This window comes from Dendrobates tinctorius, unplaced genomic scaffold (assembly GCF_039654945.1).
Source record: "Dendrobates tinctorius isolate UK_male_01 unplaced genomic scaffold, ASM3965494v1 ptg000005l, whole genome shotgun sequence".
Lineage (NCBI taxonomy): Eukaryota > Metazoa > Chordata > Amphibia > Anura > Dendrobatidae > Dendrobates > Dendrobates tinctorius.
Genome location: NW_027361673.1, coordinates 340,106 through 484,284, shown reverse-complemented (window position 1 = coordinate 484,284; position 144,179 = coordinate 340,106). Strand labels below are relative to the sequence as shown.

The 144,179-nt window shown below is 42.4% G+C and overlaps 2 long non-coding RNA genes across 2 annotated transcripts; one reads left to right on the top strand and one right to left on the bottom strand.

Annotated features, from left to right (window-relative positions):
* Positions 1-77,030: 77,030 nt before the first annotated feature.
* On the bottom strand, positions 77,031-142,577 carry LOC141083439 (uncharacterized). The gene is made up of 2 exons (XR_012230720.1): positions 142,298-142,577; positions 77,031-77,686 (listed from the first exon to the last, which is right to left on the bottom strand). It is a non-coding gene; the product is annotated as an uncharacterized lncRNA (long non-coding RNA).
* LOC141083444 (uncharacterized) lies at positions 77,066-85,795 on the top strand. Its single transcript, XR_012230721.1, has 2 exons — positions 77,066-77,142; positions 84,325-85,795. It is a non-coding gene; the product is annotated as an uncharacterized lncRNA (long non-coding RNA).
* Positions 142,578-144,179: the final 1,602 nt, after the last annotated feature.

The following is a 144,179-nucleotide window of genomic DNA, read 5'->3' as shown; positions in this document are numbered from 1 at the left end:
CTTGGATCTAATCCTTATAAACAGGGAGGAAATGGTTGAGGAGGTAAAAGTGGCTGGGACCCTAGGAGGTAGCGACCATGCTATTTTAGAATTTTGGATTACTAGAGGTGGAAGACCTGTGAAGACTCAGACGTCAAGGTTAGATTTCAGAAAGGCAGATTTTAAGGGATTCAGAAAGAGAATTGGAGGGATCCAATGGCTGGATATCCTTAAAGACAAAAATGTCCAGGAAGGATGGGAAATCTTGAAAAATGAAATTCTCAAAGCACAGTTGTTAACAATTCCGAAAAGAGGGAATAGGAAGCATTTAAGGAAACCAGGATGGATGAACACAGAACTTAAGCACATGCTAAAAAGGAAGAAAAAAATGTTTATAAAATGGAAAGAGGGAGGCATATCTAAAGAAGAATATAATGCTGTCTGCAGAACCTGCAGGGCACAAATCAGATTAGCTAAAGCTGAAAATGAACTGAGGCTTGCAAGAGATGTCAAAAGCAATAATAAAGGATTTTGGGGATATGTCAAAAGTAAAAGAAAAGTCAAAGATGCTATAGGATTTTTACAGGATGAAAATGATGAAATGGTAAGACAGGATGTTGAGAAGGCTGAACTTTTAAATTCCTATTTTGCATCTGTTTTCTCTCAGAAAGGAAATGCAACATCAACTGTTATTCACTGTCCTATTAAGGGAATAGAAGAATCCAGGATATCTATAAACAGAAAGATAGTGAGGAAACACTTAGCTAACCTAAATGAATTCAAGCCTCCAGGTCCAGATGAATTACACCCCAGAGTACTGAAGGAGATAGCAGAAGAAATTTTTGAACCCCTCTCCATAATCTTTGAAAATTCTTGGAGAACAGGAGAAGTGCCAGAAGACTGGAGAAGAGCAAATGTTGTTCCTATCTTCAAAAAGGGGAAGAAGGTGGACCCAGGCAACTATAGGCCGGTGAGTCTGACTTCTATACCAGGAAAGATCTTTGAACAAATTATTAAACAACATGTATGTCAATACCTGGATAAGAATGAAGTGATTAAACAGAGTCAGCATGGGTTTCTAACTAATAAGTCATGTCAGACTAACTTAATTTCCTTCTATGACGGTATCACTGATTGGGTGGATCAAGGAAATGCTGTAGATATAGTATATCTTGACTTCAGCAAAGCATTTGACAAAGTCTCTCATACAATCCTTATTGAAAAAATGACTAAGTATGGAATGGACAAGGCAACTGTTAGGTGGATTCATAACTGGCTTAGTGATCGGACCCAAAGAGTGGTCGTAAATGGCTGCACATCCAGTTGGAAGAATGTCTCAAGTGGGGTACCACAGGGCTCTGTCCTGGGCCCTGTATTGTTCAACATCTTTATCAACGATTTAGATGAAGGAATTGAGGGTAAACTGATTAAATTTGCTGATGACACAAAGCTAGGAGGGATAGCTAATACTAGAGAAGAGAGAGAGAGGATTCAAAAAGATTTAAATAAACTGGAGAAGTGGGCAGCAACTAACAGAATGGTTTTTAACAGGGAGAAATGCAAAGTACTACATCTGGGCAATAAAAATGAAAAAAGCATATATAGAATGGGAGGAATAGGGCTAAGTGACAGCACATGTGAAAAAGACTTGGGTATACTAATAGATCACAGACTGAATATGAGTCAACAGTGTGATGCAGCAGCAAAAAAGGCAAATGCAATTCTAGGATGTATTAACAGAAGCATACAGTCTAGATCACGTGAAGTCATTATTTCCCTCTACTCCTCTTTGGTCAGACCTCATCTGGAATATTGTGTCCAGTTTTGGGCACCACATTTTAAAAAAGACATCAACAAACTGGAGCAAGTTCAGAAAAGAGCGACCAGAATGGTGACCGGTCTGCAAACCCTGTCTTATGAGGAAAGGTTGCAGGATTTGGGAATGTTTAGTTTGCAAAAGAGAAGACTGAGAGGAGACTTAATAGCTGTCTACAAATATCTAAAGGGCTGTCACATTGTAGAAGGATCAACTTTATTCTCATTTGCACAAGGAAAGACTAGAAGCAATGGGATGAAACTGAATGGGAAGAGACACAGATTAGATATTAGAAAAACTTTTTGACAGTTAGAGTGATCAATGAGTGGAACAGGCTGCCACGAGAAGTGGTGAGTTCTCCTTCAATGGAAGTCTTCAAACAGAGGCTGGACAGACATCTGACTGGGATGATTTAGCGAATCCTGCTTTGAGCAGGGGGTTGGACCAGATGGCCCAGGAGGTCCCTTCCAATTCGACGATTCTATGATTCTATGATTCTCACTTGCTATGAGCGCCGACCACTGGGTGGCGCTCACAGCAAACCAGCAGTGACAACCATAGAGGTCTCCAGGAGACCTCCGGTTGTCATGCCAACCCACTCGTGACCCGTGATCACGTGATGTGGGTCACCAGTGGGCGGATTTCCAGCGCGATTGCCGGAAGCGCTTAAATGCCGCTGTCAGCGTTTGACAGCGGCATTTAACGAGATAATAGCCGCAGGGGCATCGCGATTCCACCCGGGGCTATTCCGGGCACATGTCAGCTGTTCAAAACAGCTGCCAAGTCCCGAGAAAGATGTGGGCCCACCGCCGGAGCCCACATCAAAGGGAGGGAGTCTGATAAAAACGTAAATGTACGCCCAATATCGGAAATGGGTTAATAATTTGGGAAAAGGAACAATATCCCAAAAGGTTCTCAGGCTATTAATAACAGCTCACAGCTGTTTGCTTAACCTTTACTGGTGAGTTTACAGGGGACCCCCCAAAAAATGACTCCTATAAATTAAAACCAGCAAGACTAAACAGACAGCTGTGGGTTAATATTAATAGCCTGGGAAGGAGCCAGAGATATTGCCTCCCCAGCTACCAACATTATCGCTCAGCCGCCCCAGAAATGGCGCATCCAGAAGATGCGCCAAATCTGGCGCTTAGCTTCGCTCTTCTCACTTGCTCTCTGGTAATGGCAACTGAGGTAATTTATATATTCTTCACCTGTCTGACGAGAAGATAATCCATTGATGCCAATGTCACCTGTAAAAAAACCAAAAATAATAAAACACCATTTTCCTCACCTGTCCGACGAGAAGATAATCTATTTGACCCACACCGTAATCCATCTCTGCTGCATCTGGATGTCTTGATGAACGGTGACATGATGCGACCGTTCACCCTGACATCCAGGAGACACTGAGCTGAGCTTGGGGTGCAGCTTCAGAGACGAGCGGTAATGTGATAGAGGTTACCACTGGTCACTGATGCTGCAGTTCCCAGGCTCAGTTCACTATGAGCCACCCGATGAACTGTGGTAACCGTCATTAAGTCACCACCGCTAGCACTAGCGGTGATCTCATTGAGGCCACTGCAGTTAATCGTGCCGCTCCCAGCAAACAGAGTGGGAACCGCAGCTTCATTGAGCTTCGGTAACCTCTATGACGTCACCGCAGGTCACTGAAGGTGTGCTCCAAGGGAGACACTACATCTTTTTCACCAGAAAAGGCTAAGCAAACAGCTGTGAGCTGTTATTAATAGCCTTGTAAACATTTGGGATATAGTCCTCTTTCCCAGATAATTAACATTAGGCTCCCAAACATGGGCTTTCCCTCTACTGGTTATGAAAATTACGTGGAAGCCCACGCCATTTTTTTTTAAAATTTAATTCTTAATTTTACAACAGATGTACACAGCGGGTGCTGAATACAAGTCCTATCATTATTGCCTGGACGCGCTAATCTCAGGGAGACTGGGCAACAATGAAGAGAGCTGTCTTCAACACACGGCTCCTGGGAACAGCTAATTATTGCTTTTCTCAGGTGCCAGTGTCACATGGACATACAGACGGCACACGGGTGCCACACGAATAGTAAATGGATACAAGGATGTCACATACGTACATGCAGATGACACACAGACCATGGATCTCACCAATACAGGAATCACCAGGATGTGTGAAGGAGTCCTTAGACTCGGCTCACATTTATCCTGCACTCTATGCTGAGAAAACATTCTCAGAACCAGTGGGATCCATTGAAGCGTTTCAGAATTATTACCTCATAAAGTGACACTGGTCAGAATTGAAAAAAATGGTCTGGTCATGAAGGTGAAAACAGGTTCTGGCATGAAAGGGTTAAAGCTCGAATGCGTAACTGGAGGAGGGGCTGAAATTAGGATCAGAAAATGTAATTACTGGTAGGCTAATTTTGGGCAGGCATTGTGGAGATGCATAATAGTAGAGCAGCAATGCAAATTACAGGATACAGTGAACCTTTGAACTACTTGTGAAAAGTCTAGGCTGCCTTGTCTATTGCTCCACTAAAGTCTCAAACATTAATGGATTCTGTACTTTTTACTGAATTATATTCAAGAAAACTGAGGGGTATTTAAAAGTGCAAAGAGAAAAGGGGTTTATTGATTATAGGAAAATGATTGGCAGTAGGACATGGGGAACGTTTTGGTAACGGTGCATTATACTATTAGCAAACAAATACATAAATTAACAAAAAATGGTTGAGGGAAAGTAAATTACCCATGACCACAATAATCTCTCTGTATTTCAGGCAGGCAAAGTGGGGAACAAAAGCTTCCCCAGATCTCAGCTTCGTGAATTCCTTTGTGTTTGGCATAGGGCAGAGTGGGATAACTGCAGGCAAATGTGATTTTTTAAGATAAACAGCATGTTCTGGCTAAACAAGGCTAGGTTCACATATTCAGTTAAGTCAGCAGTGTATCGTCCGCAACCGCATGCAAAAATACTTGCAAACGCATGCATGTGTTTGCGGACGATAGGCAAATGCTATTTCCCGGCAAATTTTGAATTTACACAAGCCACGCCCAATGGGTTTGTCTTATGTAAATTATTGCGTACGCTGGCATTACTATAGTGCGGATGGCTGCGGATATTTGACGCTGCAAAAAAATGCAACACGATGCGTTTGCCACGCCCTGCCACATACCGTGAAACGACGCAAACGCATACAAATGCATGTCCCTGCGTACCCCATATTAAAGATAGGTACGCAGGACGCATACGGATGTATGCGCATCAAACGCTGCGGACTCAACCGCAAATGTGAAACTGGCCTTAATGGATAATTTTAAGCTAAAGAGATCTGTTGGCAGGATTTTGCTACTTAATCTGACAGCAGCATGAGGTAGAACCCCTGACTACAATAATGTATCACTTACTGGTTGCAGCAGTTGATATAAAAAGTTTTCTCTGCTGCGGATCTAGCAGAGCTCAGTTGTTGAGTTGTGTATAACCCCGGCAACACCACAGCTTTCTGTGTGCATTGTATAGTGGCAGAGAACCGCTAATCAGTGGTGAGGGCATGGTTGGGCTACCCTGCAAAGGCCAGTTGTCCTGTACTGATAATCTCCTGTTGATAAAAAACTTGATTGTATTGAAATGACAAAACACAGCCTAGTAAGTGACACATATCTGTAACCAGAGACTGTGCTCCTACACTCTAATGCTCTCAGATAACATAACTACAAAGAAGGTCCAGACTAGAATGAGCGAATGTGCTCAGATAATGTCTTATCCAAGAATGTTCAGGTGTTATCCAAGCATGTAGGAGTGCTTGTATATTATGTTCAAGTCCCCTGCAGCTGCATGATTTGCAACTGTCAGACAGCCTGCACACGTGGGGATTCCCTAACAAACAGGCAATCTCAGCATGTGTTGTGTCTGTCTAACAGCCGCAGGGACTCACACATAATATACAAGCACTCCCAGATGCTCGAATAAGAAGTTATTAGAGAACGTTTGCTCATCACTAGTCCCGGCATGTAACTTGAATGGACAGTCCATTTGTACTATGCAATATTTCATTTCTTTTTTCAAACAAATCACAGTTGATCATGAGGAGTACCAGCAGAAGGAAGCCCTGTTTTCACCAAACGAAGCGGACCCTTATAACAAAAATTGGATTTTTTTTTTAACTTACTGTAAAATCCATTTGTTGTCTTGATCATTGGGGGACATAGAGACCCCAATAAGTGTAGGTGCTGCCAGTAGGAAGTGGCACTCTGCTAATCAGTTTGTACATAATCAATAGAATCTCATGGCTTCCAGTATCACATCTATGCTGATGACACACAGAGCTACATCTCTGGACCAGATATCATCTCCCTACTAACCAGAATCCCACTATGTCTGTCTGCTATTTTATCCTTCTCCGCTAGACTTGAAAAACTTAATATGGACAAAACAGAATTCATCATCTTTCCCCCATCTCACTCGACCCCCAACTGACCTATCCATTAAAGTAAATGGCTGCTCGCTTTCCCCAGTCCCACAAGCTCGCAGCCTCGGGGTAATCCTTGACACTGATCTATCCTTCAAACCACATATCCAAATATCCAAGCCCTTTCCACTTCCTGCCGACTTCAACTCAAAAATATTTCACGGATCCGTACATTCCTCAACAAAGAATATGAAAAGCCTTAGTCCATGCCCTCATCTTCCCCTGCCTGGTCTACTACCACCTCCTGCTCTGTGGCCTCCCCCCTAACACTCTTGCACCCCTCCAATCTATTCTAAACTATGCTGCCTGACTAATCCACCTGTCCCCCCGCTATTCCCCGGCCCCTCCCCTCTGTGAATCCGTGCACTGACTCCCCACTACCCAAAGAACTGTCTGCCATAGCATATCAGATTCTCGCCTACCATGGAAACCTTCAAAAAGAACCTGAAGACCTACCTCTTCCGACAAGCCTACAACCTGCAGTAACCACCGATCCATCAAACCGCTGCACGACCAGCTCTACCCTTGCCTACTGTATCCTCACCCATCCCTTGTAGATTGTGAGCCCTCGCGGGCAGGATCCTCTGTCCTCCTGTACCAGTCGAGACTTGTATTGTTTAAGATTACTGTACTTGTTTTTATTATGTATACCCCTCCTCACATGTAAAGCGCCGTGGAATAAATGTAATAAAAACAAATAGTCAGAAAAGGAAAGCGCCATAAATACAATGCTCCAAAAAATTAAAGTATAACTTTAATCACACATCAAAATTCGATGGAAAAAAAGATTAAAGTTGAAAATATTTAATATAAATTGTTATTCAATTAAAACAAAATGATGTGTCAAAGTCAATGGTAACCAAAACTGTCAGCCACGTGAGAGCTGGATTTCCTCAATGATGAAAGTAAAAACAAACAAAAAAAAAAATATATATATATATAATCACAGATGCACCTAATTTGTGTGGCACACCCAACGTTAACTAAAAATTTAAATGGTAATCGTGGGCATGGGCCACTCCTAAGACCCAGAGTGGAGGGAGAGATTATCATAATCATAAAGACTCTAGAGTAAAGTGGCGGAGGATTTGTGTTCTGATGATGGCTCACTAAGCTTGCTGCTAGTGTTCTGATGAAAACCCTCTACTGCTGACCAACCTTACTGCTTGGTTCGGTTACGCTGACAGTAATAAAGGGTAAATCACATACCAAAATTACTCAGCCTATTGAAGAGACTATAGCAGTTTTCTCCAGAACCATGTTTGTTGCCCCATCACCTTTTGGAAGGAAGTAATGTGGTTGCCTGTGTTGGAATAGGCTATGCTGTTAGCAAAAAGGGGCAATTCAGGTACCACAATAACTGCACCTATGGGGTGTGCATAGCAATGTACAGAAACTGTAGGGGGAACCTTCCTTGAGGATTATACTCACTTAATCCGGCAATACATATCTTTATCCTCATTGCTTTGGTTCCCACGTTATAGCAGCAATGTCACACCCTTCAACAACTGTAGGAAGAGTAAGCTGGAAATAACAGGGTAGCAGAGGGGAACAACAAGTGTGATGGTTCGGCACTGAGCTCCTTCCCAATTTGGTGTAGATTCAGGACTGTCAAACTCAAATACACACAGCCCCAAAATTAAAAACTTGAACAAAGTCACAGGCCAACTTAATCTAGTCTATTTATGGCAATTTAGGATTGTCATTTTAACAAATTACCCCATAAAATATCTATTTTAATGGAATAAAATAAAAGCTTATTTTTATTGACTTGCTAGAGAGGGGTAATTTCTAATGGGGTTTTGCGCCCTTTAGGTCTTTTTGGATTAGATAACATACCCTTCCCAGGTCAAGAGCAATAAAAATGATAGCAACCTAAATTGGCTAATTGGTATCGAACTGCTGCCAGAAATCCACAGCATTAAAAAAACACCATGGGAACTTAGCCCAATAGGTTCAAGTCCCTTAGTGGGACTAAAAAAAGTGGAAAAGAATGTGAAATTCACATAATAGGTTTCCACATATCTGTAACGGTACAACATTTTATTTCACCCACATGGTGAAAGTCATACAAAAATATTTGAAAATCCTTGCAGAATTGCTTGTCTTGCCTCCAAAAAATGGCATGAAAAATAAAGAATCTTATGTACACCCAGGAGCATGTTTTTTTTTCGACGAATTACATTTCTCAGTGGAATCATTTTGGGATTCATAGGACTTATTAACAAACTTTTATTAACTCTTTATAAACAAAACAGTACTTCTGCAACTGATTTTTTGTTTTTGCGTTAACAATTTTGCGCTATTCGCCATGCTGCATACATAAAGTGTTAACTTTATTCTGTGAGTCAGAACGAATAGGGCAATACCAAATGTACATAGTTTCATATATTTTTCTTCTACTTTTGTCTAAATATTACGCTCTTTGAAAAGTATTCATTTGTTTCAGGGTCTCCATATTCTGCGAGCCATAAGTCTCACAGGTTTCCATCAGCACAGTTGTAGAACATCTTGATTATTGTGGGACAAGCTGTAATTTTCATTGGTGGCATTTTGTTGTACAAGTGACTTTGATTTCTTTTTTTTTTTGAGAGGCAAAAAGAGCAAAACAAAACCCCAACAATTCTATTTTTTCTTAACCAAACAACATTCAGTATAATTGGCATAAAATCTTTATTCTGCGGTTCGATGTGACCATGCCAATACCAAATATTACCGTATTTTCTGGCATACAAGATGACCCCCAACTTTTCCATATAAAATATAGAGTTTGGGATATACTTGCAGTATAAGTCGGGGGTCAACTTATACGCCCGGTGTCGTCTTATATGGCGGATGCGGAGCTCTGGGAAGGTGTGAGTCAAGCTGCAGGCGTCTGACACCCCGGGGTATGGAGAAAAGAGAGTGCGGCGCTGGATCTAGAGAAACACGCCTCGCTGAGGAGCTGCTCCACCAGGCTGGGTGCAGAGTGTGGTGACGGCAGCCTGGTTGCTGTGCACCCGCAGGCTTCTCCTGCAGTAGACGCTCGGCTGGTCCAGGTATCAGTTCGCCACTTCGTTCACCTCCGGAAGCAGTGACCCGGGGAGACATCTCCAGGCCACATCTTCCTCTCTGGGTGATTCGGGCTCAGGGCGGGGTGCAGAACATCGGCGGATGTAATTTCTCCGTGGAGCTCTGCCCTTCAGTGATCTCTGAACTCTTCCAGGGAAGCGTCCATCGCCAAGGTGACTATCAGCCTCACTCCATCATGTTTGGGAACTGGAGGGCAAGGAAGCTTCGTTAGTAGGGTGCAGTCTGGAGTCTTCCGGCCAGCAACTGTGACAAACATTGATTCCTACCCTGACGTTCGTATCTAGTTAGCAATTGTACTGTCCATCCTCACCAGTAATGGCGCTGACGGCTCCATATGTGGCGACCCCAGAGCTCCGCACCTGCTGTATAAGACGACACCCGGCGTATAAGACAACCCCCGAACTTTTGAGAAGATTTTCAGGGGTTGAAAAGTCATCTTACACGCCTGAAAATACGGTGTATATATCCTACTATATAATCGTCTAATTCTGTCTGTCTGTAACGGAAATCCCGCATCGCTGATTGTCGCGGACGGCCGGCAGGGCGCAATCAATCAGCGACAGGCGCAGTCCGACCGCGAATTGGTGCGGAATTTGAACGACGCACGCCACCGCTACCGTCGGGAGATCTGCGGTGCTAGCCGCTGATCTCCCAAAGGTTGCCGTGGGTCATCTCCTGCCGCACGTAGGTCAGCGGCGACGCAGCCGGGAGATGACTGGCGCTAGCCGGTACCCAGGGTCCGGAGGAGCGGAGACTCTCCTTCAGGCCCTGGGTACCATAAACCTGTAAACAATAGAATTAAAATAAAAAATAGTGATATACTTACCTTCCGACGGCCCCCGGACTCTTTCCCTCCTCTCACCAGACCGCTGATGACGCTGCGCTCTCGCGAGAGTGACGTAATCTCCGGTCCTTCGCGCCAAGCATTACTGGGACCGGAAGATGCCAGGAGCGTGGAGAGGAGATCGGGGGCCGTCAAAGGTGAGAATAACCTTTTTTTAAAAAATTTTTTATTATTTTTTACATTTTATCTTTTACTACTGATGCTGTATAGGCAGCATCAATAGTAAAAAGTTGATCACAATTGTCAAACACTATGCTTGACAAGTATGACCAACCTGTCAATCACATTCCAAGCGATGCTTCAAATCTCTTGGAATGCGCTTGAATTCCGCATGCGAAAATCGCGTGAAAAACGCATGTTTTCCGGGGAAAACACATGCGAATTCACATGAGTTTTTCCTGCGGCGGGAGTTGCGGAAATGTGGAAATTTTTGTAGCATTTCTGCAAAGTGGGTACTTAGCCTTAGTGTGACACGCAGCAGCGACCAGGCCCCCACTGTGAGATCGCCGATCGTGGTGGATTGTCTTGGACCATCTTTTGAACGTCGGTCTCCCGCTGGCCATATTCTAGAATGCCCGATGCGTTAGAGTAGGGCCACCAATATATTTAATCTTTTGCAGCAAAAATGCAGAAAGTGGGCAACCCCTTTTAAAGAAAATATTAAATTGCTCAGTTCTAAGACATAATGCAAATTTTAAAATACATTAAAAAAAAAAAAAAGTAGTTCAGAATGTGCATTTAGTCCATCTGCAAATAATGAATGCACATTTGTAGCTTCAGTTCTGAGCAGTATAAATATCACAGCAGGAAGACACTGCCCTCTGCTGATGAAATGCTTCATTGCAACAACTTCAAACATTTTTACATAGACAGTAGTTTGCATTAATGGAAAAATAATAGTTTTTACCTTATATCATGACCATATTTTGATTGATTACATTTTGATTAGTGTCTAGAAAGTGCATAGGTAGGTCTGCATTATCAAACTAGAACATTTAATGGTGTGTTCTGGGTAATAAAAAAAATATGCCTTAAAGTTTGCTGACTAGTTTTGTGTCCATTTTTGTAATAGGACTTTATTTCCCTTCATCATAGATAAAGGTAAAATGTAAAAAGATAGCGAGTTACTATGGAAATCCAAGTAAATCTAGACAGTCAATGCTGCATCATAATAAATGTGACCCAGTATTTAAAAGAACTAGGTAGCAGTTGGGCAGAAGGTCAGACACGGCATATGCACTCTGTACTGAAGCCATTAGTGGTGAGGGGAGAAATCAACCCCAGAAGCCATACAAGGGACAGGGAGGCATAATACAGGCGGCTAGTGGGTCATAGTTGAGGGATAGTTAATAGTTTATGAAGATGGTTCTGACGGGGGAAAATGTTGCTTAAGCTGCAGACTACTTGGCTCCAACTGAAATTGGGAAGGTGAACACTATTGGTAGGGGGTCAATTCGATAGGAAAATTAGAGGTTGGATCAGGTTAGAAACTATATATAAGAAATGGGTTAAGGCATATGTAAGGGCCGGCTCAGATGAGGGAGCTCAGAATCGTACCTGAGAAGATTGGAAGCCACCCAACACTCCCTGTATAATGAGACATTGCTGCAGAATGTAGGCCTGGGGTTGCGGCACAGTAATCACTGTAGACAGAAGGGTTGGACTGGAACTGAAATCAGCCCTGGCAATTGAGATCACGCAGGCCCACCCGATGTGTGGTGAATGTGAAATATTTTTGAGTACTTGTGGGTTATGACTGATTTGGGTATATTTCACATTTTTCAAATAAAAATGGCTGCAAACTGCACTTTATCGTCAACAGACAAAACTGAATTGACATAATGTGGAGTATAAATTTCCCTCCAGGAAAATGTTAATTTCTTTCAACTGGAGGGACAGACATGTTTGTAGTAAAGAGCTCCATGATCCCAAAAACGCTGTTTGATAGTAATAGAAAAGTGAATGAGATGTCTGAAATCTCATGGAAAAGCCGCTTATGTTTTCCTTGCAGATTTGAAGCAGTTTTATGTCCGCAGCGCAGAGGTGTAGCTAGGGTTTTGGTTCGGGGGGGCGAAACTTCTGAGTGGGCCCCTAACCAGGTAACCTTGATTATAACTGGGTGACGCACCCTAATAGTGGAGGAGAACCTCAGCAGATGACCGCGCTGTTACTGAAAATAATCGCTATATAAAGACCAACATTGATATTACCGCCATATGGTCAGTGGTAGATACCCGTCCTACAGAACATACTGTATAAGAGATCACAGCACAGCTACAGATAATGACTTACCACTGACGTTCTTTCTGAAGGAATCATTAACTTTTCACGCCTTTTCCATCTGGCCCAGACTGACATGACAACTCCTCCAGCCAGGACTCGGCTACAGAGAATACAACAAAGACACGTTTCACTGCTCACATTTTCAGCACTGTCCAAAACGGGACTATTCCCAACCTGCACAAACTCCTCATCCTACTGATGCCCCAATGCTGATCTGCTGCTGCCATATGTGACCCTATCAGTGCACCTGCTGTGTGGCCCTGTGTGACCTCTAAATTTTAAAGCAACCTTCTAGAAAATACTAAGGCCGGGTGCAAGTGCTCTAGAAAAGTGCCCACATTTTGTCCCCTAGAATGTAATAATGCCCTCTGTGTGCCCATTTGACAGTCACAGTAACCTACTGTAAGTTCCCCTATAACAATAAGTGCCCACTTTACATTTAATAATGTCCCGAGTCTCCCTCCTGTACAGCTCCTCTATACACAGTATGATACTATCTTATACACAGTATAATGCCTCCTCACTGTATATACAGTCATATGTAAAAGTTTGGGCACCCCTATTAATGTGAACCTTTTTTCTTTATAGCAATTTTGGTTTTTGCAACAGCTCTAATAACTGATGGACTCAGTTATATTTCTGGATTCAAATGGGGTTTATTGTACTAACAGAAAATGTGCAATCTGCATTTTAACAAAATTTGACTAGTGCAAAAGTATGGGCACCCTTATTATTTTCTTGATTTGAACACTCCTAACTACTTTTTACTGACTTCTTGAAGCACTAAATTGGTTTTGTAACCTCATTGAGCTTTCAACTTCATAGCCAGGTGTATCAAATCATGAGAAAAGGTATTTAACCCCTTCATGACCCAGCCTATTTTGACCTTAATGACCTGGCCATTTTTTGCAATTCTGACCAGTGTCCCTTTATGAGGTAATAACTCTGGAATGCTTCAACGCATCTTAGCGATTCTGAGATTGTTTTTTCGTGACATATTGGGCTTCATGTTAGTGGTAAACTTAGGTCGATAATTTTTGCGTTTATTTGTGAAAAAAACTGAAATTTGGCGAAAATTTTGAAAATTTCGCAATTTTCAAATTTTTAATTTTTATTCTGTTAAACCAGAGAGTGATGTGACACAAAATAGTTACTAAATAACATTTCCCACATGTCTACTTTACATCAGCACAATTTTGGAAACAATTTTTTTTTGTTAGGAAGTTATAAGGGTTAAAAGTTGACCAGCGATTTCTCATTTTTACAACAATATTTACAAAACCATTTTTTTTAGGGACCACCTCATATTTGAAGTCACTTTGAGGGGTCTATATGGCACAAAATACCCAAAAGTGACACCATTCTAAAAACTGCACCCCTCAAGCTACTCAAAACTACATTCTAGGAGATTATTAACCCTTCAGGTGCTCCACAGGAACTAAAGCAACGTGGAAGGAAAAAATGGACATTTTATTTTTTGCACCACAAATTTTCTTTTATCATTAATTTTTTTCATTTTTACATGGGCTACAGGATAAAATGGATCCTAAAATTTGTTGGGCAATTTCTCCTGAGTACACCGATACCTCATATGTGGTCATAAACCACTGTTTGGGCGCACAGCAGGGCTCGGAAGGGAAGGAGCACATTTGACATTTTGAATGGAAAATATGCTGGAATATTTAGCGCTTGCCATGTCGCGTTTGGAGAGTCGCTGTGCGCCTAAGCACTGGAGCTTCCCCACAAGTGACCCCATTTAAGAAACTAGACCCCCCAAGAAACTTATCTAGATGCATAGTGATCACTTTGAACCCCCAGGTGCTTCACAAATTGATCCGTAAAAAAAAAAAGTACTTTTTTTTCGCAAAAATTATCTTTTAGCCTCAGTTTTTTCATTTTCACGTGGGCAACAGGATAAAATGGATCCTAAAATTTGTTGGACAATTTCTCCTGAGTACTCCAATACCTCATATGTGGTCATAAACCACTGTTTGGGCGCACGGCAGGGCCCCGAAGGGAAGGAGCACCATTTGACTTTTTGAATGGAAAATTCGCTCCAAACGTTATCGGACACCATGTCGCATTTGGAGAGCCCCTGTGTACCTAAACATTGGAGCTCCCCCACAAGTAACACCATTTTGGAAACTAGACCCCTTAAGGAACTTATCTAGATGTGTAGTGAGCACCTTGAACCCCCAAGTGCTTCACAAAAGTTTATAACGTAGAGCAGTGAAAATAAAAAATCATTTTTTTTCCTCAAAAATGATTTTTTAGCACGCTATTTTTTATTTTCACAAGGTTAACAGGAGAAATTGGACCACAAAAGTTGTTGTCCAGTTTGTCCTGAGTACGCTGGTACCCCATATGTGGGGGGGAACCACTGTTTGGGCGCACAGCAGGGCTCAGAAGGGAAGGAGTGCCATTTGACTTTTTGAAATGAAAATTAGCTCCAATCGTTAGCGGACACCATATCGTGTTTGGAGAGCCCCTGTGTGCCTAAACTTTGGAGCTCCCCCACAAATGACCCCATTATGGAAACTAGACCCCCTAAGGAACTTATCTAGATGTGTGGTGAGCACTATGAACCCCCAGGTGCTTCACAGAAGTTTATAACGTAGAGCCGTGAAAATAAAAAATATTTTTTTTTCTTAAAAAAAATATTTTTAGTCCGCAATTTTTTATTTTCACAGGGGTACCAGGATAAATTGGACCCCAAAAGTTGTTGTACAGTTAGTCCTGAGTACACTGGTACCCCATATTTGGGGGGGACCACTGTTTGGGCACACGTCGGGGCTCAGCAGGGAGGTAGTGACATTTTGAAATGCTGACTTTGATGGCATGGTCTGAGGGTGTCATGTTGCATTTGCAGAGCCCTTGATGTACCTAAACTGTGGAAACCCCCCACAAGTGACCCCATTTTGGAAACTAGACCCCCCAAGGAACTTATCAAGATGTGTGGTGAGCACCTTGAACCCCCAAGTGCTTCACAGAAGTTTATAACGCAGAGCTGTGAAAATAAAAAATCATTTTTTCTCCTCAAAAAAAAAGATTTTTAGCCCGCAATTTTTTTTCACAAGAGTAACAGGATGATTTGGACCCCAAAAGTTGTTGTACAGTTTGTCCTGAGTACGCTGGTACCCCATATGTGGGGGGGAACCACTGTTTGGGCACACGTCAGGGCTCGGAAGGGAAGTAGTGACATTTTGAAATGCTGACTTTGATGGCATGGTCTGCGGGCATCATGTTACATTTGCAGAGCCCTTGATGTACCTAAACTGTGGAAACCCCCCACAAGTGACCCCATTTTGGAAACTAGACCCCATAAGGAAGTTGCCTAGATGTGTGGTGAGCACACTGAACCCCTAAGTGCTTCACAGAAGATTATAACGCAGAGCCATGAAAATAAAATTATTTTTTTTTCTCAAAAAATGATTTTTTAGCTCGCAATTTTTTATTTTCACAAGGGTAACAGGAGAAATTGGACCCCGAAAGTTGTTGTACAGTTTGTCCTGAGTACGCTGATACCCCATATGTGGGGGGGAAACCACTGTATGGGTACACGTCAGGGCTCGGAAGGGAAGTAGTGACATTTTGAAATGCTGACTTTGATGGCATGGTCTGCGGGTATCATGTTACATTTGCAGAGCCCTTGATGTACCTAAACTGTGGAAACCCCCCACAAGTGACCCCATTTTGGAAACTAGACCCCATAAGGAAGTTACTTAGATGTGTAGTGAGCACACTGAACCCCCAAGTGCTTCACAGAAGATTATAACGCAGAGCCATGAAAATAAAAAATATTTTTTTTTTCCTCAAAAAATGATTTTTTAGCTCGCAATTTTTTATTTTCACAAGGGTAACAGGAGAAATTGGACCCCGAAAGTTGTTGTCCAGTTTGTCCTGAGTACGCTGGTACCGCATATGTGGGGGGGAACCATTGTTTGGGCACACGTCAGGGCTCGGAATGGAAGTAGTGACGTTTTGAAATGCAGACTTTGATGGAATAGTCTGCAGTCGTCATTACGTTTGCAGAGCCCCTGATGTGCCTAAACAGTGGAAACCCCCACAAGTGACCCCATTTTGGAAACTAGACCTTCCAAGGAACGTATGTAAGATGTGTTGTGAGCACTTTGAACCCCCAAGTGCTTCACAGAAGTTTATAATGCAGAGACGTGAAAATGAAAAAATCATTTTTTTCCACAAAAATAATTTTTTAGCCTCCAATTTTTTATTTTCCCAAGGGTAACACGAGAAATTAGTCCCCAAAAGTTGTTGTACAATTTTTCCTGAGTACGCTGATACCCCATATGTTGGGGTAAACCACTGTTTGGGCACATGTCAGGGCTTGGAAGGGAGGGTGCACCGTTTGACTTTTTGAACGCAAAATTGGCTGGAATCAATGGTTGCACCATGTCGCGTTTGGAGACCCCCTGATGTGCCTAAACAGTGGAAACCCCTCAATTCTAACTCCAACCCTAACCCCAACACACCCCTAACCACAGCCCTAACCCTAACACATCCCTAACCACAAGCCTAACCCTAATTCCAACGCTAACCCTAATTCCAACCCTAATCCTAATTCTAACCCTAATTCCAACCCTAACCCTAATTCCAACCCAAACCCTAATTCAACCCTTACCCTCTTTCCAACACTAACCCTCTTTCCAACCCTAACCCTCTTTCCAATCCTAACCCTAACCCTCTTTCCAACCCTAACCCTCTTTCCAACCCTAACCCTAACCCTCTTTCCAACCCTAACCCTCTTTCCAACCCTAACCCTAACCCTCTTTCCAACCCTAACCCTCTTTCCAACCCTAACCCTAACCATTTTTTCAACCCTAACCCTAACCCTAATGGAAAAATAAAAATAAAAATATTGTCTTTATTTTATTAGTTGTGCCTACCTATGGGGGTGATAATCGGGGGGTTTATTTACTTTTTCTTTCATTTTGATCACTGTGAGAGTGATCAAAATGAAAGAATGGAATCTGCAGTCGGCAGATTCGGGCGGGCGCACTGCGCATGCGCCCGCCATTTTCCAAAATGGCGGCGCCCATGAACCGGACCCGCCGGACACCGGGAGCGACAGGGGGACTTAGAAGGTGCCAGGGGAGGTGAGAGGGGGTGAGGGGGTTATCGGAAGCTGGCGGGGAGCAGAGGGAATGGGAGGGGGGGCAGATGATGACAGCGGCGGCAGATCGCCGCTGTCATTCAGTTGCGGGGGGGGCGATCGCCGGTGGGGGGGTGGAATCGGTGTCTCCAGCCATGTCCGATGCTACAGCAGTATCGGCCATGGCTGGATTGTAATATTTCATCAATTTTCATTGATGAAATATTACTGTCGCTCTGATTGGCTGTTTCACTTTTAACAGCCAGTCAGAGCGATCGTAGCCACGTGGGGGCGAAGCCACACCCCCTGTGGCGAAGAACAAAGCCCCCTGTATCTGCGGGTCGGGTGACCTTTCAGTGACCTAGGTCACCCGACCCGCAGGGGGGCTTTAAAGTCATGACGCCACATAGGCGTCATGGGTCGTTCTGGCACGACTTTTCATGACGCCTACGTGGCGTCAAAGGTCGTGAAGGGGTTAAGGTGGCCACTTGCAAGTAGTTCTTCTATTTGATTCTCCCATGAAGAGTGGCATCATGGGCTCCTCAAAACAACTCTCAAATGATCTGAAAACAAAGATTATTCAACATAGCTTTTCAGGGGAAGGATACAAAAAGTTGTCTCAGAGATTTAACCTGTCAGTTTCCACTGTGAGGAACAAAGTAAGGAAATGGAAGAACACAGGTACAGTTCTTGTTAAGCCCAGAAGTGGCAGGCCAAGAAAAAATATCAGAAAGGCAGAGAAGAAGAATGGTGAGAACAGTCAAGGACAATCCACAGATCTCCTCCAAAGACCTGCAGCATCATCTTGCTGCAGATGGTGTCACTGTGCATCGGGCAACAATACAGCGCACTTTGCACAAGGAGAAGCTGTATGGGAGAGTGATGCGAAAGAAGCCGTTTCTGCAAGCACGCCACAAACAGAGTCGCCTGAGGTGTGCAAAAGCACATTTGGGCAAGCCAGTTACATTTTGGAAGAAGGTCCTGTGGACTGATGAAACAAAGATTGAGTTGTTTGGTCATACAAAAAGGCGTTATGCATGGAGGCTAAAAAACACAGCATTCCAAGAAAAACACTTGCTACCCACAGTAAAATTTGGTGGAGGTTCCATCATGCTTTGGGGCTGTGTGGCCAATGCCGGCATCGGGAATCTTGTTAAAGTTGAGGGTCGCATGGATTCAACTTAGTATCAGCAGATTCTTGACAATAATGTGCAAGAATCAGTGACGAAGTTGAAGTTACGCAGGGGATGGATATTTCAGCAACACAATGATCCAAAACACCGCTCCAAATCTACTCAGGCATTCATGCACAGGAACAATTACAATGTTCTGGAATGGCTATCCCAGTCCCCAGACCTGAATATCATTGTACATCTGTGGGATGATTTGAAGCGGGCTGTCCATGCTCGGCGACCAGCAAACTTAACTGAACTGGAATTGTTTTGTAAACAGGAATGGTCACAAATACCTTCATCCAGGATCCAGGAACTCATTAATAGCTACAGGAAGCAACTAGAGGCTGTTATTTTTGCAAAAGGAGGATCTACGAAATATTAATGTCACTTTTATTTTGAGGTGCCCATACTTTTGCACCCATCAAATTTTGTTTAAATGCAGATTGCACATACTGTATTCTGTTAGTACAATAAACCTCATTTGAATCCAGAAATATAACTGAGTCCATCAGTTATTAGATATATAAAACTGAAATAGCTGTTGGAAAAACCAAAATTGTTATAAAGAAAAAAGGTTAACATTAATAGGGGTGCCCAAACTTTTACATATGACTGTATACTGACCCCTTAATATCCCCCAAACTATTTTATGGCTCCAACACTATGATAGCCCTGTCACTATAATCACCACACTGTATGATGGGCCACTAGATAGGCCTCCACATAGTATACTGCACTCCCCATAGGTTTCCATATTGTATAATGCATTCCCCATAGGTCCATCTCCAAATAGTATAATGCACTCCCCATAGTCCTCCATATAGTATAATGCACTCCCCATAGGTCTCCATATAGTATAATGCTCTCTCCAAAGGCAGACTCTATATTGTATAATGACCTCCCCATAGGCAGACTCTATAGCATCATGCACCCCTATAGGCAGCTTCTGTAGTGTAATGCACCCCCATAGGCAGCCTCTGTAGTGTAATGCACCCCCATAGGCAGCCTCTATAATGTATTGCATCCCCATAGCCACCCTCTGTAGTATAATGCACCCCCATAGCCACCCTCTGTAGTATAATGCACCCCTATAGCCACCCTCTGTAGTATAATGCACCTCATAGCCACCCTCTGTAGTATAATGCACCCACATAGCCACCCTCTGTAGTATAATGCACCCGATAGCCACCCTCTGTAGTATAATGAACCCCTATAGCCACCCTATGTAGTATAATGCAGCCTCATAGCCACCGTCTGTAGTATAATGCACTCCCATAGCCACCCTCTGTAGTATAATGCACTCCCATAGCCACCCTCTGTAGTATAATGCACTCCCATAGCCACACTCTGTAGTATAATGCACTCCCATAGCCACGCTCTGTAGTATAATGCACCCCATAGCCACCCCCTTGTAGTGTATTATAGCCCCATAGCCACCCCATTTAGTATACTGCACCCCCATAACCTCCCTCTGTAGTATAATGCACCCCCATAGCCACCCTCTGTAGTATAATGAGCCCCCATATCCACCCTCTGTAGTATAATGCACCCCTCCCCCATAAACTAATAACTCACCTTTCTCCCTCATGGTTGCTGTGCTGCTCCCACTCATCTCCGACTGCAGGTGCCGAGTACTGACGTCATCAAGCCCACTGTCAGTGTCGGCGTCGGTGACGTCAGACGCTGACAGGGGGATGATGAGTGAAGGAGCGCTCGCTCCTTCTCTCATCAATGCGGTCAGCTGTATCGGCATGAAGCCGATTCAGCTGAACCTACGATGACGGGCGGGGGGCCCATTGCTGACACTGGGTCCCCCCGCCTGCTCAGGGGCCCCATAGCGGCCGAGCAGGAAGATTGATTATCCCTGCTCTGCCGCACAATGTAACTGTAACGTAGCTCCGGGTGGGCCCCCTGAGAGCGCGGGGCCTCTGCCCCCCTGGTAGCTACGCTACTACCGCAGCGTCTATTCTTTCAGCATTTTTCAACCATCCTAAAGAACGGGAAAAAATCTCATTAAAAAAAGCAGCAATATGTAGGCGATTTTCCTGCCAAGTGACACATTTTTGGTGCAGAAATGTCTGCAGCCTGTACTTATGGTGTGCACATACCCACGCCGTATCATTACCAGTACACACACCAGACTATAGGCTGCTATCTCTACTAGATGCTGAATTCAACAATTATCTTGGACAGGAGAAAGGTCCATGTACACCGGCAGAATGCAGCCATTAAAACAGCATCCACCGTTTTGTCATGTAACTGCTGGAATGTGATTTCCACAGTTGCAGTTTCGTGCTGAATAGATCCTCAATATCTTCTCTCAATGTTCTGTTGAGTAAAGCAGATGACAATCTGATCAGAACATGACCACCATGCAGCCCAAATCACATTCCTGCAGTGACGCGACACCAACAAGCAGAGCCGAACCCTGACTTTGTATATACTGCTCACTGTCAGTTATTCTGCACGCTGTACTGCTTGCTGAGTTTCCTTCTGGGTGAAAACCCCCTTTAACGGCTGTGGTCAACCGGGGTGAATGCACCTTAAATAGAACCTGTCAGCAAGTAAAGAGATGGCTGTAATGGCGCGGTAATACTGATCACATTGATATCTTTGGTGAGGGAATCCACATTGATATTCCTCTGTAGTCACCATGGGAAGTTTTCTGCTAATCACATTTCAGTGCACAGGGGCCGGACTGTTTAATTAGTTTTCCATAGACTTCATTGTTAAAAAAAAAAGAAAAAAAAAAAGATTCAGTTGAAACCAGTTTTTTTCAAGCTGGTCAAAACAGTTGTGTCTGCAACACTTTTTTGTCAATTGATGGCTGCTGGATCCGCTCTAACTGATGATACTAGACAAGTGAACAGAGCCTTACTGTAGGGATTCTTACTTTGTCTGGTCTTATTCCCTCACTGTTTGGACTCGCTGAGCTCATTCTAGGGGTCTTTAGACTTCATCTTTTCTAAAAGAATGGTCACAATAAGTCTAAGTATAGAAGTGCAGCCATTCTTCCCATTCTTTTTTGCTTATATTTTGTTATGTAGCGTTCCTCAGTACATTTATGTCATCCCCCATTAGCTTTTTCATCTCTCCTTACACATATGTCTTGTATCTTAGCTAAAACCTGGTAGTAAGTAGCACATAAGACAGTTCTATAATGGGTAGTGTATAATCCCTGCATATTTCAGGGTTATGTGCTTCTGAGGACTAATTAGTGCTGCCTTCCTCAGGCAGAACCTGGTTGTGACCTCGTATAATATGGGGCTGGCCAGTCTCAGCTACTAGTGTGGGTCACAGACCCTTTTTCTGTTTGCTTTGATGTTTTACTCATCTTTTATTATGTTACACCCCAAATCCCTCCTAATCCTGGAGATCCTGGTGTGGGCGAGGTTAGCTGTGGAGTGGGCGGGGTTAGCTTTCTCAGCTGTGCTGCATTGCTAAATCTAATAGCTCTGATTGTGTCAGAATGGCTGCACCCAGTAAACTAAGCAATAAATATTTGGATTCAGGGTTTCTTTTCCTATATCGGGCTGCTCTCAGATGAAATAGTAAAAAACTGCTGACAGATTCCCTTTAACTAAAAATTATTTTAACTTCTCAGTTTTTCTGAATCTAAAAGTAATGGATCAAGGCAATAAATAAGAGAGGGTGATCCAGCCCACCCACGTTAAATGACCTAATCCTCAGCTTGGATGAAAAACCACTCCTGCTTGGTGGTAGCAATTGGAAACGATAGGGATATCTATCTATTTTTTAAATTAAAATTTTCAAAACTATTTTAGTAGAATTCAATAAAAACAGAACATACCCAGTACAATAGAAAAAGTGAGACCTGTTCCAAAATGTTTTGTTTTTATTCAATTCTAGTAATATTTTTTTTTTAAATTTGTTATCCAAAAAACGGCTGGATATCCCTACCTTTTCCAATGGATCAAGGCACCCTCCAAACTGCATATGTTGATTATTAACCTTTGACATTATAATGATACAAAAGGATCTGGAAATTATTCCTGCAAGAGTAACCATATGGCAGATGACGTTTAATGTAGAGTAATGCACCGCAATGGTAGTAATCATACCGCTGTATATAGATTAAATGTAAATATATTAGAGATTACAGAACAGGAGAAGGACTTGTGTATTCTGGTCATAAGTAAGGGTCCCGTTTTTCACATAGCGACGCATCAGCGATCCCGACAACTATATGACCTGGTAGGGATCACTGGTGTGTCACTACATGGTCGCTAGTAAGCTGCCAAAAAGGCAGATCTCTTCAATGACGCAGCAACGATCTGGCGATCCGTATAACGACCTCGGCAATCGTTGATACCTTGTCACACAGCAGCTTATCTGACGACTCACACCTGCGTCCCTGAGTTCTGCGTCGCCAACGAGGTCGCTCGTCGGAGTCAAACACAGCGATGCATGCTGGCCAGCGGGACGCCGACGATCAAAAAATGGCCCACGACATTCGAGCACGATCAGCGATATCCAGCGGGGGGCCGTCGCCGCTATGTGTCACACCTAGCGAGATCGCTGGCGAGGTCGCTGTTGCGTCACAAAATCGGTGACTTTTCAGCGATCTCGCTAACGATCTCGTTATGGGATATGGGGCCTTAAGCTGAGCAGCAGTACTCAATGTCAGGAAGCAGCTGCAAAAGCAAACAAGATTTTAGGGTGTATAAAAAAAGAGAGATAAAATCCTGTGATCCATATGTAAACAGCGATAAAGTCCCTAAAGGAGAAAAAAACAACAGCTCGACACACCAAAAACAAGTCCTTACAAAGCTCTATGGGATAGAAAAATAAAAATGTTACAGATCTTGGAATACAGTAAAATTTAGATATGGACTCATATACAGGAATTTCCAAAAGGCAGGACATATAGACTGAGGCATCATCATAAGGAGTTTGGGAAAAATGAAGATTATACATAACGCTCACCCTAAAGATCCTCTGCCAATCTCTTTGATCTGGGTATAGTCGCTCATACTTGGTTTTCTCATAGGGGTCAATGATCTGATCACGGCCTAGAAGAATAAGAAATGACAATAAGACATATAAGTTGCAGGAAGATAAAAGCTGCAGATGCAGGAACTTCTCTACATTATGTCCCCGCTGATTACACTGCAGCAGATGTAGAGGACATGATACCAGCAGGACGCTCCCCAGACACTATTATATTATAGGGATATCCTCCATACACATGTATCATTGTACTGGAGGGGATGGTAAGGGACATCACACAGAGGAGACAGGAATAATAATAGGTCAAATCTACATTCATTAAGAATAGAGTTAACCCACTGTACTCTGGGGTGTAACATGTGATGTGTATTTCATACCCCGTTATCTGATGATATACAGATGTTTTCTCTGATACTTACACTGGCAGATTCGGGGATCTCTGGTGTCTCAGATATTCCACCGTCAGCAGTTGCCGGCTCAGTTGTCTCTAATATAATGATAAAATAATGAGACATCATGTATTAGACTATATCAGAACTTAATATATAACACATTGATATAAGGAAGGAAAGACAAGTAAATGGTATAATACTAGTTATATGGATATTCTGCACATACTGTATATACTTATGGCACATCCATAGATAGATATACTCTGCCATAAATGTGTGATTGTTCGGGATCTGACAGTGACTTGGATGAGGACCCTGTGAGGTCCTCTGTGCATTTTGGGGCTTAGAAGATCCCAGAAGGGAGAACCAGAGGGGTTTTCAGAATTGCATGAGCCCTCTCCATTACAGTCTACAGGAGGTTCAGGAGCCGTCACCGGCCTCATACAGAGGATGAAGAGTAAATTTATATATTCTCTGGTGTCTCCATAATATTAATGTTTGTAGGAATGCGAGATGATCAGCTTACCTTCAATCAGATCACTTTTTAGCCCTGGCTCACTGGTATTGGGGTCAGCGATATTTCGGTGTTGCCCCTCTTTGGAGTCACCGGCCGGTGTTTCCTGATGGATATAATATGTGCAATTAATATAACAACTCACAAATACTAAATTACAGTACACAAAAGACAGAACGGACTAAACCTGGATTTACATAATTGCGGGGAATATACACGGCCGCTCCGCCCAGTAAATCCACATTAATATATAAGGGACTTGTATATACAACAGTTCTCCAATAACATCTATTACCTGAACTGCAGCATTTACAAGAAGGAAGATTGTGAAGATAAAGCGAGACCGATGTGATATGAAAGGTCCGCACCACTGAGCACAGTACAGACTGTCACCACAGAGGATGGAGCAGAGACAGGCTGCCATAAAAGATCCTGTATCTGCCTGGAGCGGACAGGGGGCTTCTATGATGAGAAATATGACAATCTGCTATATGACTAGTAATCTGGAGAAGATCAGACAAGAAAGACATGAGATATAGAAGATGACAGATTCTTACCAAATGCTTCAGTGGGCGGGCAATAAACTCTAGTACATACAGGAAATGTTGGGCCAATTGTTTAAAAAAGGCCAGATCTCCACATTGGGATCTTTCTTCAGCCTATAAAAATGGAAGTAAACAAAAAAGGAAAATCATGAGAGAAAGTAGAGAATATAGGACGCTATTTCTGTCACCATTTTACTCCTGCAATCTACAGCTACAATTAATACATATATGGATATTTCTTATAAGCTATAAATTATATTGCTCTTGGCCAAAATATATAAATATATATTTCATGTAAAGAAACTTGTATTTTATAAATATTATTCATTATTGTTTCATGTGCTGTGAATATCATTCATTATTATTGTTATGTGCTTTGCCCAGATTGTCTGTTACCTGTTGTACTAATGTCCTGATGTTCATCTGTAAATGCTCAAGATATTCTGAGCTTATACGACCTTGTTGGTGTTTGGTCAGGCAGTCGCTCACTAGCTCCATAACCAGCCGGTAAGTGAAGCTGAGGACGCCATCGGGTATTGGTAGCACATTGTCAGGGGCATAGGTGGTAAGAATCCCCTGGAGTAGTGCCAACTCCTCAAGTTTATCTGAAGAAATGTCAGACATTTCAAGCAAATCCAAGCGCAGTCAGTATATCACCAGCTTCGCAGCCAATCACTGACAATAATGACACCTGGGCAGTAAGTACTTGGTTAAGTAGTGGCGGAGCATTATGATGTCATTTTTACGCTGAGATTTATATGCAGATTTTATCCATAGAATTGCATTAGATGAGGAAAATACGCAGGTAAAAAACACAAAATGCATAAAATCCACACATGACTCTATCAATAAAGCTTTGTTAAAGCCGAGTACCAGGAAGTATCAAAATTAAAGCAGATTTATTCAACACATAACATAGCAAATAAACAAAAAAACGCAGTCAAAAAGATACAAAAATAGGTGGAAAAATGCAGCAGAAAATCTGCGACATCAAGAACTCACCAACTACTCTAACACAGACAGGGGCTGGCTGGCACTTTTCAGCCTGGGGAGCCATCACAAGGCAGTGGCCCTCGAGTTGCAGTGGCCCTCCTTTTCCCTCCCTATCTCTGGCCATTGTATTAAAGCAGCAGAGATAACAGGCTTTAAAAATAGGCTGGTATGTAGATATGGGAACAGTAAGGAGCTTGCTGCATAGATATGGGAGCAGAACCAAGCGTACTCCAGAGATATGGAAGCAGAACCAAGCTTACTCCAGAGATATGGGAGCAGAATGGAGCTTACTCCAGAGATATGGGAGCAGAACAGAGCTTACTACAGAAATATAGGAGCAGAGCAGCACTTACTCCAGATATATGGGAGCAGAATCAAGCTTACTACAAGATATGGGAGCAGAACTGAGCATACTCCAGAGATATGGGAGCAGAACTGAGCATACTCCAGAGATATGGGAGCAGAACAGAGCTTACTACAGACATATGGGAGAAGAACTGAGCTTACTACACAGATGTGGATATGGATCAGAACGGAGAATACTCCAGAGATATGGGAGCAGAATGGAGCTTACTCCAGAGATATGGGAGCAGAACAGAGCTTACTACAGAAATATGGGAGCAGAGCAGCACTTACTCCAGATATATGGGAGCAGAATCAAGCTTACTACAGAGATATGGGAGCAGAACTGAGCATACTCCAGAGATATGGGAGCAGAACAGAGCTTACTCCAGAGATATGGGAGCAGAACAGAGCTTACTACAGAAATATGGGAGCAGAGCAGAGCTTACTCCAGATATATGGGTACAGAATCAAGCTTACTACAGAGATATGGAAACAGAACTGAGCATACTCCAGAGATATGGGAGCAGAACTGAGCATACTCCAGAGATATGGGAGCAGAACAGAGCTTACTACAGACATATGGGAGAAGAATTGAGCTTACTACACAGAGGTGGATATGGATCAGAACGGAGAATACTCCAGAGATATGGGAGCAGAATGGAGCTTACTCCAGAGATATGGGAGCAGAACAGAGCATACTACAGAAATATGGGAGCAGAGCAGCACTTACTCCAGATAAATGGGAGCAGAATCAAGCTTACTACAGAGATATGGGAGCAGAACTGAGCATACTCCAGAGATATGGGAGCAGAACAGAGCTTACTCCAGAGATATGGGAGCAGAACAGAGCTTACTACAGAAATATGGGAGCAGAGCAGCGCTTACTCCAGATATATGGGTACAGAATCAAGCTTACTACAGAGATATGGAAACAGAACTGAGCATACTCCAGAGATATGGGAGCAGAACCGAGCTTACTACAGACATATGGGAGAAGAACTGAGCTTACTACACAGATATGGATCAGAACGGAGAATACTCCAGAGATATGGGAGCAGAATGGAGCTTACTACAGCGGTATGGGAGCAGAACCGAACTTACTTGTCACAATCCATTTTTGGATCTGTGTCAGAGTCTGGAATCTCTTATATAAACCTTTTTCCTTTCAGGCCCTGGGGGTTAATATGGGTTTTTTCCCCGGTGGCTGCTGGTGTTACTACAACTGTAGTTGCTCTGCTGCTGGTTTTCTCCTGGTGGCCGCTGGTGTTACTACATGTTCAATTAGCCAGCAGGTGGTGACCTCCCCCCTCCTTCCTATAAAAGATCATCAGCTGCTGCAGCTCTCTGTTGGTAATACCGGTCATTTGCTAACGAACCTTGGTGAAGTCTGGACCTACCTGGTGGAGAAGGGGTTCAGCTTATCTGGAGCAGTGGAGTTGCTGCTGGATGCTGATCGGGTACCTTTCTCTGCTGCTTGGAGCATTGGCAGCAGATAAAGCTAAGTTTGGGTTTATAGTTGCTTTAACCCCGTGGTGTCTGTTTTATTTTCCCTTGTGTTATTTGGTGCAATTTACTTTATTCCCTGTCTCACCTCCTGGGGAGGGGGTTGGGGTTGAGCTCATGGCTAAACAGGGGATAAGGACAGGTCAGAGAATTGGGCCTCACTACCATTAAGTGTACCCCCAAGTTAAGGAAAGTCAGGGCACCCCCTAAGCCTGAGGGACAGTTCAGGGGCCCAGGTTCCATGTCTCCTGCCTTTTCCCTACTGTCCTGTGACATTATTACCAACCGTCCCATTTTTTCTGGTGAGCCATGGCCCTAATGCAGACCTGTTTCCAATTGCTGCAGACCCTCACTGAGGAGTGTGGGGTGCTGCGTGGTGTGGTGGAGCAGCAGCTACAGCAGTTGGTGGGGTACGGGGCTTCAGCTCAGATGCAGGCTCAACCAGAGCCCAAGTTACCTCTCCCAGACAGGTTTTCTGGAGGGAGAGAGAATTTTTTGTTTTTTAAGGAGGCCTACAAGCTACACTTCAGGCTCCACAATCGCTCATTAGGGAGTGAGGAACAGCAGGTGGGATCCACTATAGCCCTCCCTGAGGGTGAACCCCAATCCTGGACCTTCTCCTTGCCGGCCGATTCACCATCTCTACGGTCGGTAGATGAGTTTTTTGTGGCTTTGGCGAATATGTCCAATGTAGTCCTTGCTAGGGAGGAGGACACACTGGTGCAGGAAGATGAGCCCAGGCAGGTGGGAAGAGGTGGTTCCCCAGCGGTGTTTCCTCCAGTTCGTCGTGGTGTGGGGGCATGTTTTAGCTATGGGCAAACTGGTCATGTTTTCAGGGTCTGCCCAGCGCGCGCCAAATCTTCTGTGCCATCTAAGAAGCCGCGTCCCCCTGGTCGTGTGGAGGGAGGCGATCAGGGAGTGTATATTTCCTCCATTTTGCCCTCTCTGTCTACATCCACGATATATTTTTGGTCTGGCAGGGTACTACTCTGTACTACTCTGGAACTACAGGAGTTTATTGGTCGCCTGAATAGCAACGACCAAAATATACGTTAAACATTCACATGCGATGCTGATAAGATTGAGTTCCTCTATGTCATTGTTTAAAAGGATACTGATGGTCTGGGGCAGCCCGATATTTTTAGGAAGATGACTTCTACAAATATGTTGTTACATGCTTCGCTATGTCATCCTGATCACATGGTCAGGTCTGTTCCCATTGGTCAGTTCCTCCAACTTTGTCGGATTTGCTCTATTAATGAGGATTTTGAGAGAAGAGCAGAGGAGCTAAAAATGAGATTCTTGGAACGTGGCTATAGTCGGCATCTACTCAAAAGAGCCTATAACAGGGCTAATTATTCTTCCCAAAATGGCCTGCTGTACAATAGGGAATCAGCTAGGAAGATGGAGGGACCCGGAAGTTACGCTTCATTGCAAATTATCATTCCCATTCTAGGCAGGTCAGGCAGGCTTTGTCTAAAGCATGTCCTATATTGAAAATTGACCCAATAATTGGCAAATTTATTCTGGATATACCAGTCATTACATTTAGGCATGCTAAGAATCTGCGCAATCACCTCACCCATTGTCATTATACAAGTGAGAGAAAGGGTACATTTTTGGATAATTTCACACATAGGAGTGGGTGTGTTCCGTGTGGACATTGAGTTGCCTGTCCCAACATTGAAAAGTGTGATTCTTTTTCCGATTCAGTTGGCGTTAAAAATTTTAAGATCAATAAATACATTACTTGTGCTACGAGATATGTTATTTATTACGCCACCTGTCCATGTGGATTAATTTATGTCGGTTTAACAACTAGACAATTCAAGGTTTGCGTGCGCGAGTAAGTGTTGGATATTCAGGCGGCGGCTGGCCACATGGATGCATCCACTCTTAAAACGTTACCCCGTCACTTTAAAAACTTTCATGACTGTGACAGTACGGTGCTACAGGTGAGGGGTATCGATGCCTTAAATATTGGAATTCGTGGTGGCAATCTGTTTCAAAGATTGGGTAAACTTGAGACTCGCTGGATCTTGACGCTTAATACGGTATATCCACAAGGACTAAACGAGAATTTGAGTTTCGATCCGTTCCTGTGACCACCTTACTGTTCCAGGTGGACATTGGGTGGATCTAATCCTTGCTATTTTTTATTGTTTTTATTATATTTTTAATTGTGTGTTTTTCATGTATTAGGTATTTTTATGATATTTTGTGGATCTATGAAGATCATTGGACGGAGTCCAGGATAGTGGCGGTACCTTGTACAGATGGACTAATTTCTACTGTTTTCTGTGTCCATCCTATACCTATGTTTGAAGAAGATCCTTTGACGAGGTTGAAGATGAGTCGGGGGGATGTCTTGTGGATATCTTTATTTTGTTTATTTTATTTTATTTTATTTATTTTTCTATTTTTTTCAATGATATATAATTAGGACTGTATGATAATGTCTCTTATATAATCATATCTTGGTAATGCTGTTCTATATATTTTGTGGGCAATAATGAAATATAATATTATTATATCTTTCTTTGTGATATGATTGTATATCAATTTTGATATTGCTTGAAAATTGTGAATATAATATGAATTCTTATCTTTTTTTATATTATCTATCAAAAAATATATATGGCATTCTCCTTTAAATATTATGCAGTGAAGGGTATGTGTCTATTTCTATTATAAAAACTTGTGGGATACATATAGGGTGTTTTTTGATTGTTGGCACTGCTGCATGTGCGGTGGTGCTGCTTCTTATGTATTTGTACTATTCTGTATTACTCTGCTTTCTATTGTATTATGTTGCCCTTCTGCATATCTTGTGTCGGCGGTGCATCCCACGCCAGACCTCAGGGACACCGTGGTTTGGGTGCGGGCTGCCATGCCTTGTACATATACACTATTTCACCTCCCTGGTAGCGTGTCACTTGTTCCCACTCCCCCTCCTCTGCACATGCGACGCCTTCTTGGTTCATCGCGTCGGTCCCCGACACGTGGTGCCTCCGGCGTCTGGTCACATGATAATGTGTTTCCGATGCTGGGGGTTCCTGTGTCGGATGCTGGCATCTTGGACACCATGGCGATGCACCACCTCTTCCCTTATTAGGTATTACATTATTTCCGGCCTCCTCCCTTTATAACATCACTTAGGTCAACCTTTACCACGCCCCCTGATAAAGGAGTAATCCGAAACGTGTGTAGGGGAAGGCGGGCTGGCCTCTTGTAGACCCTGCTGCCATCCATCACCACTTATCACCAACGGGTAATTATTGTAAGACTTTATGCACTTTATTATACATACAGTATGTTGGACATTTGTTCATGTATACATTCTGCTGTTTGAGCCCATATACTTCTGTGTATAGAAGTGAGAGTGATGGGTATACATGTATGCAGTGACTGCTTTATCTCTATGGCTGATATAGCTGGGCACTGTGCAATATGAATCAGGGCTGCAGTGCAGGGTGTTATATCCACTGATGTTTTTAACTCCTTCTATCTTTGTCTGCTCATCTTGACTAATAAAAATTATATATTTTTTGCATTACATGGACTCTTGTGATTGCAATTTTTGTTGGTTTCCTTCCCTCCTTTGTATGATTATTGGCAATCTGTTCTTACCAGTCCTATGCATTGTTTGGGGATCTATGGCCAGTCATATTTATATGATTTTGTGAGATTTATATATAAATAGCTGAAGAGCCCGGCGCTGCCCGGGCATAGTAACTAACTGTGGTTAGTTATAACAAATTATAATAATCCTCCATCCCATAGTCCCGTGCCCATATACCCATCACACATCCACGATCCCATAGGCCCATGCCCATATACCCATCATACATATCCTCCATCCCATAGTCGAGTGCCCATATACCCATCCTCCATCCAATAGTCCCATGCCCATATACCCATCATACATATTCTCCATCCCATAGTCCCATGCCCATATACCCATCATACATATCCTCCATCCCATAGTCGAGTGCCCATATACCCATCATACATCCTCCATCCCATAGTCGAGTGCCCATATACCCATCACACATCCTCCATCCCATAGTCCCGTGCCCATATACCCATCATACATAGCCTCCATCCCATAGTCCCGTGCCCATATACTCATCATACATATCCTCCATCCCATAGTCCCGTGCCCATATACTCGTCATACATATCCTCCATCCCACAGTCCCGTGCCCATATACCCATCATACATATCCTCCATCCCATAGTCCCGTGCCCATATACCCGTCATACATATCCTCCATACCATAGTCCCGTGCCCATATACCCATCATGCATATCCTCCATACCATAGTCCCGTGCCCATATACCCGTCATACATATCCTCCATCCCATAGTCCCGTGCCCATATACCCGTCATACATATCCTCCATCCCATAGTCCAGTGCCCATATACCCGTCATACACATCTGCCATACCATAGTCCCGAGCCCATATACCCGTCATACATATCCTCCATCCCATAGTCCAGTGCCCATATACCCATCACACATCCTCCATCTCATAGTCAACCATTATGACATCATAATGAGCGGCGGCAGGGCTTGCAACCTATGATGACATCAGCGTCACCATGGCAACCATTGTGACATCATAATGAGCGGCGGGGCTTGATACGCACACACTGCTTCCCCAGTATGCAAATAGGGGCATTATGACATCATAATGAGGGGCGGGGCTTGACGCGCACACACTTTTTCCCTCAGTATGTAGACGGGGGCAAAATTGTTTGGTGAATTGGAACGCGCGGGGTTAAAATTTTGCCTCACAACATAGCTTAGGACGCTCTCGGGGTCCAGACGTGTGACTGTGCCAAATTTTGTGGCTGTAGCTGCGACGGTGCGGATGCCTATCCCGGACATACACACATACACACACACACACACATACATACATGCACACATACACACACACTTTGAGCTTTATATATTAGATATATACATTTGGATATTATCCATTCATATATTCCTTTTGGTCCATTGTTACCCCACACATTCTAATGTCTTTCATATACAATATTTCCTTATATCTAAGTACAGCAGCATATAGAAATAATGCCCCCATGCCTCCTTATAATAATTCTCCTTCACCCTTTATAGTAATAATATTGACCCCGTACCGTCTTACCCCATGATTGCTTATAATAATATGTCTCCTGTTCTCTCCCTGTAATGATACTGATTTTGCATTCTGCCTCTTGATAGTAATGCCCCTGAGCAGGAGCATACGTAGAAATCACTGGAACGCCAAACCAAAAGTCTTATTATTATTTATTATTATTATTATTATTATTATTATAGTGACATTTAATCCATGGCGCTTTACATGTGAGGAGGGGTGTACATAATAAAAGACAAGTACAGTAATCTTTTTTTAACTCCTTAGTGACTGAGCCAATTTGCAGCTTACTGACCAGGCCAATTTTTACAATTCTGACGACTGTCACTTTGAGGTTATAACTTTGGAACACTTTAACAGATCCCGCGATTCTGAGACTGTTTTTTCATGACTTATTTTACTTTATGTTAGTGGTAAACGTTCTTCGAAATGACTTGTGTTTATTTATGAAAAAAACGGAAATATGGCAAAAAAATTTAAAATTTTGCAATTTTCAAATTTTGAATTTTTATGCCCTTAAATCAGAGAGATATGTTACACAAAATACTTAATAAATAACATTTCCCACATGCCTGCTTTACAGTAGCATAATTTTTTTTGTTAGGACGTTATAAGGATTAAAAGTTGACCAGCGATTTCACATTTTTACAACAAAATTTGCAAAACCATTTTTTTAGGGACCACTTCACATTTGAAGTCACTTTGAGAGGTCAATATGACAGAAAATACACAAAAGTGACACCATTCTAAAAACTGCACCCCTCAAGGTGCTCAAAACCACATTCAAGAAGTTTATTAACCCTTTACGTGCTGCACAGGAACTGAACAACGTGGAAGAAAAAAATTAACATTTAACTTTTTTTTACAAACATTTTACTTCAGAACCAATTTTTTTATTTTCACAAGCGTAAAAAGAGAAAATAAAACACAAAATTTGTTGTGCAATTTTTCCTGAATACGGTGATACCCCATATGTGGGGGTAAACCACTGTTTGGGCGCACGGCAGGGCTTGGAATGGAAGGAGCGCCGTTTGACTTTTTCAATGCAGAATTGGATGGAATTGAAATCGGATGCCATGCCGCGTTTGTAGAGTCCCCGATGTGCCTAAACAGTGGAAACCCCCAACAATTGACACCATTTTGGAAACTATACCCCTTAAGGAACTTAACTAGATGTGTGGTGAGCACTTTGAACCTCCAAGTGCTTCACAGAAGTTTATAACGTAGAGCCGTGAAAATAAAAAATCATATTTTTTTCACAAAAATTATCTTTTTGTCCCCGAATTTTTATTTTCACAAGGGTAACAGGAGAAATTAGACCCCCAAAGTTGTGCAATTTGTCCTGAGTGCGCCGATACCCCTTATGTGGGGGTAACTGACTGTTAGGGGGCACGGTAGAGCTCAGAAGTGAAGGAACGTCATTTGACTTTTTCAATGCAGAATTGGCTGGAATTGAGGTCAAACGCCATGTCGCGTTTGGAGACCCCTTGATGTGCCTAAACAGTGGAAACCCCCTACAAGTGACACCATTTTGGAAACTAGACCCCCAAGGAGTTTATCTAGGTGTGTGGTGAGCACTTTGAACCCCCAAGTGCTTCACAGAAGTTTATAACGCAGAGTCGTGAAAATAAAAAATCATTTTTTTTCCACAAAAATGATTTTTTAGCCACCAGTTTTTTAATTTTCCCAAGGGTAACTGTAGAAATTAGACTCCCAAAGTTGTTGTGCAATTTGTCTTGAGTACGCTGATGCCCCATATGTTGGGGTGAACCACTGTTTGGGCACACGTCGGGGCTTGGAAGGGAGGGAGCATCATTTGACTTTTTCAACGCAAAATTGGTTGGAATCAATGGTGGCACCATGTCGCGTTTGAAGACCCTGTGATGTGCCTAAGTAGTGGAAACCCATCAATTCTTCAACCCTAACCCCAACACACCCGTAACCTTAATCCCAACCCTAATCATAACTCTAACCACAAACCTAACCCCAACACACCCCTAACTCTAATCCCAACCCTAACCATAACCCTAACCCCAAACACAACCCTAACCCTAACCACAATCCTAACCACAAACCTAACACCAACACACCCCTAGCCCTAATTCTTAACCCGAGTCCCAACCCTAACCCTAATGCCAAACCTAACCCTAATCCTAATGCCAATCCCAACCCTAACCCTAATTCCCACCCTAATGCTAACCCTAACCCTAATGGAAAAATGAAAATAAAAATATTTTCTTTATTTCATTATTTTTCCCCACCTATGGGGTGATAAAGTGGGGGTTTATTTACTATTTTTTAATTTTGATCACTGTGATAGGGTCTATCACAGTGACCAAAATGAACCAATAGGAAAAATCTTCCTATTGAAAAAAGGGAGAAAAGAGACACAGGATAACATGCACACAACAGCAGAATGTCCATGTGAAAAAAGGCTTTTATTGACATACAATAGCCAGAGAGATCCAAGTGTACAATAAAAACAATTAAAAACCACAAATAAAACAAAAGTGGGCAGGTGGAGAACACATGCAGTATACAAAGGAAGAAATGTTTATATAAATAAGTGTTCCTTACTTCCCCTGACGAAACTGCAGGTTAGTAGCGACACACGTTGGGTTCTGTGGGCAGTGTGAGTATGCTTAGGCAATTTTCATGTGATCCAGCAATTGCCTTCCCTCATCTATGGACTTGCATGGTAATCATTTGGATTATTCATATACCTACAAGTGACTATTAGACTGATCGGACTTCATTGCTGCAAATTGTCCATATGTTTATACTAAACAATTTATGCATATTATATGGCGATAGAGGGCATTGTTGTGAATGCATTTTTTTGAAACACTTATTTATAGAAACATTTCTTCCTTTGTATACTGCATGTGTTCTCCACCTGCCCACTTTTGTTTCATTTGTGGTTTTTAATTGTTTTTATTGTACACTTGGATCTCTCTGGCTATTGTATGTCAATAAAAGCCTTTTTTCACATGGACATTCTGCTGTTGTGTGCATGTTATCCTGTGTCTCTTTTCTCCCTTTTTTTCATTTGATCTATTTGGCACAGTGTTGCACCCAGTTATCATATTCATGTCATATTTTCCATGGTGCCCACCTATATACATATAAAAAATCTTCCTATTGTTGCCGGGTACCGGCCGGCAGATCTCGGCGGGCGCACTGCGCATGCGCCCACCATTTTCTTCCCAGAAGAAGATGGCGTCACCCATGGAGGGTAAGCACGAGGGCCGAGGACCACCGGGAGGTACCGGGGGGGTTGGGGATCCTATTTCTCTCTCCTCTGATGTGCGATCACATCATAGGAGAGAGAAATTGAATGGCACATTGGACTTTTTTTTTCGGTCGCCGTTATACGGTTAATAACGGCGATGGCAAAAGCGGGGTCAGTAAAAATCAACCCAAATCATGTTCTTTGGAGTCTCAGCTACCTCCGGCAGCTGAGACCCCGGAGAAAATCCGACTCTGGGGGTTGCTATACACTTTCTCCACAGCGCTGTTCATTAACGGCGATGTGGTTTAAGTACCCTTAACTACCGCAATTAAAAAGCGTATTGGTGGTCGTTAAGGGGTTAAACTGTTTATTTTTTAAATATTTTCTATTTTCTTGTACAAATAACATCATAAACACAAGTATACTTGTAGCAAAATTCTGCAAAACATTTTAGAAGTTTCTTCCAGTGGTACAGTACTCAGCACTTCTGCTCCTACTAACATTAGGTCAAACATCTAATACATCATCTAAGAGTAGGTATGGTACAGGGAAGACATAGGGAAAAAGTCAGGGAGGGGGGAAAAAAAAAGAAAGAAAAGAAGCACGTAACATCAATTGGTTAGCTTAGTTACATAGTCATCCCATGGATTCAATATGCGATTAACCCCTTCCCGACCTTTGACACAGTGTATGCATCATGAAAGCCAGTGCCAATCCGACCTGTGACGCATACGCTGTGTCATGGAAGGATCGCGTTCCTGCGGGTCGGGTGACTGGGGTCACTGAAAGGTCACCTGTCCCGAAGGCACAAGACCCTTTGTACTTCACCTCGGGGGTGGGTTAGCCCCCCATGGCTACGATCGCTCTGATTGGCTGTTAAAAGTGAAACAGCCAATCAGAGCGATTTGTAATATTTCATCAATGAAATTTGGTGAAATATTACAATCCAGCCATGGCTGATGCTGCAATAGCATCTGTCATGGCTGGAGACCAAGATCCGACCCCCCCACACCAAATGATGGGGACGATCAGCCCCCGCCACTGACTAACGGCGTCAATCTGCCGCCACCGTAACATCTGCTCCCCTCCCCCTTCCCTCCACTTCCCCCGCCTTCTGATCCCCCCTCACCTGTCCCAGTATCTCCGATGCCCCTGTGTCCATCCCGGTGTCCCTCCAGAATCCTTCATGGGCGCTGCCATCCTGCAAAATGGTGGGCGCATACGCAGTGCGCCCGCCGGCCGGCAGATTCCATTCATTTATTTTGATCACTGTGATAAACTCTCACAGAGATCAAAATAAAAAAAAAGTAAATAAACCCCCCCTTTATCACCCCCTTAGGTAGGGGAAAATAATAAAATAAAGAAAATATTTTTTATTTTTCCATTAGGGTTAGAATTAGGGTTAGGGATGGAATTAGGTTTAGGGTTGGAATTAGGGTTAGGGTTGGAATTAGGGTTAGAATTATGGTTAGGGTTGGAATTAGGGTTAGGGTTGGAATTAGGGTTGGGATTAGGGCTAGGGTTGGAATTAGGGTTAAGATTAGGGTTAGGCTTGTGTTTAGGGTTAGAGTTGGGATTAGGGTTAGGGGTGTGTTGAGGTTAGGGTTGTGGTTATGGATAGGGTTGGGATTAGGGTTAGGAGTGTGTTGGGGTTTGGGTTGGAGTTAGAATGGGGGGTTTACACTATTTAGGCACATCAGGGTGTCTCCAAACGCGGCATGGTGCCACCATTGATTCCAGCCAATTTTGCTTTCAAAAAGTCAAACAGTGCTCCCTCCATTCCGAGCCCTGACGTGTGCCCAAACAGTGGTTTACCCCAACATATGGGGTATCAGCGTACTCAGGAAAAATTGCACAACATCATGGGGGTCTAATTTCTCCTGTTACCCTTGGGAAAATAAAAAATTGGGTACTAAAAAAATGATTTTTGTGGAAAAAAATGATTTTTTTATTTTCAAGGCTCAGCGCTATAAACTTCTGTGAAGAACTTGGGGATTCAAAGTGCTCACCACACATCTAGATGAGTTCCTTGGGGGATCTAGTTTCCAAAATGGGGTCACTTGTGGGGGGTTTCTACTTTTTAGGCACATCATGGGCTCTGCAAACGTAACATGACGCCCGCAGACCATTCCATCAAGTCGGCATTTCAAAACGTCACTACTTCTCTTCCGAGCCCCGACGTGTGCCCAAACAGTGGTTCCCCCCCATATATGGGATACCAGCGTACTCAGGACAAATTGCACAACAACTTTTGTGGTCCAATTTCTCCTGTTACCCTTGTCAAAATAAAAAATTGTGGGCTAAAATATCATTTTTGAGGAAAAAAAATGATTTTTTATTTTCACTGCTCTGCGTTATAAACTTCTGTGAAGCACTTGGGGGGTTCAGAGTGCTCACATCACATCTAGATAAGTTCCTTAAAGGGTCTACTTTTCAAAATGGTGTCACTTGTGTTTTTTTCGCTGTTTAGGTACACAGAGGCTCTCCAAATGCGTCATGATGTCCGCTAACGACTGGAGCTAATTTTTGTATTTGAAAAGTCAAATGGTGCTCCTTTCCTTCTGGGCCCTGCCGTGCGCCCAAACAGTGGTTTATAACCACATATGAGGTATCGGTTTACTCAGGAGAAATTGACCAGGAAATTTTAGGATCCACTTTATCCTGTTGTCCATGTGAAAATAAAAAACTGAGGCTAGAAGATAATTTTTGTGAAAAAAAGTACTTTCTTTTTTTTACAGATCAATTTGTGAAGCACCTGGGGGTTCAAAGTGCTCACTATGCATCTAGATAAGTTCCTTGGGTGGTCTAGTTTCCAAAATGGGGTCACTTGTGGGGGAGCTCCAATGTTTAGGCACACAGAGACTCTCCAAATGTGACATGGCAACTGCTAAATATTCTGGCATATTTTCCATTCAAAAAGTCAAATGGCACTCTTTCCCTTCTGAGCCCTGCCGTGCGCTCAAACAGTGGTTTATGACCACACATGAGGTATCGTTGTACTCAGGAGAAATTGCCCAACAAATTTAGGATCCAATTTATCCTGTTACCCATGTGAAAATGAAAAAATTGATGCTAAATTAAATTTTTTGTCAGAAAAATTAAAATGTCCATTTTTTCCTTCCATATTGCTTTAGTTCCTGTTAGGCACCAGAAGTGTTAATAATCTTCTTGAATGTAGTTTTGAGTAGCTTGAGGAGTGTAGTTTTTAGAATTATGTCACTTTTGGGTATTTTCTGCCATATAGACCCCTCAAAGTGACTTCAAATGTGAGGTGGCCCCTAAAAAAATGGTTTTGTATATTTTGTTGTAAAAATGAGAAATCGCTGGTCAACTTTTAACCCTTATAACTTCCTAACAAAACAAAATTTTGTTTCCAAAAAAATTGTGCTGATGTAAAGTAAACATGTGGGAAATGTTATTTATTAACTATTGTGTGTCACATAACTCTCTGGTTTAACAGAATAAAAAATCAAAATATGAAAATTGCGAAATTTACAAAATTTTCACCAAATTTCCATTTTTTCACAAATAAATGCAAAAATTATCAACCTAAATTTACCACTATCATGAAGCCCAATATGTCACAAAATACAGTCTCAGAATCGCAAGGATCCGTTGAAGCGTTCCTGAGTTATTACCTCATAAAGGGACACTGGTCAGAATTGCAAAAAATGGCCTGGTCATTAAGGTCAAAATAGGCTGGGTCATGAAGGGGTTAAACAAATCAAGTTCATTATTAATACAGGCCGTAAGAATCTCCATACGTCTTCATTTCTTTAATCTTCAAGCTGAGTTTTTTCATGGAAGGAGCTGATCTTTTCTTCCAGTATGAGGCTATTAGACACTTTGACGATGTTAGAATATGGAGGAGCAGCCTGGCAGGACCCTTGCTCATAGATACGGGTGGAACATTAAGTAAATAAGCCACAGGATCCAGAGGTATCTCTACATCCAACACCTAAGAAATCAACCCCTGTACTCTCTTCCAGAAGGGGGGTATAGTCTGGCGATCCCAGAATATATGTGGCAATGAGCCCTCAGCCCCCAGGCATCTCCAGCATCTATCTGACATGGCAGGGTAAATATTATGTAAAACCTCCTGCGTATGATACCAATACATCAGTATCTTGTACTGATTTTCCTTCTGTATTGTGCATGGTGATGATTTAGCTGCCTAAGGGTACCGTTACACCTAGCAACTCACCAGCGATCCCGACCAGCGATATGACGCGGTCAGGATCGCTGGTGAATCGCTAGGTGGTCGCTAGTGAGCTGCCACACAGGCAGATCTCACCAGCGACATCGCAGGGGTCGGGGGTCGCTACTTACCTGTCAGACGCGGCGATCCTGCGTCTTCCCGCCCGGCTCCACGCGTCGCTCGTCGGCGCCACAGGAAGCGCCGCAGGAAGTGGACGACGAGGAATGGTCCAGCAGCTTCTCGCGCAATCAGCGATAACCAGCGGGGGAGCCGGTCGGAGGTAAGTATCACATGCAGCGATATCGCTAGCAATATCGCTGCTACGTCACAAAATCGGTGACTTTACAGTGATATTGCTAGCGATATCGCAGTGTGTAACCGGGGCTTTAGACCATATGACCTGCCAGATAGGAAGTGGAAGTTCCCTCCCCAGGTATCTCTCCCACTTAATCATGTAAGTATGTTTAGGAGGGGGTCTAATGGCAGAGTGAACAGTATATTATAAAAGTCTGTGATCAAACCCTTTGTAGAGGGGTTCCCTTTACAGAGTCGCTCAAAGGGAGTGGGGGTAGAGAACGTTGTGTTTTTATATAAAGATAAGGCCAGGTGGCGAATTTGTAAGTATGAGAAGTAGGTCCTAAGTGGGAGATTAAACCGCTCTCTAAGAGTCTGGAAAGGAAGAATATTTATGTTAAAGGGGTCTACAATATCTGCATAATAAAATAATTGTGATTGAAGCCATGGTTCTGCCATAGCTGCAGGAATACTATAAAGTATGGAGAGTGTAAAAAAGAAGGAGATCATATGGGGACCTGGGGGAGATCAATGGAAAGGCCCTGTTGCTTATCCTCCAAATTTTCATTGTAAATGCCATAGAGCCCAGCAGAGGAACTGAGGGGCATGTACTCCCATCTCTCCATAACAATGAATTGGGATACGCTGGAGCCATCCAAAGTTTATCAACTTCTACCCATTTGCTATAAGCCCGCAAGGAGGCCCAAGCTGGTATCCTTCTAAGGTGCACGGCCAAGTTATATCTCCAGATGTCTGGAAAGGTAATACCCCCTGCGTTTTTGGAGAGGTGAGGACTGATTTAGCTATTCGATGTCGCAGTACAGTAATCTTAAACAACACAGGTCCCAATAGGTACAGGAGGAGAGAGGACCCTGCCCACGAGGGCTCACAATCTACAAGGGCTGGGTGAGGATACAATAGCTGAGGGCCGAGCTGGTCATGCAGTGGTTTGGTGGATCGGTGGTTGCTGCAGGTTATAGGCGTGTTGGAAGAGGTAGGTCTTCAGGTTCCTTTTGAAGGTTTCCACAGTAGGTGAGAGTCTGATATGTTGTGGTAGAGTTCGAGAGTAGGGCGGATGCACCGGAGAAATCTTGTATGCGTTTGTGGGAAGAGGAGATAAGAGGGGAGTCGAGAAGATCTTGTGAGGATCGGATGTTGCATGCAAGTAAGTACCAGGAGACGAGGTCACAGATGTATGGTGGGCACAGGTTGTGGATGGCTTTGTATATCATGGTTAGGGTTTTGAGCTGGAGTCTTTGGGTAATATGGAGCCAGTGCAGGGATTGACAGAGGAGGGAGGCTGGGGAAGAGCGGGGAAACAGGTGGATTAGTCAGGCAGCGGAGTTTAGAATAGATTGGAGGGGTGCGAGAGTGTTAGCGGGGAGGCCATAGAGCAGGAGGTTGCAGTAGTCAAGGTGGGAGATGAAGAGGGCATGGATTAGGGTTTTTGCAGATTCTTGGTTGAGGAATGTACGGATCCGAGAAATATTTTTGGGTAGAGATGAGCGACTTTGCCTTGTTTAGGGTCAAGTCGGGTTTCATGAAACCCGACTTTCTCAAAAGTCAAGTTGAACGAAATAGGCCGACTATCCGGAAAAGTCGGAGGTCCGACTGAAACACGAAACCCAATGCAAGTCAATGGGGAAGCAAAGTCGTCAGGGAGAGGAGGACAGTAAACACACCTATAGTGCCCATTTCAATGCCAACGACATCAATTCTTATTACTTAAGCTTGTCAAGCTTAATTTACTTTATAATAATAGTTACGCATTGAAAACTGGGGGTTATTTGGCTAAAGTTGTGGGGGGGAAGGGCTGGCGCCAGGTTTTCGTGTGCCCCGGGCGAAAGAGTGTCAGTGGGCCCCTTTAACACATACCACAATTCATGATGCTCCGATACAGCAGAGAAATATTGGTATAGTGCAATGAGAAATACTTCACTTCTTACATTACATGACTGATATCTATTTTAAATTCTACAATAGCTCAAAAACCGGACAGTATATTCCTCCATACAGTATTATGTCCACCACATAGTGCACCATACAGAATAATGAGCCCCATATATTGCTCCATACAGAATAATCGGTCCCATATAATGTTCCATACAGTATATGATGAGCTCCACATAATGCTACAATATATGATGGTCCCCATATAATGTGCCATACAGTATAGGACGGTCCCCATAGAATAGAATGAGCCCCACATATTGCTCCATGCAGTATAATGAGTCGCATATAAAGCTCCATACAGTATATGATGAGCCCCATATATTGCTCCATACAGAATGGGCTCCAGCCCCATAAATAATGAACCCCATATGATGCTCCAGTATATGATGGGCACCATGGATGATTCTCCATTGTATGATGGGCCTATATATTGCTCCATATATAATGGGCCCCATATGATGCTTTAGTATATGATGGGCCCCATATGACGCTCCAGTATATGATGGGCCCCATGGATGATGCTCCATTGTATGATGGGCCTATATTATGCTCCATATATAATGGGCCCCATATGATGCTCTAGAATATGATGGGCCCCATATGATGCTCCATTATATGAAGGGCCCCATGGATGATGCTCCAGTGTATGATGGGCCTATACACTGCGTGCAGAATTATAAGGCAAATGAGTATTTTGAGCACATCATCCTTTTCATACATGTTGTCCTACTCCAAGCTATATAGGCTTGAAAGTCAACTGCCAATTATGTAAATCAGGTGATTTGCATCTCTGTAATGAGGAGGGGTGTGGTCTAATGACATCAACACCCTATATAAGGTGTGCTTAATTATTAGGTAACTTCCTTTCCTTTGGCAAAATGGGTCAGAAGAGAGATTTGACGGACTCTGAAAAGTCAAAAATTGTGAGATGTCTTGCAGAGGGATGCAGCAGTCTTGAAATTGCCAAACTTTTGAAGCGTGATCACTGAACAATCAGGCAATTCATGGCAAATAGCCAACAGGGTCACAAGAAGCGTGTTGATAAAAAAAGGCTCAAAATAACTGTCCATGAATAGAGGAAAATCAAGTGTGAAGCTGCCAAGATGCCATTTGCCACCAGTTTTGCCGTATTTCAGAACTGCGTTACTGGAGTACCAAAAAGCACAAGGTGTGCCATACTCTGGGACATGACCAAGGTAAGGAAGGCTGGAAAACGACCACCTTTGAACAAGAAACATAAGATGAAATGTCAAGACTGGGCCAAGAAATATGTTAAGACAGTTTTTTGTAAGGTTTTATGGACTGATGAAATGAGAGTGACTCTTGATGGGCCAGATGGATGGGCCCAAGGCTGGATCAGTAAATGCTGTAGAGCTCCACTCTGACTCAGACGCCAGCAAGGTGGAGGTGGGGTACTGGTATGGGCTGGTATCATCAAAGATAAACTTGTGGGACTTATTCGGGTTGAGGATGGAGGGAAGCTCAACTCCCAGACCTACTGCTAATTTCTGGAAGACACCTTCTTCAACCAGTGGTACAGGAAGAAGTCAGTATTGTTCAAGAAAATCATGATTTTTATGCAGGCCAATGCTCCATCACATGCATCCAAATACTCCACAGCGTGGCTGCCCAGTAAAGGTCTAAAAGAAGAAAAAATAATGACATGGCCCCCTTGTTCACCTAATCTGAACCCCACAGAGAACCTGGGGAGTCAAAACATTACACCTCTGGGAACAGTGTCAGGGAGGCTGTGGTGGCTGCTGCACGCAATGTTGATCGTAAACAGATCAAGCAACTGACAGAATGTATGGATGGAAGGCTTTTGAGTGTCATCGTAAAGAAAGGTGGCTATGTTGGTCCTTTTTTTTGTTTTGAATGTCAGAAATGTTTATTTCTACATTTTGTGTTGTTATATTGGTTTACCTGGTGAAAATAAACAAGTGAGATGGGTATATACTGCACAGTAATAGTTACCTGCACAAACAGATATCCTCCTAAGATAGCCAAATCTAAAAAAAACCCACTCCAACTTCCAAAAATATTAAGCTTTGATATTTATGAGTCTTTTCGGTTGATTGAGAACATAGTTGTTGTTCAATAATAAAAAGAATCCTCTCAAATACAACTTGCCTAGTAATAATTATGCAAACAAGTATCAACCTAGGGCCTTGTCAGATCACTCCCCTGTTATGGCGACATTTAATTGGGAAAATGGCGGGAGAGGGGAACGGGCACCATGGTCGTTTAACGCATTCTGGTTACCTATTATTCAAGCAGATGCTAGGATCCCTGATTGCTAAAATAATTTTTTGCTATTAATGAGGGTGCAGCCCCCAGGGAAATAATATGGGATGCGTCTAAAGCTTATCTGAGAGGACTGTTGATCTCGGAAGTGAATAGAGTTAGAATTAAGTCTAGAGAATATGAGGAACTTTTACAGAAGGAAGCTATCTCTGCAGAATTGCAATATTTGAAAACTCCGTCGGATATACATTTTAACGCATTAAAAGATGGGGAAAAACTTTCAACCCAACATAAGCTTTCAAAAGCTGCAGATAAACAATACTTCCGGCGGCAGGTCTATTTCGGGGAGGGAGAGGGAACTGGACATCTACTAGCTACCCTGATCAAGACTCAATCTGGCCCTGCAATGGTAGCGGAGATAAAAAACAAAAATGGGGAACTAGAAAGATCTTCTGGGGCAATTCTAGCAACTTTTAGCGAGTTTTTTGAGACATTATATAATTCGCAGGGCGGGTTCTCTGACGAGTTGCTCAGTAGCTTTTTGGGGACTGCTGGTCTGCCTTCTCAGTCGGAATCGGAAGCTGTTGGGCTGGAGGCACCAATTAGTCTGGAGGAATAAGGGTACCGTTACACCTAGCGATGCACCAGCGATCCCGACTAGCGAATATGACGCAGTCAGGATCGCTGGTGCATCGCTAGGTGGTCGCTAGTGAGCTGCCACTCAGGCAGATCTCACCAGCGACATCGCAGGGGACGGGGATCGCTACTTACCTGTCAGACGCGGCGATCCTGCGTCCTCCCGCCCACGTCCACGCGTCGCTCGTCGTCACAGCAGGAAGCGCCGCAGGAAGTGACCGACAAGGAATGGTCCAGGAGCTTCTCGCGCGATCAGCGATGAGCAGCGGGGGAGCCGGTCGGAGGTAAGTATCACATGCAGCGATATCGCTAGCAATATCGCTGCAACGTCACAAAATCGGTGACTTTACAGCGATATTGCTAGCGATATCGCAGTGTGTAACGGGGGCTTTAGAGGAGGCTCTAGATCAGTGATGGTTAACCTTGGCACTCCACCTGTTGTAAAACTACAACTCACAGCATGCCCTTGCAACCTGCAGCAGTTGAGGCAGCAGTTGAGGCATGCTGGTAGTTGTAGTTCTCCAGCAGCTGGAGTGCCAAGGTTCACCATCACTGCTCTAGATTCTATGGCAGGGAATAAGACACCGGGGTCTGATGGGCTGCCTGTGGAGGTATATAAACAGTACTCAAATATAATGCCTCCACAGCTGTTGAAGGTGTTTGAGGCAGCTAGGGAATATGGGCACTTGCCCCAGTCCTTGAATGAAGCAATCATAGTGGTGATCCCCAAGGCTGATAAGGATCCTTGTCTTCCAGAGTCATACAGGCCTATCTCCCTTTTAAACATTGATGTCAAGATTTTTGCAAAGATTCTGGCGATGCGGCTGTCTGGAGTAATATCTAGTATTATTCATCCAGATAAAACTGGTTTTATGCCAGAGAAATCAACTGCAATTAATATCCGGCGGTTATATCTAAATTTACAGATCCCATCTAAGGGATAGGAACCTAGGGCTGTTGCATTTTTGGATGCTGCTAAAGCATTTGACTGCGTCGAATACCCATATCTCTGGGCTATATTAGCCAAGATGGGTTTCTGTAAAAATTGTATTGCCTGGATACAGCTGCTGAATTCGAGTCCAGAGGCCAAAATTAGAATTAATGGGGAGATCTCAAATACAATTAACTTATACATAGGGACCAGACAGGGGTGCCCCCTGTCTCCCCTACTGTTTGATCTGGCATTGAGCCCTTGGCAGTAGTAATTCAGGCGACACCTGAAATTAAGGGGTTTGGGTATGAGTCTTTGCAAGAAAAAATAGTGTTGTATGCTGATGACATGCTTTTGTTTTTGGGAGAGTGGCCATCTTCTCTGAGGGTGGCAATGTAAGTCTTTGGATCCTTCGCAGTGATCTCTGGTTTATGTATTAACTGGGAGAAATCTTCAATTATGCCGGTGGGAGATGCTCCCGAGAACTCCTTGGAATTGGCCAGACGATTAAATGTAGTCAAAGAGTTTAAATAATTGGGAATTCATAGTAAGGCTAGTTTCACACTTGCTTTTTTTTGCAGCGCGTTTTTCCCGCAAAAAAACGCATTGAAAAAACGCATACAAAAGCATACAACTGCTGCGTTTTTTTCAAGCATTTTTATGAGCATGCATGAAAAATGCAGCGTTTTTATGCGTTTGTATGCGTTTTTAGTGCGTTTTTACCGCGTTTGCGTTTTTTTCCAACATTAGGTGGCCCCTCACACTAACCCAAACCATGACTTTACTAACCCTAACCATGACCCTAACCCTAACCGTGACCCTAACCCTAACCCTTAACCAAACCATACTTAACCCTAACCCAAACCCTAAACCCTAACTAACCCTAACCCTGACCCTAAACCTAACCCTAACCCTAACCCTATCCCTGACCCTAACCCTAACCCTAACCCTGACCCTAACCCTTAACCAAACCATACTTAACCCTAACCCTAACCCTAACCCTGACCCTAACCCTAACCCTAACCCTGACCCTAACCCTTAACCAAACCATACTTAACCCTAACCCAAACCCTAAACCCTAACTAACCCTAACCCTGACCCTAAACCTAACCCTAACCCTGACCCTAACCCTAACCCTAACCCTGACCCTAACCCTTAACCAAACCATACTTAACCCTAACCCAAACCCTAAACCCTAACTAACCCTAACCCTGACCCTAACCCTGACCCTAAACCTAACCCTAACCCTTACCCTAACCCTAACCCTAACCCTGACCTTAACCAAACCATACTTAACCCTAACCCAAACCCTAAACCATAACTAACCCTAACCCTGACCCTAAACCTAACCCTAACCCTGACCCTGACCCTAACCCTAACCCTAAACCCCCTTAACTAACCCTAACTCTAACCCAAACCCCTAAATTCCATGGTTAACAAAAAAAAACGCATGTGCAAAAAAACGCATACATAAGCATGCCAATGCGCACATATGCGCACCCATAGACTATAATGGGTGTCTTGCTGTAAAAAAACGCATTGCGCGCGCATGCGTTTTTTTGAGGCAAGTCGGACGCACCAAAAAATGCAACAGGTTGCATTTTGTGCACCCGAGCGCTTACCACAAAAAAACGCATGCGCGGTAAAACGCGTACAAACGCATGTGTATGCGCACATAAGCGCATCCCATGCAAAGTATAGGAAAAAAAAACGCATGCGCTATTTAGCGCTAAATTACCGCGAAAAAAAACGCAAATGTGAAACCAGCCTAACATAGTTTTGAAGGCTGAAGGAAGACCTTATGTCCATCTAGTTCAGCCTATTTTTAGTGCAGCTGTTCTGCATTGTTGATCCTGGGGAAGGCAAAAAACCCACAGAGTAGAAGCCAATTTTCTCCATAGGGAAAAAAATCCCTTCCCCTAAGTTGGGTCAACCATCTACCTATAATATTATGTTATTCGTAACCTTCTATACTGTTACTCACAAGAAAAACATCCATTCCTTTCTTAAATTCATTCAGTGAGTTGGCCATCACCACTTCCTCAGGAAGAGAATTCCAGAGCCTCACTGCTCTTTCCGTGAAGAACGCTCTTCTATGCTGGTGCAGAAATTGTCTTTCCTCCAAACGAAGAGAATGCCCCCTTGTTCTTGTCACAGTCCTTGGTACAAACAGTTCATTGGAGAGATCTCTGTATTGCCCTCTGATATACTTGCACATATATATTAGGTCTCCAGTAAGTCTTCTCTTTTCTAGAGTAAATAGACCTAATTTTGATAACCTTTTTGGGTTTTGTAGTGAACCAACTCCATTTATCATTTTAGTAGCCCGCCTTTGAACCCTTTCAAGTTCAGTAATGTCTTTCTTGAGCACCGGCGTCCAAAATTACACACAATACTCCAAGGGTGGTCTGACGAGTGATTTGTACAGAGGGAGAATTATGTTTTCATCTCGTGTCCCCAGACCTCTTCTAATGCATCCCATGACCCTATTTGCTTTGGTGGCAGCTGCCTGACACTGGGCACTCCAATTTAGCTTCTTATTGACTAAGATGCCTAAGTCTTTTTCCATGTCTGATTTCCCAAGCAGTTTCCCATTTAGTAAGTAATTGTAGCATCTGTTTCTCCTTCCCATGTGCATAACCTTACACTTATCTGTGTTAAACCTCATTTGCCATTTTTCAGCCCAATTCTCCATTATTCATCTTGGATATAATATACAAGATTTTGAGCATTTAAATATTACCCCGCTACTTGCTAAATTTAAAAAAAAAATAAATGACTGGTGCAAGTTACCACTGAGTATGGTGGGAAGGGCAAACCTGGTAAAAATGGTTCTCATGCCACAAGCTTTGTATGCCTTCCACAATGCGCCCATTTGGATTCCTGGTCGAATCTTTTATCAGATAAACAGAATATTTAGAGAGCTTATCTGGAAGAGGAGTGTTCCTAGAATTCGGTTGGAGCTTTTGCGTACATCTAAAGAACTGGGGGGGTTAGCGGTTCCTGACCCGTTTCTGTATTATCTTGCAGCCCAGTTGCAACATTTTAGAGGATGGGGGAGGAGGATTCCTTCATGTGAAGTTCCTCGTGATGTATGCTTACATGCGTAGTGGGAAGGGACTTACTGCTGCAGGCGCTAGACTCAGTGCAGTTCCGTCAGGGTCAAGCTATCAATACTCCGATAATGAAGTACATGGATAAGGTATGGAACACGGTCAAAGAAATATTGGGTATACAGGGAGTCACGGCGCATTCCCTGATCTGGAGAAACTTGACATGTACAGAGCTAAATAAATTAGAGGGTTTGAACTATGGGAGAGGAGAGGGCTTAACCCCTTCACGACCTTTGACGCCACATAGGCGTCATGAAGAGTCGTGCCAGAACGACCCATGACGCCTATGTGGCGTCATGACTTTAAAGCCCCCCTGCGGGTCGGGTGACCTAGGTCACTGAAAGGTCACCCGACCCGCAGATACAGGGGGCTTTGTTCTTCGCCACAGGGGGCGTGGCTTCGCCCCCACGTGGCTACGATCGCTCTGATTGGCTGTTAAAAGTGAAACAGCCAATCAGAGCGATAGTAATATTTCATCAATGAAAATTGATGAAATATTACAATCCAGCCATGGCCGATGCTGCTGTAGCATCGGACATGGCTGGAGACACCGATTCCACCCCCCCCCAGCGGCGATCGCCCCCCCCCCCGCAACTGAATGACAGCGGCGATCTGCCGCCGCTGTCATGATCTGCCCCCCTCCCATTCCCTCTGCTCCCCGCCAGCTTCCGATAACCCCCTCACCGCATCTCACCTCCCCCGGCACCTTCTAAGTCCCAGTGTCGCTCCCGGTGTCCGGCGGGTCCGGTTCATGGGCGCCGCCATCTTAGAAAATGGCGGGCGCATGCGCAGTGCGCCCGCCCGAATCTGCCGGCTGCAGATTCAATTCTTTAATTTTGATCACTCTCACAGTGATCAAAATGAAAGAAAAAGTAAATAAACCCCCCGATTATCACCCCACAACTAATAAAATAAAGAAAATATTTTTATTTTTATTTTTCCATTAGGGTTAGGGTTAGGGTTGAAAAGAGGGTTAGGGTTAGGGTTGAAAAGAGGGTTAGGGTTAGGGTTGAAAAGAGGGTTAGGGTTAGGGTTGGAAAGAGGGTTAGGGTTGGAAAGAGGGTTAGGGTTAGGGTTGGAAAGAGGGTTAGGGTTAGGGTTGGAAAGAGGGTTAGGGTTGGAAAGAGGGTTAGGGTTAGGGTTGGAAAGAGGGTTAGGGTTAGGGTTGGAAAGAGGGTTAGGGTTGGAAAGAGGGTTAGGGTTAGGATTGGAAAGAGGGTTAGGGTTGGAAAGAGGGTTAGGGTTAGGGTTGGAATTAGGGTTAGCGTTGGAATTAGGGTTAGGCTTGTGGTTAGGGATGTGTTAGGGTTAGGGCTGTGGTTAGGGGTGTGTTGGGGTTAGGGTTGGAGTTAGAATTGAGGGGTTTCCACTGTTTAGGCACATCAGGGGGTCGCCAAACGCGACATGGTGCAACCATTGATTCCAGCAAATTTTGCGTTCAAAAAGTCAAACGGTGCTCCCTCCCTTCCAAGCCCTGACGTGTGCCCAAACAGTGGTTTACCCCAACATATGAGGTATCAGCGTACTCAGGAAAAATTGCACAACAACTTTTGGGGACTAATTTCTCGTGTTACCCTTGGGAAAATAAAAAATTGGAGGCTAAAAAATTATTTTTGTGGAAAAAAATGATTTTTTCATTTTCACGTCTCTGCATTATAAACTTCTGTGAACCACTTGGGGGTTCAAAGTGCTCACAAAACATCTTACATACGTTCCTTGGAAGGTCTAGTTTCCAAAATGGGGTCACTTGTGGGGGGTTTCCACTGTTTAGGCACATCAGGGGCTCTGCAAACATAATGACGACCGCAGACTATTCCATCAAAGTCTGCATTTCAAAACGTCACTACTTCCATTCCGAGCCTAGACGTGTGCCCAAACAATGGTTCCCCCCCACATATGGGGTACCAGTGTACTCAGGACAAACTGGACAACAACTTTTGGGGTCCAATTTCTCCTGTTACCCTTGTGAAAATAAAAAATTGCGGGCTAAAAAATCCTTTTTTGAGTAAAAAAAAGATTTTTTATTTTCACGGTTCTGCATTATAAACTTCTGTGAAGCACTTGGGGGTTCAAAGTGCTGCTCACCACACATCTAGATAAGTTCCTTGGTGGTCTAGTTTCCAAAATGGGGTCACTTGTGGGGGGTTTCCACTGTTTAGGCACATCAGAGGCTCTGCAAACGTAACATGATGCCTGCAGACCATTCGATCAAGTCGGTATTTCAAAACGTCACTACTTCCCTTCCGAGCCCCGACGTGTGCCCAAACAATGGTCCCTCCCCACATGTGGGGTATCAGCATAGTCAGGGCAAACTGGACAACAACTTTTGGGGTCCAATTTCTCCTGTTACCCTTGTGAAAATAAAAAATTGCGAGCTAAAAATTCATTTTTTGAGGAAAAAAAAAGATTTTTTATTTTCATGGCTCTGCGTTACAATCTTCTGTGAAGCTCTTCGGGGTTCAAGGTGCTCACCACACATCTAGATAAGTTCCTTGGGGGGTCTAGTTTCCAAAATGGGGTCACTTGTGGGGGGTTTCCACAGTTTAGGTACATCAAGGGCTCTGCAAATGTAACATGATGCCCGCAGACCATTCCATCAAAGTCTGCATACCAAAACGTCACTACTTCCCTTCCGAGCCCTGACGTGTGCCCATACAGTGGTCATCCCCCACATATGGGGTATCAGCGTCCTCAGGACAAACTGGACAACAACTTTTGGGGTCCAATTTCTCCTGTTACCCTTGTGAAAAAAAAATTGCGTGCTAAAATTCATTTTTTTTGAGGGAAAAAAAATGATTTTTTATTTTCACGGCTCTGCATTATAAACTTCTGTGAAGCACTTGGGGGTTCAAGGTGCTCACCACACATCTAGATAAGTTCCTTGGGGGGTCTAGTTTCCAAAATGGGGTCACTTGTGGGGGGTTTCTACTGTTTAGGCACACAGGGGCTCAGCAAATGTAACATGACGCCCGCAGACCATTCCATCAAAGTCAGCATTTCAAAATGTCACTACTTCCCTGCTGAGCCCCAACGTGTGCCCAAACAGTGGTTCCCCCCCACATATGGGGTACCAGCGTACTCAGGACAAACTGGACAACAACTTTTGGGGTCCAATTTATCCTAGTACCCTTGTGAAAATAAAAAATTGCCAACTAAAAAAAAATTTTTTAGGAAAAAAAAAGATTTTTTATTTTCACTGCTCTGCATTATAAACTTCTGTGAATCACCTGGGGGTTCAAAGTGCTCACTATGCATCTAGATAAGTTCCTTAGGGGGTCTAGTTTCCAAAATGGGGTCATTTGTGGGGGAGCTCCAAAGTTTAGGCACACAGGGGCTCTCCAAACACGACATGGTGTCCGCTAACGATTGGAGCTAATTTTCATTTCAAAAAGTCAAATGGCACTCATTCCCTTCTGCGCCCTGCCGTGCACCCAAACAGTGCCCCCCCCCCACATATGGGGTACCAGCGTACTCAGGACAATCTGGACAACAACTTTTTTGGTTCAATTTCTCCTGTTACCCTTGTGTAAATAAAAAATAGCGTGCTAAAAAATCATTTTTGAGGAAAAAAAATGATTTTTTATTTTCACTGCTCTATGTTATAAACTTTTGTGAAGCACTTGGGGGTTCAAAGTGTTCACTACACATCTAGATAAGTTCCTTAAGGGGTCTAGATTCCAAAATTGTGTCATTTGTGGGGGAGCTCCAAAGTTTAGGCACACAGGGGCTCTCCAAATGCGACATGGTGTCCGATAACGATTGGAGCTAATTTTCCATTCAAAAAGTCAAATGGCGCTCCTTCCCTTCCGGGCCCTGCCGTGCACCCAAACAGTGGTTTATGACCATATATGAGGTATCGGTGTACTCAGGAGAAATTGCCCAACAAATTTTAGGATCCATTTTATCCTGTTGCCCATGTGAAAATGAAAAAACTGAGGCTAAAAGATAATTTTTGTGAAAAAAAGTACTTTTTTTTTTTACGGATCAATTTGAGAAGCACCTGGGGGTTCAAAGTGATCACTATGCATCTAGATAAGTTCCTTGGGGGGTCTAGTTTCCAAAATGGCATCACTTGTGGGGGAGCTCCAGTGTTTAGGCACACAGCGACTCTCCAAACGCGACATGGCAAGCGCTAAATATTCCAGCATATTTTCCATTCAAAAAGTCAAATGGCGCTCCTTCCCTTCTGAGCCCTGCCGTGCGCCCAAACAGTGGTTTTTGACCACATATGAGGTATCGGTGTACTCAGGGGAAATTGCCCAACAAATTTTATGATCCATTTTATCCTGTTGCCCATGTGAAAAATGAAAAAATTGATGCTGAAAGAAAATTTTTGTTGGAAAAATTAAAATGTCCTTTTTTTCCTTCCATGTTGCTTTAGTTCCTGTGAAACACCTAAAGGGTTAATAATCTTCTTGAATGTAGTTTTGAGTAGCTTGAGGGGTGCAGTTTTTAGAATGGTGTCACTTTTGGGTATTTTCTACCATATAGACCCCTCAAAGTAACTTCAAATGTGAGGTGGTCCCTAAAAAAAATGGTTTTGTAAATTTTGTTGTAAAAATGAGAAATCGCTGGTCAACTTTTAACCCTTATAACTTCCTAACAAAAAAATTTTGCTTCCAAAATTGTGCTGATGTAAATTAGACATGTGGGAAATGTTATTTAGTAACTATTTTGTGTCACATAACTCTCTAGTTTAACAGAATAAAAATTCAAAATTTGAAAATTTTCAATTTCTGATTTTTTCACAAATAAACGCAAAAATTATCGATCTAAATTTACCACTAACATGAAGCCCAATATGTCACGAAAAAACAATCTCAGAATCGCTAGGATGCGTTGAAGCGTTCCAGAGTTATTACCTCATAAAGGGACACTGGTCAGAATTGCAAAAAATGGCCAGGTCATTAAGGTCAAAATAGGCTGTGTCATGAAGGGGTTAAACTAGTATCACAGCTTTATTCGGAAGGTTAGTTTCGATCTTTTGAGGATCTCAAACAGACATTTTCCATCCCTAATAAAAGATTTTTTCAATATCTCCAGCTGAGACATGCTTGTGAAGCACAACAGTGACTCGCTCCACTAGGTAATCCAGCTAAAACTCCGCTGTTGGATAGAGTAGTGATGGGAGGAGGATCAAGAGGTATTATATCCATGATATATGCAACCATGTTGGAAAAGAGAGTGGTAAGTTTGGAGACACTGAAGAATAAGTGGCAAGTTGATGTAGGTGATTTAACAGATGATGAATGGGAGAATGCATTGCAAGAAGTCACGAAAGTCTCGGTTAGCGAGGCTCAGAGTGTCGCATCTTTATTTGTTTCATCGAGTTTATCGAACCCCTGTATGGCTGTTGAAAATGGGCTATGCTAGAGAGGCAGATTGTTGTAAATGTGGAACGCCTAAAGCTGATCTGATACACATGACCTGGAACTGTCCTCGGTTACGTAGGTTTTGGGGAGGTGTGAATGATTTACTTAATACTGTCTATCAATGTCAAATGGTACTAGACCCCAAAATGGCTCTTCTGGGGCGGGTGGAGACTTTGCCGCTTTCGGAGAAGCACCAGCAGGCAGTCTCACGAATATTATATCAAGCTCGTAAAAGGGTGGTGGCTCACTGGAAGAGATCTTCCGTACCCACAATCATGGAAGTTACTGATGCAGTTAATAATAATATGGATATGGAAAAATATGTGTATCAAAAGAGAAGAACAACTAAGAAATGGGAAGATATGTGGGCACCTTGGTTGGACACACCCGGGTTGGCACCTCCTAGATTAACATGGATGAGAGCATTGAGGAGGATATAACCCAAAAATTGTAGCTATGAGAGATCAAATGCATCGGGAGAGACGAGAGGTGTTTTTTCGGGTGAGGGTGGGGGGTGAGTTGGGAGGGATTTTTGTGAGGTTCTATTGTGTTTATGTAATACACTCTTTGGGAAATATCCTGTATATGACTACCTGCTTTTTCAATTCATCAGGGGAAGGTGGTACAAAATCCTTTGAAACCCAGGCATGGTTCATTTTAATGAAGGTGAGATCACCAACATTTTGGGTCAACAGCCGGGTCCTTCTTTCTGTCAGGATTGATCCAGCAGCACTGAAGACTCTTTCTGATAGCACACTACCAGCAGGGCAAGCGAGCTCCTGTAAGGCATATTGTGCCAATTCAGGCCAGGTGTCCAGTTTAGAGGGCCAGTAGTCAAAGGGGAATGAACTGTGAGGGAGAACATCGATAGGGGAGGAGAGGTAATTTTGAACCATAGTTGACAACTGCTGTCTCCTGTCTGTTGCAATCGATTCAGTATTAACAGTCATGTGAGCGGTCCTCGAGAAATCAGTCCACAACATGGTCATGAAACCCCTGTCTCCAACGCCAGTTCGGCTGTGTGCACCACGAACACCTCTTCTATTTGGCCCAGTACGGCTCGTGGTAGAACCTGCACCGCTGCTGTGTGCTGAGAATGCCTCTTACAAACGGTTTACCAGAGTTGCTTGTTTGTTCGCCAGTATTAGGTCTAGGTTCTCCTGTGGCATGATGTTCTGTAATTTGCCTTTATAGCATGGATCGAGGATGCTGGCCAACCAATAGTCGTCATCCTTCATAATTTTGACAATGCGGGGGTCCCTTTTTAGGATCCGCAAGAGATAATCACACATGTGGGCCAATGTTCCAGGTGTCAATGATGCACTGACAGTGGTGGGTGGAGAAGTGCTGGCCAACCAATAGTCGTCATCCTTCATAATTTTGACAATGCGGGGGTCCCTTTTTAGGATCCGCAAGAGATAATCACACATGTGGGCCAATGTTCCAGGTGTCAATGATGCACTGACAGTGGTGGGTGGAGAAGCACTTTCTGCCAAATCCACATCCCTCCAGTCACGCACAAACCCTGTACATGACCTGGGCAAGCCAACATTTTCTCTTGCCCCCCGAGAAGCATCCTCCTCCCCAAAATAATCATCCCCCTCATCCTCCTCCTCCTCCTCTTCTTCCTCCACCTCGTCCAGTACAGTTCCCTGAGCAGACAATGGCTGACTGTCATCAAGGCTTCCCTCCTCCTCCTCCTCCTCCTTTTCCTCCTCCTGCAGACGCCTGATCCTTAATGTGCGTCAAAGTTTGCATGAGCAGATGCATAAGTGGTATGCTCATGCTTATGATGGCGTCGTCTGCGCTTACCAGCCGTGTGCATTCCTCAAAACACTGAAGGACTTTACAGAGGTCTTTCAGCTTGGACCATTGCAAACCCGACAACTCCATGTCTGCCCTCAAACTGCCTGCCCGTGTATCCTCCCACAAATGCATTATAGCCTGCCTCTGTTCGCACAGCCTCTCCACCATGTGCATGGTGGAGTTCCACCTTGTTGCAACGTCTGATTAGGCAGTGCTTGGGGAGGTGGAGCGATCGCTGCAGCCTCTGCATACGACTGGAGTCTACGGGCGAGCGACGGATATGCAAGCACAGTCTTCGCATCTTATGGAGCAGGGATGTTAACTCTGGATAATGATAATTGTTTAGGAAGCACTGCACCACCAGGTTCAAGGTGTGAGCCAGCACAACACACAAGAACACACTGACCATAAGTCCTGAATGTAAATATATACATACTTTATTATTTTATAAATAAAGGTACTTGAGGTATTTTAAAAGTGGCAAAGCATCAGTGTTTTATAATATAAAAATATACATAAGAGGGCAGTACTATCCATTTCATAAGGACATATTATTGCAGTAAATGGTGCTAACAAATATATATATATCTCAACAGTGAAAAAAAATTTTTAAAAACCAAAATGATAATATACACTCACTGGCCACTTTATTAGGTACACCATGCTAGTAACGGGTTGGACCCCCTTTTGCCTTCAGAACTGCCTCAATTCTTCGTGGCAGAGATTCAACAAGGTGCTGGAAGCATTCCTCAGAGATTTTGGACCATATTGACATGATGGCATCACACAGTTGGCGCAGATTTGTCGGCTGCACATCCCTGATGCGAATCTCCCGTTCCACCACATCCCAAAGATGCTCTATTGGATTGAGATCTGGTGACTGAGGAGGCCATTTGAGTACAGTGAACTCATTGTCATGGTCAAGAAACCAATCTGAGATCATTCGAGCTTTATGACATGGCGCATTATCCTGCTGAAAGTAGCCATCAGATGTTGGGTACATTGTGGTCATAAAGGGATGGACATGGTCAGCAACAATACTCAGGTAGGCTGTGGCGTTGCAACGATGCTCAATTGGTACCAAGGGGCCCAAAGAGTGCCAAGAAAAAATTCCCCACACCATAACACCACCACCACCAGCCTGAACCGTTGATACAAGGCTGGATGGATCCATGCTTTCATGTTGTTTATGCCAAATTCTGACCCTACCATCCGAATGTCGCAGCAGAAATCGAGACTCATCAGACCAGGCAACGTTTTTCCAATCTTCTACTGTCCAATTTCGATGAGCTTGTGCAAATTGTAGCCTCAGTTTCCTGTTCTTAGCTGAGAGGAGTGGTACCCAGTGTGGTCTTCTGCTGCTGTAGCCCATCTGCCTCAAAGTTCGACGCACTGTGCGTTCAGAGATGCTCTTCTGCCTACCTTGGTTGTAACGGGTGGCAATTTGAGTCACTGTTGCCTTTCTATCAGCTCGAACCAGTATGCCCATTCTCCTCTGACCTCTGGCATCAACAAGGCATTTCCGCCCACAGAACTGCCGCTCACTGGATTTTTTTTCTTTTTCGGACCATTCTCTGTAAACCCTAGAGATGGTTGTGCGTGAAAATCCCAGTAGATCAGCAGTTTCTGAAATACTCAGACCAGCCCTTCTGGCACCAACAATCATGCCACGTTCAAAGGCACTCAAATCACCTTTCTTCCCCATACTGATGCTCGGTTTGAACTGCAGGAGATTGTCTTGACCATGTCTACATGCCTAAATGCACTGAGTTGCCGCCATGTGATTGGCTGATTAGAAATTAAGTCTTAACACACAGTTGGACAGGTGTACCTAATAAAGTGGCCAGTGAGTGTATATTCATAAGTAAGGTGCATACAAATTAGTAAAAATTTTATATCAATTCCCTATAGGTGTACATCATAATTATACAAATAAGAAAACGTATATAAAGTGCAAAAAATATATAGGTATTAAAATGCAATATTAGTGCAAAAATAGTGAACACCATATGTGTCACTGCATAGATATACCATGTGAATAATGGGAATAATACCCAATAGCACCAATAGGTGTCAGTATATGCATAGTTTATGTCATGGACCAGGAAAATTTCTGAAAACAGCGTTAGACATCAAAGAGTATGGTAAGTATAAGGTATAACTTACAAGTTACACTGCACCTGATCTGGACAGCCGCCCTCCCCAACACGTGTTTCGACCCTTAGCCTTCATCAGGGGGTGGCGCCTATAGGAGACAGGTAAGTATATATACCCAAACTCAACCAATCGCACATCGGATATAGCAAAACTGGCCAATCAAAGCGGAAGGGTGTGTTTAACAATCACCATGATGAACCTCCCATCCTATTCTACCTCATACGTCATTTAATCAAAACCATATCATTATAAGCTGTGAATCGTTGCAATATGTGTGAAAACAGGACACCAGGCCCTAATAGCGCGTGACAAACAAGAAGTAATCATCACCGCTCATAAATACAAAGCATCCCTAGTAACATAATGACAGGCATACTGCGCATTACAGTTAAAACATGGCCACCGCTACTCATAGATATACAGCGTCCATAGTAACTAGTGTTGAGTGATACCATCCAATATTCAGAAATATCGGATCGGATTGGATTGGCCCGATACACAAAAAGTATCAGGTATCGCCGATTCCGATACCGGAAGTCCCATTCAAGTCAATGGGACAGAAATATCGGAATTAAAAAAAACCCTTTCTTGCCTTGTACATCCTGTTTGGGAAGGGGGAAGAGTGTGGGCGGTGTGTGGGCGGACACTGTGCGTGTCTGTGTGTGCGGGCGGGGCCTGTGCGGGCCTCTCGGGGTCTGTGCCGACTGTCGGGGGCCTGTACGGGCCTCTCGGGGGTCTGTACAGGCCTGTTGGGGGCCTGTGCCGGCTGCCGGTGGTCTGTACGGGCCTCTCGTGGGCCTGTGCCGGCTGTCTGTGGTCTGTGCCGGCTGCCGTGGGCCTGTGCCGGCTGCCGGTGGTCTGTGCGGGCCTCTCGGGGGCCTGTGCCGGCTGTCGGTGGTCTGTGCGGGCCTGCCGGGGGTCTTGTGTGTGCAGGCATCGTCCGATGGGACTACAAGTCCCATCGGGCGATGCCTGCTACAATGACAGTGATTGACACATTGGCCAATGATGGGACAGTAGTAGTTCCATCATCTGGCTAATGTGTTGAATGTAAAAAAAAACATACTACATACATACTACATATATACTACATTCATACAACATACATACTACATATATACTACATTCATACAGCATACATACTACATACATGCTACATATATACTACATTCATACAACATACATACATACTACATACATGCTACATATATACTATATTCATACAACATACATACATACTACATACATGCTACATATATACTGCATTCATACAACATACATACATACTACATATATACTACATTCATACAACATACATACATACTACATACATGCTACATATACTATATTCATACAACATACTACATACAGTACATGCTACATATATACTACATTCATACAACATACATACATACTACATACATTCTACATGTATACTACATTCATGCAACATACATACATACTACATACATGCTACATATATACTGCATTCATACAACATACATACATACTACATACATGCTTCATATATACTACATTCATACAACATACATACATAGTACATACATACATACATACTACATACATACAATACATTCATACAATACATACATAAAGACATACAGTACATATAACAGAGTACATACTCACCATCACTTTTCACTTTGATCCCCGAAGCCAGTGTCATCTGTGGAAAAATATGAAAATAACAAACAAACAATATACTCCCTGATCCGCAGAAATCCACGCGTGTTGTGAGTTCATTTTCCCCTTCACTACTGAGGCCCGAGGAACTCCCTCTTCTGGTAAAGAAAGGTAGTGATCCTGATTATCAAACACCTGAGCCTGATGATGATGACTGGCTGAGTGGAGTTACTGACTGGATATAAGGCTGCCAACGCCCTTCTGCCCTGCGGGTGATTTCTCTGTGGGATCCTTGAAGACCAGTCTGAATTCCTGCTCTTCTAAAGCTAAGTTTTCTGCTCGGCTTTTTGCATTTGTGCTTTGACTTTGTTTTGCTTTGTTTTTCTGGATTTCTGCCATTCCCTGCTGGGGTGTGCTGAATTCCTTTAGCTCTGTCTTCTGAAAATACCTGAGTGCTGATTTAGTTTTTGAAGCCTAGCTGCTTCAGGGTCTTTTTCCATATCAGCTTGTTGGCTTATGTGTTTGACAGGGTTTTGGCAGATTGCAGACAGCAACCTTCCTGTTCTGTTTGGTTGGCTTGGGCCCCATCATTTGCTCAGCCTATCTTTCTATCTGTGTGAGTGTTTTTTCATCTTGCTTCACCATCATTATATGTTGGGGGCTGCCTTTTACTTTGGGGTCTGCTCTGGGGCAGTTTAGATATCCTTTTCTGTCTTTAGGCTATTTAGCTCTCCGGCTGTGATCGAGGGGTCTAGGGCATCGTAGGAACCCCCCACGGCTACTGCTAGTTGTGTTGATAGGTTCAGGGGTCTGCAATCTGATAGTTGCCAACTTCTCTGGTTTTCTGGACGTAGCTTCTATTTTTGTGTCTGCCTCCTACGGTGACTCAGTCATAACACACGCGTGTCCCACGCCGATCTCCCGTGGAGTACAGCAGCATCAGCTGATGCGACTGCTCTCTACGGGGCTCCAGGAATCCAGTGACGGGAGGTAGGTATCCTTCTGCACTGTATTCCTCCGCCACTGTAAAAAAATAGTCCCTGGTCTCACTTTATGGCAAAAGCTGCATGGGAACTTTCTCACACAGCAATGCCAAAAGTGAGACTAGGGACTATTTTTTTACGGTGGCGGAGGAATACAGTGCTGAAGGATACCTACCTCCCGTCATTGGATTAGTGAAGCCCCTAGAGAGCGGTCGCATCAGCTGATGCTGCTGTTCTCCACGGGAGATCGGCGTGGGACCCTCGTGGATTTCTGCGGATCAGGGAGTATATGGCTTGTTTGTTATTTTCATATTTTTCATAGATGACACTGGCTTCGGGGATCAAAGTGACAAGTGATGGTGAGTATGTACTCTATGTTATATGTACTGTATGTCTATATGTATGTATTGTATGAATGTATTGTATGCAGTATGTATGTAGTATGTATGCAGTATGTATGTATGTAGTATGTATGTACTATGTATGTATGTTGTATGAATGTAGTATATATGAAGCATGTATGTAGTATGTATGTTGTATGAATGTAGTATATATGTAGCATGTATGTAGTATGTATGTATGTTGCATGAATGTAGTATACATGTAGAATGTATGTAGTATGCATGTATGTTGTATGAATGTAGTATATATATAACCCCTGATGTACCAAAACAGTGGAAACCCCCCACAAATGACACCATTTTGGAAACTAGACCCCCAAGGAACTTATCTAGATGTGTGGTGTTAACTTTGAACCCCCAAGGGCTTCACAGAAGTTTATAACGTACAGCCGTACAATTAAAAAATCATATTTTTTCCACAAAAATGATCTTTTCACCCTCAATTCTTATTTTTCCAAGGGTAACAGGACCCTAAAAGTTATTGTGCAATTTGTCCTGAGTACGCTGACACCCCACATGTGGGGGTAAACCACTATTTGGGCGCATGGCAGAGCTTGGAAGGGAAGCAGCGCCATTTGACGTTTTTGGCTGGAATTGAGATCGGACACCATGTCGCGTTTGGAAAACCCCTGATGTACCAAAACAGTGAAACCCCCCCCACAAATGACACCATTTTGGAAACTAGACCCACCAAGGAACTTATCTAGATGTGTGGTGAGCACTTTGAACCCCCCAGTGCTTCACAGAAGTTTATAACGACCGGGTGTGAAAATAAAAAAATCTTATTTTTTCAACAAACATGATCTTTTAGTCCCCATTTTTTATTTTCCCAAGGGTAACAGGAGAAATTGGATCTGAAAAGTTGTTGTCCAATTTGTCCTGAGTACGCTGATACCCCATATGTGGGAGAAAACTACTGTATGGGCATACGTCAGGGCTCGGAAGGGAAGTAGTGACGTTTTGGAATGCAGACTTTGATGGAATGGTCTGCGGGTGTCATGTTGCCTTTGGAGAGCCCCTAATGTACCTAAACAGTGGAAACCCCCCACAAATGACCCCATTTTGGAAACTAGACCCCCTAAGGAACTTATCTAGATTGTGGTGAGCACTTTGAACCCCCCAAGGGCTTCACAGAAGTTTATAATGCCCGGTCATGAAAATAAAAAAATCGCATTTTTTCCTCAAACAAGATCATTTTAGTCCCCAATTTTTTCATTTTCCCAAGGGTAACAGGAGAAATTGGACGCCAAAAGTTGTTATCCAATTTGTCCTGAGTACGCTGATACCTCATATGTGGGAGAAAACGACTATATGGGCACACGTCGGGGCTCAGGAGGGAAGTAGTGACGTTTTGGAATGCAGACTTTGATGGAATGGTCTGCGGGTGTCATGTGCGTTTGGAGAGCCCCTGATGTACCTAAACTATTGAAACTCCCCACAAGTGACCCCATTTTGGAAACTAGACCCCCCACAGAACTTATCTAGATGTGTGGTGAGCACGTTGAACCCCCAAGTGCTTCACAGAAGTTTATAACGCCCGGGCGTGAAAATAAAAAAATCATTTTTTTCCACAAAAATCATATTTTTGCCCCCAATTTTTTATTTTTCTAAGGGTAACAGGAGAAATTGGACCCCAAAAGTTGTTTTGCAATTTGTCCTGAGTAGGCTGATACCCCATATGTGGGGGTAAAACACTGGGCACATGGCAGAGCTTGGAACGGAAGGAGCACCATTTGACTTTTTCAACGCAGAATTGGCTGGAATTGAGATCAGACGCCATGCTGCATTTGGAGAGCACCTGATGTGCCCAAACAGTGGAAACCACCCAATTATAACTCCAACCCTAACCCCAACACAACCCTAACCGTAATCTCAGCCCTAACTCTAGCCCTAGCCCTAACCCTAGCCCTAACCCTAGCGGGAAAATGGAAATAAATACATTTTCTTTTAATTTTATTATTTTTCCCTAACTAAGGGGGTGATAACGGGGGGTTCATTTACTATTTATGGTGGTTTTTATGTTTGGCAGCTGTCGCACGCTAAAAGACGCTTTTTATTGTAAAAATAGTTTTTGCATCACCACATATTGAGAGCTTTAATTTTTGTATATTTTGACCCACCAAGTCATGTTAGGTCTTATTTTTTGCGGGACGAGTTGACGTTTTTATTGGTACCATTTTCGGGCACGTGACATCTTTTGATCGCTTTTTATTCCGATTTTTGTGACGCAGATTGAACAAAAATCAGCACTTCATGAATTTCTTTTGGGGGGGTGCGTTTACACCGTTCCATCTGCAGTAAAATTGATAAGGCGGTTTTATTCTTCGGGTCAGTACGGTTACAGTGATACCTCATTTAGGTCGTTTTTTTATGCTTTGTCGGTTTCATGCAATGAAAACAATTTTACATAAAGCATAATTATTTTTGCATCGCTTTATTCTGCGAGCTATAACTTTTATTTTTTGCTGATGATGCTGTATGTGGCTTGTTTTTTGCGGGACAAGATCCGTATGGCGGTATTATCACTACTGTATATGCTGGTAATATTTTGATCTGCTCTGGTGCTATTTGTTTGGTAGGCTAAGTTCCCGTGAAGAGTAGTTGGTGAGTTTTTGATGTCGCAGATTTTCTGCTGCATTTTCCACCTATTTTTGTATCTTTTTGACTGTGATTTTTGGTTAATTTAGTATGTTATGTGTTGAATAAATCTGCTTTAATTTTGATACTTCCTGGTACTCGGCTTTAACAAAGGTTTACTGAAAGAGTCATGTGTGGATTTTATGCATTTTGCGTTTTTTACCTACGTATTTTCCTCATCTAATGCAATTCTATAGATAAAATCTGCATATAAATCTCAGCGTAATCACAAGAAAAATGTATCCTGTATATTGTGGATTTCAAACACACGCACCGCAGGTCATTTTATACAGGGTATAAAAAATCACAGTGGGCATGAGATTTCTAGAAATCCCATCAACTTTGTGGGGACTGTAAGAAAATGTGTTTTCTTTGCAGTGAAAATATTCAATGTGAGAACTTAACTATATATCGCAATATTATTATTATGAAATCTGGTTCTTCCCTCCATGCCTGAGTTTGAAACTGATGCTCAGCCTATGGTATTGCCACAATAATTATTGCTAGGCAACTTCCTTTTATGGTGAGATGTCCCTTTAAGATTCCATCACCAGATTCCATTATGACATCACTGATGACAAGTTAACATTCCACCCCAAGATTCCATTATGACATCATAATGCTCCGCCACTACTTAACCAAGTGCTTACTGCCCAGGTGTCATTATTGTCAGTGATTGGCTGCGAAGCTGGTGATATACTGACTGCGCTTGGATTTGTTTGAAATGTCTGACATTTCTTCAGATAAACTTGAGGAGTTGGCACTACTCCAGGGGATTCTTACCACCTATGCCCCTGACAATGTGCTACCAATACCCGATGGCGTCCTCAGCTTCACTTACCGGCTGGTTATTAAGCAAGTGAGAGACTGCCTGACCAAACACCAACAAGGTCGTATAAGCTCAGAATATCTTGAGCATTTACAGATGAACATCAGGACATTAGTACAACAGGTAACAGACAATCTGGGCAAAGCATATAAAGAAATAATGGATAATATTCATAAAATACAAGCTTGGGAGGGGCGGTGATAGCGTGGGCCCGCGTGCTCTACAATGCCAGGGCTGAATTTTACTCCCAGTCCACCCTGGTCACAATATGAAGAAAAAGTAAATGTTTACACATGTAAAGAATATTTAGCATCCAAAACCTGGTTTAAATAATTTTTTGGGGGAAAGACGGATGTAAAAGCCTGATAAGAAGAGCAAAGCCATGATTTTCCCTCTATCCTTGATTCTGGTTCTGATGCTCAACAAATTATGTTGCCAATTTAATTGTTACTAGAATGTTTCTAGGCAACTTCCCTTTATGGTGAGATGCCCCTTTAACCACCACCTTACGATTTTCCATTTTATGCGCGTTCGTTTTTTTGCTCCCCTTCTTCTCAGAGCCAGAACATTTTTTACCATCAATATAGCCTATGAGGGCTTGTTTATTGCAGGCTGAGTTGTAGTTTTAAATATCACCATAGATTACATATATTGTACTTGAAAACGGGGAAAAAATTTCAAGTGCTGTGAAATTGCAAAACAGTGCAATTCCACAAATTTTTTTAATTTAAAATGTTTACTAAATGCTAAAACTGACCTGGTAATATGATTCTACAGGACAGTACGAGAATGCAGATACCAAACATGTATAGGTCCTTTTTTTAATTAAGTGGTGGGAAAAACATCTGAACGCCGGCCATGAGTCGGTGTTCCTAAAAGAAGATCAATGGACAGGCACACTGGTCTTCTGCAGACCCCCGGCTTTTATGATAACCCATCGCAACCCCAGAATCATGTGACAAGGGCGCTGTTGAGCGAGACTTGTGACACGGTTTCGGATAGCACGTCTGATATGCAGTTGTCAGTGATTGACAGCAGCATTTAAGTGGTTGACAGCCAAAATCCATCTGCATCTATTTGCAGGACATGACAGCTGATCACATCAGCTGTCATGTACGGGTAGAGATGCGGGCTCTGGTGCTGCCTAAAAAAAGACAGAGACACAACCATGGATGTAACTATACTTTCAAAGTTGTAACTGGGTTAAGATTCCATCCCCGGATTCCATGATGACATCACTGATGGCATGTTAACATTCCACCACAAGATTCCATTATGACATCATAATGCACCACCACTACCTACCCAAGTGCTTACTGCCCAGGTGTCATTGTTGTCAGTGATTGGCTATGAAGCTGGTGATATACTGACTGCACTTGGATTTTTTTGAAATGTCTGGAATTTCTTCAGATAAACTTGAGGAGTTGGCACTACTCCAGGGGATTCTTACCATCTATGCCCCTGCCCATGTGCTACCAGTACCCGATGGCGTCCTCAGCTTCACTTACCGGCTAGTTGTGAAGCAAGTGAGAGACTGCCTGACCAAACACCAACAAGGTCGTATAAGCTCAGAATATCTTGAGCATTTACAGATGAACATCAGGACATTAGTACAACAGGTAACAGACAATCTGGGCAAAGCATATAACAATAATAATGAATGATATTCACAGCACATGAAACAATAATGAATAATATTTATAAAATACAAGTTTATTTACATGAAACATGTAGTTTGGCCAAGAGCAATATAATTTATAGCTTATAAGAAATATCCATATATGTATTAAATGTAGCTGTAGATTGCACTAGTAAAATGGTGACATAAATAGCGTCCTATATTCTCTACTTTCTCTCATGATTTTCCTTTTTTGTTTATTTCCATTTTTATAGGCTGAAGAAAAATCCCAATGTGGAGATTTGGCCTTTTTTAAACAATTGGCCCAACATTTCCTGTATGTACTAGAGTTTATTGCCCGCCCACTGAAGCATTTGGTAAGAATCCGTCATCTTCTATATCTCAGGTCTTTCTTGTCTGATCTTCTCCAGATTACTAGTCATATAGCAGATTGTCATATTTCTCATTATAGAAGCCCCCTGTCCGCTCCAGGCAGATACAGGATCTTTTATGGCAGCCTGTCTCTGCTCCATCCTCTGTGGTGACAGTCTGTACTGTGCTCAGTGGTGCGGACCTTTCATATCACATCGGTCTCGCTTTATCTTCACAATCTTCCTTCTTGTAAATGCTGCAGTTCTGGTAATAGATGTTATTGGAAAACTGTTGTATATACAAGTCCCTTATATATTTATAAGTGGATTTACTGGACGGAGCGGCCGTGTATATTCCCCGCAATTATGTTAATCCAGGTTTAGTCCATTCTGTCTTTTGTGTACTGTAATTTAGTATTTGTGAGTTGTTATATTAATTGCACATATTATATCCATCAGGAAACACCGGCCGGTGACTCCAAAGAGGGGCAACACCGAAATATCGCTGACCCCAATACCAGTGAGCCAGGGCTAAAAAGTGATCTGATTGAAGGTAAGCTGATCATCTCGCATTCCTACAAACATTAATATTATGGAGACACCAGAGAATATATAAATTTACTCTTCATCCTCTGTATGAGGCCGGTGACGGCTCCTGAACCTCCTGTAGACTGTAATGGAGAGGGCTCATGCAATTCTGAAAACCCCTCTGGTTCTCTCTTCTGGGATCTTCTCAGCCCCAAAATGCACAGAGGACATCACAAGGTCCCCATCCAAGTCACTGTCAGATCCCGAACAATCACACATTTATGGCAGAGTATATCTATCTATGGATGTGCCATAAGTATATACAGTATGTGCAGAATATCCATATAACTAGTATTATACCATTTACTTGTCTTTCCTTCCTTATATCAATGTGTTATATATTAAGTTCTGATATAGTCTAATACATGATGTCTCATTATTTTATCATTATATTAGAGACAACTGAGCCGGCAACTGCTGACGGTGGAATATCTGAGACACCAGAGATCCCCGAATCTGCCAGTGTAAGTATCAGAGAAAACATCTGTATATCATCAGATAACGGGGTATGAATTACACATCACATGTTACACCCCAGAGTACAGTGGGTTAACTCTATTCTTAATGAATGTAGATTTGACCTATTATTATTCCTGTCTCCTCTGTGTGATGTCCCTTACCATCCCCTCCAGTACAATGATACATGTGTATGGAGGATATCCCTATAATATAATAGTGTCTGGGGAGCGTCCTGCTGGTATCATGTCCTCTACATCTGCTGCAGTGTAATCAGCGGGGACATAATGTAGAGAAGTTCCTGCATCTGCAGCTTTTATCTTCCTGCAACTTATATGTCTTATTGTCATTTCTTATTCTTCTAGGCCGTGATCAGATCATTGACCCCTATGAGAAAACCAAGTAAGAGCGACTATACCCAGATCAAAGAGATCAGCAGTGGAGGTTTTGGGTGAGCGTTATGTATAATCTTCATTTTTCCCAAACTCCTTATGATGATGCCTCAGTCTATATGTCCTGCCTTATGGAAATTCCTGTATATGAGTCCACATCTAAATGTTACTGTATTCCAAGATCTGTAACATTTTTATTTTTTCATCCCATAGAGCTTTGTAAGGACATGTTTTTTGTGTGTTGAGCTGTTGTTATCGGTACCACTTTGCACTAGATCTAATCTACATCTAGTCATCTACTCCACATCTATTTGTCCCGATTCACCTCAGTTATGATGTGATATGTATGAAAACCTCCCATAAGGACTCATACTCACTTGCGAGAGACTCGCACTATTCTGGTGCCAGTCTCACATGGAAACCTGGCACAGCTGCCGGCACTGGGACTGGAGTGTGCGGCTACATGTATCTCTATGCAGCCGCACGCTCCGGTCCCAGTGCCAGTGGTAGTGCCGGGTTTTCATGCGAGAGACTAGCACGAGAATCATGCGAGTCTCTCGTAAGTGAGTATGAGCCCTAAGTGATCATTTATGCTGAGCAATTTTGTGTATTTCCAGACATTGGTTTCTAGTGACGGCCATACATCTAGTATTAACTATTAGTGATGAGCGAGTATACTTGTTACTCGTGATTTCCGAGCATGCTCGGGTGTTCTCTGAGTATTTTGGCATGCTCGGAGATTTAGTTTGTGTCGCCGTAGCTGCATGATTTGCGGCTCCTAGACAGCCTGAATACATGTGGGGATTTCCTAACAAACAGGCATTCCTCCTCACGTGTATTCAGGCTGTCTAGCAGTCGCAAATCATGCAGCTGCGGCGACACAAACGAAATCTCCGAGCACGCCAAAATACTCAGAGAACACCCGAGCATGCTCGGAAAACTCGAATAACGAGCATACTCGCTCATCACTATTAATCACTATTAACTATTAGGACAGAAGATCATTTGACATATTGACAGACTGTTAGTAAGAATTCTGTATAAATTATGGATTTTTCTCCTCTACAGGGCCGTCCACTTAGTGCGTCATAAAGACACAAACAAGGTATTCGCCATGAAGAAACAAGCAAGGAGTAACCTGGAGGATCCAGAGTATCTTGAAATGGCCTATCAGGAAAGGGACATCGCAATATTCGCTGATTGTCCCTTTGTTGTCTCCACGCTTTGTTCCTTCCCAACTAAACAACATCTGTGTATGGTCATGGACTTTGAAGCAGGTAAGACATATCCATTGTATCTCTATCCAGCCCATTTCTGCTTAAACATATAAAGCTACCAATGTATTTATATTTCATTATTCTACATGCTCAGAAGAACAGTTTAGGAAGGTTACATCTTTCTGACAGATAATAATTTTCATTGCTTCTTATTGCATTTTTTTCTGATGTTGGGGCAACAAAAACACTGCAATTCCATCTGAGTTTGTTTTTTTATTATTTATTTTGAATGGAGAAAAAGTGATGTTTATATAAAATTTTCTTTCCCCAAATATTTTTGTTATTTTATTTTTTAGTCTCCATAAGGGACCTGAACTTGTGATTATATAATCGTAATTACTATGTACTGCAATATGGGCATTGCAGAATATGGTAAAAATCTTGGTCCACTATGAAGCCAAGCTACACACTGACCTTCACAGAAGTACCATAGTGGCAAGGATAGTAGTCTTCCGCAGACACTCAGCAGCCATAGCAAACCACTGACATGGAATGGGAGCGATGAGTGCTTAGAGCAGCTCGCCTCCAGGTCACCTGCTGTAAATGCCGCTGTCAGAGATTGACAGTGCAATGTAAGAGTTTACCAGCAGGGGGAAGATCTCAGCTCTCTTTTTGTATAGGATTACTCTGCAGTATACAGTATACGCTCTACAGTACACAGTGTATCTCTATGATTGACTCCCTGCCCCAATGTCTCAGCTTATTTCTCATTCACACTCATCATGTGTAACTTACATTGTAACAAACCCTCACCTGTCATATTTGCTTTCTGCTCTAGGAGGAGACTGTGGCAGTCTCTTAAAGTTATATGGTCATTTATCCCTCGCCTGGGCCCGCAGGTACCTTGCAGAAACGGTTGTTGCTGTGGAATATCTGCACAGCTATGGTGTGGTTCACCGAGACCTGAAGCCTGGAAAGTAAGTGAACGCTGCAGTATAATAAAGGGAGACAGTTATAGTTTGGTATACAGTCTATGGGTTATTACTTAGGGCTGACAATATCTTTTCTTTTACAGCCTCATGATATCATCAACTGGACATATCAAAGTCACCGATTTTGGCCTTTCAAAACTCGGACTCATGAGACCAACATCAGACATTTACAAGGCTCAAACTGAAGACATCACCAGAGAGTTTCCTGATGATGGGGTTAGCTATACATAAAAAACTTATTCTTTACAGATCTGATCTATTTCTGCTTCTCTGATATTTTCTCACATAGAAAACTTTTCCACTGATATTATTTGTCACAGTTATTTTCATTGATCATCTTCTTATTGTTCTGTTGGTTTTCAGAAGATTGGCACCTTGCATTATATAGCCCCAGAAGTCATCTTAGGGGAGCGCTACGGAAGGCCTATTGACTGGTGGTCACTAGGGATCATCATGTATAAATTTCTTACTGGTGATGTGCCATTTAAAGGAAGATACAAAAGTATTATTTTTAACAGTATCACCACAGGTAAGTAAAATATTCTGAATGCTGTGTGATGCCACAGTAATTTGGTTCAGTTGCTATGTTCATTCTTTGATTTAGTTACTTGTTGCTTTTGATGAGTTTTTTAAATGATAGTAAATGTAGAGACTTTCTTTTCTGTAATATTTACTTTTTACATAACAGATGACATCACTTTGAAATTTAAAAAGCATGCTATTCATCCCAAAGCTCAAAGCATCATTACTCAGCTACTCATAAAAGATCCAACACATAGACTCGGGACAGGTAATATATATAGTAGTATTAATAATGACTTATAGCTCCTCTGTGACCTGACAAATAGATAATTTCCATGAGGATAAACACTGAGGTCTCTGCGTTATCGTCTTGTCCATTCCCCATTCTTCATGCCATGACTTACAGTATATTTTGGATCTGATATATCTTCAGTTTAGATTAACGTAAAATGTACTGTCTTCCTAACATTGTCTGGATCACTTTTTTCTTGTCTTCCGTTTCCAGGAGGAGCAAATGAAATCAAGAGTCATCCATTCCTGAGTGAGTTAGACTTTGAGAACCTTCAAAATATGCCAACGTTAAGGCCAGATATTACATCAGAGGAGGACACCCGCTACTTTCTCAGTAAGTAGAATGAGACGTCATCTGGTTAAAGTTGCCATTTGTCTTGTCTTTCATTTTATGTGACAATATGTTCCCATCATTATTAGTAATAACTTGGTGACTGTCTGTGATTATATTAATAATCTTTGATAATACTTGTACTTTGTAGCTGGCATTGAGAGACCCAAACATATGGATTCAGATGAGGATGACACAAGTGAGGAGGTCAGTGATTGGCCAGAAAGTCTAAACTATGTATCATCTTCTCAAAGACTTTCTAAGGTATGTATATGATCAGCAAATCCACAAAACTATAACTATAATAGTATGAAAATACTATATATATATAATTAATTTTACTCTGTGTATTTTAGCTATATGACCCCAATACCATGATGATGAGAGATGAACATCATGAGCCATCTCCAGATTGCTCTCTAGAGACCAGCACAAAACACTCAGACGTGTGAGTAGATTATTACAGGGTATAGTACTGACATATCTTCAGAATACCAAATACAAGACGCATATGACACAATACTAAATCCAGAACTCACCGCCCCCATGATTGATCATCACTGTAATGTCTGGCTTGTGATAACGCTGGTGATAACAGTTGATCATTATGACCAGCCTTTCATTTCCATTTCATTAAAGCCCTTTATTACTAGTTATTCTTCATTCTTGCTGACAGAAGGCAGTCCTGTGCAAGGTATACCCTTCATTTTGTCCAAGTGTCCTAATTGCCCATAAAAAAGGAGTCTTTTTATTTTTCATTGCTTTCACGTGTAATTTATTTTTTTTTTCTACTAAACAGGCAGAAAGAATCTTCTCCAACTGGAAATGATGGTGATAATCAGTGCTTCACTACTGAAAACAACAAGTCACCCTCTCCCATATTGCCAGGTATGTGCAGGTCTATAGGACATCTTGTTGTCGCCACTGATCATAAGGTGTAATGTAAATGTTACATGAGGGCTCAGAAAATCACTGCTTTTTATAATCAACAATCCAACACTTTACTGTATAAAATTCTCACTCTTATGTGCTGCGCATTAAAAGGTATAAGGGGCCATACAGTCTGGTGCCTGATACTGATCATGAATGCTCTGCCCATGGCTCAATCAGGCCCCAAACTAACCCTATATATACCCTTAATGTGCCACAGATGTTTTAACCCCTTAACGCCCGAATCTTTTTTTCGATTTTGCGTTTTCGTTTTTCTTTCCCCTTCTTTCCAGAGCCATAAGTTTTTTATTTTTAGGTCAATATTGCCGTATGAGGGCTTATTTTTTGTGGGACGAGTTGTACTTTTGAACAATATCTTTGGTTTTACCATGTCATGTAACAGAAAACAGGATAAAAAATTCCAAGTGCAGTAAAATTGCAAAATAAATGCAATCCCACACTTAATTTTTGATTGGCTTTTTTGCTAGGTTCACTAAATGCTAAAACTGACCTGTGACTTTGATTCTACAAGTCATTACGAGTTCATAGACACCAAACATGTCTAGGTTCTTTTTTATCTAAGTGGTGAAAAAAAATTCCAAACTTTGCAAAAAAAAAAAATAAATTGCGCCCTTTTCTGAGACCCGTAGCGTCTCCACTTTTTGGGATCTCTGGTTGGGCGAGGATTTAGTTTTTGCGCGCCGAGCTGACGTTTTTAATGATAACACTTTTATGCAGATGCGTTCTTTTGATCGCTTGTTATTTCATATTAATGCAATATTGCGGTGGCGAAAAAAACTTAATTATGGCGTTTCGATTTGTTCTCTCGCTCAGCCGTTTAGCGATAGGGTTAATCCTTTTTTTATTGATAGATCGGGCGATTCTGAACACAGCAATACCAAATATATGTAGGTTTGATTTTTTTTATTGTTTAATTTTGAATGGGGCGAAAGAGGGGTGATTTAAACTTTTGTTTTTTTACATTTTTTAATATTTTTAAAACAATTTTTTTATTTTGGCATGCTTCAATAGCCTCCGTGGGAGGCTAGAAACTGCCATAAATCGATCGCCTCTGCTACATAGAAGAGATGCATAGATCACCTCTATGTAGCAGAATTATAGGTGTGCTATAAACGCCGACCACAGGGTTGCGCTCATAGCAATCCGGCAGCAGCAACCATAAAGATAAGACTCTAATCTTATAGGAGTTTATCATTGACCTGTTTTTCTTCATTTTATGTATGATTTTCCAGTTCATATGAAAAATACATCTGCACTAAAACTGGAAGAGCAAAAACCAGAAATAGTAGTAAAGACAGAACCTAGCAGAGGTAAGTGTGACAATAATGTCTATGTGGTCTGATGTCAGCGACTGAGAATAATTCACAAGGAGGATATATTATATGTTACTTTTTTACATGAATTTCCAGTTGAGACAATAAATACATCTGCATTAAAACTGGGAGAAGATGAAGACCCAAAAATAGTCCCAGAGACAGAACCGAGCAGAGGTAAGTGTGACAATAAGGTTTTTGTTGTCTGATGTCGGTGACAGAATAATTCACGAGCAGGATATATTATATGTCAATGGTGGGATTTTCACATCTATGACTGACAATGATCACTGACTTGTTTTTCTTACTTATTTTGTATGAATTTCAAGATGAGACAAAAAATACCTCTGCATTAAAACTGGGAGAAGATCAAGACCCTGAAATAGTCGCAGAGACAGAGCCTAGCAGAGGTAAGTGTGACAATAAGGTCTATGTTGTCTAATGTCGGAGACAGAATAATTGAGGAGGAGGATATATTATATGTCAATGGTGGGATTTTCACATCTATGACTGACAATGATCACTGACTTGTTTTTCTTACTTTTTTATCTGAATTTCAAGATGAGACAAAAAATACCTCTGCATTAAAACTGGGAGAAGATCAAGACCCAGAAATAGTCGCAGAGACAGAGCCTAGCAGAGGTAAGTGTGACAATAAGGTCTATGTGGTCTGATGTCGGAGACTGAGAATAATTGAGGAGGAGGATATATTATATGTCAATGTGGGATTTTCACATCTATGACTGATAATTATCATTGACTTGTTTTTCTTACTTTTTTGTATAATTTTCCAGTTGAGGCAAAAAATACATCTGCATTAAAACTGGGAGAAGAGCAAGACCCAGAAATAGTGGCAGAGACAGAGCCTAGCAGACGTAAGTGTGACAATAAGGTCTATGTGGTCTGATGTCGGCAACTGAGAATAATTCATGAGGAGGATATATTATATGTAGTGATAAGTGAGTGTGCTCTTTACTCGAGTTTTCCGAACATGCTCCGGTGTTCTCTGAGTAGTTTGGGCGTGCTCGGAAATCAACTTTTAGTCCCCGCAGCTGCATGATTTGAGACTGCTAGAGAACCTGAATACATGTGGAGAACACCCGAGCATGCTCGGAAAACTCCAGTAACGAGCACACTCGCTCATCGCTATATATGTCAGTGGTGGGATTTTCACATCTATGACTGACAATTATCATTGACTTGTTTTTCTTACTTTTATATATAATTTTCCAGTTGAGGCAAAAAATACATCTGCATTAAAACTGGGAGAAGAGCAAGACCCAGAAATAGTGGCAGAGACAGAGCCTAGCAGACGTAAGTGTGACAATAAGGTCTATGTGGTCTGATGTCGGCGATTGAGAATAATTCACAAGGAGGAGATATTATATGTAGTGATAAGCGAATGTGCTCTTTACTCGAGTTTTCTGAACATGCTTGGGTGTTCTCTGAGTAGTTTCGGCATGCTCGGAAATCAAGCTTTAGTCCCCGCAGCTGCATGTTTTGAGACTGCTAGAGAACCTGAATTCATGTGAGGATTTCCAAAAAAACGGGCAATCCCCACATGTATTCAGGCTGTCTAGAAGCTGCAAATCATGCAGCTGCGGGGACTAAAACTTAATTCATGAGCACCCTCAAAATGCTCGGAGAACTCGAGTAACGAACACACTCGCTCATCACTATATGTCAATGGTGGGATTTTCACATCTATGACTGACAATATTCATTGACTTGTTTTTCTTACTTTTATATATGAATTTCCAGTTGAGGCCAATAATACATCTGCATTAAAACTGGGAGAAGAACAAGACCCAGAAATAGTTGCAGAGACAGAGCCTAGCAGAGGTAAGTGTGACAATAAGGTCTATGTTGTATGATGTCGGCAACTGAGAATAATTCATGAGGAGGATATATTATATGTAGTGATAAGTGAGTGTGCTCTTTACTCGAGTTTTCCGAACATGCTCGGGTGTTCTCTGAGTAGTTTGGGCGTGCTCGGAAATCAACTTTTAGTCCCCGCAGCTGCATGATTTGAGACTGCTAGAGAACCTGAATACATGTGGAGAACACCCGAGCATGCTCGGAAAACTCCAGTAACGAGCACACTCGCTCATCGCTATATGTCAGTGGTGGGATTTTCACATCTATGACTAACAATGATCATTGACTTGTTTTTCTTACTTTTTTACATGAATTTCCAGTTGAGACAATAAATACATCTGCACTAAGACTGGGAGAAGATCAAGACCCAGAAATAGTCCCAGAGACAGAACCTAGCAGTGGTAAGTGTGACAATAAGGTCTATGTTGTCTGATGTCGGCGATTAAGAATTAGTCACGAGGAGGAGATGTTAACTCCCAGTGGGTACGATTGTCACATGTATGATGACTGACAATGATCATTGACTTGTTTTTTCACTTTTTATATGAATTTCTAGTTGAGAAGAAAAATAACTCTGCAATAAAACTGGTAGAAGAGCAAAATGCCAAAATAGTAGAAGAGCGAGAACCTAGAAGACGTAAGTGTGATAATAAGGTCTATGTTGTTTGATGTTGGCCAGTGAGAATAATTCATGTGGAGATGTTTTCTGTCAGTGGTGGGATTGTCACATGTATGATGAGTGACAATGATCCTGTTCCTCTGCACGGATAAGATTTCTCTACCGTCCTGCCACAATTACACCAAAGCAGTATCCTCTAATACGGAGTCCCATTACTTAAATTAGTTTTATATCTCTTCTCCTAGGATCCATCTTCCGCCGGATTATATCATCCTGTCGGCGTGGATTATCCAGGGCCGCTCGCAGCATCAGAAGATGCATTTGTCCAATTTGTCTTTAGGGCACCATATACATCTATTACAGCAAGTCATCAAAGCTGTACTTGGGCAGCACGGGGGCTCAGTGGTTAGCACTGTTGTTTTGCAGCACTGGGATCCTGGGTTTAAATGTCACTAAGGAAAACATCTGCAAGGAGTTTGTATGTTCTCCCCGTGTTTGCGTGGGTTTCCTCCGGGTACTCCGGTTTCCTCCCACACTCCAAAGACATACTGATAGGGAATTCCTAATTTAAAAAAATGAAATAAAAATTCTGAATTAATTAATATTCCTTTGTAATAGAATATTTCTGAAATATATGGCATACCAATACTGTACGTCGTACATTTTTGAAGAATCCTCATGAAGTTTTGTTTTTTTCACTAAACGTGTATGTACTGTAGTGTGGTGGGGTAATATACTTCCCAACTGCTGTCTTCTCTGAGATCAAGCTCTATCAAGCTCTGTCCAGCTCCACTTTTATGTGATGTCATAGATACATAGTTACATACAAAGGTTGAAAAAAGACTTAGGTCCATCAAGTTTAACCTTTCTCCACCAATTGTCCATTTTGTCACTAAATTAAATATAACCCACAATGTTATGTGTATTGAAGAAATCATCCAGCCCTTTTTAAAAGCTGTTGTAGTGTCTGCTATTACTAGTTCTTGTGGTCGGCATTCCACAGTGTGACTGCTCTAACTGTAAATAATAACCCTTTCCTATTTAGCTGTCGGAATCGCCTTTCATCGCTCTCCAGACTCTTCGGCTCACTCTATGCTCTCGGTGTGAGCGAGAAGTCTCTTCTATTATACTAGCCTATGGGGCCTTGTTCTGATGCTCCATAGGCTTACATTGATAAAGGCAACCTGTTACCTCGTTTTTCAGCTATAAGCTGCGGCCACTGCCTTTCAGGGCTTATCGACAGCATTCTAGAATGCAGTAGAAAGGCAGTGGCCGCAGCTTATAGCTGAAAAACGAGGTGACAGGTTTCCCTTTACTGACTATATACTTGCCGATGTGGGAGATGTTGTGACCTGGTCATCATCTAGCCATGACAATTATTCCCTTATAAAAGGTTCTAGAGACATTCATTAACTAGTAGGACTTGGGCATCCTAAGACAGTCCTGCTTAGACTGCAGAGACCCGTATGACGTAAACGGTGCCTCCCCGCCTCCCACCAATAACATAATAACGAAACAACAAAAAGGCCTGGATGGGTTGAACAGGTCGGTCACAGTTTATTGAATTCTAAACCGAGAGAGGCAAATACAAATTCTCAACAGACTCAGAGCCGAAAACCCCCCATAACTGACAGTGGGTAAGGAAGCTGATGAGAGGTTACGAACCTTTGCCCCCCCATACTACCGCTGTGACATTGGATACAACAAAATCATGTAAGTAATGAAAACATAGTCCAAAATTTTTTTTTTTTTTTAAATAAACATTATATACAATAGCCGCACAGCACAATTGCGAATTTATAAGGGAGGGAGGGTGGGACAAAACTTCGAATGGTCAGCCAGGGGAGGAAGAGGAATTATCCGGCCCAGCACAAGAATTTAACCCCTGAGGGTGTGGCCGGACGCCCCTTCCCCTTTCTCCCGTTGGTCAGTGGGCGTTCTAATATATGGCATCACCTGAGAAGTAGTGGGAGGGGGGAAGCACTGCCCAAAGTTCCTTTATAGCTTAACCTATCTATGGGGGCTCTGCTGTCAGACACACATTCCCTATACGGTGCCGTGCCTCTCAGACTGTTCACGTTGGACTATGATCAGTGGCCCTGTCGGTATTTGTGTCTGAAGCCCCATAGAATGGGATTCAGATGTTCGCACCAACAGGAACATTGAATATAATGATGCAGGCAGAGTCAGTGTTCTATGTTAGCATTATTATATGCCTATTTGAGGCAGGCACCAAGACGCCATCTTGGTGTCTGCCTCAAAAAGGCATATGAGGCCAAAAATTATGACCTATAGAGCACACAATGACTCCATCTACATCATTATAATCAACAAGATGGTGGCCCGATTCTAACGCATCGGGTATTCTAGAATATGTATGTAGTTTATTTAAAGGGAATCTGTCACCCCATAAGCAGGGGCCACCGCAATCAGGGGCTTATCTACAGTATTCTGTAATACTGTAGATAAGCCCCCGATGAAGCCTGAAAAATAAGAAAATCACGTTAGATTATACTCACCGGGGGCGGGGGCGGTGGTTCGTCGCTGTCCGGTGCCTCCCATCTTCATACAATGATGTCCTCCTCCTTGCTTCTCCCTCGGCTCCTGCGCACATGTACTTTATCTGCCTTGTTGAGGACAGAGTAAAGTACTGCAGTGCACAGGCGCCGGGAAAGATCAGAGAGGTCAGGCGCCTGCGTACTGCAGTACTCTGCACTGCCCTCAACAGGGCCAATAAAGTATGCGTGCGCAGGAACTGAGGGAGAAGCAAGGAGGAGGGCATCATCATATGAAGATGGGAGGTGTCAGATGGGACAGCAACACCCATCGGACCGGACCAAACGCCGGGGTGAGTATAAGCTAACTCTTTTTTCTTATCTTTCAGGTTTCATCGGGGGCTTATCTACAGCATTACAGAATGCTGTAGATAAGCCCCTGATGGCAGTGGCTGCAGCTGATAGGCCAAAAATGGGGTGACAGATCCCCTTTAAATTCCACGCCAATATCACTGATTGCGGCAAATCCGTGCGGCAGGAGCCGCAGATCTCCCGATGGTAGCGGTAGCATGCGTCGTTCAAATTCTGCGCCAATTTGTGGCCGGACTGCGCCTGTCGCTGATTGGTCGCGGCCGGCCGGCCGCGACCAATCAGCGACGCGGGATTTCCGTTGCAAACAGACAGACAGAATTATTATATAGTAGATGGCTCCATTAACACAAACATCGGAAAACGTTTTTCTAGGGCTTCAGCTGCAAGCCCCCAACCGTAGACAAAGACACAATGTGAACTTTGATTAAGTAATTAAGCTATAGCCATCAAGAAGAAAGAAAAAAATGGATTCAGCTCACTGCTTGTAGTCCAAATGGAGATGCTAAAAAATAACTTTTAAATAGTCTGTGGTCGGGCACACGGGTCGAGATACATACCAGGCTGGCTCCATAGTCAAATAGCTTCAAAAAGTAGTAGTAGTAGTATATGTAATTACTGCTATCTCCTGCCAAATTCCTTAGTGAGGAGTGCCGAACATTTATTCAGGTTATTTGTCAACCCAGAACGCTTAAGACAATGCATAGGTTAAAAAAACACACTATGCCAATAATAGTTATGACATCTTCTTGTATGGACCTTGAGAATATATCCATGTCAGAAGGAGCAGACATCAGAAGGAAGGGTCGGAGGTTGATCATAGAACTTTGCTTTACCTTATTCACTTAACGGAGTACAAAACATGAACCGATTGGCTTTATTAAAAAAATAAAGTTTTTTCCTGATCCCGAGTGACAATCAGAGTGGACCTACAGGCATTTAGGCTTCACGGCGGTCAGAGCCAGAACAAAAAACAATTAGTTCCAGTCAGAGCATAACAGTTCATTTTAATGGCTACATTTAATCAGCAACATTCCCTTTATAATCTACAGTACATGATAAATGGATCTGGCAGATTTAAAGGGAATGTGCCCATTTTTTTCTCAACAATTGGAAAAAAAATGCAAAAACGTATATTTTTTAATGGTATAAAATAGCAATTTTTGTTCATATTTTCAACTTGAAAAACTGGAGGGAGTGGGGGGCAACTGCTGATATTTGCCATAAAAATTTAATGTAATGTGAGATAGTGCAACTGCAGTACACATTGGTGGGATCTGCTCCATGTGTGAGACGTCACTCCTCGCCTTCTAGATGTTTGCCAAAGGATAAGGCAGGATGAAGCATAGGAGCCATTTTGTTAGTGGCGGCAAAGTGATATTGACAAGTGGACAGTGACACAGAGGTCGGTCGTTAGCACCGATTCTGTTAGTTGAAGCTGCGCTGCTCACCGTTTCAGTGACCGCATGAGATACATGGCTCAGCAGACCGTCACACATGATGGGACTAGATACATGGCTGTGCTCAGTGTAAAGCCTCACTCAGATGTATCATGTAGGGACATCTGAATGAAGCTTTACACTGACTGAGCAGAGCTGAGTCAGTGTTCAGAGCACAGCAACGTGATGATGAACTCTGAATACTGAAGTGAGTACAGGTCGGCAGCCTGACATTGTACGACTAATCCCAGGCTACCGAGCTGCTCAATAGCCTGATATTAGTACAGCGTCAGGCTCCTGATCTGTGCTCACCACATCTCACAACCACTGCGCAGACCTCCTGTCACCGACAGCTACGTGAGCTGTTGATATGGGGGTGTAAATTGTAGCGAAGAGCACAGTTCTGGACTACAATAAAATGGCACCTGACTCCCCCGCAGCGTTGAACTGGACACCCCATGGGGAATACACAGTCCACAGCTGAGGCAGACACAATATAGGAGATTGTGGTCTGTGCGTCTCTAGTCTCCTATGGCTGCAGTATTTGCGGTGCGCAAGTGTCATACCCAAACAGTTTTGTTGCTACATTGCAACAAACAAAAGATTCAAATGATCCACAACTTTAATAAAAAAAATTGATACACATACAGTATAAAGCATTCACGGAAAGCCTGCAAGTGAAGATCATTAACTGGAAAAATACAGTGTTTGTGTATCCATAGTCCAGCATAGTGCAATTATTCGCATGTACTTTTATATCTTGGCCAATTTTGGTTTCAAAGACCTGCTGCAAGTATTGGCAACTGAAATAATAGTGGTTAGATTTGGCTTGGGGAAAAAAATGAAAAAATTAATAATGAAATAGAAGGCACGAGTCATTAAGACTGTGCTGTGCAGGCCAGTTTAAGAAGAGGATTGCTGGAGTACAATCCACCCAATTCTGGTGCCGTCAATGTACCCCAGTCAGACTCTTTATGCAGGTGGGTGCAGCCATGCCCTGTCCATATTGGCATAGCTGGCTTGTAAAGTAAACTCCAAATGTTGCAATATTTTTGCGCAACTTCACCAGAATTCTGCTGAAATCAGCTTAATAAATCAGGACCCAAAAGACTTCAAAATAGTGAATAATGAAGTTATTAAAATCTAATAAAGGCTCATTTTAATAGCTTACACATGTAGCAGAATATGAGCACCGAACTGTTACTTGCCAATTACAGGTGGACTACATAGAGGTAAAGGGACAACATCCCATTAGAAGGGAGGTACAGTTTACCATTACCTTTTTTGGGACAGTCACAATAACAGCCCCAATACATGTTAGTTGAAAGCCGGTCAAAGCCACAGATTTTGGGAGGATCGCTCGGCCATCTGATGTGTAGAGGCACCTCCCGGCTCTTCCCCGATAGGAGAGAGAAGGACCGGGCAGGTGGAGCGGCAATGCCTGATACTTTTGTTCTCAGGGGAGATAATCTCAAAATCCCCAGCACTCACAAGTATGTGGAGTCGGGAGTGATAGCCTTTGGCCGAACATTCAGCACACGGCTACCCAATGTGTATGGTCAGCTTTTTCCATCTCATGTAGCCTTACAACTGGAGAATATGAAACCATCCTCAAATCCGAGTTTGCCATATTCATGGCTTTTTTGTACTCTATTCGTGCAGAATTTATGTTTGACGATCAGTCCCGAACATATTCGCTCAACTCTAGACCCATTGACGTTTGGTGAATACTGTAAATACAATATTCGCCGGCGATCGTAATCCGAACCAAATTTTGCAAAATTCGCTCAACTCTTGTCACAACCCCTATCTCCTGTGGCATTGCTTACTCCCAACACTACATTGATAGCTATACGATAGGGATACATTTTTATAATAGACATTACCAGAATTTTAATGCCAGGTAACACAAGAATACAAACCATCTTGCAGCAAGAATTCAAACCAAAATTTATTTGCATAAAGTAAAATATGAAGCCGCAAAAGGAAATCAGTGCATAGATGTCCAAGGTATGATAAAATCACAAATCTTTATTAGATAACACAGGTAGAAAAGCACAAACAATGACAAACAAAGGGTGACACAAACAGAAGCAGAACAAAAGGGTATACAGTGTCAAAAACCTCACTCTGACCCATATCGTGAGTAAACACCTGGTGGTAAAGATAAATAAGTATCCAAGTATAAACACCCAATATATAGCAGGCAGACCAATGAAAAGCAGTAAGGGGTAAAATCCCCAGCTGGACAGCCATATAATCAGGGGTGAAGATACAAAGACACAAAAGCAAGGTACATACCAGGAGGGGAGAGGGGAGAGACACTGAATCCAAAGCTCAGCTGACCCCGACGTACGTTTCGGAAATGATCTTCCTTCCTCAGGGGGCATGTCAATAGGGTGTTAATTGCGGTTTAAATAGGGGAAGTAAAAACAAGCACCAATCATGAGGGGTGACGCTGACCAATCCCCCCACATCCCCCATCACTGCCTTAGCTGGCGCTGATCTTATTTATGTTGGCCTTACAACACGCCAACTAAAGGTCCGTGTGCGGGAGCATGTGTTGGGGATCCAGGCGGCACGGGACCACATGGATGACTCCACCCTGAGAACTATTCCCAAGCACTTCAAAGATCATCATAAATGTGACGCATCTTTATTTAAAGTGCGTGGCATCGAGGCTCTGAGAATAGATATCAGAGGTGGGGGCCTATCTAAAAGGCTGGGTCAATTGGAAACCAGGTGGATCTGGAAGTTGCAAACGGTTCATCCGAGGTGTCTTAATGAGTGTCTGTCATTTGCTCCATTTTTATGATTATCCTCTCTATCCCCTTTTCTGCTGCTGCCAGTTGGGTGACTCTTTGTGTCTTTGGTTTTAACATTTGTTTTTATTTTAGTTTTAATTGCAGGCACCTGTCTGATGGTTTTCTTGTGGCTTTCCTTGCTGGGTTGGATGGATATCCTACTTGGGAAGATGAAGATACATCTACTCCTCCATTGTTGTATGGAGAATATGGCGGTTTCAAGGCCTCATTTTTCCCTCATCGCAATACTATGAATGCTGGACTAATAATGCCTCTGTATTTATGTGCCAGTTTACTCTATGGCACATTTTGAATGGAGAATTTGGCGGTTTCAAGGCCTCATCATCTTTTTTTCATCACAATACTATGAATGTTGGTTTAATAATGTCTCTGTATTTATGTGCAAGTTTAATTTATGGCACATTTTCATGGAGAATATGGTGGTGCCCTAGTCCTTTTTTTTTTTTTCTCCATCTCATTATTATGAATGCTGGACTAATGATGTTGCTGTATCCATATATAGGTGTATTTTATGGCTCAATATTATGGATGTGTATACTGATGTATATATTGACACGTATACAGCTTTTGTGCAGCTTTATGTATTTAAAATCATGTATTCGATTATATATGATAGGTATGGGCACTGAACACTGGTTATTGTTATTAACTCTGTAATATTATGTGCTCTGCCTCTCATCTTACCGATTATTCTTGCTGCCTAGGTGTAATTTATACACTTAGTTTACATTTCCATTTCTTGCTAATGCCCTATTTGCGCTCCCCTATATATTAATTAATTTGTATATCATTGGTGATGCATTACTACATTGTTATATTAGGGTACTAAATTAGTTGTAGCGCTATTCAGCCCGCTTCTATCTTGTAAGGTCTTTTCAGGGACGTTCACTATTCCCCTTCACAGTTCTGGCAGATTTCCTGCCTTTTGCCCATATCCAAGATGGCGGCGGCCGTCTTTCCTGTTCCTGTACATGTGTGGGTGGACACGCTTCCTGTCCCGCCCCCGTCTGCCTGTGGTCTGGCGTCTGACGTCATGGGGCCCCGTGCTGATCAGCGCCAGCTAAGGCAGTGATGGGGATGTGGGGGGATTGGTCAGCGTCACCCCTCATGATTGGTGCTTGTTTTTACTTCCCCTATTTAACCCGCAATTAACACCCTATTGACACGCCCCCTGAGGAAGGAAGATCATTTCCGAAACGTACGTCGGGGTCAGCTGAGCTTTGGATTCAGTGTCTCTCCCCTCTCCCCTCCTGGTATGTACCTTGCTTTTGTGTCTTTGTATCTTCACCCCTGATTATATGGCTGTCCAGCTGGGGATTTTACCCCTTACTGCTTTTCACTGGTCTGCCTGCTATATATTGGGTGTTTATACTTGGATACTTATTTATCTTTACCACCAGGTGTTTACTCACGATAAGGGTCAGAGTGAGGTTTTTGACACTGTATGCCCTCTTGCTCTGCTTCTGTTTGTGTCACCCTTTGTTTGTCATTGTTTGTGCTTTTCTACCTGTGTTATCTAATAAAGATTTGTGATTTTATCATACCTTGGACATCTATGCACTGATTTCCTTTTGCGGCTTCTTATTGATTACAGTGTGTCCTACACTGATTTTCCATGGGCTGATTGTGTTGGTTTTCTTTTCATCTGCACCCACATGTAATATATGATGTTATACTGTTTCAGCCTTGTGGTCTGTCATTTTTATTTATAAAGTAAAATATGAAAAAGGCAACTTCACAAACAACCAAAAAAAAAAACAAAGAAACCTTCACAATGTTGATAATAAATGGAGTATTCAGAAATACAAAAAATAAATGCATACCTATTTTTCCCATTAAAGAAATTATTGCTGATTTGAATCCCCAGAAACCCTCTTGACAGTGAACCTGTCAGACACCTGATGTGGGAGTTTTCAAATTAGGCCAGGATCACACATTGCTATGCAGCCGCACGCTCCGCTCCCGAGTGCAGGCGGCAATGCCGGGTATTAACATGCGAGATTCGTCCGAGTTTCTCGCATGTGTGATCCCGGACTTAAACCAAATGTCGGTGGTAAGAACATTTTATTTGCTGCCGATGTGCAAAACAGCAATCGGTGTGAAGAAACCGAGACATTGTTCATAGGACGGCACTTTTTATTGCAGCTTATCCCATTTTACATCAATGAAGCTACAATACTGAGCTAATCCCATGGACACGAGTATCTAATTATCCATTTATTAGATTTGCTGGCGTTTATATTATACTAGCTGAAGAGCCCGGTGTTGCCTGGGCATAGTAACCAACTGTGGTTAGTTATAACAAATTATAATGATTATATTGCACATAAAAACCGTGCATCTAATCCTATCCTGTGTGATACTGACTGCTGAGCCATGTATCTAATCCTATCCTGTGTGATACTGACTGCTGAGCCGTGTATCTGGGTCGCCCTCCCAGGGCTGTGGGGTACTCGGTACCAAGCCGGTCACTCAGGGGGAAAGGTGTCACAGCAGCGGTGACCCGGTCCTTGGCCCTGAGCGCCCAAGTAAAAGGAAGATTGAATGGTGGATTGTAGTTGATTAAATTAATAGATCGTGATGCCACCTGTGTTGTTTGGCAAGGGAGGTGTTAAGCCGACACTGCATGCAGATCCTCTGGGACTGATGGTATGGTGCAGCAAAGATGTAAAAGCTCCCCACACGGGAAGCTGTAGTCCCAGGGCAGTGTAGATGTGGAGGTCAAGGGGAGATGTAGGTCAGGCGGTGTTGGGCACCAAGATGTAGCAGTGCCGGGTGTGTTGGCGCTGGAATAAGTGGAGGACACCAGGGCATGTAGTTCCAAAGCTTTACTCACAGTCTGTTGTGCAAACAGGTGCCTGCCTCCATGCCGTGTCCTCCGGGTCAGGGACTCAGTCAACCTCCAGGCCAGGTGGAATACTGCTTTCCAACACTCCGCCAACATGTGCCTTTCTGAACGTCTCCTCTTATAGCGCCGATAAATGAAGTACTCCCAGTACTGAGTTACACTGGAGTTCCTCCTGTCCGATGTTCTTATGAACTTTCCATGTACGGCAGATAGTTGTAGACTGCTTCGGGACTTCTTGCTTCTTAGTACCGGCTCACTATCAATGTTGCTGTTGTGCCCCCTAGTCTGACGTGGGAATAAAGTATTGCTAACTTCTATTCCTCCGGTGTCTGCTGCAGGATCATTAGTATCCATACAACCTCGGGGACCGGGCCCCGGCCTTGCGCTTAGAAATCCTAGGCAGGGTTCTTCTCTAACCCACATCATGTTCTCTCTTTTACTCCTCACGTTCCGCACTAATCCTTTTTTTCTATGGAACTATCAGGTGTCCTTTCTATGTCTCTTTCTTGTGCTAGCAGACCCAGGTCACTGTGGCCTGCTGCAGCACTTACTTCATCCATCCCTCTCCCGGGGATCCTCTCTGTCTTACTCTCTGTCCTTCTGCATCCTCACTCACTCTCAGTGACTGACTGAATGATTATGACTGAATGACTGACTAGTAACTGCTGAATCCTAAACTCTTCCCGCTCTTTTAATGTAAACTCAACTCCACCTCCCAGCACGTTTCGTGTTCCAAGCAGGGAGCCACCAATGGGTGCTTTGCTATACTCCAAGCAGGGAGCCGCCGAAGGTGCTTTGCTACACTACTTTGTGGTGTTGGGTGCAGGTGTTGGAGTGTGGTCAGGAGCTTCCCACCTTACCTGGATGGTGGGGCACCACACCTCAGGAGGAGGTGCAGTACCTCTGTGGCGACCGAGCTTCAGGGGCGCCACATACCCCCCCGTTAAACACAGCACGTCCGCAGGCTGCAAGTTAAACAAAGTTGACAATACAGGAACATACAAAAATTTTATATTGCATAATGAACATTTCTTATACTAAACTTCCCAATGTGGGAGGCACAGTTTCTTGAATGTTACAAACAATTTAACTGCCTATCTATATTTAAAGTTATGCTACCTAATTCAAAGTGCTATGGCAACAAATTCACTATTAACTTGAGTATCACATTTGCTAGCAACACATTTCTTTTTCTGCCATCTCTCACATTTGCTACTTTCTTCTTTACTGAGTGACAAATGCTATTGCCTGGTTCATCTTCTCCACATTTTTATTCCATTCTCACATCTTTATTCAAACTTTGTAAAACATTCACTGTATTTCTTCCTCAATTAAACCTTATAAAATCTGTCATTAGTACTTTCACTACACACTATCACTTTATAGCTTTTTGTTCAAAAATATCAAACATCTAATATATAAAGCTCAATGTGGGCGTGTATGTATGTATGTATGTGTGTATGTGTGTATGTCCAGGATTGGCATCCACACCATCGCAGCTACAGCCACAAAATTTGTCACAGTCACACATCTGAACCCCGAGAGCGTCATAGGCTATGTTGTGAGGCAAAATTTTAACCCTGCGCGTTCCAATTCACCAAACAATTTTGCCCCTATCTACATAATGGGGAAAAAGTGTATGTATTGGCATCTGCACCGTCGTAGCTACAGCCACAAAATTTTGCACAGTCACACATCTGGACCCCGAGAGCGTCATAGGCTATGTTGTGGGGTGAAATTTTAACCTTGCGTGTTCCAATTCACCAAACAATTTTGCCCCTATCTACATAATGGGGAAAAAGTGAAAGGAAAAGTGTTGGAGGCAAATTGACAGCTGCCAGATGTGAACAAGGGGGACTTAAAGAATGAGAGCGATGGCGCCAAAGAGTATATACCGTACAGTTGCTAAGGTGGGGCCCTGACATGGTATACTCACCACACACGGGGATATAAACACACACACAAAATGCGCCACACACTACCACGTGCTCCAACACATATACCACCCTCAGCACACATTTCACCACACATACACCAATCTCACCATATAAAAGTCCAAACACAAAAGTCGCCACTCAAAACTCGCCACGCTGTCCCAGAGCTGTTTAAAAGATGAAATGTGAGCTGTGATTGGTTGCTATCAGCAACAGTTTTCTTTGTAGACAGTTGTGGTAACTGAGACCTATTACACAGGTCTGCGACTAAAAAGCTGTTTGATTATTTTCATCTAATTTCCATGTATTTTGGTGTGCTGAAAACAAAAGAAATATTGAAAAAAATCCTGGACGTCAGGATTGCCACAAAATGCTAAATTCTCTTCAAATTTAGTAAATTTTTCTCAATTTTTGTTTTTTTTTTATCTTAGGGTTTTGAAAGTCAAAATTACTATTAATTAATTCACATCAATGCATTGAAGATATACAATGCCAAAAAAATATAACTTTCAAAGAAAAGAACTTGCAGAGTGAGCTAATGAAACCAGCATCAACATGTTGCAAGCTGAACGAGCGGGCTCTGACATGCCCCGGCTTGTTTCAATTGTTTTATCTTGCTTCTCGCCTGTTCACACTTTTTAATCTCAGTTCGTGTTAGCTCGTCACATTCAACCGTGTTTCCCAAAATTAGCATTATGACTCAGCGGAAGTGTATTAATTCGCCTGACAGTTTCTGTTACATTTGTGGTGAATATACAGTGTTGAAGCAACAGCTGAATATTACAGACTTTGTGAAAAAAATATACTTCGCATATTTCGGACTAAAGCTTGGAGATCAAGGTAAAGCTTGGGCATCTTCAGTTTTTTCTGTCAGCTAAAATCTGCCAAAATAGCGGAAAACGGATCCGCAGGCGGACTGACTGAAACGGGGGTCAGCGGATCGGCGGATGAACGGATCCGCCGAAGGTAAAAATTTAAAGGAACCGCGCCTGGGGAAAAGGAGAGAGAGAGAATTTTCTCCAGCAGCCAGACAGAAACGTGGGTTAAATCGGCAAATAGCGGATCCGGACACAAAAAAAAGTTACATGCTCCGTTCGGGCCGCTGAGCGGATGCCAAAATCTTGGCGGATCCGTACAAAAATGGATCAAACGGACGACCATTCGTCAAGATCCACCGATAATGCACGTCTATGAGGAAAAAAGGATCTGCCAAGATAAATGGCGGATATGTTTTTTTTCCAAATCGGCGGATCTTGACTGATGGTCACAAACGGAAGTGTGAAACAGGCCTAAGAAAAAAGCTTTCCGTTATGGGATTCCTATGGTATGGCGAGAGCAAAAGAACCATAGTGACGATTGCTACTTTTGTTCATGCGATGTGAAAGGGTATAATTCAAAATGGAAGCATTCCATTTCATACCCCAATATTCACTCAGCAATTCATCCCATCCCCCATGGCACAGATATACCAGTACCCAAGGCCCCTGCTACCTTGGAAGAGATAACTAGCTCCGATGAAGGTGGAGTCATACCTGAACCAGATGATGAATCAAGTTCTGACTTTGAAGATGATACAAGAACAAAATTGTTTTCCCAGGAGGAGATGAATGATTTGGTAAGAGACTTGAATCTTCCCAAAGATGCCACTAAGTTACTCAGATCGAGGCTCAAAAGCAAGAATTTATTGTTGCCAGGAGTGTCTTTCTCATGGTTCAGACATCGTGAAGACGAGTTCATTCCTTACTTTGCCCAGGAAGATAAGTTGGTTTATTGCATTGATGTCGAAGGTTTGATGGGTCAATTCAAAATCCAATATGATTCAGCGCAATGGCGTCTTTTTATAGATTCTTCAAAAAGAAGTCTCAAAGCAGTTTTACTCCACAACGGCGGTTTTTTATGCTTCCATCCCTGTAGGTCATTCCGTACAACTCAAGGAAACCTACGAGAATTGGTTCTTCGTAAACTTAACTATGAAGACCACGGTTGGCAAGTGTGCGGGGATTTGAAAGTCTTGTGCATGCTGCTCGGGCAACAAGCTGGGTATACTAAATACCCTTGTTTTCTGTGTCTATGGGGCAGTCGAGACTGACAAAACCACTGGACCAAGAAGAATTGGCAGCCGATGGTGCTCACAGTTGGTGAAAAAAATGTCCTCCGAGAAACTTTGGTTCCTCCCCATAAAGCTCTTCTACCACCTCTTCACATCAAATTGGGATTGATGAAGCAATTCGGAAAATCACTTCCAAAAGATGGAGAATGCTTGAAATACTTGGTCACCAAGTTTCCAAGCCTCTCGGAGGCAAAATTGAAGGAAGGTGTGTTCGTCGGACCAGACATTAGAAGGCTTATAGCTGATCAAGAGTTTATCAATACCATGACGCATCATCAAAAAGAAGGGTGGATTGCATTTAAAGAGGTCGTAGAGAAATTTTTAGGCAGTAGCATAGACTCTGTCTACAAAAAAATCATCAGACGAATGCTGAAAGCATTTCAAGCTTTAGGTTGCCTGATGAGTTTGAAAGTGCATTTCCTCCATTCCCACCTTGACAACTTTCCTGAAAATTTGGGAGCTGTGAGTTTAGAGCAAGGTGAACGATTCCACCAGGACTTTAAAAAGATGGAAAGAAGATACCAGGGAAGATGGAGCATTACAATGATGGCAGACTACTGTTGGACGCTTCAGAGAGACATTACAGATGCTACTCACAAGTGTAAATGTACCAAGAGAAGCCTCACAGGGAAGAAGTGTGTGTTAGTGAGCTCATTGCAGTTAAAAAAATGATTTTCATGAAACTCTTGTAATAAAAAATTAATTTTATGAGTCTATTTTCATTTATTTTGAGGTATTGTCTTATTTAACATAGTTACTTAAATTGTCAGAAAACGTGATGCCCTATGACAAAACGGAGGTCATTATCGGATTCAGCGCACTCAAAAACATAAAAATTACGTGGAATAATCAAAACAGCTCTTGAAAAATTTTTTTTTGCAGACCTGTGTTATTCTTATCATTTCTATGGTGTTATCGTCCTTCTGAAAAGCTGGAAATAACACAATTTATTACCGTGCCAACACAAACCACCCTCTGACACAGACTGCAGGGGGAGCCCAGTATCACACAGGATAGGATTAGATACACGGCTCAGCAGTCAGTATCACACAGGATAGGATTAGATACACTGCTCAGCAGTCAGTATCACACAGGATAGGATTTGATACACGGCTCAGCAGTCAGTATCAAACAGGATAGGATTAGATACACAGTTCAGCAGTCAGTATCACACAGGAGAGGATTAGACACATGGCTCAGCAGGCAGTATCACACAGGAAAGGATTAGATACACAGCTCAGCAGTCAGTATCACAGGATAGGATTAGATACACGGCTCAGCAGACAGTATCACACAGAATAGGATTAGATACACGGCTCAGCAGTCAGTATCACACAGTATAGGATTAGATGCACGTTTTTTATGTGCAATATAATCATTATAATTTGTTAACTAACCACAGTTGGTTAATATGCCCAGGCAACGCCGGGCTATTCAGCTGGTTTTCAATAAGTGCAATTGTAGACACTGGTCCGGCCATCATGTCTTGAAATGTCCCTATAATGAGGTAGTTCCCTTTTTTTTCAAAGAGAGGTTCCTATGTAAAACCAAGAGAGAGCACCTAAAGAGGTGCAAACTATTTACATAACAGTTCTGGATCACTCAGCGTCCATGATCTCCACAGTTCAAGTGTAAAGGCTGCCAATGGAACTAGGCAACAACTGGGTAAACATAATCAAAATAGAAAAATTGAACAATAGAAAAAAAATAGAAAACTTGGTTAATACCCTCCTGGGTAGCGAGAGTTAGTTTGAATCAACATTAGAGCTAGTTATCCCCTCCTGGGTTCTGGAAGCTGGTTGCTTGGGCTGCTTCCAGGGGAGATACTCTGGGTGTCCTGACAGGTTGGTGAATTGCCAGTATTCATCTGGCATGGCTGCTGCCTGAGGTACAGCAGGGGTGGTATAGCAGTGGTTGCTGGTGATGTTTCGGCTACCAGTGATTCAGCAGGAGTAGCAACTGGTACCAATGGATGCTGTTCCTCATTAGCGGGTGGTCCTGCTGCTCTGGTGCATGGCCTGACATCTGGGGAGGCTGCGGCCTGTTGGCGTTGGTAGGCGGCTACACGGGGATTCAGTAGCCAAGGGATCTCATGGCGCCTTTCACTATCCCAAAGTGACCTAGACTCGTCCCAGCCCTCAAGGCGCCGAATCATGCGTGCCTGTTCCAGCCGTACCCTCCTCAGTAGGGACCTCTTCCACCTCCCCATCTCCGACAGCCTAGTGCCCCCGGATGACTCATCCAACATCCCCATTTCGAGCTCCAGCAAGCCAGCCTCTGACAATGTGAATTCAGGGGCTAACCCGTTAGGAGGGCCGGGATATATACCTGGTACATCCTGGTGGTGTAGTCTCGGGTCCGGTACAGGCATGGTGCGGCTCCCGGTGGCAGTAGTGGTAGCAGATGGCGACTCCCGATCCACGGGGGGCTCCGGCGGGACCTGCGCGGCCGCGTCAGGTCCAGGCGGGAGCTCTTCTTCCTCCGCTTCAGCTCCCAAGGCCTCGTACAACTCCTCCCGTGGTGACGGCAGAGAGGGGACAATGGAGGCTGCTGGTGGTATGGCAGCGGTCGCAGGCTCCAGAGTCTGCCTGGATGAGATCCGGTGCAGCAGCGATGGGTACCGGTGTAGCGGGTACCGCAGGTGTAGACTCCCTCCTGGGCGCGCTGCAGGTTCAAAGTCCATAGAGCCTCCTGCCTCAGTTGCAGATGGCGCGTCAGCTGGGCTATTTCGTCCTCCAGCTGCTGGCGGTTCATCTCGGAAACTGGCTTGGAGCCTTCAGCCATGGCGCCGAGGAGATTCAGCTTAAACTCCTCGAAATCCGCAGGCCTCCTCCCGTCTCCTCCCCTCTCCTTCCAATATGGCGTTCTGGCGTTCTTCTTCCTGTCTGGGCTCTTTTTCCGCCACTGGCTTCCGCTCCTCCTTCTGGGGGCGGCGTCTTCTTCCAACTCCTCCATACCAGGCCAGTATACGAACCCCTTGGGGGGTGGGCCATGTCGCTGTCGCATAGTAATTCAGGCAGGGGAGACCCAGGACAGTTCCCGGTCTTTTCTTAGGACCTCCCATGTTGTCACGCCCTTCTTCACCGCGCCAGCGGCCATTTTTAGCGTTCATTTTACAGTCTATTAAATTGGGTCTTCTGCACATTTTCAAAAACTTTGAGTCTTAGGCACACAGAACCCGATGGCATCGGGTCTCGTCATCCTGTTCGTGACGCCAAGTTGGGTCGCCCTCCCAGGGCTGTGGGGTACTCGGTACCAAGCCGGTCACTCAGGGGGAAAGGTGTCACAGCAGCGGTGACCCGGTCCATGGCCCTGCGTGCCCAAGTAAAAAGGAGATTGAATGGTGGATTGTAGTTGATTAAATGAATAGTTCGTGACACCACCTGCGGTGTTCGGCAAGGGAGGTGTTAAGCCGACGTTGCATGCAGATCCTCTGGGACTGATGGTATAGTGTAGCAAAGATATAAAAGCTCCCCACAGTTGAAGCTGTAGTCCCAGGGCAGTGTAGATGTGGAGGTCAAGGGGAGATGTAGGTCAGGCGGTGTTGGGCACCAAGATGTAGCAGTGTCGGGTGTGTTGGCGCCGGAATAAGTGGAGGACACCAGGGCATGTAGTTCCAAAGCTTTACTTACAGTCTGTTGTGCAAAGAGGTGCCTGCCTCCATGCCGTGTCCTCCAGGTCAGGGACTCAGTCAACCTCCAGGCCAGGTGGAATACTGCTTTCCAACACTCCGCCAACATGTGCCTTTCTGAACGTCTCCTCTTATAACGCCTATAAATGAAGTACTCCCAGTACTGAGTTACACTGGAGTTCCTCCTGTCCGATGTTATTATGAACTTTCCTTGTACGGCAGACAGCTGTAGCCTGCTTCGGGAACTTCTTGCTTCCTAGTCCCGGCTCACTATCCATGTTGCTGTTGTGCCCCCAAGTCTGATGTGGGAATAAAGTATTGCTTAGGCTACTTTCACACATCCGTTTTTTTAAATCCGGCACGATGCGCCAAAAATTGTGAAAACCGGATCCGGAATTGGATCCGGTTTTTTCACATAGAATGTAATGATCGCCGCATCGTGCCGGATAGACATGCGGCGGCCTCCGGGTTTTGCCGGATACGGCAAACATGCGCTGTAAGGCTGCGACTTTTTTTGCAGCGCCGGACCGGCTTTTTCAACAGCGCATGCCCGGGCACTGTGAGTTTTAACCCCACAAGTGCCCGGCACGCATCTCTCTCTCTCCCCCTCCCCTTCTCTCTCTCCATACGCTCCATACCTCTCTTTGGCTGCTCTCTCGTCCCCCGCTCTCTCTTTGGCTGCTCTCTCGTCCCCCGCTGTCTTTCTGGCTGCTCTCTCGACTTTTGTGTTTGGACTTTTATGTGGCGAGGTTGGTTTATGTGTGGTGAAATGTGTGCTGAGGGTGGTATATGTGTTGAAGCACGTGGTAGTGTGTGGCGCATTTTGTGTGTGTGTTCATATCCCGGTGTGTGGTGAGTATCCCATGTCAGGGCCCCTCCTTAGCAACTGTACGGTATATACTGTTTGGCGCCATCGCTTTCATTCTTTAAGTCCCCCTTGTTCACATCTGGCAGCTGTCAATTTGCCTCCAACACTTTTCCTTTCACTATTTCCCCATTATGTAGATAGGGGCAAAATTGTTTGGTGAATTGGAATGTGCGGAGTTAAAATTTTGCCTCACAACATAGCCTATGACACTCTCTGTGCCCAGGCGTGTGACTGTGCTAAATTTTATGGCTGTAGCTACGACGGTGCAGATGCCAATACATACATACACTTTTTCCCCATTTTGTAGATAGGGGTAAAATTGTTTGGTGAATTGGAACACGTGGGGTTAAAATTGAGAAAGTTTAGCGCATAAACTTGGCCATTTTATGCACTAAACTTTATTAATTTTTCATATTTCTAATGCAGTAATGCAATTCATTATTCATTTTTCATGTTTGCATGGTTTGGCGCTACAGTGTGCTTCCTTTTTTGCTTGAATGTGCCAAATTTTATGGCTGTAGCTGCGACGGTGCGGATGCCAATCCCGGACATACATACATACAGTACATACACTCCCACATTGAGCTTTATATATTAGATAGTACGGTGTTGTGCACACAACTGTATTATGGCTCCATACAAGCAAAGCGTTGTATAATCATAGCCAAACTAGAGCCAATTCTGCACCTCTAGGTCTCATATGGAGGATTTTTTCATGGCATCCATATTTTTTTTGGATTCCATTTATTGAGCACCATATGGCGGCACAATGGCTAAGCAAGACGCACCCAAAGGGACTACTGTCTATGTCTTGAGGCTTTACTCTCACACTTGACAATATGGATCAGGCATGTATTGTCGAATGCAGTATTTCCCCCCCCCCCACATTTCTCCCCATATTGTAACCCTTTTGCTCAGCGTTGTCCATTTTTTATCTAGTAGTTTTGTTTTTGGTTAAAGCATTAACCAATTTTGCAGAAAAGCAAATGAAAAAAAAACAAAAAAAAATGCATGCTTAAACTAATTAAAAATCTTTTTTTTGTTTTTTTTCTTAAATAAACGTCTATGTGGTAAAAATGGTACCAATACCGAGCTGTTGCCACATGCTGGGCATTTTAGAAAAAAAATAAAATAAAGAAAAAGTAAAATATATATTTACAGGTCACTTTTTCTTCTCTTTTTGCAAGTGACATGTAAATTAAATCATGAACATCTACTGCCAAATTTTAAAAAAATGAAAACGAATCTAAAATAAGCAAATGTGATTGAGCCCTTGGCATAAAAGACTGCGGACTACTAGCCAAAAAATCGGACCAGATTAAGCTTTTTAGTGCAACTATATTGTATGTGTGACAGGACTGGACTGGATTTTTTGTTTTGCTTGCATAGTGTGCCTATGTCAGGCATATTCACTTTTATGGTTCATACACACCGCTATAATTATTTCAGCATCATTATGTTTTATCCCCTCACTTTCAACACTTGTTATCACTTAAAATAGTGATTATTATTCTTCATAATTATTTTATTTTCATGTACTCACATGAGCGCATGCCCAGTTCTGTCCTCCCTAGGAGCCTTCTGACGTGCTCAGTCTGGTATGTGGCTGTCTCTGGCTGCTTCGCAGCTCGAGCCACTTTCATGCTGATGATGAGCGCTGATGATAGACTCCCTGTTTATAGTGGGGACTCAACAGCGCATGCGCTGGTGATGCTGTGGACGTTTAGAACTGGATACTATTGACGTCACCGTGGATGCTACAGCGCAGGTCCTAAATTTTACAAGCTTTATTAGGGAAAGCGGTTCATTGGCTGACCGCACTATATAAACTAGATCCGGGGCACATGTAAACCACGCCTCCTGAGGAAGCTGCGGCGTAACGCGCGTGGGGCGGCAGGTCTAACAGCGACATACACAGCACATGTAAGTGTTACTTTCTAATGCAGCCCTTGTATCCCACTCTGGAATTTGTATAGACAGTCTTTACTCTGTGTACACTTAACGCCTACCAGGCTTATTGATACAAGGCACTTATGCACTTTATATTCAGCATTTTACTCTGGGCACTTATTGTATGCAAAACCTTATCTGGGCATACATATTATGTAAATGGAGAGTTTTCTGTTTATCATGCATTCTATTTGTGAAAGGAAAGCAAAGAAACTACATGTTTTATACAGATAAAAACTTTATTAACTGTCAAGGTGCTGGTCTAATTATATTGTGTTTATGTCTGCTGTAACTTGCACTTAGCATTTATGCTCTGTTAATTATTCTAAATAAATTATTTAGCTTGAAAAACTCCAATTTTGATCTCTTGTGATGCTTAATAGCTCATTTATGAGATTTTTTTGCTATTGTATTTTCAGTGAGTTGAGCTTTTGAAGATTTTTTTCCAGTATTTGGGATATATTTGTACTTAACTACAGACCATAGCAGAAATGCTGGATGACTCCGAGAACAGGGGACGCAGGAATAATATAAGAATACGGGGGTTACCTGAATCTATACCTCCCCAGGAGCTGAATACCACTCTGAGAGGCATTTTCAACACGGTATTAGATAGGCCTCAAGACACCCCATTGGAAATAGACAGTGCACATAGGGCTCTAGGCCCACGTCCCGGAGAACAAGACCCACCGAGAGATGTGATATGCCGGGTGCACAAGTACCAACTTAAAGATGCGGTCATGGGAGCAGCCAGAAGAGCAAAGCCCATACACCATTTTGATTCTCGCATACAGCTTTTTCCAGATCTGTCCAGATGGACCTTACAGAGACGTAGAGCTCTTCGCCCCCTTTTGAATGAACTGCGGCAGCGTGACCTTTATACCTGGGGATTTCCATTTTGTCTTCGAGTTCAGAAGAGAGGCAGAGTGCATCGATTGAGTCACCCTAGTGGTATCCCAGCTTTTTCAGCTGCCCTCGACATACCCGAGGTGGACATTCCTGATTGGCCATCCTTACCATCATTTTATCGAATGGAGGACCCCCGCAGAGGCCTGGATCCTCAACAACAGCGCCGTCACGGAAGATGGCCTAATGGACAGGGCCGCATACACTCGGAAGAAGGAGAAGCTAACTGATTATCCTGTATTTTTCGGGCCTTTTTCTCCCTTTCCCCTTTTTATGAAGAGGATAAATCTTAGGGGTTACTTCTATAAGTAATACCGAATTAATGTTCATGTATGTTCATGCTATTAACCGACTCTCCTCTTCTATTTTTTCCTTTCCCTCCCCCCCTTTTTTTTTCCTTTCTCCCTCCCCTCCCTTCCCTTGTTTCCCCCTCATATTCTTAAATAGCTCATATTTCTTAAATTAGCAATGTCCTTTGTCCTTCATTGGATTATTAGTCTAGGATGTCCTGTTTTTGAAAAAAGAAGTGGATTCTAAAACTTACACTAGTTCAGAGTTACAGGATGGGGTATCTTTATATACTGTTCATCTCAACGATATTGAAGCTAATCACGAGTCGTTACGAGTATCATACGTGTTATAGTTATGATAGGATGCATATGGTCTTTACCCGTTACATTTTTGATTTGCAAGGAACATGACTGTTATATCATTACGGGGTCGGGTATCGAGGGAGGTGGTATCTCCGACTCCTCTTTTGTCGTACACGTGCCCCCTGGAGACGCTGCTTTGCCATTGAGGCACGCAGCCATTAACGTTTTCCTCCACTTGGTTAAATTTTCTATTGGAGTGTGACTATCCGCACTCGTATTGTTAATTTCTTCTATTCTTTGTCCTGTGTTAACTTTATTTACTTTTCCTTTTGCTGCATCCACCCCCCTCTTCCTAGCCTTTCTCTCCCTTCTCAGTAGCGGGCATTGGACCCCGAAGCCGACTCATCCCTGCAGGTGAAATTTACATCCTTGACCCCGGACTACATCCACAATGCCGGGTAAGACTGCCACGCAGAAGATCATATCGGGCTCCTTAAATACTAGAGGCTTTAACATTCCGCAGAAAAGGTCACATATCTTATATGGCATGCATAAGAAAAGAGTAAATGTGTTGCTTTTACAAGAGACACATTTTAAAACTGGGCATGTTCCTAATATACACGATCGTTATTACACAACCTGGTTTCATAGTACCAACCTGAGCTCCCGATCCCGAGGTGTATCTATAGCGCTCCATAAAACGGAGGGCAGATACGTAATTTTGAAAATTCAGATTTTTTCAACAATATACACTATAGCAGGATGGTACGCCCCCAGCCGAGACCAAATACGGACAGCTAGATCCTTCTTGAAGACAATGGCTGACTTTGCAGAAGGGGTTGTTATACTAGGGGGTGACTTTAATTTGACTCTTAACCCCACGTTGGACTCCACAACCGCAAAATCTTATCTATCTCTTCGTCAACTGTCCTCTTTGAAAAAAGACCTACACAATTTACGTCTTGCTGATGTCTGGAGACTACTTAACCCTAACGGGAAAGATTATACGTTCTTCTCCACACCACATAACTCCTATGGCAGAATAGATTTCTTCCTCCTCAGTCATTGCGCACTGGCCTGGGATCCGAAACCGTCCATCGGCAGTTTTTTATGGTCGGATCATGCTCCAGTCTTTCTAGACATTAGTCCTCCCGATTCAGGGGTACGACAGTGGACGTGGAGATTGAACGATAACCTTTTAAAGGACGCTACTTGCGTGGCTGATATTAAGACTACCATAGCAGAATTCCTACAAGACCATGCACACGACACTACTGCTATGCCTATCAAATGGGAAGCCCTCAAATGCGTACTCAGAGGGGTATTTATCAAACATGGATCTCGCTTAAAACAAATAAAAAGTAGGGAAATTATAGACCTGATGGAAAAAATTTTGATGTTGGAGATGAAACATAAGATGACTAAGGAGGCGGAGACAATGACTGACCTGATTAAATGTAGAGACGATTTGAAGTCACTACTAAATGAGAAATACCGACACCATAGAAATCGTTTTAAGAGTATATTATACGGTCAGGCAAATAAATGTGGGCGTTTGTTAGCTAGATTTCTACACCCACGCAATCAAACCACATACATTCCATCTCTCCAACGACATAGAGGTCAGACGACATCGAACCCGCCAGAAATTTTGGATATAATGCGGCGGTATTACCATACATTGTATAATATTAATGGAGATTACCCCCCTCAATCGCCTTTGGACTCCCAATCACATATAGAGTCTTATATACGGGACACGGCCCTTCCGACATTGGCCACAGACCTAACAATGCCATTAGACACTGATTTTACGCCAGAGGAGATTGACGACGTCATTCGAAATACCCCAACTGGTAAAAGTCCAGGACCGGACGGTTTTTCCCCTCTTTTTATAAGATGTTTCATGAACAACTTAGCCCCATCATGACGTCGGTGTTCAATACCATTGCAATCGACACCCCGTTTGTCCCACAATCCTTAGAGGCTTTTATCAAAGTCATACCGAAACCAGGGAAAGATCCTAAAGTAGTAACTAATTACCGCCCAATATCTCTCATCAATATCGATGTAAAATTATACGCTAAAATCTTGGCAAATCGACTGGCTCCTCTTTTACCTTTAGTAGTACATTCGGACCAGGTGGGATTTGTGCGATGGAGAGAAGCGAGAGACGGCATAGGTAAAACTCTCATATTGACTGCACATGCTAAATTAAAATGTAAGCCACTGGCTTTGTTATCGATTGACGCGGAGAAGGCCTTTGACCGTGTACACTGGGGCTTTATGTTCTCGGCCCTAAAACAGCTGGGCCTGGGAAATCGTTTCCTACACAGAATCGCAGCCCTATACTCTGACCCTTCAGCGAGGGTTAGGATTAACGGGGCTTTATCAGACCCTATTTCCATTGGGAACGGAACCCGACAAGGTTGCCCCCTGTCGCCCCTCTTATACGCGATAGTTATGGAACATTTGGCGGTGGCGATTAGGAAGAACTCCAGTGTGCACGGTCTCTGGGTGGACCGCGTTCATTATAAGGCCCCTCTTTATGCAGATGATCTCTTACTGTATATATCCCAACCACACATCACTCTCCCATCACTAATGGAGGAGTTTCGAAAATATGGAGCAGTCAGTAACTTTAAAATCAATTTTCAGAAAACTGAAGCCCTCAACATTTCCTTAGGACAGGCAGAACTTACAAGCATAATGGGAAACTTCCCCTTTCGATGGAAAACTGGGGCCATTCAATATTTGGGTGTTCAAATTCCTACTGACATGACTGACCTATACAAATTAAACTACGTGCCCCTCTTAGAATCGAGTCTGAAACGTCTGAGGGAATACGGACGGAAATCTATGTCATGGTTTGGTAGGATGAATTCATTTAAGATGGACATTCTTCCCAGGTTTTTATACCTGTTCCAGGCGGTTCCGGTTGTACCGCCGAAGACATTCTTCCAGACCATCAGATCTGCGATAATCCACTTTATCTGGCAGGCTTCTAGACCCCGTTTAAAATATTCTATCTTAACTGCTCCAAAATCCAGAGGTGGTGCGGGTCTCCCTGACCTGGAACTTTACCATAGGGCCTCCTTACTTGCACGTTTATTTGACTGGCAATTCAACTACCGCTCTAAACAATGGGTTCAATTGGAGCAAACATCTTTTAGTATCCCATTACGCCATCTTCCATGGATCCAACATTATGATTTGGGTGCAAACGAATCTGAGGAATCCACTGGCTTCTTGACTCGAGAAGTCCTACAGATATGGAATCGTTTTAAAAATAAAAATAAATGTATTAGCACCCTAAATCCACTGACACCAATATTTGGTAATCCGGATTTTCCCCCAGGATGTCACAGAGACCAATTTCTGGGTTGGCATAGTAGTTCTGACTTAAGACTAGGACGGGTTCTAGTGGGGGGGGAGTGTTCCATCCTGGGATGCCTTACGAGAGAAGTTTCCCGATGGGGATCTCTCCGGAATTCCACACAGGAGACTCGGACAGGGCTCTGAGCTATATACGAGCGTGGGAGGATGAGATAGGATGTAAATTTTCAGGTGAAGACCTTGACAAAGCATACCTCTTCACGCACAAAATGTCTCTGGCTGGGGGCGCACGAGAGAAAAACTTTAAGATACTGACCAGGTGGTATCTGTCCCCCGTCAGACTAAAATCTATTTTCCCGTCAGTAGACGATGTCTGCTGGCGTTGTGGGACCGAAAGGGGTACACTTCTCCATATTTGGTGGCAGTGCCCTGCTGTACGATCCTTCTGGGAAAAGGTGTTTCGGGCTTATCAAAAGATTACCGGGAAATATGTTCCCCCCATCCCCACAGATTGCCATCCTATCAATTCTTCCGGGTTCTATATCCACTCAGAAGAAGAGCCTTCTTAGGTTTTGCATTACCGCGGCGCGGATGGTAATCCCACGCCACTGGCACACGACAACACCACCAACTATGGCAGAATGGTTGGCGGAATTTGCAGACATTTTCCGTATGGAGGAATTATTGGCTGAAATGGAAGGTGATAACACTCGGTTGGTCCAAGCGTGGCAGCCTTGGATCTTATTCAAGGAAACTTCTGAACTCCCTCGATTACTCGAGGAAGCTCCTTAATGGTCGGTTCGGAAATCCGAGGCCCGCTTTTCCTCACCCCCTCCCCCTCTCTCTTTCTTTCCTCTTTCCCCACTTCCTCTCCTGTGAGTTTTCTTTTCCCCTTCTTAATTTCTTTCTCTCTTTGTCTTAGAAGTGCACTCCCATTGGTTACAAGTAAAGATGCCGTTATGTATGCTCGCAATTATTATCTCCTTATATTTGATTAGGGATGCTGATAATGTACTGGAGGACACACAGAGCATAATGACGCTTTTTACATTTTGTTTTATTATATACGAGTAGCTATGGTATGAAGAATGTTCATACAGTTGAGTTTATTAAGATATGAAGACAAATTCTTGTTTATTCTCTTACATAAGATAATTTTGAGGAATATGCGCCAACCTCCGCTCGTTCGAGGCATACGAATATATGAGCCGGAAGACATCTTACCTTTACAGGGGACTGATTATACTGTAACCTAGTGCGGTTTGGTGTACAATTCTTGTTGCTGTCTTATATGTTATGTTATGTCTAATTGTTTTCAATAAAACAGATTCAACATAAATCTGGTATCGCTGTAATTGCACCGACCCAAAGAATAAAGTTGGGCTCTCGCTCATAAGCCATCACCTCAGGATGCATTTCTTTGCTAGATCATGCAATACCGACTTCCTCCCCCCTCCCATTTACATGTCCAAGTCATAATGGAAAATCCAAAGCATCGGTGTTGTGAATTCACTTTCAGGCCTACCTCTGGTTGCTGGTGAAGGTAGTGGAGATGGTTGTATTGACAGAGGGGTCGCGAGTTCTCTTTCCGGGCTCCCTCTTGTGGTTACAGGAGGTAATGGAGCTGATCTAATTAACAGAGGCCTGCCACCTGATAATGAGGAAGACGATTGGACATTGGGTGTTTCTGACTGGATTTAAGACGGCCGACTCCCTCTATCCCGGCTGGGGCTGTGCTGAATTTCCATCTATGTTACTGTTTGTGCCAGTTTGTTTTAGTCCCTTATTAGATTGGCCTCTCTTTGCTCTGTTTTCAGAATATAACAGAGTGCTGATATAGTGGGCGAAGTCTAGTGACTTCAGTAATTTTTCTATCAGACGTGTTGGGCATTTTTTTGCAGAGTTTTTTGCGTGATTGCAGACAGCGTCTTTCCTTTCCTGTCCTGTCTAGTTAGTTTGGGCCCCATTGTTTGCTCAGCCTATTTTCCTATCTGCGTTTGTGTTTTCATCTTGTCTCACCGACAATATGTTTGGGGGCTATGTAAAATAATGCTTATCCTGTAAAATACTCAGGACTAATTACCAGATAAAAATATAGTGGTTTATTTGGATTCTTCCATCAAAGAAAGGTTATTACAAAAAAACAGGTGAATAAAAATAGGTGAGATATTGTCCATTAGTTCATACCAAAGCAACGTGTATTCTACTTTCTCTCCGGGATCTCACATGGCAAATGGCGTCTGTCTCTCAGTTCGGCTTCTTCGTAGTCAAGTAACATACCAGCTGTTGAGTTGTGTCATCTTGCGTCTGTGTCTCATGATGGTGAGGGAAGAAGAGCGACCTCTACAGTTAGCCATGAATTATATACGTCTCCTAAAGCACGTGGTCTCTACATATATGGAGCTGTCTTTCTACCATGAGCCAAGCTTAAAAATAGCCTATGTTGTGTAAGCTAAAGCAATGTACAGAACTGAGTCTTATAAGAAATTAACGGATTATTAATATTTAACAATTCCCCCTTTTGAGGGAGACAGACATTAACTGGAACCCTCAAATATAATGATCTTTTTTCTTCTTTTCTTCTTCTTTGACAAAATAATTTAATATTAATAATAATAATAATAATAATAATAATAATAATAATATCAGATTACCGTTATAAGTACTCAATGACATAATTGATGTGAATTCATGTTATGGTAAGTCGTGAACAATATTTATATAAAATATGTATAATTATACTTCCCTAAGTCTAAATTGAAGCATCTCAGGTCCAGTCATCATCTGATGTCATCTGGTCTTCATTTTGATGTCTTCTGTCCTCTTCTTGGTTCTTTTAAAAATACAGTTTTTCTATAGCATATAGAAATTGTGTTGTGTATCAAATCAAAGTCCATAATTTCAAATGTTAATACGAAAACAAAGTCTATGCAGCTTTAATATCTGTGCAGTGTCATCTTTAAAAACCTGGGCTTATATTGGCTCGCCTTGGATATTCTGGAATCCTCCATCGGTACTGGTCTTTGAACAGGTGTGACGTCTTTGGTCAGCAAAGCAAGGGTTAAAATGACTCTTCCTTGCTAAACATAGCACCATAACCAGTCTTTGTCCTAATGCACAGGACATATGTCAGGGTTGTAGCTTCCTGATAATTACCTTCATTGTTCACCAGCTTTCATCGAAGCTTTTCAGGTGATTGAAAACCTCTGGAACTTGATAAGAACGTGATAACACCGTTCATCTCAGCATCATAGGATCATCGTCCTCTGGTTGTCAGGTTAGACACTTTAATTGTGACTGTCGGTGGTGGATACTGCACTTGTGACTGTCAGTGGTGGATACTGCACTTGTGACTGTCAGTGGTGGATACTGCATTTGTAATTAACACAGTTCATTACTCAGTAATCATAGCTTTGTTACCTTCTGGGACTTCTGGATCGCGGCATTCTTCTTCTTGCAACTGATAAGAATCAATGAAGTTTAGAAATGTGAAAAGTCTTTATTAACATAATATCAGTATCTTGCTTGAAGTCTTCATTCCCTATCCTATACCAAATCTGGTAATTTCCTATCCTATAATATCACAGCGTACCATAGCAATCAGTAATATCCATATAATTATTATCAGAATTTGTACCGTATATGGATTTCAATATTTGAAATAATAAACCAATAATAAGTGATAATACATTATTATCCATTTTTTTTCATGTGATAGAACATTTTTTATGTCATAGGTGTAATTACCTTTTTCAACCCATAGGTGTCACTGTGTTTTATGTAACCAGTGTTATCATCTTTATTAATAAGGAATATATTTATTATACTAATAATATGTAGGAATGTAAAGCCATGAACCAAAATAAGAATATATGAGTGAGCGAATGAATGAATAAAAGAATTGTTGCATATAACTCAGAAGTGAAACATTTTCCTTAGTAATAGAACCATATAATTGCTATATTTAATGAAGCAATATTCTCAGTAGATATTACTTTACTAAATATTGGTGAAAGAATTAAAAATAATGAAAAATAAGAATAAAAATAAAAATAAGAATAAGGCCTTTATGTTGATGCAGAGTAGTTATGTCTTCAGTAACATATACCCTTAATATTTCCATGATCTGGATTATTTCATAATTGTCATAAACTTGTGTTACCAAAATATTCAAATTATGCAACTTTGCATGTAATTCCTCTTAGTGTAAAGAAATGACTCTTTATAATACTTGTTATTATACCCAATACTTATACCATTGTACCTTATTAATATTCTTTCCTATTAAAATGTGTGAAGAAGAGGTATTAATCAAATGTGATGATGTAGTCAGGATCAAAAACATATTTCCCCCTTAATACCAAAAAATATTGTTCTATGAAATAATTCATTTATCAAAACCAAAATTAAAAATAATTAATGTATAAATTATGTGAATTTATACTTGCTTATACCATTATTTGTCTGAAGATGTGTAACCATCAAAATTAATTTGAATATCATAAAATTATCCTTTGGAAAAATTAATTTGCATAAACCATTTTGATGTGCGATTGCACTTTGCACTTATCCACAATTAACTAAATCAAGAAATAATAATTACTATAGAAATATAGAAATATATGTTTGTATAGATAATATTTCATTATGTATCTTAATATTCTAATAATTTCCTAAAGATAAAAGCTTTGGGGGTTTTTTTTTTTCCTTTCTCTCATGCATTCAGGATCCTGAGGTCTCACAAACATATCACATTACTCGCTCAGCAGCTGCTCATACACTCAGTCACTGTCACTCAGACTGTGTCACATATTAACTTTAAACCAAATACCTCACATACGAAGGTGTGATGAATACACGTATTTTAACCCAAATTATCCTAATTATCAATGCATTGTAAACTATTTCAATTTAGTCTCTTAATATTTCTTTGAATATTCCCCACATGACATAAATATATGTATATGTATAGCTATACTTGACATTTAGGCCTGGAAAAAAAATTCCATTGGTTTGCAAAAGTTGAGACCCCCTTAAAAATTCTTTCCCTAAGCAACAGGGACATAGTATACTGGTCTACTTGTATTATTAGAACAAGGTTCAAATTCCCCTGCTGTGGTTGTCATTCAAACCATGCAGTAAAGCACACACCCAGAACATTTTAAAAGCAATTAGTTATTTCCTTGTAAGGGTTAGATATATAAAATCATGCAATTATTGCAACTTCCTGTGTAAATAAAGGCATAAATCCTTGGAAGAGAATTTTTCTCGATTAAGTCCTGCTTTGAAATGAAAATTCTAAGGAAACATAAAAAATAAGGTTAATATCATATTCATAATTCTATATATTATTACTGATGTAGATTTTAATTTTCATTAAAAAATACAGTTCTACTATTTCTACTTCTACAAACACTCTATATATACTGTATGAATATGTATATACAAACTATAGAACTACAGGATTATACTCTATAAAATAATTACATATAACTCACTAATTGTATAACACTGTTACACAAAATATATATATATAATTACTTTTTCTAGCCAATTCCTAAACCCATACTTATTTCTCTGCAAAAAATATCCTGAAAGGTTCTTGCCATTTTAAAGCTGATAGATTCTTGGAGCAGAGTATTCAGTTTACAGGCCATGATGTCACTCACCACCTGTTTCTGTCTGTTAAATTCGGCCATCTTTGTTACAGGAAGAAGATCAGAACTCATCATTTTTCTTAACTCAATTTGTGTCTTTTCGGTGATCTTTTGCATCATTCCATAGGGCTTGTAACAAACATGTGATTTCCTTTGTTCCTCATATATTTGTTGATTTTGAAGAAAACTCATTTTAGAAGGTTTTGCTAATACAAGCTTCTGATAAGATTTTACTCTGCCTGTCTTCCCAAAATTAGCACAATTTACTTTCCTTTCACGATTCTCGTGTTTTCTGGCAAAATCAAGGGATTGCGCACATTCAAACAAAGAATCTTTTTGTGACGCAATAACACGAGATGCAGGATTTAAAAACCAAAATTTGCTTACAAAACTCCTTATGAGGGACGGTGTTTTGACATTCTCCATGACCGTTCTATACAAGCGTTCATATATGGACATAAACGTAAAAATACATTCCTTCCGACCAATCCTTAATTTTTGAAGAATATCAATATCTGGATGATTTTCATTTGATGAACAAAAAATGAGAATTTTTAATCTGTCCTTATCAGTTAAATTCTCATGTGTTTCACCAGATAACTTTAAAGACAATCTCCTAGCAAAATTTACAGGGATCCACATTTTGAACAACTGATTCTTCTCCTCGTTAGATAAATCAAATTTATCAGCACAACTTTCAAAAATCTCAGAGTTTCTACAAACATCTATTTTGTTGTCATAAGCAGGAATTATTTGGCATATCTTTATCAAAGTTTTCCTTCGGATTTGGGCCTGTGAGTCGTCTATTTTTAGTGGTACGTCTTTCCCTTGTACATCCTCTACGTCAGTTCTGAAGTCTCCTCCTACTTCTCCATCTTGTTCCACGTCTGCAAGGTCACCTTCAATAGCTGCTACTTGTAACTGTTTCTCCACATTACAGTGAATCTCGGGAACATCACAACAATCATTTTTGGATTTCTCTGACACAGATCTATGAAATATATCTACCATCTGTAGAATATTTTTTAATCTCTCTCTTTCTCTATTGAAAAACTTAGAATCTAACCTTTGATTCTCGAGTTCACACTCGGCATATAAACTTAACCATAGAACTTCTGAATTAGAATTGTCTACAGACTTAAATTTCAATTTACTCTGCTTAGCAAGACAATTAATGACATCCATTTCTCTTACCTTGAAATTTCTCAGCTTGTTCCTTTGATAGACAACGCTGGGCTCTTGTCTTGGTTTCAGCACGTCTGGCACTTTGGCACTTGTAGTACTTCTCAATCTATCTGGCAATTCTTACTTCTAGGTTCTGTGTGATTCTTGTAAGTAGTGGAATTCCCGATAACTTGCACATATGATTTGACGTTAGCAAAGTCCAATCCCCCGTGTGTGCAAGTTGAGGGAAATCCGCAAAAAAAGTACAAAAATTCAGATCTGGCTGGCTCTCCAATGTAAAATAATGCTTATCCTGTAAAATACTCAGGACTAATTACCAGATAAAAATATAGTGGTTTATTTGGATTCTTCCATCAAAGAAAGGTTATTACAAAAAAACAGGTGAATAAAAATAGGTGAGATATTGTCCATCAGTTCATACCAAAGCAACGTGTATTCTACTTTCTCTCCGGGATCTCACATGGCAAATGGCGTCTGTCTCTCAGTTCGGCTTCTTCGTAGTCAAGTAACATACCAGCTGTTGAGTTGTGTCATCTTGCGTCTGTGTCTCATGATGGTGAGGGAAGAAGAGCGACCTCTACAGTTAGCCATGAATTATATACGTCTCCTAAAGCATGTGGTCTCTACATATATGGAGCTGTCTTTCTACCATGAGCCAAGCTTAAAAATAGCCTATGTTGTGTAAGCTAAAGCAATGTACAGAACTGAGTCTTATAAGAAATTAACGGATTATTAATATTTAACAGGCTATCTATTCCTTTGGGGTCTGCTCTGGGGCAGTTTAGATTTCACCTTTCTTGCTTTAGGCTTATTTAGTTCTCCGGCTGTGTCGAGGCATCTAGAATCATAATAGGTACGCTCCACGGCTACTGCTAGTTGTGTGGATAGGATTAGGGGTCTGCAATCCGCTTAGTTACCAACCTCTCTGGTTTTCTATGGCTTAGCTTGGTCTTGCTTTCCTCCTCGGTGACCCAATCATAACAGAATCACCAGCCTAAACCGCAGATTCTAGGGTACTAAAAAGCAGGAGAGAATTGTAAAAAAAGTGTCAGAAATTGTTTTTTTAATATATATTTTTTCCACTTTTTCTCTTGGGCCATAGGATTTTTTCTTTGATGGAGATTAAGCATTTGTCTGATCGTGTTGAGCAGCTCGCTGCTGAAGTGCGGGGAATTTCCGCCTATCTCGCTCAATCACCTGCTGTTGAACCAAAGATCCCTACTCCGGATGTGTTTTCTGGGGATCGGTCTAAATTTTTGAATTTTAAGAATAATTGTAAACTATTTCTTGCCTTGAAGCCTAACTCATCGGGGAGCTCTGTGCAGCAGGTTATAATTGTCATCTCCTTGCTGCGCGGCGATCCCCAGGATTGGGCTTTTCTCTGACACCTGGAAATCCTATTCTGACTAATGTGGATGCATTTTTTCAAGCCTTGGGGTTGTTGTATGATGAACCTAATGCTATTGATCAAGCTGAGAAAACCCTATTGGCATTGAACCAGGGTCAGGATTCTGCAGAGCTATACTGTCACAAATTCCGAAAGTGGGTGGCCCTTACTATATGGAATGACGGTGCCTTAGCAGCTCTCTTTCGGAAGGGTTTATCAGAAACCGTAAAAGATGTTATGGTGGGATTTCCTGTTCCCTCTGGTCTTGATGATTCTCCAGTATGTCATTAGCCATTCAAATTGATCGGCGTCTACATGAACGTAAAACTACACGAGAGGCGTTGCCGCCTTTTGAACAAACGTCTGAACCCATGCAATGTGATAGGGTTTTGTCTAGGGCGCAATGTCAGGAGTTTAGAAGGCGTAATAAGCTGTGTTTTTTCTGTGGAGACGCCTCTCATACTATTTCTGTCTGCCCTAAACTAAAGAAACGTTTTGCGCACACATTTGCTGTGGGCAGTGTACAACCTAAGTTCCTTTTGGCAATTACTCTGATCTGCTCCTTATCTACATTTTCCTCTAAGGCTTTTGTGGATTCAGGAGCAGCTTTTAATCTGATGGATTTGGACTTTGCTAAACGTTGTGGTTTTCCCATGATACCCCTGCGGACTCCTATCCCTTTGAGGGTATTGATGCTACTCCTTTGGTGGAGAATAAACCCCAGTTTTGGACCCAGGTGATAATGCGGTTGCCCCAGACCAACAAGAAAATTGTAAATTTTTGGTGCTGCACAATTTGCATGATACTATTGTTCTGGGTTTTCCCTGGCTGCAACTCATAATCCTGTTTTGGATTGGAAATCTGTCTGTGGTGAGTTGGGGTTGTCAGTGTGGTCTTAGTGACACTCCTGTTTTCTCCACTTCTCCCCAGTCTCATGATATTCCTGATTATTTGGCTGATTTTTCTGATGTATTCAGTGAGAGTAAGTCTGCATCTTTGCCTCCTCATAGAAGTTCTGACTGTGCAATTGAGCTGATGTCAGGGTGTAAATTTCCCAAGGGTCGGCTTTTCAACTTATTGGTACCTGAACATGATGCTATGCGATCTTATATCAAGGAGTCGTTGGAGAAGGGTCATATTAGACCATCCTCTTCACCCTTAGGTGCTGGGGTTTTTTGTGACCAAGAAAGATGGTTCATTAAGGCCTTGTATTAACTGTCGTTCCCTTAACAAAATCACTGCTAAATATCAGTACCCGTTACCCCTGATTTCTGATTTATTTTCCAGAGTTAAAAGTGCCTGCTGGTTTACCAAGCTTGACCTCAGGGGGCGTATAATCTTATTCGCATCAAGCACGGGGATGAATGAAAGACGGCGTTTAATACGGAGGGACATTTTGAGTACTTGGTAATGCCTTTTGGGCTCACTAATGCCCCTTCTGTCTTCCAATCTTTTATGAACGATATTTTCCGGGACTTTGTGGATACGTTTTTGATCATTTATCTCGATGATATTTTGATCTTTTCCAGTGATTGGGATTCTCATGTGGAACATGTCCGGACTGTGTTCCGGATTTTGAGGGAAAATTACCTGTATGTTAAGGGATCGAAATGCCTCTTTGGTGTACAGAGGATTTCATTTTTGGGATTTATTTTGTCTCCGTCGGCTATTGAAATGGACCCGGCCAAGGTACAGGCCATTTATGATTGGGTTCAGCCCACTTCTTTGAAGGCTCTCCAGAAGTTTTTGGGTTTTGTTAATTTCTATAGTAAATTTATAGGTAATTTTTCTGGTATTGTCAAACCACTGACTGATCTGACCAAAAAGGGTGTTGATGTGGTGAATTGGTCTCCAGAGGCAGTCTCGGCATTTCAGGAGCTTAAGCGGAGATTCACTTCTGCTCCGGTTTTACGGCAACCTGATGTCTCACTTCCATTTCAGGTAGATGCTTCTGAGATTGGTGCAGGAGCTGTTTTGTCCCAAAAAGATCCGGTGACTTCTAAAATGAATCCCTGTGCCTTCTTTTCTAGAAAATTCTCCCCATCTGAACGTAATTATGATGTGGGGAATCGGGAATTGTTGGCCATGAAATGGGCATTTGAAGAGTGGAGACATTGGTTGGAGGGAGCTAGACATCAAGTTGTGGTCCTCACCGACCAAAAGAATTTGATTTATCTTGAATCAGCCAAACGCTTGAATCCTAGACAGGCTAGGAGGGCCTTGTTTTTCACGCGTTTTAATTTTGTGGTCTCTTTTCTTCCGGGCACTAAGAATGTTAAGGCGGATGCCCTTTCTAGGAGATTCTTTGCGGATTCTCTTATTCTGACCGAGCCTACTGCCATTCTAGGTGAGGGGGTAGTTCTTTCCGCCATCTCGCCCGATTTAAGATGTGCCTTGGAGGAATTTCAGGAGGATAAACCTGAGCATTGCCCTATGGGAAAATTGTATGTTCATGTCTAGTGGAGGAAGAGAGTAATGTCTGAAATTCATTGCTCCGTGTTGGCTGGTCATCCAGGTATTTTTGGTACCAGAGATTTGGTGAGTCGGTCTTTTTGCTCGCCTGCCTTATCTCGTGATGTCAGGAATTTTGTGCAGTCCTGTGGGGCTTGTTCTCGGTCTAAACCCTGTTCTCGTTCTAGTGGGTTGTTGATGCCCCTGCCGGTGCCCAAGATGCCATGGACCCATATCTCAATGGATTTTATTTCTGATCTTCCTGTCTCTCAGAGAATGACTTATCTGGGTGATTTGTGATAGATTTTCTAAGATGATCCATCTTGTACCACTCCCAAAGTTGTCATCTTCTTCAGAGTTGGTGCCCTTGTTTTTACAACAGGTGGTTCGGTTGCATGGGATTCCTGAGAACATTGTGTCGGACAGAGGGGTCCAGTTTGTTTCCAGATTTTGGAGAACTTTTTGTTCCAATCTGGGAGTTCAGTTATCTTTCTCCTCTGCGTTTCATCCTCAGACCAATGGGCAGACAGAGAACAAACCAGACTTTGGAGTCCTATTTGAGATGTTTTATATCTGCTGACCAGGATGACTGGGTCTCATTTTTGCCCTTGGCCGAATTTACGCTAAACAATAGAGCTAGTTCTGCCACTTTGATGTCGCCCTTTTTCTGTAACTTTGGGTTTCATCCTCGATTATCTTCAGGGCAAGTGGAATCTTCGACCTGCCCAAGTCTGGACACTGTGGTAGAGAGAATGCAGCAGATTTGGGACCAAGTGGTGGATATGTTGTCCCTCTCTCAGGAAAAAGCCCAACGGTTTTCCAACCGGCATAGGACCATTGGTCCCCGGTTTAAAGTGGGTGATATGGTTTGGTTGTCGTCAAAGAATATTCCCATTAAGGTTGCGTCTCCAAAGTTCAAGCCAAGATTCATTGGACCTTATAAGATTTTGGAGATTCTTAATCCTGTTTCTTTTCGATTGGCTCTTCCAGTTACGTTTAAGATCCATAACGTGTTTCATAAATCTCTGTTGAAGAGGTTTGTGGAGCCAGTAGTTCCTATGGCAGCACCTCCTGACCCTGTATTGGTTAAAGGCAATGTGGAATATGAGGTAGAGAAAATATTGGATTCTCATTTGGCTAGACGGAGACTCCAGTACTTGGTCAAATGGAAGGGTTATGGCCAGGAGGATAATTCTTGGGTCTCTGCTTCTGACATTCATGCCGATAGATTGGTTTGTGCTTTTCACCGGGCCCATCCTGATCGGCCTGGTGGCGTGGATGAGGGTTTGGTGACCCCTCCTCAAGGGGGGGTACTGTTGTGAATTCACTTTCTGGCCTACCTCTGGTTGCTGGTGAAGGTAGTGGAGATGGTTGTATTGACAGAGGGGTCACGAGTTCTCTTTCCGGGCTCCCGCTGGTGGTTACAGGAGGTAATGGAGCTGATCTAATTAACAGAGGCCTGCCACCTGATAATGAGGACGATTGGACATTGGGAGTTTCTGACTGGATTTAAGACAGCCGACTCCCTCTATCTAAATTTTTTCCTGCCTCATGAGGTCTTAGTTTCCAGCTCAGTCCCTGCTTGTTCAAGCTAAGTGTTCTTTTGCTAATGTTCACATTTGATTTGGTTTTGTCTATTTCAGTTTTTTGTGGTCAGCCAGCCCCGGCTGGGGCTGTGCTGAATTTCCATCTATGTTACTGTTTGTGCCAGTTTGTTTTTGTCCCTTATTAGATTGGCCTCTCTTTGTTCTGTTTTCAGAATATACCAGAGTGCTGATATAGTGGGCAAAGTCTAGTGACTTCAGTATTTTTTCTATCATACGTGTTGGGCATTTTTTTGCAGGGTTTTTTGAGTGATTGCAGACAGCGTCTTTCCTTTCCTGTCCTGTCTAGTTAGTTTGGGCCCCATTGTTTGCTCAGCCTATTTTCCTATCTGCGTTTGTGTTTTCATCTTGTCTCACTGACAATATATGTTTGGGGGCTATCTATTCCTTTGGGGTCTGCTCTGGGGCAGTTTAGATTTCCCCTTTCTTGCTTAAGGCTTATTTAGTTCTCCGGCTGTGTTGAGGCGTCTAGAATCATCGTAGGTACGCTCCACGGCTACTGTTAGTTGTGTGGATAGGATTAGGGGTCTGCAATCCGCTTAGTTACCAACCTCTCTGGTTTTCTGTGGCTTAGCTTGGTCTTTGCTTTCCTCCTTGGTGACCCAATCATAACATATTGGATTGAGATCCCAGTCTTTCCCCCCATCCCCTTGCTAAACTCCGGAACTGATGAACAGAACTTTTGTATCACTATACATCCCCACAAACCGTGATACATATCCGTGCGTTCTGACCCGCATCTGAATAACATCTGATTGCATTGGGATACTAAAACCATATATGGCCCCATGAATAATTCTGAACAAGGTGTCACCCCAATTTTCATTAGGCTCGTTTCACATTAGCGTTTTTTGCACAACACATCGTGTGCGTCCATGTGTATGCGTACCTATGTTTAATATGGCGTGCGCATGGTCTTGCGTTTGCACGCGTTTGTATGCGTTTTCATGCACATGCATTTTTCAAGGTGTTCGCCTAGGTGCGCCAGACGCAACCTGTTGCATTTTTGGGTTCGCCGAAAGGCATCAAAAAAATGCATGCGCATGCTTGCGCGCAGAATGCGACAAAATAATGCATTACAGTCTATGGGACCACAGGCGTGCGCATGGGTATGCGTTCGTCTGCATTTTCGCGCGCATGCATTTTTGGCATAAAAATGTGTAGATACTGGTTTTTACCCCTAGAGAACGAATGCACATAAAAATGCAAATGCATGCATAAACGCATGATGCGTTTTTTGCATGAGTTTCTATTGCGCACGATGCACTGCGGAAAAAAACGCTAATGTGAAATTAGCCTTAGTGATATTTTTCCTTAATATACACAACCCCTGAGTAATCTTGTCCATAATGTCCATGTCTCCCAACTGCTTTATCCACGCATTTGCGCAAGTCTGTTTCCCCGAGTTAACCAATCCCTCAGGACCCCGTATATTCTTGATAACTGGGGAGATCACACTCAATCAGGATATCAAATTCGTTTTTAAGTAATTCTTTAGAAACATCACGCAGATCACGCAAAACAAAGTGATGTATTTGTGAATATTGCATACCATGATACTTGTTAAGTGCAAACTTCTCAGTCACCTCTGCTTCAGTCATCCATCTCCTTTCATCTACATGCATCAAATCTTTCATTCTCAGTTCACCCTTCTCTCGCCATTCTTTAAATAATCTGTTCTCCCTTCCTAATTGAAAATTTGGATGGGCCCATGGATTGAGATATTTGGATAACTTCCACGGTATTCCCAATTTTTTTCTTACCGCCTTCCAGGATACTATTATGTCCCTACATATCATCGAGGTCCTCACTGTCGAACCAAGACAGGACGGGGGGGGAGTGTAGAACTGAGGCCAAGTCCCAAGGCTTACAAAACTCATTCTCCAAATACACATCCGAATGACGACTCGTTCTGTGCAACCAATCAATCACGTGCCTAGCCAAACATGCCAGATTATACCCCCTAATATTGGGGATTTCAATCCCTCCTTCCTCCACAGGGGACATAAAAGAGTACTCAAACCTATTCTAGGCCTCTTCCCTCCCCAAAGAAACCTTGTGAACGCTCCATTCAATCTAGATATATCTCCTCGTTTAAGTAACAGGGGAATCGTCTGAAGAGGGTACATCAGTCTCAGAAAGCTCATCATTTTAATCAGGTGTCCTCTGGCCAAAAGTGACAAAGGCAGACCCCTCCAACCTCTCAGCTGTGCTTATATTTTCAAAAACAACGGATAATTTAGGGCATAGACTGAATCCGCCGTGCGGCCCAAGTGAACACCCAGGTATTTGACCGAGGATTTTGCTACCCTGATCCCCCCGTTGTCGGTGAGTTCACTAACGTTTCTTGTCCCATCCCCTCGCAAAAATAATAACTCACATTTGTTTTTGTTAACTTTAAAACCTGAGAATTCCCCAAACTTCTCTATGAGCTTCAACCTTCGCATAAGATCTTTGTATGGATCAAACATATATAACACTATGCAAACAGTAAACAAAGCAGATCGGAACATCTCATTCCCTATTTTCATCCCCTCGTGGCTTTCTCCGCTATTAAGGACCCTCAACAGGGATTCGATGGCCATATTAAACAGTAAGGGCGACAATGGGCAGCCCTGGGTGTGTGCCCTTTTATAATGGAAATACAGCTCATAAAAATCCAGGTGTATACACTGGTGGTTCGAGTAGAGTGTCTGTATATATCTTCTCATTCCACCGAATAAACCCATTCAGGTCTTTGGAGATGGACTTGTAGCCTTGAGATTGCTCATGCTTCCTCACAATTTGGTTTCTCAAGTCCTCAGACAGTTCTTTGGTCTTCTTTCTTTTCTCCATGCTCAATGTGGTACACACAAGGACACAGGACAGAGGTTGAGTCAACTTTAATCCATGTCAACTGGCTGCAAGTGTGATTTAGTTATTGCCAACACCTGTTAGGTGCCACAGGTAAGTTACAGGTGCTGTTAATTACACAAATTAGAGAAGCAACACATGATTTTTCAAACAGTGCCAATACTTTTGTCCACCCTGTTTTTTATGTTTGGTGTGGAATTATATCCAATTTGGCTTTAGGACAATTCTTTTTGTGTTTTTTCATTTAAGACAAATTCAATGAAGATAATAATACCAAAGAATTTGTGTTTGCAATCATTTTCAGGAAGAAACTGAGTATTATCTGAAAGAATTGCAGGGGTGTCAATACTTTTGGCCACAACTGTAAGACCTGATTGGTGTGACATGATAGTTCTAGGCGAAATCGCTACCAGTCGATCTGCCAAAATTTTAGAAATCAGCTTGAAATCCTGGTGGATAAATGAAATTGGCCGGTAATGGGAAGGGTCCCCCAAATTCTTATAACCCTTAGGCAGTAGTTTTATATAAACCGTATTAGCATGGCTGGGTATTTCCCCTCCCCCTATCCAAATGTTAAACATATCAGTTAGCGTCCGTGAGACCTGATCTTTTAAGACTTTACAAAATTCACTATCAAAAATTGATCCAAAAAGGGTATCAACTGTTAAATCATATATATTTTTTGTGAACATGTATTCCCATTAAAATTAGATTTTAATGATAAATTTAAAAACACCTATTCCCGTGAGCAGATGATAAAGAAGACAAATTGTATACAAAAAAGCCCTATTAAAGGCTACAATGGACTATCTGTACCCTTCCTTGCCGTGGAGGTTGGCACCCTAATAGATACGATTGTTTGGCGCCCCCACTCAACATTGACTGACCCTGTCTCCCCTATCTCACCCTAGTAACACAGGTGGGAAAACAATGTCAAATAGAAAAGAAATGAAGGAAGGGAATAAAAAGGAAAACCTTTCTAAAATAGAAAAAATAGCCACAATAAAAAGGTATGCCCAAACCTAGATTATAATAGGGCTGACCACTGACATTTAACCTCACAAACATGGAAATGTCAAAAACAATTAATTATTGCCTACTATAGAACAATGGGCCAAAAACCACCATACATTGCTCAGAGCATGTTTCACAGAATATACATGCACCAAGGACATAAATAGTCCGACAAATAGAATATAGCAGTATATGGCGGATAGTCGCCTCTGATAATTAGAATAAGCACAGGTGGTGCAATAGAATAGACATGATATTAAATTGTCCCATAACAGACACATAGATGAAAACATAAATCAAACACCACCTAGTGGTTTTACTTATCATTTAAAGTCGCCCCGACGCGTTTCCCCGGTGTAACGGTTCATCAGGAGGCCGCAGACTTTAGTACCACTGATACTGGATATACTCCATGATGCCCCAGATAACAAGATGTAAAAAGGCATGGCGGCGGTCTCAAGAGATAGGGTTAAATACCCCCGCTATCATGTACCAATAAAGCCAATTGGGCGCACGGTCACACAGGATACAAATCATTCATTTAACCTAGCCAATCGCTACGTGTTTTACATTTCCTCACCCTGCTGCGTTCCAAAACAAAGCCAGCGTGCGTGTCAAGTGAAGTGCGCATGACCGGAAATGATGTACCGGAAATGATGTACTCAGAAAAAAATCAAAGCACGTTACCTCGCAACCAGCAGTAACATCCGGGTGAGTAAAAAGATCAGGAAGTGTCAGCATATATAATAAAATAAGTAGAAACGATGTCTAGGTCAAAACGCACTATCGCGCAAGCGCACATAAAAATGGCACATATATCAATTTCAATTTGAACAACTATAATATATCCATAGCTGAGCTATTAAAATTAAATGTAAGCGTCTCCAACAACAGGGATGTATTAATGCAATAACACTAGGAAAAATGAATTTATAATAATATGCTTAAATAATAATAAATAAAAACATATCATATTTATTTATAATAAACAAACTCATAATAGAGTTAGTGCGAAAATTACGCACTACTTACAAAAGGACTAGCTACACATTTTCAAAATAATGAAAAATTTATAAGGGCCAAAGCAATCATGACTCTTAGAGGAAACATGTGAATGACAGGCACTCATTCAGACCTTTTGGGGAAAGGGATTGGAGTCTAAATATCCATTCTGCCTCTCTTCTTTGTATAATTTTATCAAGGTCTCCCCCCCGGGGTTTGGGTCTGACCAACTCAATCATACAAAAAGTTAAATCCTTCAGGGATCCACCATGAACCTCATTCATATGTCGGGCAATAGATGTATCTCTTTTATTTCTAATGTCATTCAGATGCTCACCTGCTCTTATCCTAAGCTCCCTAATAGTTTTGCCAACATAATCCAGAGGGCAGGAACATGTTGCTTTATAGCCCATACCAGAAGATCTGCAATTACCAAAATCCCTAATATGGTGTATCTTCCCATCTACCGAACTACAGAATGTATTAGATTGTAACATAACACCACACCTCGAGCAGTTCCCACATTTGGGGTCAGTTGACGTTGAGTGGGAGCACCAAACAATCGTATCTATTAGGGTGCCAACCTCCACGGCAAGGAAGGGTACAGATAGTCCATTGTAGCCTTTAATACAGACCTCAGTGGAAAAGTTCCAAACTAGATTAAAAGACAGAAAACACGCACAGTTTGTGCGTGATTTTGCTGAATTTAAAGATAAAGCCTACGAATATCAAGTTAAAACTGTTGCGGAGGTATCTTCATCTGATTTGGATACTTCAGACACAGAGCGTTCTGATTATTATAGTCATCGGGGGAGAGGTAAACAAAATCGGGGCAAATGGCGCATGCCAAGAGGTCAGTACAGGCAACGGGGAAATGTGAGGGATTTGAAAAACTCTCCTGGTGCATCACCTGCATCTTCCTCATCAGTACCACAGTCTTTTTTTAGACAGAGGCCCCATAATGGGCTACGATCTGAGGAGAAGACAAGTATAAATCAGAGACAGATTATCAATCTATCATCTTGTGAGCTATCTGGTAATGATTCTCTATTGTTGCAGAAGAGTTTCAATTTTGTGCCTACCTTTTCTTTTGATTGTTTTAGGTGGGTAAAGGATTTGAATTTGTTCAGATGTAATTTGAAATGGAAGCTTTTCCTTCAGCAACATAACAGAGATGAATGCAAAAGGTTGGGTATATCTGAGGAGGATTATGATAGTGTCCAAATTTTGACATCTCTTCTAGAAGAAAACAATCAATCACGTGGCAAGGGCCCTTTCACTGATTTAAGGAATAGGAGTACTCGTATGCCACCTATGACGAGTAGCACTAGTGTTGATATCTTTATGAGGATGGTGGAATCTGATTTGTGTAAAATCAAGAATGATCGCATCAAAAATACCTATAATCTCCCTGAGGGTGAAAGGGAATCCCTTGTGGCACTAGAAAAAAATAATGAGATAGTTATAAAATCTTCAGATAAGGGTGGGAATTTGGTCATCCTTGATCATAAAAAATACCTTCACATGTGTCATTCTGTGCTGTATGAGCATGGCACCTACGAGGTGCTATGTGGGGATCCCACAAAAAAGTATCATTCTGCTTTAACTGAGATTTTGACAAATACAAGAGGGATGGGACTTATTTCTTTGAATGAATTCAAGTTTATGTTACCTGTTCAACCAGTAATACCAACATTCTATGCTCTGCCAAAGATACATAAGGGTCTTGCACCTTTAAAAGGTAGACCAATTGTGGCAGGCATAGAATCGTTAACACAGAATGTTGGTATTTAACTTGATAAGACAATTTGCAACATCTCTCCCATCTTTCATTCGAGATACATCGCATTTGTTAAATTTGCTGGAAGGAATTTCTATTGATGAGAATACAATCCTAGCCTCTATTGATGTAGAGGCACTCTACAGCAGCATTCCACATGATTGTGGAATGAAAGCGATGAATCATTTCCTTCAATCCAGAGCGGTTGAATGTGGAGATCATAATTTATTGATAGAGGAGCTTCTTTTATTTACCCTTACACATAACTACTTTCTTTTTGATGGTAAGTACTTCCACCAGCTCAGGGGTACAGCAATGGGGAGCCCTTGTTCCCCCACTTATGCTAATGTATTCTTGGGCTGGTGGGACGAAACACTCATCTTTAGTGGTGAGGACATGTGGTGGAACTCCTATATTACATTATGGGCCAGATATATAGATGACATCCTGATATTTTGGTCTGGCCCCGAAAGTGAGTTCCACCGGTTTATGGAAGCTATTAACATCAATAATATAGGGTTACGTTTTACGTCTGAGTGTCACAACAATAGTATCAATTTTTTGGATTTGACTATTATTAAAAAACAGGATGGCAACATTGAGACTCTTACATATCGGAAACCGACATCTATAAATAATCTCCTTAAATGGACAAGTCATCATCCAACCCCTTTAAAAAGAGGTATACCAAAGGGACAGTTCCTCCGTATCAGGAGGAACTGCTCTGATTTGGTTACCTTTAGAAACCAGGCTGATGATTTGCATCATAGGTTTCAAACGAGAGGCTATCCAGAACATATTCTGAGAAAATCATATTATGAGGTGCTATCGGCTGATAGATCCTCACTTTTGGGGGTTAAAGAAAAGAGGAATGATGGGAAGACGGTTAGGATGATAGGCACTTTTGATGGCCAAGCGGAAAGGGTATACCACATCTTTAGAAAGCACTGGGGTATTCTTTTGGCAGACCCTGATTTGAAGGGCATTATTACGCCGAAGCCTAGTATTACCTACAGGAAGGGTAGGTCCCTTGGGGACCGTTTGGTGCATAGTTTTTATCAGAGACCAAAAAAAGAAGGTACTTGGCTTGATCGGAAACCACAAGGTTTTTTCAAATGTGGGAACTGCTCGAGGTGTGGTGTAATGTTACAATGTAAAACATTCTGTAGTTCGGTAGATGGGAAGATATACCATATTAGGGATTTTGGTAATTGCAGATCTTCTGGTATGGTCAATAAAACAACATGCACCTGCCCTCTGGATTATGTTGGCAAAACTATTAGGATAAGAGCAGGTGAGCATCTGAATGACATCAGAAATAAAATAGATACATCTATTGCCCGACATATGAATGAGGTTCATGGTGAATCCCTGAAGGATATAACTTTTTGTATGATTGAGTTGGTCAGACCCAAACCCCGGGGGGGGAGACCTTGATAAAATTATACAAAGAGAGGCAGAATGGATATTTAGACTCCAATCCCTTTCCCCAAAAGGTCTGAATGAGTGCCTGTCATTCACATGTTTCCTCTAAGAGTCATGATTGCTTTGGCCCTTATAAATTTTTCATTATTTTGAAAATGTGTAGCTAGTCCTTTTGTAAGTAGTGCGTAATTTTCACACTAACTCCATTATGAGTTTGTTTATTATAAATAAATATGATGTTTTTATTTATCATTATTTAAGCATATTATTATAAATTCATTTTTCCTAGTGTTATTGCATTAATACATCCCTGTTGTTGGAGACGCTTACATTTAATTTTAATAGCTCAGCTATGGATATAGTTGTTCAAATTGAAATTGATATATGTGCCATTTTTATGTGCGCTTGCGCGATAGTGCGTTTTGACCTGGACATCGTTTCTACTTATTTTATTATATATACTGACACTTCCGGGTTTTTGCCCGGATGATTATGCGTCTGCGCGATATTGCGGTAGAACCTGGACATTGTTCCTATCTATTCTATCTATATATGCTGATACTTCCGGTTATGTAATAAAGTCCGGATGTTTGTGGGTCTGTGCGATAGTGCGGTATAGTCTGGATATTGTTTTTATATATGCTGGCACTTCCTGATCTTTGTACTCGCCCGGATGTTACTGCTGGTTGCGAGGTAACGTGCTTTGATTTTTTCTGAGTACATCATTTCCGGTACATCATTTCCGGTCATGCGCACTTCACTTGACACGCACGCTGGCTTTGTTTTGGAACGCAGCAGGGTGAGGAAATGTAAAACACGTAGCGATTGGCTAGGTTAAATGAATGATCTGTATCCTGTGTGACCGTGCTCCCAATTGGCTTTGTTGGTACATGATAGCGGGGGTATTTAACCCTATCTCTTGAGACCGCCGCCATGCCTTTTTACATCTTGTTATCTGGGGCATCATGGAGTATATCCAGTATCAGTGGTACTAAAGTCTGCGGCCTCCTGATGAACCGTTACACCGGGGAAACGCGTCGGGGCGACTTTAAATGATAAGTAAAACCACTAGGTGGTGTTTGATTTATGTTTTCATCTATGTGTCTGTTATGGGACAATTTAATATCATGTCTATTCTATTGCACCACCTGTGGTTATTCTAATTATCAGAGGCGACTATCCGCCATATACTGCTATATTCTATTTGTCGGACTATTTATGTCCTTGGTGCATGTATATTCTGTGAAACATGCTCTGAGCAATGTATGGTGGTTTTTTGGCCCATTGTTCTATAGTAGGCAATAATTAATTGTTTTTGACATTTCCATGTTTGTGAGGTTAAATGTCAGTGGTCAGCCCTATTATAATCTAGGTTTGGGCATACCTTTTTATTGTGGCTATTTTTTCTATTTTAGAAAGGTTTTCCTTTTTATTCCCTTCCTTCATTTCTTTTCTATTTGACATTGTTTTCCCACCTGAGTTACTACGGTGAGATAGGGGAGACAGGGTCAGTCGACGTTGAGCGGGGGAGCCAAACAATGGTATCTATTAGGCTGGGGTAACACTGGCGATTAAATCGGACGAATGCAATGCAATAAAAAAAAAAATCACATTGCATTCATCCCAATGTTATTCTATGGGGCAGCTCCCATCATGCGATTTTGATCAGATCCGATCCTCGGACCGAGACAATCGCAGCATGCTGCGATTGTCACCGATTTTCGGATCGGATTCGACAATACAAGTCTATGGGGCGAGAAAAAATGGGACTAAAAACGGACTAGATGTGTGACTTGCGATACAATCGCACCCGGTGTCCTTTAGCAAAAGCCGGCAATTCTTCCAATACAGTAAAATCACAGAGACCGGTTAAATAAAGAATGAATAGATCTAGACACACACATATATATATATATATATATATATATATATGTCATAGAGACTCATTAATATATATATTACAAATTCATACAGTTCATCATAGCAGAATAGGCGCAGAAACATTTGCCGGCTTTTGTATAATTATTCTCCTGCCTAACATGAAATGACACATGGTTTATATATAGTTAACCATTTCATTTCATGTTTTTTTTGTTATGACTATCACTATTAATTAGATGAGGGTTTGTGGGTAAAATTTTGGACTTGTAGGGGTTAATTTAAGGGGTTAATTCGTTGTATGAAATTGCTGGGACTCCCGCTGACGTCACTGAGGCTGCAGGGAGTCCCCGTAATTTCATACAACGAATTAACCCCTTAAATTAACCGCTACAAGTCCAAAATTTTACCCACAAACCCTCATGTAATTAATAGTGATAGACATAACAAAAAAAACATGAAATGAAATGGTTAACTATATGTAAACCATGTGTCATTTCATGTCGGGCAGGAGAATAATTATACAAAAGCCGGCAAATGTTTCTGCGGCTATTCTGCTATGATGAACTGTATGAATTTGTAATATATATATTAATGAGTCTCTATGACATGTATAAAATATATATATATATATATATATATATATATATATATATGTGTTGTGAGAATCATGTGGGAATAGTGGATGAGGGCAGGTATATCTCGCCCAGATTCCTTTCCTATGTGGCCTAGTCTGGTCAGTATCGCACCTGCTTGCTAATGAATAATGGGAGGTGGATATAAAAGGATGCCAGGTGGTTGTGTGAGTGTCTCAGCCTGGGAACACAGAGCCTGTCTGTGTGAGAGACACACGTGAGTGGAAGCAGTGCCCACTGCAACTGTGGTTTGGCTGGACGGGAGAAGCCCGCCAGTTGGTAGTTAGGTTGTCCATTGTTTAGTTAGTGCTGGACAGGCAAGGATTTGTTTTGTGTTTTATTTCCTTTTTGCATTGCTTTCACCGTTAATAAACCTGACTCAGGGTCAGTTACACCCGAATCCCAGCTCTGCGCCTGAGTTTCATGCTGAACGCACGTGACCTTTGACCCCAGCAAAGGCGATCCCGGAGTGTTTTATCACAGTGTCTAGATCTATTCATTCTTTGTGTGGGGAAACCTGTCATTGGGCTCCATTATATGTCCATTTAGCTACCCTGCGAGAAAATCTCGCCAGACGGATATCAAACGGATCCTTACATGCGATTTAAATCGCATCAATGAAGAAAAATCGCATCAAAAATGGATCAATGGTTAAGATACCTTTGTGCAATTTCGGACCGTTAAAATGGGACCGTTTTTTTAATGGTTATGTGTGACTCCAGCCTTAGGGTGCCAACCTCCACGGCAAGGAAGGGTACAGATAGTCCATTGTAGCCTTTAATAGGGCTTTTTTGTATACAATTATTTGTCTTCTTTATCATTTGCTCACGGGAATAGGTGTTTTTAAATTCATCATTAAAATCTAATTTTAATGGGAATACATGTTCACAAAAATTATGTTATTCCTTTTTCTATTTAATTAGTCTGTTAAATCATATATATCCCTAAAAATTATCTTTATTGATTAAAAAACCATATACAATGGTTCACACCAAAAAAAAACGTGCACAAACAAAAACAAACGTGTTCCAAAATTACCAATAAAATGGGTAAGCTAGAAGTCCCTCTTACGTCAACTACGCTGTCACCTTCCTGGCTGTGGAGGTTGGCACCCTAGGGGGGAACGTTGTGGCGCCCCCGCTCCACAATGGCTGACCCTGGGAGCCCTGTATCACCCTACAGCCGCTAGGGGAACCCTTCTACCCGATGTCCTAAAGGAACCCCTATCAATAGACATAGACGATCCTATATCTAAGAGGACCCTAGACCCCAATTAAAAACAAAAAGAACACAATAGGCAGTTGGTGACGATTGACATAATTTCACAACGTGGTCAAAGGATAATAATACTCCAGGGGTTTGGGCCCTTGATTTGCCAAAATAGACTATAGTCTCTTAACATGCAGACTAAATTTCAAAAGTTGCTACAGAAATTAGATACTGCTTACACCGCCAACTAATAGTTGGTAAAGATGAAAAAATGGTGCTCAGAAAACTATTAGAGCCAACTCAGATGTGCTCACTGTAGGAAAAACCTAATGTTGGTTAAATCAGTGTTTTCTAAGCATGCAGTGTATGTTCACACTCTTTCCAATAGCAACAAAAAGACCGACAATGCCACATTTCAAATGTCACAAAAAATACTGCATGATATTGCCCAAAAGAAGTTATAACCCCATCATTAACCACTTGTATAAAATGGAAGTGGCTTCTAAGCATGCAGACTGAGTTCAAAAAACTGCTGCAACAGATACTGCTTTTTAATGCCAATTGTTAATGACACACATGAGTACCAATGCTAAACCAACTTATAACTACAATGAGGTCAATGAAGGACCCGAAATACACATATATATATATATATATATATATATATATATATATATATATATATAATTCACCCCCAAAACCATCTGGTCCCGGAGCCTTTCCATTACCAAAGTCCTTGATAGCCGATTTAACCTCATCCTCTGTAATCTTGGCATTGAGAAACTCCAGCTCTTGGTCAGTGAAATTAGGAATTATAGCCCTTTTTAACCATTCCTCGCTCCCTCCTCCAACCCCCCTAGTTGCCCCATAGAGATACGTGGTCTAGGTTCTTTTTTATCTAAGTGATGAAAAAAAATTCCAAACTTTTTTAGACGAAAAAAATTGCACCATTTTCCGATACACGTAGCATCTCCATTTTTCGTGATCTTGGGTTGGGTGAGGGTTTATTTTTTTGCATGCCGATCTGACGTTTCTAATGATACTATTTTGGTGCAGATACGTTCTTTTGATCGCCCATTATTGCATTTTAATGCAATGTCGCAGCGACCAAAAAAACTCAATTCTGGCGTTTTTACTTTTTTTCTTGCTACGTAGTTTAGCGATCAGGTTAATCTTTTTTTACTATTGATAGATTGGGCGATTCTGAATGCGGTGTTACCAAATACGTGTATGTTTGATTTTTTTATTGTTTTATTTTGAATGGGGCAAAGGGGGTGATTTGAACTTTTATATTTTTTTATATTTTTAAAAACTATTTTTTTTACTTTTGGCATGCTTTCATAGTCAACATGGGAGACTAAAAGCTCCCAAAACCCAATTGGCTCTGCTACATAGAGGCGATGATCAGTTTGCCTCTATTAGAATTACTCAAATTAAAGATGTGTCTGACAGGATATCAGGACTCTTCAGACCTACAGATGACTACCCATTCCTGCTACTACATGTGGGGACAAATGACACCGCAAGAAACGACCTGGAAATCATCTGCAGAGACTTTGAAGACTTAGGCAAGAAAGTGAAAGAACTGGGAGCGCAGGTGGTCTTCTCTTCCATCCTCCCAGTGGATGGCCATGGAACAAGGAGGTGGAATAAGATTCTGCAGGTGAACAACTGGCTACGTCGATGGTGCCGTCAGCAACGATTTGGATTTCTGGATCACGGAGTGAACTACTTATACGATGGACTACTTGCTAGAGATGGGGTGCACCTTACGAAGACTGGAAAGCATGTATTTGGAAGTCGCCTTGCTACACTTGTAAGGAGAGCTTTAAACTAGAACCACATGGGAAGGGAAGCAAAAGACCAGAAAAAGCCATACACCTGACAAATGCTATTGAGAACTCTGCTATTAGAAGTGGAAAGGAAGAACAAAGACGAAAGAATCTAATTAATAAAAATATTGGAGAAAGAGAAACCAATCACAAACTAAAATGTTTCTATACTAATGCACAAAGCATGGGCAACAAACAAGGAGAATTGGAACTACTAACACAGGAACAGAAATATGATGTAATTGGAATCACTGAAACTTGGTGGGACAATACACATGATTGGAATACAAGACTAGAAGGATACAACGTATTTGCAAGAAACAGACTTGATAAACGAGGAGGGGGTGTCGCATTGTATGTTCGAAACGCGTATATCTGCACAGAGATTGAAGCTTCAGAGACTGGGAGTTCTGTGGAAACTGTTTGGGTAAGAATACAAGGACAGAACAATGGAAAGGACACCATTGTAGGCATTTACTACAGGCCGCCTGTGCAAGCCGAAGATATAGATGAACTCTTTATGCATCAGATGGCCAAGTTCTCCAAAAAATATGACATAGTTGTCATGGGAGATTTCAACTATCCAGACATTTGTTGGGAATCTCTCTCAGGCAAAACTAACAGGTCAAGGAAATTCTTATCCTCTCTTGCTGACAACTTTATCTTCCAAAAGGTAAGGGAGAAAACAAGGGGAACTGCTACCTTGGATCTAATCCTTATAAACAGGGAGGAAATGGTTGAGGAGGTAAAAGTGGCTGGGACCCTAGGAGGTAGCGACCATGCTATTTTAGAATTTTGGATTACTAGAGGTGGAAGACCTGTGAAGACTCAGACGTCAAGGTTAGATTTCAGAAAGGCAGATTTTAAGGGATTCAGAAAGAGAATTGGAGGGATCCAATGGCTGGATATCCTTAAAGACAAAAATGTCCAGGAAGGATGGGAAATCTTGAAAAATGAAATTCTCAAAGCACAGTTGTTAACAATTCCGAAAAGAGGGAATAGGAAGCATTTAAGGAAACCAGGATGGATGAACACAGAACTTAAGCACATGCTAAAAAGGAAGAAAAAAATGTTTATAAAATGGAAAGAGGGAGGCATATCTAAAGAAGAATATAATGCTGTCTGCAGAACCTGCAGGGCACAAATCAGATTAGCTAAAGCTGAAAATGAACTGAGGCTTGCAAGAGATGTCAAAAGCAATAATAAAGGATTTTGGGGATATGTCAAAAGTAAAAGAAAAGTCAAAGATGCTATAGGATTTTTACAGGATGAAAATGATGAAATGGTAAGACAGGATGTTGAGAAGGCTGAACTTTTAAATTCCTATTTTGCATCTGTTTTCTCTCAGAAAGGAAATGCAACATCAACTGTTATTCACTGTCCTATTAAGGGAATAGAAGAATCCAGGATATCTATAAACAGAAAGATAGTAAGGAAACACTTAGCTAACCTAAATGAATTCAAGTCTCCAGGTCCAGATGAATTACACCCCAGAGTACTGAAGGAGATAGCAGAAGAAATTTTTGAACCCCTCTCCATAATCTTTGAAAATTCTTGGAGAACAGGAGAAGTGCCAGAAGACTGGAGAAGAGCAAATGTTGTTCCTATCTTCAAAAAGGGGAAGAAGGTGGACCCAGGCAACTATAGGCCGGTGAGTCTGACTTCTATACCAGGAAAGATCTTTGAACAAATTATTAAACAACATGTATGTCAATACCTGGATAAGAATGAAGTGATTAAACAGAGTCAGCATGGGTTTCTAACTAATAAGTCATGTCAGACTAACTTAATTTCCTTCTATGACGGTATCACTGATTGGGTGGATCAAGGAAATGCTGTAGATATAGTATATCTTGACTTCAGCAAAGCATTTGACAAAGTCTCTCATACAATCCTTATTGAAAAAATGACTAAGTATGGAATGGACAAGGCAACTGTTAGGTGGATTCATAACTGGCTTAGTGATCGGACCCAAAGAGTGGTCGTAAATGGCTGCACATCCAGTTGGAAGAATGTCTCAAGTGGGGTACCACAGGGCTCTGTCCTGGGCCCTGTATTGTTCAACATCTTTATCAACGATTTAGATGAAGGAATTGAGGGTAAACTGATTAAATTTGCTGATGACACAAAGCTAGGAGGGATAGCTAATACTAGAGAAGAGAGAGAGAGGATTCAAAAAGATTTAAATAAACTGGAGAAGTGGGCAGCAACTAACAGAATGGTTTTTAACAGGGAGAAATGCAAAGTACTACATCTGGGCAATAAAAATGAAAAAAGCATATATAGAATGGGAGGAATAGGGCTAAGTGACAGCACATGTGAAAAAGACTTGGGTATACTAATAGATCACAGACTGAATATGAGTCAACAGTGTGATGCAGCAGCAAAAAAGGCAAATGCAATTCTAGGATGTATTAACAGAAGCATACAGTCTAGATCACGTGAAGTCATTATTTCCCTCTACTCCTCTTTGGTCAGACCTCATCTGGAATATTGTGTCCAGTTTTGGGCACCACATTTTAAAAAAGACATCAACAAACTGGAGCAAGTTCAGAAAAGAGCGACCAGAATGGTGACCGGTCTGCAAACCCTGTCTTATGAGGAAAGGTTGCAGGATTTGGGAATGTTTAGTTTGCAAAAGAGAAGACTGAGAGGAGACTTAATAGCTGTCTACAAATATCTAAAGGGCTGTCACATTGTAGAAGGATCAACTTTATTCTCATTTGCACAAGGAAAGACTAGAAGCAATGGGATGAAACTGAATGGGAAGAGACACAGATTAGATATTAGAAAAACTTTTTGACAGTTAGAGTGATCAATGAGTGGAACAGGCTGCCACGAGAAGTGGTGAGTTCTCCTTCAATGGAAGTCTTCAAACAGAGGCTGGACAGACATCTGACTGGGATGATTTAGCGAATCCTGCTTTGAGCAGGGGGTTGGACCAGATGGCCCAGGAGGTCCCTTCCAATTCGACGATTCTATGATTCTATGATTCTCACTTGCTATGAGCGCCGACCACTGGGTGGCGCTCACAGCAAACCAGCAGTGACAACCATAGAGGTCTCCAGGAGACCTCCGGTTGTCATGCCAACCCACTCGTGACCCGTGATCACGTGATGTGGGTCACCAGTGGGCGGATTTCCAGCGCGATTGCCGGAAGCGCTTAAATGCCGCTGTCAGCGTTTGACAGCGGCATTTAACGAGATAATAGCCGTGGGGGCATCGCGATTCCACCCGGGGCTATTCCGGGCACATGTCAGCTGTTCAAAACAGCTGCCAAGTCCCGAGAAAGATGTGGGCCCACCGCCGGAGCCCACATCAAAGGGAGGGAGTCTGATATAAACGTAAATGTACGCCCAATATCGGAAATGGGTTAATAATTTGGGAAAAGGAACAATATCCCAAAAGGTTCTCAGGCTATTAATAACAGCTCACAGCTGTTTGCTTAACCTTTACTGGTGAGTTTACAGGGGACCCCCCAAAAAATGACTCCTATAAATTAAAACCAGCAAGACTAAACAGACAGCTGTGGGTTAATATTAATAGCCTGGGAAGGAGCCAGAGATATTGCCTCCCCAGCTACCAACATTATCGCTCAGCCGCCCCAGAAATGGCGCATCCAGAAGATGCGCCAAATCTGGCGCTTAGCTTCGCTCTTCTCACTTGCTCTCTGGTAATGGCAACTGAGGTAATTTATATATTCTTCACCTGTCTGACGAGAAGATAATCCATTGATGCCAATGTCACCTGTAAAAAAACCAAAAATAATAAAACACCATTTTCCTCACCTGTCCGACGAGAAGATAATCTATTTGACCCACACCGTAATCCATCTCTGCTGCATCTGGATGTCTTGATGAACGGTGACATGATGCGACCGTTCACCCTGACATCCAGGAGACACTGAGCTGAGCTTGGGGTGCAGCTTCAGAGACGAGCGGTAATGTGATAGAGGTTACCACTGGTCACTGATGCTGCAGTTCCCAGGCTCAGTTCACTATGAGCCACCCGATGAACTGTGGTAACCGTCATTAAGTCACCACCGCTAGCACTAGCGGTGATCTCATTGAGGCCACTGCAGTTAATCGTGCCGCTCCCAGCAAACAGAGTGGGAACCGCAGCTTCATTGAGCTTCGGTAACCTCTATGACGTCACCGCAGGTCACTGAAGGTGTGCTCCAAGGGAGACACTACATCTTTTTCACCAGAAAAGGCTAAGCAAACAGCTGTGAGCTGTTATTAATAGCCTTGTAAACATTTGGGATATAGTCCTCTTTCCCAGATAATTAACATTAGGCTCCCAAACATGGGCTTTCCCTCTACTGGTTATGAAAATTACGTGGAAGCCCACGCCATTTTTTTTTAAAATTTAATTCTTAATTTTACAACAGATGTACACAGCGGGTGCTGAATACAAGTCCTATCATTATTGCCTGGACGCGCTAATCTCAGGGAGACTGGGCAACAATGAAGAGAGCTGTCTTCAACACACGGCTCCTGGGAACAGCTAATTATTGCTTTTCTCAGGTGCCAGTGTCACATGGACATACAGACGGCACACGGGTGCCACACGAATAGTAAATGGATACAAGGATGTCACATACGTACATGCAGATGACACACAGACCATGGATCTCACCAATACAGGAATCACCAGGATGTGTGAAGGAGTCCTTAGACTCGGCTCACATTTATCCTGCACTCTATGCTGAGAAAACATTCTCAGAACCAGTGGGATCCATTGAAGCGTTTCAGAATTATTACCTCATAAAGTGACACTGGTCAGAATTGAAAAAAATGGTCTGGTCATGAAGGTGAAAACAGGTTCTGGCATGAAAGGGTTAAAGCTCGAATGCGTAACTGGAGGAGGGGCTGAAATTAGGATCAGAAGATGTAATTACTGGTAGGCTAATTTTGGGCAGGCATTGTGGAGATGCATAATAGTAGAGCAGCAATGCAAATTACAGGATACAGTGAACCTTTGAACTACTTGTGAAAAGTCTAGGCTGCCTTGTCTATTGCTCCACTAAAGTCTCAAACATTAATGGATTCTGTACTTTTTACTGAATTATATTCAAGAAAACTGAGGGGTATTTAAAAGTGCAAAGAGAAAAGGGGTTTATTGATTATAGGAAAATGATTGGCAGTAGGACATGGGGAACGTTTTGGTAACGGTGCATTATACTATTAGCAAACAAATACATAAATTAACAAAAAATGGTTGAGGGAAAGTAAATTACCCATGACCACAATAATCTCTCTGTATTTCAGGCAGGCAAAGTGGGGAACAAAAGCTTCCCCAGATCTCAGCTTCGTGAATTCCTTTGTGTTTGGCATAGGGCAGAGTGGGATAACTGCAGGCAAATGTGATTTTTTAAGATAAACAGCATGTTCTGGCTAAACAAGGCTAGGTTCACATATTCAGTTAAGTCAGCAGTGTATCGTCCGCAACCGCATGCAAAAATACTTGCAAACGCATGCATGTGTTTGCGGACGATAGGCAAATGCTATTTCCCGGCAAATTTTGAATTTACACAAGCCACGCCCAATGGGTTTGTCTTATGTAAATTATTGCGTACGCTGGCATTACTATAGTGCGGATGGCTGCGGATATTTGACGCTGCAAAAAAATGCAACACGATGTGTTTGCCACGCCCTGCCACATACCGTGAAACGACGCAAACGCATACAAATGCATGTCCCTGCGTACCCCATATTAAAGATAGGTACGCAGGACGCATACGGATGTATGCGCATCAAACGCTGCGGACTCAACCGCAAATGTGAAACTGGCCTTAATGGATAATTTTAAGCTAAAGAGATCTGTTGGCAGGATTTTGCTACTTAATCTGACAGCATCATGAGGTAGAACCCCTGACTACAATAATGTATCACTTACTGGTTGCAGCAGTTGATATAAAAAGTTTTCTCTGCTGCGGATCTAGCAGAGCTCAGTTGTTGAGTTGTGTATAACCCCGGCAACACCACAGCTTTCTGTGTGCATTGTATAGTGGCAGAGAACCGCTAATCAGTGGTGAGGGCATGGTTGGGCTACCCTGCAAAGGCCAGTTGTCCTGTACTGATAATCTCCTGTTGATAAAAAACTTGATTGTATTGAAATGACAAAACACAGCCTAGTAAGTGACACATATCTGTAACCAGAGACTGTGCTCCTACACTCTAATGCTCTCAGATAACATAACTACAAAGAAGGTCCAGACTAGAATGAGCGAATGTGCTCAGATAATGTCTTATCCAAGAATGTTCAGGTGTTATCCAAGCATGTAGGAGTGCTTGTATATTATGTTCAAGTCCCCTGCAGCTGCATGATTTGCAACTGTCAGACAGCCTGCACACGTGGGGATTCCCTAACAAACAGGCAATCTCAGCATGTGTTGTGTCTGTCTAACAGCCGCAGGGACTCACACATAATATACAAGCACTCCCAGATGCTCGAATAAGAAGTTATTAGAGAACGTTTTCTCATCACTAGTCCCGGCATGTAACTTGAATGGACAGTCCATTTGTACTATGCAATATTTCATTTCTTTTTTCAAACAAATCACAGTTGATCATGAGGAGTACCAGCAGAAGGAAGCCCTGTTTTCACCAAACGAAGCGGACCCTTATAACAAAAATTGGATTTTTTTTTTAACTTACTGTAAAATCCATTTGTTGTCTTGATCATTGGGGGACATAGAGACCCCAATAAGTGTAGGTGCTGCCAGTAGGAAGTGGCACTCTGCTAATCAGTTTGTACATAATCAATAGAATCTCATGGCTTCCAGTATCACATCTATGCTGATGACACACAGAGCTACATCTCTGGACCAGATATCATCTCCCTACTAACCAGAATCCCACTATGTCTGTCTGCTATTTTATCCTTCTCCGCTAGACTTGAAAAACTTAATATGGACAAAACAGAATTCATCATCTTTCCCCCATCTCACTCGACCCCCAACAGACCTATCCATTAAAGTAAATGGCTGCTCGCTTTCCCCAGTCCCACAAGCTCGCAGCCTCGGGGTAATCCTTGACACTGATCTATCCTTCAAACCACATATCCAAATATCCAAGCCCTTTCCACTTCCTGCCGACTTCAACTCAAAAATATTTCACGGATCCGTACATTCCTCAACAAAGAATATGAAAAGCCTTAGTCTATGCCCTCATCTTCCCCTGCCTGGTCTACTACTACCTCCTGCTCTGTGGCCTCCCCCCCTAACACTCTTGCACCCCTCCAATCTATTCTAAACTATGCTGCCTGACTAATCCACCTGTCCCCCCGCTATTCCCCGGCCCCTCCCCTCTGTGAATCCGTGCACTGACTCCCCACTACCCAAAGAACTGTCTGCCATAGCATATCAGATTCTCGCCTACCATGGAAACCTTCAAAAAGAACCTGAAGACCTACCTCTTCCGACAAGCCTACAACCTGCAGTAACCACCGATCCATCAAACCGCTGCACGACCAGCTCTACCCTTGCCTACTGTATCCTCACCCATCCCTTGTAGATTGTGAGCCCTCGCGGGCAGGATCCTCTGTCCTCCTGTACCAGTCGAGACTTGTATTGTTTAAGATTACTGTACTTGTTTTTATTATGTATACCCCTCCTCACATGTAAAGCGCCATGGAATAAATGTAATAAAAACAAATAGTCAGAAAGGGAAAGCGCCATAAATACATTGCTCCAAAAAATTAAAGTATAACTTTAATCACACATCAAAATTCGATGGAAAAAAAGATTAAAGTTGAAAATATTTAATATAAATTGTTATTCAATTAAAACAAAATGATGTGTCAAAGTCAATGGTAACCAAAACTGTCAGCCACGTGAGAGCTGGATTTCCTCAAAGATGAAAGTAAAAACAAACAAACAAAAAAATAATATATATATATATATATATATAATCACAGATGCACCTAATTTGTGTGGCACACCCAACGTTAACTAAAAATTTAAATGGTAATCGTGGGCATGGGCCACTCCTAAGACCCAGAGTGGAGGGAGAGATTATCATAATCATAAAGACTCTAGAGTAAAGTGGCTGAGGATTTGTGTTCTGATGATGGCTCACTAAGCTTGCTGCTAGTGTTCTGATGAAAACCCTCTACTGCTGACCAACCTTACTGCTTGGTTCGGTTACGCTGACAGTAATAAAGGGTAAATCACATACCAAAATTACTCAGCCTATTGAAGAGACTATAGCAGTTTTCTCCAGAACCATGTTTGTTGCCCCATCACCTTTTGGAAGGAAGTAATGTGGTTGCCTGTGTTGGAATAGGCTATGCTGTTAGCAAAAAGGGGCAATTCAGGAACCACAATAACTGCACCTATGGGGTGTGCATAGCAATGTACAGAAACTGTAGGGGGAACCTTCCTTGAGGATTATACTCACTTAATCCGGCAATACATATCTTTATCCTCATTGCTTTGGTTCCCACGTTATACCGTGTTTCCCCGAAAGTAGGACCCCCCCGAAAGTAAGACAGGGTGGGGGTTACGGGGGGGTCCTTCAATGTAAGGCCTCCCCCGAATGTAAGGCAGGGTTGGGGGCCGCTGTGAAATGTAAGGCCCTTACCTTTGGGCCGCCGCTGTCCCCCATTGGGTCCCCAGGCTCCAGAGGTGTCCTCAGGTGCAGCTGGGCGGGTCCAGCGCTCATGGGGTTAACTCGCCGTGTTAACCCCGCAATCCGCCCAGCTCAACAGCTCATTGGCCGCCCCTGTTCCCCACGTCACCGCCGGCCCCCGGCTCGAGCACTGATTGGTCCAGCAGCTCGGGCTGTAATTGGCCGCCCCAGCCCCACGTCACCGCTGTTTCCCTGCTGATTGGCACAGCGTTCCCTGCAGCACAGGCCTTCCGCACCCACAGCCGCACCGCAGAGGAAAACGTCCAGCATTTAAAAACCAAGTAGGGAAACATGTACTGTATAGGGTAAGGGGCTGTGTGCAGTGGGATACGGCACTGTTATGGGGTGTGGGGCTGTGTGCAGTGGGATACGGCATTGTTATGGGGTGTGGGGCTGTGTGCAGTGGGATACGGCACTGTTATGGGGTGTGGGGCTGTGTGCAGTAGGATACGGCACTGTAATGGGGTATAACAGCATGTTAATAAATGTTAATTTATTGGTTAAAAAGAAATTGTCATTTTTTTTCGGCTAATGTAAGACCTCCCCCGAAAGTAAGACAGGGTGGGACTTTTTGGGGTAAAATTAATGTAAGACAGGGTCTTACTTTCGGGGAAACACGGTAGCAGCAATGTCACACCCTTCAACAACTGTAGGAAGAGTAAGCTGGAAATAACAGGGTAGCAGAGGGGAACAACAAGTGTGGTGGTTCGGCACTGAGCTCCTTCCCAATTTGGTGTAGATTCAGGACTGTCAAACTCAAATACACACAGCCCCAAAATTAAAAACTTGAACAAAGTCACAGGCCAACTTAATCTAGTCTATTTATGGCAATTTAGGATTGTCATTTTAACAAATTACCCCATAAAATATCTATATTAATGGAATAAAATAAAAGCTTATTTTTATTGACTTGCTAGAGAGGGGTAATTTCTAATGGGGTTTTGCGCCCTTTAGGTCTTTTTGGATTAGATAACATACCCTTCCCAGGTCAAGAGCAATAAAAATGATAGCAACCTAAATTGGCTAATTGGTATCGAACTGCTGCCAGAAATCCACAGCATTAAAAAAACACCATGGGAACTTAGCCCAATAGGTTCAAGTCCCTTAGTGGGACTAAAAAAAGTGGAAAAGAATGTGAAATTCACATAATAGGTTTCCACATATCTGTAACGGTACAACATTTTATTTCACCCACATGGTTTAAGTCATACAAAAATATTTGAAAATCCTTGCAGAATTGCTTGTCTTGCCTCCAAAAAATGGCATGAAAAATAAAGAATCTTATGTACACCCAGGAGCATGTTTTTTTTTCGACGAATTACATTTCTCAGTGGAATCATTTTGGGATTCATAGGACTTATTAACAAACTTTTATTAACTCTTTATAAACAAAACAGTACTTCTGCAACTGATTTTTTGTTTTTGCGTTAACAATTTTGCGCTATTCGCCATGCTGCATACATAAAGTGTTACCTTTATTCTGTGAGTCAGAACGAATAGGGCAATACCAAATGTACATAGTTTCATATATTTTTCTTCTACTTTTGTCTAAATATTACGCTCTTTGAAAAGTATTCATTTGTTTCAGGGTCTCCATATTCTGCGAGCCATAAGTCTCACAGGTTTCCATCAGCACAGTTGTAGAACATCTTGGTTTTTGTGGGACAAGCTGTAATTTTCATTGGTGGCATTTTGTTGTACATGTGACTTTGATTTCTTTTTTTTTTTTGAGAGGCAAAAAGAGCAAAACAAAACCAACAATTCTATTTTTTCTTAACCAAACAACATTCAGTATAATTGGCATAATATCTTTATTCTGCGGTTCGATGTGACCATGCCAATACCAAATATTACCGTATTTTCTGGCATACAAGATGACCCCCAACTTTTCCATATAAAATATAGAGTTTGGGATATACTTGCAGTATAAGTCGGGGGTCAACTTATACGCCCGGTGTCGTCTTATATGGCGGATGTGGAGCTCTGTGAAGGTGTGAGTCAAGCTGCAGGCATCTGTGACGCCCGGGGTATGGAGAAAAGAGAGTGCGGCGCTGGATCTAGAGAAACACGCCTCGCTGAGGAGCTGCTCCACCAGGCTGGGTGCAGAGTGTGGTGACGGCAGCCTGGTTGCTGTGCACCCGCAGGCTTCTCCTGCAGTAGACGCTCGGCTGGTCCAGGTATCAGTTCGCCACTTCGTTCACCTCCGGAAGCAGTGACCCGGGGAGACATCTCCAGGCCACATCTTCCTCTCTGGGTGATTCGGGCTCAGGGCGGGGTGCAGAACATCGGCGGATGTAATTTCTCCGTGGAGCTCTGCCCTTCAGTGATCGCTGAACTCTTCCAGGAAAGTGTCCATCGCCAAGGTGACTATCAGCCTCACTCCATCATGTTTGGGAACTGGAGGGCAAGGAAGCTTCGTTAGTAGGGTGCAGTCTGGAGTCTTCCGGCCAGCAACTGTGACAAACATTGATTCCTACCCTGACGTTCGTATCTAGTTAGCAATTGTACTGTCCATCCTCACCAGTAATGGCGCTGACGGCTCCATATGTGGCGACCCCAGAGCTCCGCACCTGCTGTATAAGACGACACCCGGCGTATAAGACAACCCCCGAACTTTTGAGAAGATTTTCAGGGGTTGAAAAGTCATCTTACACGCCTGAAAATACGGTGTATATATCCTACTATATAATCGTCTAATTCTGTCTGTCTGTAACGGAAATCCCGCATCGCTGATTGTCGCGGACAGCCGGCAGGGCGCAATCAGCGACAGGCGCAGTCCGACCGCGAATTGGTGCGGAATTTGAACGACGCACGCCACCGCTACCGTCGGGAGATCTGCGGTGCTAGCCGCTGATCTCCCAAAGGTTGCTGTGGGTCATCTCCTGCCGCACGGAGGTCAGCGGCGACGCAGCCGGGAGATGACTGGCGCTAGCCGGTACCCAGGGTCCGGAGGAGCGGAGACTCTCCTTCAGGCCCTGGGTACCATAAACCTGTAAACAATAGAATTAAAATAAAAAATAGTGATATACTTACCTTCCGACGTCCCCGGACTCTTTCCCTCCTCTCACCAGACCGCTGATGACGCTGCGCTCTCGCGAGAGTGACGTAATCTCCGGTCCTTCGCGCCAAGCATTACTGGGACCGGAAGATGCCAGGAGCGTGGAGAGGAGATCGGGGGGCGTCAAAGGTGAGAATAACCTTTTTTTAAAAATTTTTTTATTATTTTTTACATTTTATCTTTTACTACTGATGCTGTATAGGCAGCATCAATAGTAAAAAGTTGATCACAATTGTCAAACACTATGCTTGACAAGTATGACCAACCTGTCAATCACATTCCAAGCGATGCTTCAAATCTCTTGGAATGCGCTTGAATTCCGCACGCGAAAATCCCGGGGAAAACGCATGCGAATTCACATGAGTTTTTCCTGCGGCGGGAGTTGCGGAAATGCTGTGGAAATTTTTGTAGCATTTCTGCAAAGTGGGTACTTAGCCTTAGTGTGACACGCAGCAGCGACCAGGCCCCCACTGTGAGATCGCCGATCGTGGTGGATTGTCTTGGACCATCTTTTGAACGTCGGTCTCCCGCTGGCCATATTCTAGAATGCCCGATGCGTTAGAGTCGGGCCACCAATATATTTAATCTTTTGCAGCAAAAATGCAGAAAGTGGGCAACCCCTTTTAAAGAAAATATTAAATTGCTCAGTTCTAAGACATAATGCAAATTTTAAAATACATTAAAAAAAAAAAGTAGTTCAGAATGTGCATTTAGTCCATCTGCAAATAATGAATGCACATTTGTAGCTTCAGTTCTGAGCAGTATAAATATCACAGCAGGAAGACACTGCCCTCTGCTGATGAAATGCTTCATTGCAACAACTTCAAACATTTTTACATAGACAGTAGTTTGCATTAATGGAAAAATAATAGTTTTTACCTTATATCAGGACCATATTTTGATTGATTACATTTTGATTAGTGTCTAGAAAGTGCATAGGTAGGTCTGCATTATCAAACTAGAACATTTAATGGTGTGTTCTGGGTAATAAAAAAAATATACCTTAAAGTTTGCTGACTAGTTTTGTGTCCATTTTTTTAATAGGACTTTATTTCCCTTCATCATAGATAAAGGTAAAATGTAAAAAGATAGCGAGTTACTATGGAAATCCAAGTAAATCTAGACAGTCAATGCTGCATCATAATAAATGTGACCCAGTATTTAAAAGAACTAGGTAGCAGTTGGGCAGAAGGTCAGACACGGCATATGCACTCTGTACTGAAGCCATTAGTGGTGAGGGGAGAAATCAACCCCAGAAGCCATACAAGGGACAGGGAGGCATAATACAGGCGGCTAGTGGGTCATAGTTGAGGGATAGTTAATAGTTTCTGAAGATGGTTCTGACGGGGGAAAATGTTGCTTAAGCTGCAGACTACTTGGCTCCAACTGAAATTGGGAAGGTGAACACTATTGGTAGGGGGTCAATTCGATAGGAAAATTAGAGGTTGGATCAGGTTAGAAACTATATATAAGAAATGGGTTAAGGCATATGTAAGGGCCGGCTCAGATGAGGGAGCTCAGAATCGTACCTGAGAAGATTGGAAGCCACCCAACACTCCCTGTATAATGAGACATTGCTGCAGAATGTAGGCCTGGGGTTGCGGCACAGTAATCACTGTAGACAGAAGGGTTGGACTGGAACTGAAATCAGCCCTGGCAATTGAGATCACGCAGGCCCACCCGATGTGTGGTGAATGTGAAATATTTTTGAGTACTTGTGGGTTATGACTGATTTGGGTATATTTCACATTTTTCAAATAAAAATGGCTGCAAACTGCACTTTATCGTCAACAGACAAAACTGAATTGACATAATGTGGAGTATAAATTTCCCTCCAGGAAAATGTTAATTTCTTTCAACTGGAGGGACAGACATGTTTGTAGTAAAGAGCTCCATGATCCCAAAAACGCTGTTTGATAGTAATAGAAAAGTGAATGAGATGTCTGAAATCTCATGGAAAAGCCGCTTATGTTTTCCTTGCAGATTTGAAGCAGTTTTATGTCCGCAGCGCAGAGGTGTAGCTAGGGTTTTGGTTCGGGGGGGGGCGAAACTTCTGAGTGGGCCCCTAACCAGGTAACCTTGATTATAACTGGGTGACGCACCCTAATAGTGGAGGAGAACCTCAGCAGATGACCGCGCTGTTACTGAAAATAATCGCTATATAAAGACCAACATTGATATTACCGCCATATGGTCAGTGGTAGATACCCGTCCTACAGAACATACTGTATAAGAGATCACAGCACAGCTACAGATAATGACTTACCACTGACGTTCTTTCTGAAGGAATCATTAACTTTTCACGCCTTTTCCATCTGGCCCAGACTGACATGACAACTCCTCCAGCCAGGACTCGGCTACAGAGAATACAACAAAGACACGTTTCACTGCTCACATTTTCAGCACTGTCCAAAACGGGACTATTCCCAACCTGCACAAACTCCTCATCCTACTGATGCCCCAATGCTGATCTGCTGCTGCCATATGTGACCCTATCAGTGCACCTGCTGTGTGGCCCTGTGTGACCTCTAAATTTTAAAGCAACCCTCTAGAAAATACTAAGGCCGGGTGCAAGTGCTCTAGAAAACTGCCCACATTTTGTCCCCTAGAATGTAATAATGCCCTCTGTGTGCCCATTTGACAGTCACAGTAACCTACTGTAAGTTCCCCTATAACAATAAGTGCCCACTTTACATTTAATAATGTCCAGAGTCTCCCTCCTGTACAGCTCCTCTATACACAGTATGATACTATCTTATACACAGTATAATGCCCCCTCACTGTATATACAGTCATATGTAAAAGTTTGGGCACCCCTATTAATGTTAACCTTTTTTCTTTATAGCAATTTTGGTTTTTGCAACAGCTATTTCAGTTTCATATATCTAATAACTGATGGACTCAGTTATATTTCTGGATTCAAATGGGGTTTATTGTACTAACAGAAAATGTGCAATCTGCATTTTAACAAAATTTGACTAGTGCAAAAGTATGGGCACCCTTATTATTTTCTTGATTTGAACACTCCTAACTACTTTTTACTGACTTCCTGAAGCACTAAATTGGTTTTGTAACCTCATTGAGCTTTGAACTTCATAGCCAGGTGTATCAAATCATGAGAAAAGGTATTTAACCCCTTCATGACCCAGCCTATTTTGACCTTAATGACCTGGCCATTTTTTGCAATTCTGACCAGTGTCCCTTTATGAGGTAATAACTCTGGAATGCTTCAACGCATCTTAGCGATTCTGAGATTGTTTTTTTGTGACATATTGGGCTTCATGTTAGTGGTAAACTTAGGTCGATAATTTTTGCGTTTATTTGTGAAAAAACTGAAATTTGGCGAAAATTTTGAAAATTTCACAATTTTCAAATTTTTAATTTATATTCTGTTAAACCAGAGAGTGATGTGACACAAAATAGTTACTAAATAACATTTCCCACATGTCTACTTTACATCAGCACAATTTTGGAAACAATTTTTTTTTTGTTAGGAAGTTATAAGGGTTAAAAGTTGACCAGCGATTTCTCATTTTTACAACAATATTTACAAAACCATTTTTTTAGGGACCACATCACATTTGAAGTCACTTTGAGGGGTCTATATGGCAGAAAATACCCAAAAGTGACACCATTCTAAAAACTGCACCCCTCAAGCTACTCAAAACTACATTCTAGGAGATTATTAACCCTTCAGGTGCTTCACAGGAACTAAAGCAACGTGGAAGGAAAAAATGGACATTTTATGTTTTGCACCACAAATTTTCTTTTATCATTAATTTTTTTCATTTTCTCATGGGCTACAGGATAAAATGGATCCTAAAATTTGTTGGGCAATTTCTCCTGAGTACACCGATACCTCATATGTGGTCATAAACCACTGTTTGGGCGCACAGCAGGGCTCGGAAGGGAAGGAGCACATTTGACATTTTGAATGGAAAATATGCTGGAATATTTAGCGCTTGCCATGTCGCGTTTGGAGAGTCGCTGTGCGCCTAAGCACTGGAGCTTCCCCACAAGTGACCCCATTTTGGAAACTAGACCCCCCAAGAAACTTATCTAGATGCATAGTGATCACTTTGAACCCCCAGGTGCTTCACAAATTGATCCGTAAAAAAAAAAAGTACTTTTTTTTCGCAAAAATTATC